This window comes from Falco punctatus (assembly GCF_963210335.1).
Source record: "Falco punctatus genome assembly, chromosome: 6".
Lineage (NCBI taxonomy): Eukaryota > Metazoa > Chordata > Aves > Falconiformes > Falconidae > Falco > Falco punctatus.
The window spans coordinates 78,173,448-78,317,626 of NC_137585.1; the positions used below are offsets into that span (position 1 = coordinate 78,173,448).

General features: G+C 40.8%; 2 protein-coding genes and 1 long non-coding RNA gene across 6 annotated transcripts; all 3 read right to left on the reverse strand.

Moving 5' to 3' along the window:
- Positions 1 to 735: 735 nt before the first annotated feature.
- Positions 736 to 90,741, reverse strand: GPR85 (G protein-coupled receptor 85). Of its 4 annotated transcripts, XM_080391039.1 has the most exons (3): positions 72,164 to 72,343; positions 71,624 to 71,648; positions 46,593 to 70,525 (listed from the first exon to the last, which is right to left on the reverse strand). In XM_080391039.1, the coding sequence occupies exon 3, from the start codon at positions 70,348 to 70,350 to the stop codon at positions 69,238 to 69,240; it is 1,113 nt and encodes a 370-aa protein (XP_080247165.1). In that variant the 5' UTR covers positions 70,351 to 70,525; positions 71,624 to 71,648; positions 72,164 to 72,343; the 3' UTR covers positions 46,593 to 69,237. The 4 variants fall into 4 exon arrangements, 3 of the variants coding, with proteins under 3 accessions (XP_080247165.1, XP_080247164.1, XP_080247163.1); XR_013928718.1 differs by lacking the exons at positions 46,593 to 70,525; positions 71,624 to 71,648 and adding an exon at positions 736 to 17,117 and having other exon boundaries at positions 72,164 to 72,351; XM_080391038.1 differs by lacking the exons at positions 71,624 to 71,648; positions 72,164 to 72,343 and adding an exon at positions 72,364 to 90,741.
- Positions 90,742 to 90,884: 143 nt separating this feature from the next.
- SMIM30 (small integral membrane protein 30) lies at positions 90,885 to 95,202 on the reverse strand. The gene is made up of 2 exons (XM_080391040.1): positions 94,410 to 95,202; positions 90,885 to 93,654 (listed from the first exon to the last, which is right to left on the reverse strand). The coding sequence occupies exons 1-2, from the start codon at positions 95,092 to 95,094 to the stop codon at positions 93,398 to 93,400; spliced, it is 942 nt and encodes a 313-aa protein (XP_080247166.1). The 5' UTR covers positions 95,095 to 95,202; the 3' UTR covers positions 90,885 to 93,397.
- A 13,382-nt stretch (positions 95,203 to 108,584) lies between these two features.
- On the reverse strand, positions 108,585 to 111,788 carry LOC308065281. Its single transcript, XR_013928730.1, has 2 exons — positions 110,527 to 111,788; positions 108,585 to 109,359 (listed from the first exon to the last, which is right to left on the reverse strand). It is a non-coding gene; the product is annotated as an uncharacterized lncRNA (long non-coding RNA).
- Positions 111,789 to 144,179: the final 32,391 nt, after the last annotated feature.

Below are 144,179 nucleotides of genomic sequence, written 5' to 3' on the forward strand. Positions count from 1 at the left end.
AGCTCTACTCTGGTTTTGATAACGCTTCCGTGATCTGCAAGTGGAGACCTTGTGCTGCCTTCTCTGCTGCTGCAGTCCCTGTGTAGGAACTTGTACAAACACAAAGTGAGACCTCCGTTGGTACCTCCATGACATTCATGTGAATGAATACACAATGTGGGAGGAAAAGAAAAAAAAAAAAAAAAAGGAGAAAATGTTAATTTGAATCTGCAGTTAATAAAGATTGGGTGAGGCTTTAGTTAATACTCTGTTCGTTAAGAGGCTCATTTAGCCTATTTTCATACTGTTTTGGTGGTCGCATTCTGGAAGGACAGCAACTTAGCTAGCTAGTAGGAGTGATTGCCAAAATGGAGATTAACTGAATGCAGCGGAATATTGATGAAATGTCTTACTGGATCCTTGTCTTCACATGGGCAAATTTATTGTTCTGATTTACATCAGTGCAAACAAGTTTTAAAAAAAAGAAGCCCAACAAAGCAACATGACTAATCTATTGAAACAGTTCATTTTTAATACAGAGTACTGGCAGCAAACTACTTACTAATGAGGTTCAGCATGTGAATTGCTGTTGAAATGAATCCTTGAATAGTTTTGTGTAACGTGTTGAAGAAAATCACAATCTGTTTGTAACATATTTCAAAGCAGAAAGAGATTAAATTAATTTCACGTTATATTCCTTATGAAAGAGACCCTGGCTCTAATAAGCAGTTCCTACTGGGTTTTTTTGGGTTTTTTTTGGTTTTTTTTCTGGTAAGGGAAGACTTACCTAAAATAGAAATGGAATAAGCAACTGAAGTGAATATTCTACCAAGTACTGCAATAATAATATGGCTTCTTTCTCTTGAGAAATAGGTACTAAAACATTAACATTAAGGACTGCTGTTCTTTGGTGTAGGTCTGCTCTAATGTGTAGTTGAAGATAAATCAGCCACTGGTAATCCAGTCACAAATCATAATTTTCTGTGTATTTTCAGTATCAACTTTACTCATTTATAGTAATTTATTACCTAGTACTTACATTGTTATAACTTGTTTTCTGAATATGAATAAAAAAAACCAGTTCGGTTTTCTCTCTGGTCATGTTTCATCCTGGTACAACTTCCTGATTTAATATAAAAGTGTCTTGCAAGTTCAAAAGAACCCTTTGGGTTATATTTATGCCTGCAGAGTTTATGCTGGATGAGACAACTTTTGCCTGTGCTATGGTGGTGCAAGTCGTATAAAAGTCTGCAGAACAGCTCCTAGCTTGACTTGCAACCAGACTTGTAAAGTTGTCCTTTCAATTAACAGCTGAAGCATCAAAGTGCCTTTGGGAATTCCAGTAGGTGCCCACTGGCATCACTGAGCAAAGTTTCCTTTGAATATTGTGAAATGTATACGCCAACAAAATATATAATATTCCTGTGCTTTTTGTAGCTTTGTACAGTAGTCTGATGAACCGGGATAGTGTTAGCAGCGATGGAGCACATATACACATTAACAAAACACTTAAGTGCTCTGACAGTGAGAGGTGTGCCTCCAAGTCTGTTGCTTTGTAGAAGTCACTTTCATTTAAGTGTCCACATTTCTTGCACATGGATGAGCTGCCTCAGAAAAGATACACAAGAGCCAGCACACATGAGTGTGAACGTGCCTAAATCTTCCAGTTAAAAATTCATAAATTTTTGCTTTCATCTTTGACTTGGAGGAATTCATGTCAGTTATTTCTCTTATGGCAAGAGTTCTCTAAGCCACATGGTGGGGAAAAATGAAACTTTGGTCTGCTTGGGCAGCACAAGCCTGCCTCAGTCATGACTTTGGGCTATTCCTGGGTTATTCCTTGTCTTGGACAAAAAGTTACCCATGAGCCAGCAGTGTGTCTTTGTAGCCAAGAAGGCCAGTGGGATCCTGAGGTGCATTAGAAGGAACATGGCCAGTGGGTCAAGGGAGGTTGTCCTTATCCTCTCTCTGCCCTGGTGAGTCCATACCTGGAGTGCTGTGTCCAGGTCTGGGCTTCCCAGTTCAAGAGAGACAGGGAACTACTGGAGAGGGTCCAGCGGAGGGCTACAAAGATGATGAGGGGACAGGAGCATCTCCCTTATGAGGAAAGGCTGAAAGAGCTGGGCCTGTTTAGCCTGGAGAAGAGAAGATGGAGAGGGGATCTTATTAATGTCTACAGGTATCTTAAGGACGATTGTCAAGAGGATGGGGCCAGGCTCTTTTCAGTGGTGCCCAGCCACAGGACAAGGGGCAACGGGCACAAACTGTAACGTAGGAGGTTCCATCTGAATATGAGGAAGAACTTCTTTACTTTGAGGGTGACAGAGCACTGGAACAGGCTGTCCAGAGATGTTGTGGAGTCTCCTTCAGTGGAGACATTCAAAGCCTGCCTGGACACGACTCAGTGCAACCTGCTGTAGGTGAACCTGCTTTAGCAGCAGTGTTGGACTAGATGATCCCCAGAGGTCCCTTCCAACCCTGACCATTCTGTGATTCTGTGATTTGTCATTGCTCAAAGAGCTGTAGGTGCCATCTGTGCTGCCCTGACAGGGGCATGCTCTGATGCAAGTGCAAGGCCATTAACAGAGCAAGAAACCCAGCTCATGACCTAGCATCTAAAACAGAGGGGCTATGTTATCTATCTTTCTTTGTATGCAGTCCCCCAGCGACCCAGCTTTCCTCTGTTTAACAAAACCCAGCTGGTTTTATGCAGAAACCAATTAAAAATGCTAATACATTTTCTGTCCTTCACCACTGAAGGCTGAATGTGAGGTAACCCCACTCTAATTATTTGGTAACATCATGCTTTTTTTTCTTTCTTTCAATACTACTAATTGTGCACTGAAAACAAAACCTACTTGTAATTTTCTCTGGCTTTTGTAATTTGTTATTGGCTCTTATAGATTATTCAGTAAACTCAAATTGCTTTTTGTCTTAATTGGGTCTTGTCTGCATTCTGCCCTGGCCAATTTTCAGCCTATCACTTAAATTGCTCTGTGCCCTAATAAGATTGGCTAGTTGATACAAAGTAACATAACATTTATTTTACACCTCATAATCCCCTCAGCTTGTGTAGAAAAGTCATTTTACAATTAACATATTTTGCAGCTGATTCTAGTGACCACCGGTTTTCCAGAGTGTCTCACTAGCTGAAAATAACTAGGAGAAGACTGTCCAGTCAGACTCTTCCTTTAAACATTTATTTTTTTAGCCATCACTCATCTTATAGTAAACTTTTCTGAAATCGGTTTTTGAAATGTTAATACTTTTCTCAAGCTTGAACCGAACTTGTCTGGGTTACAGACTGGGTGGATTCTGTTGGCCTAGAAATGCCAGGTTGCTGGAGTTTAATGGTTCTGTTTACACAGTAGTCAAAAAACAAGTGTTCAAATACATCTTCAGCTCAAGCCTCTCCCACTCATGGGTCTGTGTTGCTGGTTTTTAATGCAGTTAAGTAAATTCATCTATTTTGCTCAAATTAAATGTTATATGATGGGTAATAGGCACTTGGGATAGTCCTTTTCAATGATAATAAATCTGATGATCCCTATTCTGAAAAGGACATAACCCCATTTCTAACTTCTCCCCATTCATAAGACACAGTAATGTGAAACTCAAAAGGGATATATCAAAGTTTGGTATGCGAGTATTGCTGGTTCCATTTAACTTGCATAAAAATTATCCAGAGAGAATTTGTGTGTCACACACGAGAGATCAGGTATTAGAACAGTAAAATTATTGTTTATTTGGCCTCAGATAGTCATCCCAGAAATCCTGTGAAAGATTTGGGGTTGGTTTTTGTTTTTGTTTTTGGTTTGGTTTGGGTTTTTTTTGCAAATGAAGTGAAACTATAGGTTTACTTCATTGCAAACGAAAGTTAAAAATTATATATTTATGGGAACAGAGGGAGCGTGAGGTCGGTTACACCTTGTTGGCTCCGGAGAGATGGCTTAGCTGTTCTGCTTGGCTACCTCCAGCCCAGCTCCATAAGCGCTGTGGGTGGAAGGGGCCAGTCTTAGACAGGCAATAGGATTCTGAAGTACAGAACAGATTAAGCCATGCTAATGCCTCCTTGGCAAGGGGGAAAACTTGCTACCTGGACCCCCTCCTGCGCTACCCAGACCCCCTCCTGTTCTTCTGTGTGTGAAGAGCCCCGTGCAGCAGTGTCTTGCTGTCCTTTGCAGCCAGCTGGGCTGCACACACCAGCAGCTAGCTCTTCAGAGTCAGCACACTGCAAATGTGTAAGGCAAAACCACAAAACAAAACCACACCAAAAAAAAGGGGGTTTGGGGGGACCCTACTGAAATTTTCTGTCGTTTCCTGCTTAGCAGCAATTCTGCTGTAACGAAGATAACCGGTGTCACATGTGGGTTTTGGTCCCCATTAGCTGGGACCAAGATGAGCCCTCACTGGTTCGTTCAGTTCAGTAGAAATCGGTGTGTGAAAACTGTCTTTTGCCAGCCGTGATTGTATGGTAATGGTCACGTATCTTTCCTCACATTCCCTTCCCTTGCTTACTTGTAGGTGTCATGTTCTCCCTTCTCACTTTTATTTCAGCTATTAAACTGTCAGAAAAAGCTAGTGCTTTCTTACAGCGTTGAAGCTGCATTTGGGGTTTTGTGTGAATGTGCTTTTGTGGGTTTGGTTTTTGTTGTGTTTTGTGTTTTTTTTTTTAGGCTGTTAAAAATTTCAACATGTATCTTTTGATTTCCATCCCAGTATCTTTTACTACAAATTAATGGTGGTTGCATGGCTGCATTCCTTAACAACCTTGTTAGGAAACATGAAAAAATGAAAATTTTACAATAATTACTTGTTCATGGAAACTGAGCTCTAATAGAAGAGTAAGAAATGTATATACAATTTATTTAGAAGTACTATCAGAACTGTATATTCATAACTAAGAAAATATACATCTTTAAATTGGTGTACTTAAGTACATCTTCCCCCTGTTTATATATCCCTACAATAATCAAATGAAATGCAGAAAATGTCATTATTAATGACCTGTAAGCAAGTACAAAGGCTATATTTGTATGGGCTAGAAATAGGATTGAAAAGGAGACCTAATTTTATAGTGCTGATACAGAAGAAACTCATATCCATTTCTCTTTGGCAGTACACCATCTCCATGTAGATTCATTATGAAGTTATTAAAACAATACTGTGTTATCAAACAACCTTAAAACTGAGGATATATGTAGGCTTTATTATTAGTACCAGCCACTTTGATAGATTATAAATGTCATATAGGATGTCATCGCTGTCCACAAAGCCAGCCATCCTATAAACCAGTGTAAAGCACCAGTGTTACATCTGTATGTTTTATAGGAATTTCATATGCAAGCTTAAATTAAGATAACTCGTCTTTCCATAATTAGTATGTAAAATATGGGAGAAACTGAAGTGCAACTGTAAGAGTAGAATTGCAAATATTATTTTAGATTTCTGTCACTATTCTGAGAAAAAAATATTTCATATCAATGTTCCTTTCCAGTCCCACCCCACCCCTTTCCATTTTTCATTCTAGGCCTGGGAGGAATAGCTATTTTTAAATTTATTTCTTGCATTATTGTGAATTTTGTGCAAATATGGATTAATCTTCCATACTATAGGAAAGCTGCACTAGCGCAGTGTGCAGAATTTTGAAGAGTACAGCTTTTTTCTGTGGGTGTTTTCCTCACCCTTTTATGCAAGTACTAGGCAAATACATTATAATTTTAATGCCCCGAACTGACAGAAGCATTGATTAGATGATGAGAAACAACAGGTCATATTTCTCCTCCAGTTCAAACTAATTATAAAACCTCATGTTATAACATACTGACGACGTGGTCCTCCCTGTGAGGGAGAAGAGATTGGATGCCATGTTGAATGGGTTGTTCCATGACCTTGACATTGCAAGAGGCTTCAGGATCCATGGGGAAAAGGTGGTTTTACCCCAGACGGCACTGGAGCTGTGGAGGGGATTTTTCCTAGCGTGTGTTTTCTACGTTCTCTTTTCAGACAGTGGTATTAAGGAGTTAAAGCCGGTGGTGTCATGCAGAACCTTCCCGTTGAGACTAAGATATGCAATGGCAATGCATCAGATGATGAATATTTGAATAGCTTAGGCTTCAGTTATATCTCAGCATTTCAAGTTTGCAAAGAAGCCAGCTGTTTTGACCAGACCTGCGTTTCTGCTCAGCCTGTTAGATCATGCAGCTACAGCACCTTGTTTCATACCTCGGACATGAACCAGGGTGACCTGTACCTATCTGGTATTTCAGTCCCAGATTTGGCTGCGCTGAGCTTAGAGGAGCCGCCGGGATCCAGCGAGTGATGAGGCAGATGCACAGCTTGCTCTGCCCCAGCCCGCTGGGCACCTGCCTGCGCCGGCTTCAGGCGCGGAGCGTTCCTGTTCATTTGCAGCTTTGCCCACTGCGTGTGTCTCTTCTATCACTTTGTCTGGTTTCCCTTCGTAACTGTTGGCCCTCTGGCCTCTAAGGAAGAATATTTCTAGGCTATCAATTCAATTGTTGTTCACTGATGGTAAGATAATTTCCTTCTAACAGGGATATAAACTGGTAAGTTTGACTAATTCTTATCTCTTACTCACTGTTCTCTACTTTTCAAGTGTGAATCTAGGTGTTTTGTGTATCATTTTACTGACAAAAATCAGCTTTAAAAAAAAACCAACACAGCAAAGCAGAAATCAGCAATGTGGGTAAACTAACAGCTGTCAGTGGTTTACTGTGGGATATATCATTACAAAGAAGTAGAACACTTACTCCCCTGCCCCCTCTTAGCAAATTTCAGCTCTGTTACCCATCTTTCTCGACCGTATAATACTTACTTGGTACATAATCAGTGTGGCTTTACTACTGAAGCGATGAAAAAAAATCTGCCCTATTTAATAGCTCATCTGTGGATATTAATTTTTTTGTACACTGAATGAAGAGGCACTCCCTTGCTGCTTATTCACATCATTCTTTATTTCTCATTTAATTGCTTCTGTCCACTGAGCCTCATAAAGGATTGAACAAAATTTAAATATCAATTGCATCTAAACTGTATGTAAAGTATTTGAATCAAAGCAAAAAAAAAATAATATTAATGTATAGAAATTAATACAAGCTACAAGATTTCTGGAGGGAATTTTTGTAAAGGATCTATTATTCTATTGAATATTACAGTACAGTTTTAGCTAATTATCCTCAGACATCTTCTTTATTATTTTCTCTGTTCAATGACAGGAAGCACAGTTGTGTGTGTGATGGTGTTAATTCTCCCTTTATTCCTGCGAATCTCAAGCCTCCAGACTTTCTTTGGCTTTCATCCATTTTTTTTGGTATTCTGGAACTTTTTCAGTGCAAGTTCTCAAATGAACGGTTCTACTTCAGCCCCCGAGGACTGCAACACAATACTGGACGTGGAGGCAGCAGAGGTCTGACAGATCCTGTTCTTTGATCTGCTGGAACTTCTATTGGCTTCTTATCCTTCCCCTGCCTGACAAACTACTGGGGGTACAGAGGAACAACTGAAACAGAGGTATGAAAGCAGGGATTTATAGTGCTCTAAATTCAAGCGCACAGAAGTACAGGGATACACCCTTTATTAAAGGTAGTGGTTGTACTAAAAAAGAAAAAAGAACGACTTTCAGCAAAATAAAATGAAAGGCTAAATAATTGATCAAGGGGAAACCTGTTAAACTGCTGGTGTGCTCAGTTACATTGCTGCAAACAACAGAGGTCTTTGAAAGCAGCTACAGGACTGCTTGCTTGTCTTGCTTGAGGTCTTGTGGTTGCACACCTTGTAGCATGTGAACTCTAATAAAATTGTTTTGTTCAATTGATTTTTTTACACTGTTATGTCTTGCTTTGCAAATAAATTAAACAGAAAGTAGCTGGGATTTTAAGAAGTGCACATCTCTCTGCAAGCAACTGGAGCAGAAAATCTTTGTGGTTATTGACCTGCTGAGACTAATGCAAATATTCAGTGGCTGTAATGTCTTCTGCCTTACTTCACCAAAACCTGAACACAACAGTCTTCAGGAGTTACTGCAGGAACTGCTCATTTTCCCAAGCCATTATTTTTGGGTAAGGTAGGGAGGCAGGGAGGAGAGAGGTGAAAGAGATGCCGCACTTGAGCAGAGTTCAGTCTGCCAACCATTTTCAAGCTTGTTTTCATTACAAAGCTTTGGGGAAAATCTGTTTTGTGTTTCAGAGCTGCTGTTACATTTATTTCGAGGCAAACCCATGCTGGAGCACTTTACCTGGGGTGGCATGCTGCTGGCAGCTGCTGTGTATCACTTCTGTACCTGCTTTTACGACTTCGTTGCAAACGTTGACTAGAACAATTTTGTAAACTGTTTCTTCAGGCCTAAACCCAGCTCTACTTTTCTCCATGCTCATCTTTTCTTTCTAAGGATATTACAGCTGAAACATATTCATTTGTCATCTCTACCGGCACGGTCGATGGTGAACATGTCCACTGGGTGTTTGTTTCCCAGATCCTGTTTTTAGGAGGTTTCTGCCTCCCAAAGCCCATGTGAAGCACAGGACAAATGCAGCTGAAGAGACTTGCTCTAGCTCTTGCCAGGGGCCTTGGACCCCAAGTCTGGTGAGCATTGGACCTCTCCCTGGGCATGAATCCTTATCCTGCCTATCCCTGGGTGCTGCTATCCAAAGCAAGCATACCCCTGTGGAGGTGTGTGGGGCGGTTTGGTGCATCTCACAGATGTGTGACCCTACAGTGCTGATGCCCCCAGGCACCAAAACTGTCCCTGTTTCAGCCCTGGTGCACATGGGGCCTGGGGGTGTGCTGGCCCCTTCAGCTGGCGCAGGACCACCAGCCCTGTCTCTGTGCCACCTCTGCTCCCACCTGGCGTGACTTCTGTGGGGTTTCTGCTCCCATCTGAACTCCTGCTCCTCTCCCCTCCTGTCAGCAGCCTTCTCTGGCTTCATCCCTCAGTGTGAAATAATTTTCTCTTAGGCCTTACCAGATGCTGGAAGCACAGGCTGCAGCTGGAAGCTTGACTCGGACCTTCTCGATGCCATGCCTGCACCCATACATCTTTCAGTGCCACCTCAAGATCTGTGTCTGCAAGGTCCAGGCTCTGGGCACTGGTTTGAAAGGGCCTGCAAGGCAGCACAGCTTCTGCTAGTGCTGTCAGATGTCAGAGAAAAGGTAAAAGATTTCCTCTACTACATGTTTGAATCCTGTGCACTGCATGAAAAGTATACGGGACATGGCTTTCTCTGTGCTTTTTGCAGTTGCAAGACATCTGGAGAAGGAGTTTTTGTACAGCTGGGGCTGGGTGGTCCTATACTGCGCGTAGAAATAATTTTTGTCTGCCCATGGTTGACCTGTATGCCCACAGGAGTGGCTCTTCCAAATTTTTATGATAAATCACGCATCTGATAGGGACTGTCCCAGACTAAAGATTGATGCCCCAGCACAGCAGCTCCCTATGTGCTATAAATTTACTGCTCCAACAGGTTGCAGACAGCCAACCTTTGGTTGCCCAGCTTGAAGTCATTCACCACAAGCTTTCTGGAACCTCAGATTCCAATTTGTGCCCAGAGCAAATCTGGATGTTTGGAAGCACGCGGTCCTGATGAGTCCTAGATAGGATTTCCCAAATTACTCCTACTTGGTATCAGACATGACACAGTATTTTCGTCAGGTGAAGGGACTATGAGGTGAATGGAAGAAGGGACAGAGGTGATATGGAAGGGACAGGACGTGTGGAAGAGCCAGATGATTTTGCACTCTCAACTGTATTTGTAATCAATTTCTATTTACTATATGTAATTTTATTCCCTTTGTTTCTGGATTTTTATCCCAGTTTCATATAATGCTTTCTGTTTACCTCAGCTCCCCTTGACCAGCTTTTGATCTCTTGGGCTAGCATTAGCCACACCTGGCAATGCAATCAGTTTAATGATGTTTAAGGATGATGAGTTCCTAGGAGGGGCCAGGAGACATGTGTTGCTCACAAACCCTTCTCCTCCCCGGGATGAACAGACCAGTTCTGAGTTCACACAGACGTGCAGGGGCAGAAAGCCCTCAGCCTGCTCGTACCCATTCCCAGCCCCCTGCACCGTATCAAAGTGTGACAAGTGAGAGGTTTCAGAAGTAACTGAAAGAAGGTGAGGCTAACACAATTAAATAGTGAGACAGAAAAAAATAATATCAAAGCCAGCCATTCATTCTGCTACTTGTAAATGGTTTCCTTTCATTTTCCCTTACAAAAACAAAAATCTCACTTCATTTTTTATTGTCTTGCCTGGCCTCATACGAAATCCACAGACACGGTGATAGTTCCTTGTTTCCTCCTGTCAAACAGAAGGTGACATACTGAACAATTAAGATTTTTTTATTCATAATAAGCTACAGCACCTAAAAGAAGAGAAAAAGACTCAATTTTAAAATAATCTGGAGAGTAAGAGGGCAGTCTGCTGCCTCATAGAAACCGGGTCTTAATTTGTAATAAAGTAGAAGCCTTTTCTTCCTGAGGACTATGAAGTAAATTTTACTACTTGTGGCTTTTGATTTTCAACATTAACACTTGCTGGGGGAGCCAATCTACTTTCTATTGTCCCAGCCCGAGATTATTGGTGGTTTATCATTAGCTAAGACATTTTTTTTTTTGATTTATTGGATTTATTGGAAATCCTGTCCCCAATGAATACAACCCTTTCTCAATGAAACCAGTCTCGGTAGCACCCCAGTTCAGACTGCCTGTGCCACATGTCACTCCAAAACCAATTACAACGCTGTCATTGAGAGACAGGCTGCATAACAAAACCGCACGTGTACTGGTAATCCTCTGCACCTCAGTATGCTTTGTAGGGCTGGCTGCTTCAAAAATGACCCACATATAACCTGAAAGGCCAATTTTACTTATCGTTCTCTTACTCAAAGTCTTCAACAGCTGAACACGGGTATAACAGTTTAAATGAAGGTAGGATATATGATATATAGGAAAAAATATTCCTGTGAACAGATTAGTCCAAAATATGTTTTTCAGCTCGGTTATGAACATTTGGAGATGGTTTTTCCTCTCAATTTGAGCATGAGAGAGGGAAAAATTACTAAACTTGAAGTAACCTTGTATGAATGGCAGATGAAATGCAAGCAAGATGTTGCAATAAATAAATAAATATACTGTTTGGGTTCTATAATTTTCCATTGCATTAATTTGTCTGAATATATTTAGATCTGTAATTTAGACTGCAAATTAAGGCTGTTTATGGCAACTGCTGTATGTTGATGGAAATATTGTTTGATGTGCTATATTTTAAACCCATGTCACTGACTTTTTAAAACTGCTTCAGAGTTAAATGGACAAAATTACTGTAACAAAATAATGTTTTACCATACAATTAAAGCACAAAAGATGGAAAGTTAAAGGTCTTGCATATTTTATGCATAAGATTTAATTTTTCTAAAAGCAATTTAACTGACCTGGAATTATTTTATGGAAAGACACTCTCTGATGTAGTCAGACCATCTTAGCCAAATCTTGCTTTCTCACCGTTTTCTCTTTAGTTTTTAATTCTGAATTTATTAATATGTGCACTAACCTAATGTTTGGCATTTTACTTTTTTAGAGCCTAATTCAACCATCCTGTAGTTACAGAATAAAAGCAGAGGTCTGAGGAAACTCTGTGGGAAACCTAAATTAATGTTCCTTTCCTAGGAGAACATAGATTTCCCTTCACAGCACCCATGGACCGCTTCTGAATGACAGCATCTTTTGCCTGTGCACCTGCATCTGAGTGACCTTCATTCTCCCAACAGCCCATTTTCTCATAAGTGACCCCAAAACTTTCACAAAATCTTTACTTCTTGGAGGGACCAGTGTTAGTTCCGGTTGTGCTATGTGGACAGCACATAAGTGAGTCAAGCTTTGCCAATCTCCTTGGTGTCCAAAGCAATAGTGGAAACCAATGATCACTTCCTACCAGAATATCCTACCTCAAGAGCTGTTGCTCAGCCTCAGAAGACACACACCTTCTGCCTGCCCCTGAAGATGAGTACTAGTGAGGAGGGAGCAGGGAGGCAGGTAGCAGGGATACTTGTTCCTACAGTTCTTGGTACTGGAAAACAACAGGCTCCAAATGTTGCCCACAGTGGCAAAGGGGTGTTTCTGGCAGGGAGGCTGGGATTGTCTTCAAAGTGAAGAGTAAGAGTGTGGATGTCTGAGGGCAGAGAAGGAAGCTTAGCACAGGTAGTGGGAGAAGAAAGCAAATAACAGAAATAATAAAATACTCAGAATGAAACTTCAGTAGTTGTAAAACTGAATGCTCTTTCTACAGTAACAAGTAAGGCTTTAGCATGCTTAAAAAGTTCATTTCACTGGGAGAGAAGAGTAGAATGGAGAAAATAAGTTTTCATTAAATACAGAAAGAGCTCATATCCTCTGTTTTCAACTCCTGACTCTGAAAGTGTGGTCAGAAGAAAATGAAAACCTGAATAACTACGTGAATGCTTCCTGAATCTGCATCTCCTCTTTCTAATTGAAAATCATGCATGGCAAAGCCCCTGGCTTTGAGTAGCCACTCATTCTGAGTATCTCTGCTCTTGATTGCCTCTTTTCATGTGCAATAAAAATAAATACATAAATAGGCAGGACTGCTAACTGGCATGTAGATCCACAAGCTGCAATAGCATGACCATTGCATTGTTTGTAAAGACACTGTTTGTAATTGTTATCCATTATAGTGAGCACTACAGTTTTTATGAAGAAGAAAATGCAGAACTGCTGTAAGCAATTAACAAATATACCACTTTCAGTATTTCCATCCAATTGAAGTTATTCCTCATCCTAAAGTTTTGCTCAAATTTTTTATAGTGAGAAGTCATGTATATATTTCCCCCCTTTTTTACATTAAAGGCACTTAAAAATTACTGGAACCTGTATAAAATGTGGTTTAATTGTAATGATATGGAGAACTTACATCAATGCTTTGACAATGCTTGGGAATGAAACATCATATCCTACCAGATTAAACTGTCAGATTCTGCCCACTACACTTAAAAGCAGCCAATTTTATACAATTCCTTCCATAAGCTGCATTTTAAAAGAAGTTGGAGCTCCTTTAAGCCATGATGTTCCAGTTGAAACATCATTCCAAACATTCAGTTTTGTTTAGATCTTCTTTCTAATCCCTAGATCTGTGTTTAGATCTTCCATCTAATTTCTAGGATGTGAGCAATTAATACTCACTTGTTTTTGTGTCAGATTGTTTTGTGACTTGGTAGTTCTTTTCCTGTTGTTTGTCACTGAGTCACATCCTCTCTAAGCCTTTGGTCTAATTACCAAACCAATTTTTTTCTGGTATGATAACCTGGGCTTCCCTAGTCATCCAAGCAGTTTCCTCTGTATCCACCCGATTTAGAAGTGGTGGTGCTGAGGACGCAAGTGTCCACACATTTAGGAGCTTCCATTTTGGATTTCATCTCGTCTCCTTCCATGAACTGAGAGCCCGTTAGCCGTCAGCACACTTTAAATGTGCCTCTGCAGTCTACCTTCGAGTTTCAGTTCTCCTGAATGAATCTGGTGCACATGCTCTATGACCACTCCGTGGTGTGAACCAAGGCAGTGTCTGCAGTGATTCACTTGAAACCACTCACCTGGTCCACACTGAAATATTGCTGCAGACAATCCCCAATAGAGCCACGAGAATTCCTTGAGGAACTGGGATTTATTCCAGTGTCCTTTTCCAAAACCCTTTCTTTTCATTCCGTATGGGATTTATTCCAGTGTCCTTTTCCAAAACCCTTTCTTTTCATTCCATATACTGAGGGGTACGTGTGATTATTGGTTGTCGCCCTCCACTGCTATCTGTTATAATGAGCATTACGGGTTTCTGTGGAGAGGAAACTGACACATCACTGTAGGCTGTTAGCAAATATGCCAGTTTCTACTACCCCAAACGTCTTGATATGATTTTTTTCTCATAGGATAATCCAGTTAAAAGAAAACCCATTTGTAACAGGAAATAATTTTAAACCCAAAGTATCAAAAGGAATGATCATTTATAGACGTCAAATAAATGTGCTTTTGAGTTTTTGTTTTAACAGTTTCTTTGCATTTTTTTGACTGTTCTAAAATGGCGTGACTTTACTAGGATCTAAATGTGTTGAAAGGCACATTAACCAAGAGAGGGGAAAAAAAGGAGCTATATATAGTTTTACTGTCCCTTTAGGGAACCGTTGCTTGAGCTTCATTAATATGCATTTTAGCACAATCTAATTTACTCATATGGCTGGCCCCAGGTGTTTGGAAAGGCAACCAGAGGAAAATCAGATCATACTAAAATTAGAGACAAGAAATATTGAATGCCTTCCCTTTTAGGTCCTTGAAAGGCACATATTAATTATAACTGGATGAATTTATGAAAACTAATACTATGAACAGCTCCAATAGTAATTATTTTTGAAAAATGATCTCTACCAATAAGCGTATTCTAATCAAAGTGCACAGAAAATGTTCTGTTAAAGAAAATATGAATGTACTGCTTCCTGAAAACATCACATTTTTAGTGCAATGTCCCCGTGACACCCTTCTGATGTATATTTATTAGCTGAAAACCACAATACAAAGCCTCATTTCATGTGTGCTGTTTCTTGAGCAGCTTCAAATGGGGAAGAGCATTAGGGTTTGATGGATTTGCCTCATCTTTCCAAGAAGAATGGATCTGTGCTGGCTTACAAAAAGCAGCATTGGGAAGGGAAAAGTAAGAAGGTGTGGGGAAAAAAGGTTAAAAACCTGTCTTTGTAAGGTTCAGATAAGTGCTCTGTGCTTTCACGAAGTCCATAGGAGGCTTTGGCAAGCCCCTGTTCACAGCTGGTCTCTGAACTGCTAACGGGATGTAGTGGTGCAATAAAGGGGCTTTATATATTAATTTCCTAAGTGTCGCCTTGATTTGCAGCAGGAAGCATAAGCAAAACAATGTCAAACACATTAGCCCTGAAGGTGTCTTTGGAGCAGCGCTCGGCTGTCTGCCCTTGCCTGGGTGCTCTGAACTCTTCAGCTGGGGAGGTGATTGCCTGGGGAAGAGACTATTTCAGAGTGAGTCTTCAGGGCTGAAACAGCCTGACTTACAACAGTAGCAGGCTACTGAGGGATGCATATGTTATGGAAACACTTAGTCATCTCTAATGAGATTCTAATCTGAAATATATGACCTTCCTATGACTCAAAAATAGTGAGACACCAGCGGAGAGGACGGTAGCCACACTGGAAGGAGTGTGGGGGCCCGTATGACCTGTGCTTGGAAGAAGTACTGACTAACATGGCTGCTCCACCTGGCCGTTCCCGCCCAGGAGACCATCTACAAGCTTTCGGAGGAGCTCAGCTTTCTCCAGGCTTCATGTGTCTCCCCACAGGATGCTCTGAAGAGTTTTAATCCTCTTGTTAGAAATTTGGTAAAAGATCCTGTTATTTCAGCTTGGATCCAAGTTTGCTTATTCCTAAAGAAGCAAAGTTAGTTCTGTTTCAGGCCAGGTGTGATTTCAGGAGACCACACTGAAGTGTACTCACATGCAAATCATCAGATGTTTGTCAGATAAACTGTTCATTACACCTCAGTGGAGCATTACAGACAAACATTACTTTGATGTGATAAGCAGGGTGACATTAAAGGGGAATACTGGAGTGCACTATTAAGATGGAGTTTAAAATGTACTTACAGAAAGGAATAGAGTCTCCACATAGGATGCCATTTAAGAATAGTCCATCTAAAGAACATTCCCCTAAAGCAAAACATCAAAGAGAGGATGGGAAATATGTTTTAGGCCACAGTTCTGGAAAGAAATCAAAGACATATGAATTTCATTAAATCACCAAGGAGTTTAAGAAGAAGTAGATTGAAAATGTACATGAAAAATATTGCAATGAATGAAAAGGGAAGGGGGGGGGGGAATCTGGTGACTGGAGAAAAGTAGAGAAAAGAAGATGACAAAAAAAGGATGATTCAGAAGTACCTTAGGATACTAAACAATGGTAAAACATACGTATGAGAAGATTTTGCTGCTATTTGACCACAAAACCAAACAAATATTATTCCCAGAACCAACCTGTACATAAATATGTTTCTTCAACCTTGACAAACCAATTATGGGACCTTTTATTAAAAAAAAAAAAGATATGTTTGAAGCCTTTTCCTCTCTGTACTCATTGTTTCTCCTAGATTGAGCCAATGAGCAAGTTTACAGGAATGAAAACATTGCCTTTAATTGTTTAACTACCTGTTAGCAAAAGTACACACTTTTGCAATACGTTGATAGATCACCCTCTTCTGAGTGTGTCAGTAACATTGCTACATCAGTAAGAATGACCATGGACCTCACTGAGAAATTTTGCTCTGCCCTGGTGCTCCTGCAGCCACCCACGCACAACTGCAACCCCTGGCTGCATGTGCTGGATGTGCCACAGCTCGTGGAGCAGAAAACCCAGCGGTGAAGCAGACTCAGGGAGGGAAGCCAGAGTCCCAGTGCTATCCTGCAGCATGCCCAGGGACCAGGCTCTCGACACAAGGGACTGAACAAAGCCAGAGCCTTGGTAAGTACCCTTGTACCCATTGCCTGCAAACCTACAGCGGGATCCTTCCCCTTGGGCAGCTGCTGTCGTGCCTCCGGCCAGGCTGCAGCTTGTGGCTGAGGGGGCAGCAAGGAAGAGGAAGAAGGGCTGCTGGGGTGAAGAGAGATGGGCTTGGGGCTAGAAAGAGTGGCTGGTGTGTACGGGTGTAGCATGACAAGGTTTAGTCCCAGGGAGAAAGAAGCATGTTTCAAGATACGGGCTTCCAGCATGCAGTAAGTAGAACAGCTGCAGTGTAACACCATCTCCATTTTATTTCCTGCTCAGTTCATCCTTTTCTCATTTCTCATACTTTCTTTATAGCACAGGTTCAAAAGCTTATTTTTCTGTTCTTGGAGCCAGTACTTTGTTTCACCTTCGCTGAAAGCAAGGAGTATTTTGTATGGCACATGCTCTAGCTAATGCTGCTGCAAGAATCCTCGGAGGTGGTGAGCGGGACCTCTGGCAGGGAGAGGAGCCAGACTCTTCTTCTGGCTGCACTCCTCAGCTGGATGCCGCTTCTTTACTGCCTCTTTGTTCAACACTGTCAGTTAAAATGCTGTGAATGCTGTAAGGAAATATATGAGAAATGTTAATGGTATCTATTCTACATAACTTTTTGATGAATAAAATCACAGGAGCACAAGGGTGTCATCCAAATGATGTTCTGTGTGTCTTCATTACAGTTAGCTATATGGTGCCACTGATATATGTGTTCCTGTACAAAAAATTAGATCCACTAATAAGTACTTTTACCCAAGAGTGTATTGACAACTAATGTCTCAGGGAGTTGTATACATAAAACTCCAGATGAATCGGACCATGAATCTATACTTACATTATCTTTTGATGACTGGTTAAGCGTATGTAATCCCGCACACTGTAGTTTTAGCTAAGGATGCACCATCAATGTATACTGTACTTAAAAATAAGGTTACTTAAGGAGGTCATGATGCAGACAATAAGCAATTATGGTTTCTGTTTGTTCAGACAGTCAAACTCAGGGAAAACTTGAGAGAGCTGTCTCTGAAATGCTCAGGGTAAATGCTGGTTTGTTGGTTTGTTTTTTTTGTTTGTTTTGTTTTGTTTGGTTTTTTTTAAAGAAGCAGAGCAGGAAGAAAAGGTGGGACAGGTAGGCTGTGGATACTTTTTATTACTTAGGCATGAAAAAGAGTTTGTGCCTGAATTATACCACATTTGAACCTGAGTTGTACACATTTACTGCTTGAGTAAGACGTTCTCTGTCCAGAGTTAACTGTGTATTTTGCTATATATAACTGCATGATTTTGTTGCAGAGCTGGGAAAAGAAAATTTGTTGGGTTCTTGACCTCACTGACCCTGAGGAACCTATGCAAATTTACATCTGTAAATAAACTATGCAATTATTATTAGCTAGTCATGCTTCATTTAAGTCTAAAATTCCCTGCTTGTCACATGCCAATATGCCGTGAATGAATATTACTGTGCTCAGTTTCAATACATCTTTGCAGAGAGAATCTCTGCCCTTGCCTTATTGTGGAGATGTTTGCAAGGTCAGTCTGAAAGCTCCTCAGGCACCTGAATACAAGCAACTACTTCATTTGGGCATGTGCAGAACCTATTTTCCGACGAACACCTATTGCAGTACAGAGCATGGATGGCTTTCCACCTCCGAGATTCACCCCTTACACGGGCACCGAGAATCCTAACACCTAGAAAAATAGAACTAAAAGTGAGAGCTGGAGGTCTTCTAAAACTATGCTAGCCCCAGGCTGGATGAATTTGCATGTGACCTGTTGCTCAATATTTCTGGTGATGGAGAATCTACTGTTTTCCCTGGTGAGCTGTTCTAGTGCACAATCACTCGCTGCAAGAAAATGTGTCTTACTATCTAGCCTAATCTTCCTTTCTTTCATTAAAGGCTACTGCTTCTTGTCTTATCACCACAAACATGGGTAACAGATCCTTACTTAGCAGCAGTCAGTCTTTGTGGCACGCAAGTTTCTCTGATCAAGACCCCCAACAACAACCCTAACACTTCCATAACCTTCCTTGCAAGTTCTGGATTTTAGCCCTTGCATCATTCTCATTGTTACTGCGTTTTCTCCATTTGGTTTACGTAGTTCATGGAGTGTGGTGCCAATGACTCAACGCTGCACAGAGTGGTTCGGTTTGATTGCTTGAGATAAAATCCAGAGGCTTTGCAGGCAGTATTGCTGCTTAATTAATTAGCTGACATGGTTGTACTTACACCTGACGTTTGGGATGACTGGCCCAGGGACAGGAAACTGATTTCTACCCATTCCCGAGCTTGTAGGTGTTTGGATCCACACTGTCCCTGTACAAGGAGAATGCTCTGGTTTTTAGCTGGTTTTGGTAGTGCTGCCTTCAGCTGTAGTTGATCCACTCCGCAGCTAGAAAAAGAAGATTTACTTGGGCAGAGGAAAAAACCTCAGGAGGGAGAAATGCAACTAAATGGTTATGACACTGGGATAGGAATGGCCTCCGGTGTTGATGAATTTTTATGGTTGGCAGCCCTCATTCTTTTGTATTATCATTGTCAATCTACCCTACGAAGTTACAGTACAGGGCAAACCTAAATAGGACAAAAAGCGTTGCAAGGGTTTACTCTCCTCTGTCAGACAGGGACAGGACTGATGTGTTCAGGTTTCATTTGCATTATTGATGTGTTCACGTTCCATTATTCTGATTCCACATCACCAGGGGCAGGCATGCCTCTGTTCCGTGGGAACTGCAATAGGTATGATTCATCTAGAAAAATAAAATTCCAGCATAAAAAGCCCATGCATAGGTAGTTACAGGGTAAAGACCAGAGCCTTAGTCATAATGAATTCACTAGGATCACATAACTGGAACTACCTTTCATCAGAAGAACAGCCTTGGAATAAGAAATCACTAAATAAAAATTTCCATTTGATGCAATGGAAAATTATGTCACATAAATTGTGTACATATATATAGGCAGGGACACGTGTGCATGTGAAAGAGAGACCTGAATACTAACCTGAATTAAAATGTTAAAAATAGTAGGATCCTGTTTAGCAGAGGTGACATAGGAGACCTCCTTAGTCTCCCAGTAATGCACACTATTCTTTGATAGCAGACTGCTCTACTTTGATCAACGGTACATCATCGTGCATTACAGGCCCTCATAGCTCGTTCTCCTTTCATTCCTCAGACATACTACTGCATCATTCTACCTTTTGGGCCAATCATGCTGCTTTTGCACATCATCCTTATGTGCTCAGCTAGGATGATTTATTCATGACAAGAGGAGAAATTGTACGTTCAGTGTGGGTATGGAGTGTGACTTACCACCACAGTGCCCTTGTGAAAACCCATGTTACTAATCTGTGTAATGTAACAAACAAAACACAGTTGATTTAGTAACAGGATAAACAGAAATATTTTCATCTTACTTTCAGCTAGTGAGTTGATGATGATTGCTTATGATGACTGCTTTTTCTTTAAAATATTAAAATTTCTTTCTCTTGATATTATAGCCATGATGGTATTGCTTGATGAAAGTGAGTTCAGATGTGCACAAGAAAGGACAAGTTGTAAGTGGAAAAAAAGTTGCAATGCAATCTTTATAAAGGAATGTAGTCATCGTTAAACTGACTTAATTATGTAAGATAATTTTGGTACCAATCAGTTTTCATAAAGCTGGGGGATCGAACTGTGATGGGTCTTCTGTCATCAGATTGCTACCACATTTACCAGGGTTTTGGACACACAGAGATGTCAAGCTCCACAGCTATGTGTCTAGGCAGCAGGTACTGAGGGATGATCTGGTGAGGACTGCAGCAGGTAGGCAGTGCTGTCTCCAATGGTAGGAAAAGAAAAGCCTTGAAAATAAGAATGAGTTAGTAGATGTTAAGGTCCCTTTATATAACAGGGTGTCCTTTTATATAACAGGGTGGTGTAAATTGCCCCAGGTAAGAAGAAAATCCAGGTTTAATTTTCCCAGCATGCCACTGACTTTGCATGTGAAATTGGGGAAAATCATTTGCCTGCTTTAGGCTTTGGCTATTTTTGGATTTGTGATGCAGCTGTTTGCCTCAGCAGCCTCACCTGGGACAAATCAAGACCATTTGTGAGGTGTTTATATAGTGGTGGGCTACATGAAAGCAAAATACGTTAACTAGAAATCTTATTTATTTTACAAAATACTTATTTAAATCAGCATTTTTTCTGCAGTCTTTTTTTCAATATAACACAGATTTAACAATAGTTTGTTTATTCAAATGAACTGGCAGATATATAACTAAAAGTAAGAAAAAGAGATCTTCTAACTCGAACAAAAACTTTAGCAGCATCTCCAGGGCCCAAATGAGCCGAGAATCTACCAGCCCGCCTCTAACCCATGTGTAGCTTCAGGAAGAAGAGGGAAGATGCTGTCCCGCAGCTGGGAAGGAGAAGATTGCCACCAGAGGGAGTTGTGGGAATACAGTACAAGTGGTTGTACTGGCACAGGAAAGGTCATTAGGTATCTCAACGGTAAGGCTCAAGGGTCAAAGTTTTTCTCTTTGGCCACAGCTGATTTTCTACCAATTCAACAGATGATGAAAAACATCTTAAAAGTTTTGCTTTTGCCCAAAAAGCGACCTGCCTGGCTACAACATCTGCTTGCTAAAAATGCTACCTTGATGCTTCATACGCAGCCTTCTTAATTTGTGCAAAGTATGTGCTTGCTCAATTAAACAAAATTGCTAAGTAAGCCACCCAAATTTTATGCTTGAAAATACAACTATGAGACTTAAAATCAAGGCATGCTTTAAATACCATGTACACTTTTGCTCAATTAGTATACAAATTGTGGTAATCTGAAATTTTCCTGCAACTGCTTTGGTGGTGATAAAGCCTGTTACATCTGATTGCTGTAATGGCTCTGCATTGCTGATAGCAGAATGAGCTAAGAGCATCATGCAACAAATGCTTTGGCTCTGGAGATGAGTAGAGGGTGGAAGAAATACAGTGTTGTTGTTACAGAACTGTTCTTTTGACTAGATCCAACATTTAAAGTGGTATGGGATCTATTCCAAATAATACTGAAGGCCTTTATATTGCCCATAAGGTTTAAAAGTTTCTTAAAACAAGCAAGAACAGAAGCTGATGTGGTCTGATGTTTCAGCAAGAAAACAAAGTCCTTTGGGTAACTCTGTCCATTTAGTGCCTTCTTTGGACTGATGTGTTACACTTTAACTCCTAGCACGTCTGGTATGTCCTTTAATATGGAAATGCATGTACACCCCTCTCTGAAGTAACAAACCTATTAAAATATAAAATAATACCCCTCCCTCTATTCACCTCTCATTAATTCCCATGGTTACATAGGGTTAAACACTGTATGTTAGAAATATGAAGAAACAGCAGACTGAAACAGAGCTCAAATAGCTGAGAAATAGCAATTTCAAGCCCTGAGGGTGCCCACAGATCCCCCTTAATGCTATATGGCAGGTAATAGGTGGTATTAGATTATTTTATATATATGATATAATAAATATCTATATTTGCCTCTGCTTGTCCCTGCCTCCTGCCTGTTCCCCCCTTCCTACTAATCCACTCACTGCCACTCCTCTGTAGCACTTACACAGTTTTTCTGCAGCCCTCTGCCAAACCAAAGTTCATTTTAAGGCTGGAGTACGTCACAGGAAAGGTGCTGCTGAGTTTTTATGTATTCTTCTTTTTCAGAAATGTAGGTGAATTCTTCATAAGCTTACAGATTTCCCACTTCTCAGTAATTGTGACATTTTTCATTCTACAGACCACACATCTTTACAATCTTTGTAATTTCCATCATCCTTTTCCCTTGAACTTACAATGGATTTGCAGTATAGAACTTGCAAAACTCAAACCAAACCATGAGGATCTTGCTTTCTATTTTCCTATCTATACTTAGCAGCATGGAGCTCCTCTGGCAGTAACTTTTTACTTTAAATTATGGTACATACAGAATGCCACCTGTTCATAAACCCAAATATATGAAGCAAAAAATATTTAGAACATATTTATTTTTACAACCTTCATACTTGCAGGAAAATGAAAAAAAAAAATTTAAAAGGTAAAATTTAAATAAAACATATAATTTGGCTCAGCTAGGTTACTGTTAATATTTGAGATTACTGATACTATCCTCATTCATTTTTATGGTGAGTGGACATGGAATTTCTTGTAAGGATCCATGGAGAGAATGTCATTATGGTTTTGCAGGAGTAGTAGTGAATCTATTTTGCTGCTGATATTATAGTATAACTCAAACTTTGTAGGTGTTGCTTTTCTTGCACATTGTACTGGAGAACAGCAGATCTGAAAAGATTCATTGATCCTGCTATACGTTTCTCTCTATCCTGTATTCTGTGCTTTGCTCCTACAAACTGTCATGAGATGTATACATTTATATACATCGCAGCTTCCGTACTTAGTGTTTGGGGAGGCTTTTATAGGACGTGTAGTGGAGCTGCAGTGTTGTGCCTTTTGGAGCTCTAGAAGGCAGATATTCTTCTGGAAGCAAGGAAAATAACTTGACTTCTCTCTAAAATCAGTTCAACACCTTCAACAGTGCTTACATGGCTCCATAAGGCAGTGTTAAATACAGTTATTGCCCTTATCTGCCCCTCTGGAAATAGAGAGGTAAAGTCACACCATTTCAAATGGCCCACACGGAAAATTGTGGCCTATTTCAATTCACAGGTTCAAAATATGTTGAAACTTGCAGCTGAGCAGGTATTTTGATGACTATTTTGCTTTAAAATTGATCAGACAGGTTTTTGGTTAAACAACTTCTGACTTTATTCATCTTTAAGTGTTTGTAAAACGTTTCTCCATTTTTAACAGAATTTGTTGAAATTGATCAAATTTAACCAAGTACAACTAGAGAAAAATGGCTCATTTTTATGAGATAGAATTTTTAGTTCAACTATCATTTTGATTCACTCTAGACTTCAATGCTAGAGTATCTGTTTTAATATGGTATTTTCATATATAGTTTATAATTTCCTTATATAAAACACTAAGTGTTCCAATATTAAAAAATCATATTCCTTCAGCATAAATAGAATTCTGATTTTATATTTTTATCCCTAATTGGAATGAAACACATTTTCTACAGAAATGAACGTTCTGTTTTCTTACAGACTGTGTTTTGCTTGTTTGAAAAATGTCACTAAAACCAGTTCAAGCCTGAAAACATTCCATATCATGAATAAGAAATTCATAACAACACGCTTGGTGCCTTGTTAGCTTGAAGATAGTGAATTGGGTTCTGTAAAATGCTTAGTTTTGTAAGTAGCTCTTAAAACCATGACCAGGCCAAATCCTTTATCTTTAGTAATATTTTAGGCAACGCAAGAATCTTAACAATTAAAATGTTGCTCCCAAAGCGAGTTATTTTCCCAAGTCAAATGAGAAGTGTACAGATTAGGGTTTGGGGTTTTTTTTTCTGCATTTCCTTCTAATTTAGAAAAAAATCCAAACAAACAACAATGTGGAAGACAGGCCGTTTTCAGAGCTGATTAAAGAAATCTCATGTCAGGGAATACACGACTCTTTTAAGAAAAGAGGAAAAGTAGCCTTTGAGCAGCACTGCAATGTGACATTTATACAAGGAACTCATTTGGAAAGAAGTAAAGAGCAGATACTCAGAAGAGACTGAGAAGAGTGCAGCTATTATGCTTTCTTATAATCTTGAAAAGGCGATGACTTGTTATCCTTATCCGCAAGAAAGTATCCCTTAGTAGAACCAAATCCCAGCAAAATAGATAGCGTCTGCTGGGCCTGTCTTCTTAATTCCCCCCTTTATTTTCAGCAGTGTTTATCATTCCTAAGTCCTTGCTTCTAATCTCCTCAGAAAATTAATCAAGATGTTAACAGCTGAGAAAAAATATGAATGCTCATGGGAGGAGATAGGAACACAGTCATAGATCCACTCATGAACATCTCTTGGATACTAAAGAGCAATTCACACAGGCAATGAGGTGAATACCAGTACATCAAACATTTTATGCAAGAAAACCCTCTGCAGTATTTCAGAATTATTTCTACCCATAAGGCTACCTGAAAAAAAATCTCTGTAAAGATGTTCTTAATGCATTCATTGTTGGTGTTTCCTATGGGAGCTGGATTTTTTGCAGCTCTGAGCATCCACAGGACCTACTCCCAATTCTGGCTGGTCTGTTGAGGCATGCAGACACCCATGGAGAGCTGGTGGCTTCCCTAAGACCCTGAGCTGCTGCACTGAAATGATGCTGTCAGCCCTGGGAGAGACTCATCTGGATCCTACCTCCTATGAGAAGGACCTAAGAGAAGGGCAGACGGCTGGATTTGTGCAGGCAGCCCTGTGTAATCCCCAGCCTGGTGGGGGAGCACCCATTGTAATACCTTCCCTTACACTGACTGAAGTCATGTGGGTTATACCCATATAACGCATATATGGCAGTTGCACAGGATGCCCTGAAAAAGTGTGCCCATTTTCATCAGTGTTGAAAGGCAGACTAACTTATTTGGATTCATCACTGCTATGTGAAACCACAGGTTCTGATTCTCATTCAGGGTGCTGGAAGGAGTAATCCCACTGGAATTCATCTGAAAACTGGTTAAATGAGAGAAGAATCAGGCTCATTTTATGCAGTTATTTCCTGAATGTAGATAAATGCAGATCACCTCATGCTCTATAAATTGCATTATTCAGCTGATGTATAACTCCCTTGTGGAAAACTGCAGTCTGCTGAAGTGAGTCTAGATACGGCCTCAGCTGTTTTAATTTGCCTTGCATCTGTTTACTCGCAAAGATATTAAAGGACAAAGTTTTACAGACCTAAACCTATCCTTGATGGCTTCAGGAAGAAGACAATCCCTGGGTCTATTTGCCTAACTGAAATGGCAACATCTTCTGTCTGCACACCTTGAGAGCTTTGTAGGAGGAAATTGCCACCCCTACTTGGAATGCAAACCATTTTCAGGTTAGGTACCAGCAGGGTTACTAATGGCTACGTTTCTTCCCTTTGTTTGCTTGTTTTATGTCCTCTCCATTGTGCACTGTCTGAGCAATGAGCTGTGAAACTGCATTTGTTCACAAAATGAAACTCAAGTGATTGGTCCCAATGCAGCAGAAATTCAGACATTTGCCTTTACCTGTTAAAAAAAGTTCTGTCCCAAGAGTTACAGAGCTGTGTTGGGTTGGCATGGCAAGGTTTTGGTGGTGGTGGGCGCTTCAGGGGTGGCTTCTGTGAGAAGCTGCTAGAAGCTTCCCACATGTCCCACGGAGCCAACGCCAGCTGGCTCCAAGACGGACCCACCGCTGGCCAAGGCCAAGCCCATCAGTGACGGTGGTAGCACCCCTGGGATGACGTATTTAAGAAGGGAAAAAGCCTGCACAGCAGGAGCTGGGAGAGGGGGGTGAGGCTGTGTGAGCGGAGCGTCCCTGCAGCCCCCCGGGCCAGTGCAGGCGGAGGGGCAGGGGGGCTCCAGGCCCGGAGCAGAGGTTCCCCGGCAGCCCCTGGGGAAGCCCCTGGTGAGGCCGGCTGTGCCCCTGGGCCCGTGGAGGGTAACGGTGGGGCAGATCCCCAGCTGCAGCCCGTGGGACCCCACGCCGGAGCAGGGGGTGCCCGAAGGGGGCTGTGACCCCGTGGGCAGCCCGTGCTGGGGCAGGGTCCTGGCAGGGCCTGTGGCCCCGCGGGGAGAGGAGCCCGGGCTGGGGCAGTTGGTGAAGAACTGTAGCCCATGGGAAGGACTCACACTGGAGAAGTTTGTGATGAACTGTCTCCTGTGGGAGGGACGCCACGCTGGAGCAGGGAAGAGTGTGAGGAGGAAGGAGCGGCAGAGACGTGAGATGAACTGACTGCAACCCCCGTTCCCTGTCCCCCTGCGCCGCTGGTGGGGTGGAAGTAGAGAACTCGGGAGTAAAGTTGAGCCTGGGAAGAAGGGAGGGGTGGGGGGAAGGTGTCTTGAGATTTAGTTTTTATTTTCTTATTATCCTTCTCTGATTTGATCGGTAATAAGTTAAATTAATTTTCCCCAAGTCGAGTCTGTTTTGCCCGTGACGGTAACTGGTGGGTGGTCTCTCTGTCCTTATCTCAGGCCATGAGCCCTTCACTATTTCCTCTCCCCTGCCCAGCTGAAGAGGGGAGTGACAGAGGAGCTTTGGTGGGCACCTGGCATCCCGGCAGGGTCAACCCACCACAAAAGTGCAATAAAAAGAAACAGCAACTAAATAGCAAGTGCCAAATATCTGGAATTCCAGTGTGGTCTAAAGTAGGGATTTGTAAAGCTTTATTTTTTCCAAAAACCAACCAAGCAAACCAAAAAAGTGAAGGCAGTCCCTGAATTTTGTGGTGCACCTCTAAGTGCAAACAACAAAACCCTTTCCGTAGATCTTGTTAGGTAGCAAACAGCTGGAAATCCGGAAACAGCTTGTTGTGCACATTAGGAAAAAAGAATAGGACAGAACTCCAATTAACAGAGCCTGTGAGTAGAATTGGTCAATATTTTCTATAAGGTGAGCACACACCAACACATCAGAAGGCTCCCAGCCTTGGCATAATGCAGGCTAATGAACGACAGCCAGTTAATGTTCTAAGCAGCCAGCTGGAGGAGGCATTAAATACCAGGATTTGAAACCAAATCTCCCAGCACCTTTGCTGGACAAGTCTTTTCTTACAGTCTTCCAGGGGTTCCCTTTGCAGAGGCTTTTCTGAGTTGCCTAGGACGTTTCCTGCTTTCCACCACCTCTGAGGTTGACATTGCGTCTGTGCCCTGCGCCTTTCAAACATCTCCTGGATTGTGCTGAGTCCCTCCTACCTGCCCCATCCTGCAAACCTAAAGCTTCCTCCAACTAAGCAAGCACAGCTGTGTTCGAGGAAAACAGTTTCTTTCCATCTTTCCCTCCCTTCCTCTGGTTCCATCTCACCATCTGTGGTACCTTCCCCTCTGCCACACAGCCACTAGATTATTTTATATAAAACATACACTATACCATACCATTTACTGTAAAGAAACACAGATCAAACATCACAGAGGGCAGAAAACAAGACTGGGAAGCCCTATATATGGTTGTGAACTGCCAAATATCCTGCTCCTATGGAGGAAGGGAATATGGAGGCAGTTAAAATGAACTGGCATTTGAAGGGAAAATTTATTCTCTTTTCCTCCTGCAACGGTTCCCATGCCCAGCCACGTTCCTCACCTGGATGCACAAAATACTTTGGCCTGAGGGAGAAAAAAAAAAAAGGAAAAAGGAAAAAGATTATGGAGACACCACGCTGATGGAATACACAGGTTAAGACTGAAAGAGCTTTCTAATCCAAATATTTTGTCTTTTTAATTTCCTGAGAAAATTTTGTATTTTAGCCTGAATGTGTTTCAGGGCAAGCCAAACAAGCCTGCTGTTTGATCAGTGAAGACAAAGGCTAAACCATGTAAAAGCCTCTTGTGCCCTCTCAGATATCCGCCAAATGCTGTGCTCTTCCAGCATCCCTAAGCAAAGACGTGCGGTAGTTGTGGCAATCTGATGCAGATGGCTAACTCCCACACACAGCGCTCCTGCATCATTCTGGCTTGGAGAGTAGACAGGTGTATGGGATTACGCCCCCCTGCAGAAGAATTCTTCCAGGAATGGAACATCTTGGTTTGTGGTAGAACAATGTCTTGGCGTAAGGCTAGTTGGAAGGCTACCCTTCACACGCATTTTGTGAATGAAGAGAAGCACAAGGCTGTATTTGCAAAATTAGATGTCAAAAAAAGGACCTCTGAGTAAAAATCACAGAAACGACCCAGTTTTCCTAATCACCTGGAAACTACACCTCTGATTGCCTCTGGTGTATTATCTAGTAAACAATCCATGGGAAAAGCACTTGACTAGTGCTTTAATTAGACCACTTGCATTTAGGTGAGTTTTGGCAGGCATTCAGCTGGAATAATTTTTTTGCAAAGTTCTAAGCTTGCCAAGGTGGCATTTTTAGTTAGGAGCATTTCATCAGCTCTAACACTTTTTAAACTCTCAAAGAAGTTTCTCCCTTGTTTTGTTGGAAGCAGCCTTGGGTAGAGTAGAGCAGAGGATAACATATTAGTGCGGTTAGCTTGAGACCCAGAGGAACCAAGTTCAATTTTCAGCTCCACCATAATCTTTCCATATGACAGCTTATTGTTTCTGCTTCAGTTCATCATTTTTATTACTTCTGAAACAGAGCGGAATAACATTCTAGATTTCAGATCATGAGTTGTTCAGCTCAGTCTAGGAGTCACTAAATGAAACTGAATGGACTAAAAATATGGGAGGCCAGAATAGGGAGGTTTTGTGTCTCTGGGAAATAGGGATGATACTATTTCCTTACTTAGAGCTGTAAAACACACCAAGATATCGGTAGCTTGGCCATGAAACTACGATAGCTAAAAATCGAGTGTTAAACATCTGGTACAACAACAACAACAACAAAATAATTTAAAAATGGAAATCTTTGGTATTTGCTATGGAAGGGAGAAAGTGTCCAATTTTTGGAAATGCTATGTCAATGGCAATAGGGTTCATAAGACATCTGAGTACACGATTATGTACAAATACAAACAAATAGTGAATAATTGCAGAAGTTTGGTCCAAATTTTGTTGTAAGAAACCTCTCATTTTAAATCTGCTTGTGTGGACTTAACATGAATTTTCCAGTATAACCAGGTAACTAAGAAAACAGACACGGAAGGTGCAAAAAAATCCCAAGAATTAGTGATCTTAGTGAATCAATGGCAAATCAACTATTGTCTCAGCGGGCCTAGAATTTCACTGAAAATGTTTTACTTCTTCTCTGGTCTCTGAAGTTGTAAATGAGAATGGAAACATAGCAGACATGGATAATGTATTGCAAGGGTTTTCATTTACTTGTATCAGTGACCATAAAAAATGGAATTAGTCTGAGGTTACATTTTCTGAGGTTTCTTTGGGAAAGGTATAAAATGTTTCAAAGCCTTTAACCCATCTAACATTGCCAGGGTTAGTCAGACCTTAGATGAATTTGACAATCCATTTCACACTTTATTTTCCCTTACATTAGAGAAGTGATGCCAGTGTGTTTAAAAAAATACTAAAATTTATGTCTAAAACATGATTACTCAAAAAGAAATCAATGAGAATTTGTCTTACTAAGGTCTGAGAAAGGGTTGCAAAACTGAGTCATTACAATGCGATTCACAACAAATGGGTTGCTTTGGATTAGAACTGAGAACTGGTGACTGGAGATCGCATTCTAACATTGTTCTTGAAAGACTACTTAACATGAAGGTGCTTGTCACTTATTAGTTGGAGAGAAATTTATTCCTTAGTTTTGAGAGGAGGGAAAATATGTAGTGTTTCCTAGGGCAAATCTGTAACAACCATCTCTTTGCCTTGTTAGTAACAGCTGAACAGGTAAAGGTCGATAAGTCAGCTTCTTTCCCTTCTCTATTATCGCTTGGCAAGTACAGTTGTTCAAATTCTTGTTTGGAGAGCTTTTGGTGATTGAAAGTGTGCGGATCTTCTCTCTCCGTGTCATTGAAAGAGACCATCTTGGCAGAGCACCTTCCAGAAAGGATTAGACCTATTCAAGCATCAGCCCCATCTTTATAGCTAGTGCCAGATATTTTACAGGATGCAACTTTGACATTTTTGGAAAAAGGTTTTGTGGAAATAAATATATCCATCCATCCATCCATCCATCCATCCATCCATCTCCCATTTTAAGAGTGATGTATCATATGGAAAAATTATGGACCACAAATTAATCTTGAAGATGACATCTTTGTGTAGTATAACAGAGGTCTAAAGGCATTGTGAGACACAGTCTTAGCTTGTTCACATAATTTTAACAACTTTACATGAATCTATGAATTTGTATGTGAGTTTAACATGAGTGAAAAGTCTGTAGCAAGTTTTACCTGTTTGCTGTTTGGAAATCAATTAATTTGTCAATCTGCAGTTTTGACTTGTCCAATTACTCCATAATGGAAGAGCTTTGTGTAATCATAAATTACAACAGAACCAAGTCCTGGGATTAGTCTGACTTTTGCATATTTTGAGCATGACTGGAGTTTTCTGTCTTACCTTGCATCATCAACAACGTAACTCTTCCAGGAACCATCTCAGGAGGAAATTGAGTTAAAGTTCTTCATTAATGCCTCTTTCACCTTATGGAGGATGCAATGAAAATGTATTCCATCCTTTTTTGGGGCTAAGATTACTTCTGGAAAGACTCTGCACTCCCTACTCATCTGCGCAGGTGTCCTTCTGAGGCACCTCTCACAAATCAACTTCTGACTGGGGAGTGGAAATAAATATTTCATACTTATGTTCCAGTATTTTTGGTTGTGTCCTAGGAAGCAGTAAACAATGACCTGGAACACTTAGGAAAACAAAAACAAACCACACCACATAATTTGGTTAAATAAATTTGACTCACTAAAACACAAGGTACTTACTTGAAGTTGGAGAAAATTGTTAGAATAAGTTTCATAGGTGTAAATCTGTCCAGAAAATAGGTTAACAGTTATATACAATCATGTAGACAAAAGATACAGAAAAAGTTGCCTACTTTGCTGAATCAAAATAACAGCGATATCTTGCTTTTCTCAATATTCTATTGACATTAACAGCAGATAAATGGTTCCACAGATATGACAAGCTCCGCATCTAATAACAAAGTTCTGCAGAATTTAATTTGGAGCATATTTACAGACCTTTTGTAACCAAGTGAATGGTATTTTGAATAATTTCTCATAGTCCGTTACATTCCAAAAGTTTTTAGAATCACTTCTGTTGGACCATATTGATTATAAAGGCTCTCTTGGTCTCTAATTACACAGTCTACAGGACCTGACAGCCCTTATCAAAGACAAAAACCAGCCTCACTGCCACCGAAAATAGGAGAGCCTTTATGAAATAACATGGTCTCATGAATGTTTGCTCCAAAACAGAAGACACATAATATGCTGCAAAGACAAACAGTAAAATTAATCTTTGGCAAAACTGTGATTTTACTTACAGCTTTCATCACAATTACAAATGAACTTGAGCTTACCAACTTATCTCCAGGCTTTTGCAGAGTCTCACCAAGCACAGGTGTTATGACCCTAAACAAGTGTTTCTACAGCAAGTAGTAGGTCAAGATGTAAGGCAAAATAATGCAATAGATGTTACTAGCAAATTTTTGTACTTAAACTCTAAGAGTCATTCTTAAATACTTCAAACAAATACAAAAAAGTGCATAAATCCATCTCTTTTTAAGTCAACATTCATACAAGTGCTTTAATTTCAGCTTGTCTTTCAATCCTGTTGAGTCTAATGGAATTTATCACACTGATGCTTTTCTGGAGCCTGCAAGAAGTGTGTGAGGGAAAATGTAAGCCAACCTACAGGAATGTGCTGCTATCAGGATTCAAGTTTAATTTTCATGGCAAAATATTATCAACCAAATAAAGCAAGTAGACAGCTGTAATGCTTATTGCCTACCCTGCATAACCAAAGTCATGCACAATTTCTTCTTTTTCTGCCAAAACACAAATAAATATTGTTAATAGAAGCAGTAATGCATAAACGCAGAACTTTTCATCTTCAAAACGGTTTCATGTTTTAACATTGATCAAATTAAATTAATTTTAATAAGCAAATAATTAATTAATTAAAAGAAGACAATAAAACCCAACATGAATTAAACTAAAAAGAAATATGCTCTTTGAAAATATTATGAAACATGGCCTTTACCTTTTCTGACATATTTTATAACTTCATTCTGTCACATCTCATGGAGTTGGATAAATTTTTGGCATTACTGTCTTGACAAAGTACTTGTCTACAGAAATTCAATTTACTTTGGAAAAGGAAAAAAGAGAACTCAGGATTTTCCTGAGATTTTGCAGGCTGCATCCTGCAAATCCTACGATATAGGAGTTTTGCATCAGAAAATTTTACTTAAAATTAAGAAAAATGATACAGTGAGTACTAACATATATTTATTTTGTCACTGAAGTTGTAATTTCTGGAGACCATGCTGATATTTTTTTTTCATGATCTCTAAGGTAGCTTGACTTTCAACCACTCAGGCAATTTTATAGGTCTTAAGTATCACTTAACAGGAGTTTTATTGAGTGAAATAAAGGTTGTTCCCCTCCCCTCAACATTTAAGAGAAATTAATGGTTAAACACACCACAACTTAAAAATGGTTATTTTCTTTCAGTGCTGGGCAGAAACTAAGCAGGGAGTGAAACAGATGGGGTCTGGTGCCTGGGACCTCCAAGACCATGCTTTCTATTTTATCCATGAGAGAAAAAAAAATTGATGGAAGACTTGAAACACGGAGAGTGACTCGGGGAACAAACCAGCCTTCATGTGTCCAAGCTGAGGACCAGAATATGACACACTCAGAATTAGTGTCTTTTTCTGAAAATGTTGACTCATTTTCAAAAGTGTGTGTTTTCCTTCTCTATACAGAGCATACTGTAAGATTATTCTATTTCTAGACAAACAGATGCCAGTAACTTAATTTATTCTTCTTAGATTTCACATCTTATACTGTGTTTGTGAAAGCTGTGCCCAGTTCTCCGTGCTGTTTTTGCTACTGCTGTAGATACTCTAAAAATAATGTATGTGAGGGTGATATTTTTAGTGATCATTTTGAATTACCTTGTCATTGGTTGCAGTTGCATTAATCATGTTGAATGTTTTTGTGTGCTCAAATAAGTGTCTGTACCTCCATAAGAGCACAGCTACAATTTAATACCAACGTCATTTTAATACAGGCCTTAGTTTTAATGAGAGAGATGTGAAGACACTAGTTGTGTGCGCGACTGCAGTGAATTTTTGGAAAACATTAACTTCTATTATTTTTCTCAAATGAGGATGAAAGAATAGAGAATAATATGAAACTGAAGCAGTCTAGAGAAAGACAAAAAAAGTCCTCTGTGGACAAAAGCACTGATGAGAGTTACAAGTCTGGGACCCTGAGACCATTGTCTGTATTTCCTATCTTCTTCCCTGCTGGGAACTGGCCGTTCTAGGACAGACAGAGTTTGGGAGATGTTATTGGCAGGGCTCCTGCAAAACCTGGATAAAATAGAGCTCTTGGCCCCCGGTGGAAGCCCACAGAGAAGTGTGACACAGCTGTTGCCTGCCATTGCTGGGAGAATCAATCCCCACCAAGGAGAGCCGCTCGCATGGGAATGCCATTTGCATATAAGCACTAATCCTGTGGGTAAATTGCCACGACATAAAACAAAACTTAACAAAGGTCTCCCTTGTGTCATTCTGCTACACAGCACAACGTGTATTAATAAAATCTTTCTATTTAACAGAGCGATCTGTCTGTAGCCCAGCTCTTTCCTACGTTGCCATAAGCGTCTAATTTAATTGAGGATGCCAAAGTTAAAAGCATTTTCTTATTTAAGGAAAAGGTGGTCATTTTCTGTCTTGAAAACGTCTCACACTAAATTTCTTTCCCATCAGTTAAGAGATACTTTTTGACATCTTTAAGCCACTGATATAATGGTTTCTGACAGCATCAGTGCGCCTTAGCCATAGCATCCTGGAATGCTACTACTTCTAAAAATGTAAGAAAATGGCCATTATTTTTTATAGTACATTGGAGGTAAATAAGCATTTATATTTATTTTAAAGACATTTAAAAAGAGTTAGAAAATGCAGGTTATACTCCAGCATCTTTTGTTGTGAGAAAGTGAGCTGTTATTTCTGTCACTTGTTGAGAACTGCTATCTTAATGATACAGACCTGTGCTTCGTGGCAGAGTCCTGAGCCTCACAAAGATCAGGCTGAAAACATTGACATCCTTTTCAGAATTTGGGAAACCTGACTGTCTCAAAATTACGGTAAATTCTGCTATCAAAAAATACCGTAACAAAGAATTTTCATGCTGCTTCGCTTGTTTTATTTAATGTAACATTAAGGCTGTCCTTAAAAATGCTTTGCAAAACTTGCATAGGGACAGGATTATTTTGTTGCCAATATCTTGTCTAAGCAGTATTTTTTGTGGGTTTACATGTATTTTTTTCCCCCACTATTTGGGACTAATTTAATTAACTCCTTTTTTAATGGGCAACGATATCACATAAGTAAATGTGGCTAATGAGCTAGTCTGACAACATTCCTATCGAGGAAATGAAAATCTGTGCATCAGAGAAAGTTTAGGCATCTGTTAGGAGCTGGTAATCATCATGGCTCCTTGCTCACAGGAGCGCTGTGAATGTGATCTACCAATATAAAATCACAAATCAAATCTTCCCTTGCTGTGTATCACAGTGTGTAATACCTTGTGTAAATGCTGAGCAAACACCAAATTTATACTCTGTTTACTCACTGCACTACCTTAGACATCAGAAAAGGCTTTAGCTAATTACAGCATTTGTGCAAAATATATTATAGGTGATCACCTTCCCTTTTGAAATCCACTGAAGTTTGGTGCAGCAATATGATTTTTTTCCATATTATTCATCTTGTCCAACACACTCCCCCATCCCACTCTCTGTAAAATATCTTTTAAATCAAATCAGATTTCCCAGAAAAGTATTTGTGAAGTCTCCTAAAACATTTCTTCCAGGAGTGAAAACTGTATCTTACCAAATTTCACCAGCATAGCACTGCTTGTAATTCCACAAGTCTAAATAATTAAATGAGCTCTTGAAAGAAAATTGTAGCCTATTTATGGTAGCAATCTGAAAGTTTGAGTGTTAAAAGGCTCTTCTTACTATGAACTGATCACAAAAATTATTGGAAATAAAACTGCTTAACTCATGAGCTCTGTAACAATGTTCAAGGGGAAATTGTGATATTAATGCCTGTGATGACATTATAGACTTTCTACCAAAAGTATTGCTCTGTAGCTCAGAAGTATGGCCTGCAGGCTATCAAAGTGAAGGGCTATAATTCAGCAGCGTGCGGGTGTTTTTATGTATGCAATAAAAGGCAAAGCTTGTCCCAGACATTTTCTCTCTGCAAAACCCTCTGGAAAGGGCTCTCTAGTCATCCCCCTCACTCCCAACAGTCACTGTGTTCCTGATCCTCCTAATCTCCATTTACTATTCTGTGAAGGTTGGCCAAGGATGTGGAATAAAAATAATGTTAATTAATTTCTATGCCTTTTTTTAAAGAAGCCTACCTTTCTTTCCTTTATTTTTTCTTTCTTTTTTCTTTTTTCAGCTCTCCAAAATATGTAGCTTTAACAGAACAGCTAGACACTTCTCTTGTATGATTCCAGCTAATCTAGAATCCATTGCCTTGCCTTCGCATCTCAGAGTATTCAGCTGAAAGTGCCTTGAACTTTCAAAAACTGAATTTCTCCCAGAGTCAGTAGTCCAAAACCACAGAAAAATTAGTAAATATATAAGTATCAACAATCTCACCTTTATTTTATCCATAAACAAAATAATTCTAATGTTTAAGAGGGATGATCTTGTTTATTTGTGTTTTGGTGGTTTGTTTTTTTTTATGATGGAGCTGTGTTGTCACTACCTTACTGGGGTTATTTTTGTTTTGGTTTTAATTATTTCTTGCATTTAGAATGACCTTGAATCAGATTAAGCCTTATTGATCTGTAATTCCTCTGTTCACTCCTTGCATGTCTTCCCAAAAGAGCAGTAAAACACTTGCCCTACTCTAATTCTACAATAAAGAATTTAGCAACAGATTATATACCTCTGCTTGCATCTCCTCTTAAACGTTCACCTTGATTTTTTATCAATAAAATCAGATCTCAAAAATACGTAATGAGTGAGACAACTATTTTTATCAGAACTTTGGAGCTGGGGAAATAGAAGCATGGGGTAGGGAAGTGACTGTCTCAAAATCAACCAGAACTCAGATTTCCATGTCCCAGTGCAGAAGTAAGATCACTTCTCTATCTTAACTTTCTTTTGAGTTTTACTGCTAATGCTTTCTGGACTGTGTGACTGGTTTTCCCTTAATTTATTTATTTATTTTAGTGCTGGTTCAGACACAGGACTAATAATATCTACTCTATTAGAAGGTGGAGGTGCTTCTGTATTCTCTCCAATGAGCTGCAATGTAAAAAAGTATAACTTCTCAACAGCACCTGTAGGCTTCTCATCTGATTTCTTTAAAACTCTTTGATATTTATTTCAGTTTTCTCCAAAGTATGACCCATCAGATGAATCCTGCCTGACTAAAAGTTTTCCTAGCCCACAAACTATTCCTGCAGCCTCTCTTCCAAGCACCCGGAGACATGTGCAAGGAGTGGGATGGTGGTTGAATTCACGGTTTTGCCAGCCTGTGATGTGTTCCCTGCCTCCTTCGTTCCCTCTCTCCACAGCCCCTTCATCAACACATGACTAGATAGATGTGCCTCTGTCACATGGCAAAAATGATAGCATCTCCCGTTATGTCAGGGGTGTGTTTCTGGTCCTGGGAGCACTGGCAAAAGTGTCTAGATCCTGCTTGTGTGCTATGGCATCTGATAAATCTATTTATTTCCTCATTGTTTGATGCCTTGATGTTCTTCTCCTGTGATACCGGTGCCTGTCAATGTGAGCTGGTATGGTGTCTCCTTTACCTGTCAGGTGTAGGGCACAGTACTTGCTGCTTCACTGTTGGCAAGGTGCCTCCCATGAGAAATGTGTCTTACCAGATTTGCAAGGTAAATCTGATATGAAAATGTTCGCTTGGCTGACTTCATAGAAAATAATAAATAGAAGTATTAAGTCAGATCTCTCATTTAGATTAATATTCCTGTCTGGTTCAGAGCGCACGGCTTGTCCTTGTGTTCTTCCAACAAAGTCCTACTGCCTGCAGAAGCAATTCCCTACCTGCAGGCTTCAATTCTGCTGGTCTTTTTACTCAGTACCTCATTTAGGCACACTCTTACAGTTAAAACTTGCTTAAATATTTTCCTTTTGATATGTTTATTTCAATCTGAAAGTAGGAAAATGCACATTTTTATTAGATGGCCTACTTTAAAAGTGGCTTATTTTAAAAGAAGCCATGATGCGTTTTTTAGATAATCCTTATTCCCTTCCTGAATCTTCCTGTTTCTTGGAAAGATTCTCATTCTCTTAGTTCCACTTACCTTTTTACTTGCAAGTTTCTGGAACACACAATAATTGTGTACTGAACCGGGAAACCCGAAAGACTTACTTTTGCAAATCAGTTCTGTAAACAAGGACAGGTTCGGATGGGCACTGAAGTACTTTCCTGAATTTCGTTTCACTAATTTTGTTTCAAAAGACACTATAAGATCTTTTCTTCCCTAGTAAATGGCAGACTTTCTTCTTATGGCCTCATTTCACCCACATGTAAAACAGAGCTAACATATTTTCTGGAATACTGATGTGTTTAATTTGCCACCCTCTGGGGAGAATTTTTGGAGTCTCCAGAAAATATTACAGAAATGCTATAGAAATGTGGAATTATTATTTTTCAGAATAATCATCTTTGCTTATAAAGTTGCATGGAATTTAGTAGATTTGAAATGAGAAATGTTCCATCTAAACTGTGTGTCAGAAAGCATTTTTGAACTTGGAAGGGCTTAATGAAACAGTATTGCTAACATATAGTTTGTAGTGTTTTCAGATCAAAATTATCATTGATCTATTCATTGGAATGGCTGAGCAAGCCTAAGGAGCAAATATAACTTTTTCTTAAATTCTGTATTACTTTTCCTATGAGAATGATGGAACCATGTTGGGATTTTTGAGCCCATAAGGCCTTTTGGGAACAATTCTAATGAAGATTTCTCATAGAAAAATACACAGATGGAAAGGTTTGTTATGATCACAGTTGGATGAAAACCATCCTGGGGGTTTGCAAATGGCAGCTGGCAGAAAAGATGCAAATTATTATTCTGATGTAGTATATCCAGAAATAAATTTGTTATGAGTTATTAATTTTTATAAAGACTTCTTCCTTTCTGTTTATTTGTTTTAAGTTGGTTTTTTGGAAGTCATAAAATGACAGAAGAACCTTGATATAGCAGCTGAAATTACTGTCATCTTGAATGGAGATGGGACTTCGTACTTTCTCTCGTACCTCTGAACTAACTGAAAAGGAAAATGGAAGTAGAAATATTCCTTATTGGAAATAACGACTACTTTTATGGTGTAGGCACGGAATAATGTCAAAGATCATTTAATGGTGAGTTATCACTTCAGACACTTGAAATCAGTAGGAAACATTGGCATGCTACATTGAAATCTGCTATACTGAGAGATTACCAGCTGTGAAAAAAAAACTTTTTTTTTTTTCCCTGTCCCTAAAACATAAAAAAATATATGCAATACTTGATGAAGAGAGATCCCAAGTCTGAAAACAGCCTCACTGGAAGAAAAAGATGACAGTGATGGTGGAGTTTACATCTATAGGAGGGAGCAGTTAGGATCAGATCTTTAAGATGTGACCATCTGTTAAATACACAAAATGTGAGGAAAGCAAGAAAACTGACATTTCTAAGTGACATCATTAAAGAAACGCACACCATGGTATGGAAAGCTAATGAATCCAAGTCTATTATCCTTAGATGTTTATTACAGTTCTAGACATAAATGACTCTCAAGTAAAAACTTTAACTTGGCCTTTTGGCTGAGGTCTCTACAGGTATGGACAGTGTAGGCTTAACAGGAGGCTGGACACACGGGTCTGAGCTTCCCAGTGCTTCTGGGACTGCCTCAGCCCAGCCAGTAAGAAGTGCAACAGTGTCAGCATCACACTCACTGGGTGAAATACTTTGTTTGCTCAGAAGTCACCACAACTCTGTTCCCTTGACTATATCTAACCATAACAGCAGAGTTCCAGTTCACAGAATCAAAGAGCCACAGAATGGTTGAGGTTGGAAGGTACCTCTGGAGATCATCTTGTCCAACCTCCCTGCTCAAGCAGGACCAAATTTCAAAGCAGAGCAAATTTCACAGGACTATGTCCAGATGGCTTTTGAATTTGGAGACTCTGCAATCTCCCTGAGCAACTTGTGTTGGGCCTCAGTCATCATCACATAAGGTGATGTTCAGCCTGCAGCTGCTGTGTTTCAGTTTGTGCCCATTGACTCTGGTTCTGTCACTGGGCACCACTAAAAAGAGCCTGGCTTTGTCTCCTTTACTCTTCAGATATTTACACACATTGATGAGATCCCGCCAAGCCATCTCTTCTCTAGGCTAAATAGCCCCAGATGTCTCAGCCTTTCCTCATAGGAGAGATGCTGCAGTTCCTTATCATCCTTGTGGCCCTTCATTGGACTCTCCAGTATGTCCATGTCTCTCTTATACTGAGAAGTTTGGAACTGGACACAGTACTCCAGGAATGGCCCTATCAGTGCTGAATACAGGGGAAGGACCACCTCCTTCAATCTGTTGCAACGCTCCTAATGCAGCCCAGTATACCATTAGCCTTTACCACAATGGCACGTTGTTGAGTCATGGTCAACTTGGTGTTCACCAGGACCTCCAGGTCCTTTTCTGCTTTCCAGCCTGCCAGCCCCCAGCATGTACTTGTGCCTGGAGTTACTCCTCCCCAGCTGTAGGACTTTGCATTTCCCCTTGTTGAGCTTCAGGAGGTTCCTGTCAGCCCATTTCTCCAGCCTGTCAAGGTCCCTCCGGATGGCAACACAACCCTCTGGTGTATCAGCCACTCCTCCCAGTTTTGTGCATCATCACCAGACCTGCTGAGGGTACACTCTGCCCCATCGTCCAGATCATATTAAATAGGATTGTACACAGTATTAACCCCTGAAGTACACCACTAGCTACTGGCCTCCAGCAAAACTTTGTAGCATGAATCTCCACCCTCTGGACCCAGCTGTACAGACAGTTTTCAATCTGTCTGACTGCTCATCCAGACCATGAGCTTCTCGTTGAAGATATAATGGGAGACAGCCCTACTGAAGTCCAGGTAGACAACATTGACTGCACCCCCCTCATCTAGCAAGCCAGTCATTTCATTGTAGAAGTATTTCATGTTCATCAAACATGACCTCCCCTTTGTGAATCCATGCTGGGTTTTGCCCATGCAGTCTCCCTTTGGTCCCATCACTCTTGCAGTTCTTCCTGCACTGTTATGACAGGGAATTTTAATAATTCCTTTTTTCTAAAAATGCTTGTGGGCAGTAGCTCAGGCATTTTCCTAAGATGAGACATGTTGTAGCCTGAAGAGAATAAAAGAATTTGTAAACAAGTTTGGTAATTGCTATTAACATTGCTGTAATTAGACAGATTTTAAGATACTAATAAACAATTAGAAAGGCATTGTATTTCCATCCATATACAGAAATACTATATGTTGAGTCTAATTCAATATGCTCTTTTTACATATAATGTTTCGGTAACGCTATGTAAGTTGAATTTCCAGGAACCCTGAGAAGTTTGGGAACCCTGAAGGAAGAATGTGTGCAAAGCTATCTTGAATCACACGTGGAAAACTATGAGGTAATTTAAGGTAAACTTTCAACTTTGCATTTAACAGTGTGCATTGGGCACCAGCTGAAACCCCATGTTTCCAAATAAAACTGAATGTTCTGTTACAAATGGTGGCTTTTGGACTGATATTTGAAATACTTGCAGTCAATTTGCCTGTTCAATCTATTCCATCTCCAAGCTAAACTGTGCATTAGAATATTCAGAGTGAGTTAATGTGACGGTTTATATTACTTTCAGAAAGGACAGCATGCTATTTTTAGGACTGTGAACTGAGATTACGGGATGCCAGTCTTTCAGATTGCATTCAGACAGACTATGGCATCTTCCATACAATCATTGGTTTAGAATATAAGATTCTTTTGTCACAGGATCAGCTGTCATTTCCTCACCGACAAGATCTCAGTATGAATGACTGTACGATATGTAGTATAATACATCATTACAATTAACATGGTCTTTAGCGTTGGGTACTACGAGTTATAATGATTATGTGCAAATTTGTTCAGGTCAGTGTCTCAGACCACGTGCACAGGATACCAGTGATACCTGCTTCAGGTAACACTCACCTATAAACTTTGCTAGGCTGACTCCAGGGTTTCCAGTTGTTTTGCATAAAACTATGGTAACTTGAGGGCAGGTACAATAAAAAAAAGAAAAGAAAAGAAAAGAAAATAAAAGAAAAGAAAAGAAAAGAAAATATTCTGTTATTTATCAGCAACAGTGGCATAGTCTATACGCTTCTTGATGAACAAACCAAGAATCCGTGATGTTTTGCTGGAGAATAATGTGAACTATATGTAGGCCAGACAGGATTATCTTCTTAATGACTGCAATTTGCATTACTTTTAATAGGATTTATTCTTAGTAGCTTGTAGCAGAGAATGAAAGAAACATCCCAGCTCATTCAACAAGACGTTCCCTAAATGAGTTCACAGGGTTATTTGCAATACTGGTATTGTATAGGCACCGCTGTGAAACAAGGCTAAATTCAATGGCATAACCAAGAAGAATCATGGAGGAATTGTCTTAGTGAAAACAATTTAGTTTCTTTGTGAAAAGAAATCCTCACATAATTTTTGCTTTAGACAAGGCAAGGAGAAAAACAGGCTATTAAACATGGTCTCTTCTGAGGAGCAGAGCGCAGCGGCCATGGGGGGAGCCGAGAGGAGCAGTTCTGCCCCCAGCAGAGCCAGGCAGCCAGCCTCCTGCTGCTGCTATTTCCTTCTCTGCAGAGACAAAAAATAGGGCTGGGGAACACAAGTTAAGACAAAAATTTTACTCTTTTTAATTTTTTTTAGCTTACTAAATTTAATTTTTTTTATTTAAATTTAATTTATTTTTATTATACATACATTTCATTATATATAAAATATAAATTTAAAATAAAAATAAATAATTTAAATTTAATTTAAAATTTTAAATTTTTAAATTACTCAGATTAAATAAATGACACCTAAGAATTGCCATCTAAATACTAGATAAGATTGCAATTCTACAGAGCTTTCCGGAAAAGTGGTCTGGTGGAAATGCACACAGTCAGGGGACATCTTGGCACACGAGCCATGCGTCACTGTCCGGCTTCTCGGAAGCTGCTCTGTTAACCTACGCAGTGAAGGTGAGGTGGTGATACAAAGAGCCTCCGCTATCAACACACAAAGCACAATACAGAAAATGTGCAACTTAATAGTAGCAGTTTTTCAGATGTCATTTCATGCTGGCTACGTACCCACACATAGGCTGAAGTCTATGCATAACTTAGGCCAATGTCTTTAAGTTGTGGCAAAAAGCAGATGCTACTTACAAGCTTTGCACTGGGGATGCGTAGGATGCATAGTAAAACAGCTAACCAGATAGCCTTAACTACAAAACCTTGCTAATTTGTGAACTGCTGTCCCCTTTTACCCTTTTCATCTGTTTTATATGCTTTATGCTTATGCATTTGTAAAGATAAAGGAGATCAAGCCCAACATTTAACACAGTATCATATGGTGTAATGTTATTACTAGCTAAAATAAATTGAAATTATGTCATTGAAGAAACTATATCAGAGAACTAAAGCTATACGAAAGGCATTTTGGTATAAGCTCCTTCAGCTGTGTCCACAAAATACCGCAAATATTGAACCACGTTAATTTGAACAGAAATATGATCTGCATCACGCTTACTTTTCAACAATTGAATAACCGAGAAGTATTCGTTCTGAATGGATACATTTAATTGAAAGAGACACCGGTATGAAATACAAGCCTTGAAAGGGCAACTAACGCTATGGCTTAGGTTACTGTAAGACGTGACTGGCAGCTGACTGACTCTGAATTCCTCAGGGGGAGTTTTATTTCTGAAGCACTCTTAACAACTGTATCACTGAAGTGTAGCAATAATCAAGAACGATGTTTTCATAGATTATCTCTTGTTGTTTGGTAACCAGGCAAAATGTCAAACGATTTCATGCCTTAATAAGGAGCTATTGGAGAAGTACAGGACTATTAAGAAATACTCAGAGATGTTACATAAATACACTGTAGTCCCCGACTATCCTGTAGCTAGTTTTATTCACTGTAAAAGGGGATAGTCTTGAATTACTTTCATAAAACACAAAAGAAAATACTATGGGAGGGCAGGCTACTGACCAGAGCTAACATGTCAGATGTTTGGGATAAGGCCCAGAATGTCATAGATTGTGATGGCACCAGCTAGTTTGCACAAAGTAACAAATTTTTCCAAGTTGCGGGAAGAATAATGCCGACACTTTCTTATTGAATGATAAGGAAGGATACAACTTGTAGACCGCAAGCAGAAAAATGATTGCTTGGGTTAGTGAAAATGCCTCTTGCTTATTTAAAACAGAAGTCCTGTTGATAAACAGGGCCCTTAGCAACATTTTTTAATTTATCAAAACAGAACGGGGCAAAACTCTGAACAGGATGTTAAAGGAATGTGGGTGACTTGCCTGATTGAAGTCTGACAAATGGTGCAACTCTGCAACTGAGCTGAAAAACTCCACCTTCACATCAACTCCAGCTAGTAAGCTAAAAAAAATCACTTTTTTTTACATGTAGTATTTACCTCAATAATAACTTGCTTAAGTGTTTCTCAAAAGAGTACATATTTGAATTAGAAATGTTCTGAATAACTAAAATGCGTGATCTCTGTATTTGCATTTCACTAAACAGAAAGACCAGCAGTTACACCGGTCAAATTACACCAGTCAAATTAGACTATTGAAGAGGGAGAAATTCATTACACCAAGAAGCTATGCTCCTGTACAGTAGATTTTATTGTAAAGGAACCTGAGTGGACTAAAGCCATGAATTACTCGTACTTCATGGTGAAGAGCACGAACAGCCTCTTAGAACGAGTAAGACTCTTTGAGTTGACCTGACAGCTAAAAATATTACCTGTAACTCAACCTTTAGACAGACTGCCAAAAGAGCTCAGAGTACTGACTGACTTCCAAGGAAAGGAGATTTTCTTTAAAATTATCAACAGAATGTTGTAAGCTTTTATGTATGATAGTCTTGCATATATAAATGAAAAAAATGTTGCTGCAAGGATTATCAGCTGTTAGTTGCAGAGGTGGAGGCTCTCTCTCTGTGGTAGGTAAATGTTATAAAGCAATAAAACCAGCCCCATCACATAGCACAGAGCACATGCCACCATGTATGGTACTAGTGTTGGGGTTGAACCCTACTTAGTAGATAAAGTCATTTTAAACAGATCTGGTAGCTTTTAAGGAATAAATACCATGTACAATTCCCTAATACACTCACAACAGCATAGACAGCCCTGTAATTCCACTGACACAAAAGCTTAACTGGCATCAAGTAAGGACCTGCATCAGAAAATAAGATTCCATTTTATTAGCAAAATCTTTTGCATGGAGTCAGCAGAAACAAAGATGAAAGTTTGAATTTGCAACAGAATGATGATAAGACTGAGCTGAGTCATTATCTCCTGAAAATATTAATGTCGAGCTCTAACTCACTCTTCAGTTCACTTTAATTTGTCTCCTTCAAGAACTATTTTAGCTTATGCAGTTCTCTGCTGTGTGCTTTAGCTGAAACAGAGATCCCAAGAATGATGAGGAAACTCAGAAAGGCAAGTGATCAGCCAAACGACCTGAACTGCTGCTCCTCTCGGATGCCAAGGTACTCGCAGCATCTCCCCATTACCGCTGCTGCATGTGTCCCCACAGCACAGCACAGTGCATCAGGAATCCTCTCTAATCACAGCTTTTGCCTTTGTGGACAGGTGAGGCCGTCATATTTTGGTTTGACAGCGCTTCCTATCCTTGAGTTTCTGCTCCAGATCATGTTTATTACTACTTGAAAAATTTTTCCCCAGTTCAAATGCGGGCAGCCATGTAAGACTGTCCCAGTGACAGAGCCACTGATAGGAACACAAAATATGCTCAGCACAAATGCTGTGGGCTGGGTTGTTTTAGATGAGGCTGAACAGGACACTTATGCCCTCTGTCCTTGGGCAGGATCGAGCAACAGTGTAAACCCAGCACCATTAAGTGGCAGTCTTATAACACAGAGTAGGAGAAGCAACAGTGAAACCTGGGATCTCTGCTGGTTTTAACTGCAGAAGCAAGTTGGGACTGGATATAGCACAAAAAGAAGAATCTAAGATCAAGGTACGATAAGGTCTAATGCCATTTAGTGTGACAGTGGCATAAAATATGTAGGACAGAAGACATCTGTGATGTCTCTTTGTGTGTATATTACTAAGGGTACCTCTTCAAAGCTTGCCAGTAAACAGATATTCACGTTTTCCAGAGTTGTAAGGATGCCTGTAAAAAAAAATACCTGTTTCATTTTATCTGTGGAAATGGTTCATTTTTAATGGTAATATTTTAAATAATGAATCACTTTCAGAACTGGGAATAAGTAAAGGCATTTTCCATTTGGTTATTCATTCTCTTTATTTACAGAGGCCATGTAGGAATTCAAATTAAATTAATCTAAAGTGGCTGTCTTTTAAGATAGAAAAATGTAAACAACATATAAAATCATTCTCCTTATGGCTTAAGAAGACACATGCCATATCAGAATAATATTAATTCTGTATTTCTGCAGCTCTTTTAGTTTTTTCCCTTCAGACGTTAGGCTGAGAAAAAAATTAGATTTGTTTTCCCAGTATGATTTGAAATTAAATATTAAGTAGTTGATTTATCAGGAAGTTTAAGGTGTTGTTTCCAAACAGTCTCCTTTTGCTTGAAACAAATTTATTGCAGGAACAGAAAAATGCATATTAGTCATCAAAAGCTGTTTATAGATGAGTTTAAAGTGCTATCAACTAAATGATTCTCATCATGTAGATTAAATTCCAGACCAATAATGCTGAGGAGAATTAATGGAGGATGGATTAAATAGCCGGAGGTAACTGAAAATGAGGACAAGTAATAATTTGCATTTGGCTTATGATATGAATCCAATATAAAGGTTTATATTTTTTTAACTTGGTGTCATCCAAAGCTTACTTTTGATACTGAGGCCAAAAATTAAAAAAAATGACTGCTTATTTTAGGTATGTATTTCATGGAAGCCAAGTCAGATCCTGAATACGTCAGGTTTTTAAACTTGGAAATAATCCTGAACTTCAATTGCTACCGTATCAGTGCAGCATCCTAGTGTGGAGAGGGTAAGCTGATTTTGCTGTGTGTTTTTTTAATGGGTGAGATGAAAGCTATGTCTGTGCTGAGGATGGATGTCCTCTCCACTTGAACTCAAGGTCCTCCTCCCTCTGTCCTTCACCTTGAGGGATCTGCTAAGCTGCTCAGCAGTTTCCTTCCAGCTTCTGCATCCATATTTCTATCCCGGTGGCACAGATAGCCAAGAGTCCTTTTCCAAGGCTTAACATTCAGCAATGTTCTTCTAAAGGTGGAGCAAGTCTCACGGTTTCCTTTCAGACCAGCCACTGTCTTCTGTAAAACCAGTCTAACAGTTACCATGGCTGCTCAGGAAGGAGGAGGCTGAAGTTTCAGGCTTTCCTCAGCCTTAGTCGTACTAGTCCCTACACTGACCAAAAGGCAAAGCTGGAGGAAACTTCTCATTCTTCTGTCCCTTTATTTCATACTCAGATGGGACTGGATGGAAAGCATTACACTCTCCCCACCTTGCTCGCCTCTAGCAGCCACTGCCAAGACCAAGAATCAGAACCAGGATTCCTCCCACTGCAGTTGTCCTACTGCGCTTAGTACTGAACTAAACTCTGCTGCCACTCTGCCTTACGCTTGACTTAAACTACCTAATGGAGGAGGCCTGACAAGGACATGGACAGTTTGTCTGTAAGTCTTGACTGGGTAAGGGTGTGAGACAAACACTAAATTTTTCAGTCTGGGCAGCATGCTTGAAGTTTGAATATTGCACATGGGTATGCACATTAGCATCAGTGCTTTTTTTTTTTTTTTTTTTTTTTTTAATCATCATCGTCATCATCAACGTGAAAATGTATGTAGGTGCTGAATAGATTTGCTGTTGCCTAGGGAGCCAGGCGTAGCTCTGAGGGCTGCACCACTGAGTGCTTCATTTCCACTGAAGTCCCACGTCAGGTGCCCATGTGCTCCGTGAGTCTGTGCACTAGCACCTTCCCGAGTCACACAGGACGCCAGTGCAGGTTTTGGGGCTGTGGGTTCAGCAGAAAGCTGAACCTAGCTCTGTGCCCTAGATTAACCCTCCCCCCAAATGCACATCCTTCTGCCTTAGTTCTGCGTTCAGCACTTGCTTGTTGAAACATCAGGATTCCCAGATTTTGGTTACTGTCTTTTGTACTGAGCAAAAAGCTACGTGACCTTTACAGTACTGCTGTAAATTTATATCTTGCAGAGCTCATTGAAATCCTTTGGGATAAAAGGTCCTCTGTAAATGTAGGTATTTTATTAGTACGCAAGGGAAAATATACTTAAGTACTAAGTAAATATCTGCAGGGTGCTAAGTAAAGGTGAACTATCACTGCCAGTCAAACGAGGACAGTGACTAATGGCCTGAAAGAGATACTGTAAGGGCAACAGTAGATGCTTTAAAGCTGGATGAAGCATTGACTCTTGAACCTTTTTGTTTTATAGGGTCCTTCCTATGTATGGGAGTGAAGCCACCAAGAGGGTGATATGCTTGCTCCTCTCTCAGAATCCCCACCACAAAAGGGCATAAAAGACTTAAAATAGTTTGTCCTAACGAAAGGGGAAGAGGAGCTGAAGGCCTATACTCAAAAGAAAACTCATTAAAATTTTTGGGATTATGGGAGTGCTTGCCAGCAGAGGTAAAGCTGAGAACTGGGAGAGTTTTATAGACTGTAAATTACAAATTGTCCTTTCTGGTTTTTCCATCTATTCAAAAATGTTTTGGCTGTAAGTAAATTGGGTAAGGATACAGCATCTAGTATTGTGACAATGTTTTCTTGTGGAGGGCAAACTTCTCTCACCAACTAAAGGCCTTGCCAAAATTGCTATTATATTTAATGAACCAGAAAAGAATATACAGCCAGGTTAATATTCTTCCAAAAACTTCTATTACAGGCCACAGCTAGGAGAAAGGACACTGTATTAGTGACATGTGGCAGGAGGTCAATTACTGTGCAAAATCATTTCACCAGGTAATATTTAGTGCTCAAGACTTCATCTGGCTTGTACTGATTGGAAAGCAGCCTGCATGTGAAATACTCCAGCAAATGCAGGGCTGTTTGCAGTGGGTTACTGCATCACAAATGTTATCTTTTGCATTTTTGCCACTTCCAAGCTAACAAACAATGATGCCTATACTCTTTTAGTTATAATAATTTGTTGTCCAAACCTGAACAATACCCTCCCTAGGGACTAAGTTATTTTAATGGTGAAATTTAATTAAGAATTCCCTCCATCCTCATTTTTACAAGCTGGTGCGCTTCCAGACAGTGCTGAAATATTATGGAAAGACACAGTTTTCCCAGGAATGGTGACTTGACTAGACATGTGAAATATGAAATTAGCACATTTTGTTCTAATGAGATTATAAAATAATTCTGCTGATACAAATGATTAAAGCAGGGTATGATAAACATACAGTTCAGATAATCACCAAGACTAAGATGATTATCTGACCTTCTCTGTTTCTTTTGTTCACGTGGCACTGCTTAGCAGTGATAGCAATGAGGGGCTGAGTCATGGGATCTTTTCTTTCATTTAGACTGTTCTTACAAGCTTTTGCTGCTGCAGAACTATTCACTCCAGCAGGGCCCCAGCGTTAAGACACTACATTCCTAACCCTTCCTGTAAACACACAACCAACCCAACAAGGGATTTTGGTAGAGTTGGTGTTTCATCAACCCTTCTACTGACCTATACCAGCCTGATCTATCAGCTAAATAAAATCTTTCTTTCCTGGGTGGGATTAAGCAATAGCCTAAAATAATACAGTTCCTCTAGCCTTTCAGGCTTAATAGTTTTTTCATTAATTTCTTTTAAGTGCTGCTGTGGGCTTCTCTAATCTTGATCAATTTTTCAGCATTTGCCCAGCTGGAAATTGGTCACAGTACTCTGGTGGCAGCCACATCCATATCAAATGTGCAAGTGAGACTGCTCTCTTTACTCCTTTTCCACGTGGCTTTGTTTAAGTACTGAAGGATTTCATTTGGGCCCTTCAGCCACACTTGTGCACTGGGAACTGGCGTCTGGCTGATTACCAGGACAGTAAGTCATCATCGGAATGATTGCTCATCAGTACAGAGCTCCTGATCTTTAAGTATGAGCCAATAAATGGAACAGAAATGCATATTGTTTGCTTGCGCCTGCTCGAAAACACAATCCAAATTCTATCAGTGACCTGTCAGCTACATTGTTTACTGCTCCCTCAATCCCTTTAAACTTTGTCACTCAAGATATTTTTTTCTTCCAGGTCACTGATTAAAAAAATGAAAGCACCTGAGGCCAAGAACAAATCCTTGAAAGCTGCAGTAAATCTTTTCCCGTTTGATGAGATGATTCAGAGTCTACAGTTTCACGCTGTCAATTACTTAGTGCTCAATAGCTTTAATCAGTTATTTTTGTATATTGTTTCTTAAGCAGAAGTTGTACAAGTCTAGGTCAAATTATGTACCAACATGTAAGTGTGTTACATCTCCAATATTGCTTTTAACAATTAAATCTGTAATTCAGTCAGAAGTATTGAAGTATAGGTCAATTAGAACTTTTCTTCATTAGGATTAATTATTCACTAATCCCATCATTGGGACTAATTTTTTGTCTAGGTTTTTATCTATCCTGATATTGATACCAGACTCGTCCTTTTGCAACTTGAGTAAACCCTTAGAAGTACTCACCCCGCATAAGTAAGCTCTTTTTGCAGACAGTGACCCAAGATTATCATCAATGGGTTTGGAGTTTATCAGGTAGGCTATACCCTGGGACACACACCTCTTAGCAGAGTTACAATCACTAGGCTATAATGCCAAATTCATCCAAGCTTTTCTTTCAGTTTCATCAGTCTCACAGTGCTGTTTACACAGTGAATCCACTTAAACAGATTATCCTGTTGTCTCATCTTGGGTCACAGGATGAAGGAACTGAAGGTTTGAATTCGCTCATGCTGAGGGGGGATTGAGTTATCCCATCTCTGATCATCCGCAGAGCTCTGTTTTAAAAGGATCAGCCTTCCTCAGGAGAGGATTTTGTGCTCTGGATCTTTACAGGACAGGAAAGCCTCCCAGGAAAGAAGGTGAGAAGAGTGTTTCTGTGCCCGTTGTCACTTGCCAGTGAGCTCTTCCTTACTTTGCTCAGTTTGTAGGCTTTCCTGGTTGCCTTCTGTGTAAGCACCTTCTTCCTGTTAATTTGGTATACTCTCTCAGGATATGTTGCCACTCCTCTGAATCAACAAGTATGAAATAATTGCCTTATCTTTAGGCATTCCACTGCCTAAATCATGGTCACCTCGATAGTAATGTTGGTTCTCTACCTGATATTATTGAAGTCAAGGGTAAAGAGTCATTCTCTTTGCTGGCAGTGTGCCTAGATGATAGTCCACATCATCAACTGCATATTGATTTCACTAATATCAGATGACCTCCAATAAATAAGGCTTTGCTCTGAGCCTATATTAGGTAAATATTCAAATAATTGTTCTTTTTTTCCCCTAAATAGTGCCATTTTATTCCTAAATAAAAGTTGTAAATTGTTCTAAACTGACTTGAGATATTATTAATCTTTCATCTCATGTGTCACTGAAGTGTTGCATGCCCATATTTCCTAGTAAAATAAAAGTATAATTTAATAACTATGCTTAAAATTGTACTTAATTTTGGTGTGTTGGGGATCTCAAGATTAAATTCAGTGGGTCCAATTCAATTAGATATACTGTGGACCTCGGTGAAGATGCCAGCTTCTGGAGAACATAGTTATTAATCACTATGAGCCACATCATGTCCCCTGAGTTAGCTAAATACATACACAGAGTTGGAGGACAAGACCTTCTACTTTTCTTAATGATTAGACAATTATAACAATGCTATCAGCGAGAAAGCTTGACTTAAGACAAATTTGACTATCCAAACCTAGAAAGGAATGCTTTAAAGATTTTGTATCTGAAGGTATTTAAACCAGAAAAAATCCTAAAGGTCTCAAGTGAAAAAAGCTGGCATCCACCAAAATGTGGCTGGATGATGGAGATAATTGTATAAACAATGGGAAGAAACAAAGAAATTCACGCAGTGATTTCTGATCACCGGTTTCTACTTTGGCAATCTTATCTGGAAAGAATCTCAGAAATAAGAAGTTTAAACTTTTTTCAGTGTACCTGTACACCAAATATAAAATGCTGTGCATAGTGAGCATGGGAGGTGAAGAGCCTTTCACCTTGGAAAGATAAGAGCTCCCATCTACATTTTTAAGATTAATTATTAATGAAAGAGAGGAATAAGCAAACTTCTGAACACTGTATAGGAAATTTAGATTTTCTAATAAAACACAAAAGAAAAACCAAACACCTCAGATCTCTCGGATCTATTTCCATTTTAGGACAGGAATGAAGGGACCAATCTGCTTCATCGTTTATCTTCCAAAAGCAGACCTAATCCATGGTCCTAAATGCTGATCCTACCTCCTGCCTAACCAGGACACTTGTTCCACAAACTCTGTATTTCAACTTTATTCCAACTTGTGTTCTGTGAAGAGGAAAAGGTATTTGAATTCTAGCTTCCGAGTTATAAATTCTACAAAATAAATTATTGGGGAAATTCAAGAGTTTGTTAAGGGAAAAGTGGCTTTTAAGAGTCTTTTTGATACACACATATGCAGATCAGCCAAGCTGACCCATGCTATCCATTTGGATCTGAAGTGAAATTAAAACATGTTATTAAACTTGCTCATCTGCACTAAGGATGAAACCTGCTAATTATTATTAGCTCTATTATATACTGCAGTGCTGGCATCAGTATTTCATAACTAGCCTCATAGAGTAAAATGTATAATTTCTCTTTCTTCACTACTTGCACACCAGTCAACTGCCTATGACACTTACATGAATTTAAATCTTGTAGTGCCAGGCTAGTTTTTATTCCCCAAGCAATGGAGCGAGGACTCCAGAATTTCCGTGTTATTTACTTTGGATGATATCCTTTCCCATATATGTGTTAGTCCTGCAAACATTTATTTACATAATTAATTGTTTGCTGCTAAACAATTGTTTATCTCACTGAAGTTAAAACTACCAATGCTCTTGACAATTTTATATTTTTAGTACTCTAAATTTTTATGAAATCTCTTCAGAATTTCCCATTATTTCTAGAAGTTTACTTTGCTGCATGCTTATTATTAGACGGATAGAAAAAAGCCCACCCTCACCCCCTCCCCAACCACGGGGAAGCTCTCACTGGCTTAAAGAGGTACTAGATAAAGCCCTGAGTGAATCATTCAGTAGTTTTGTTTCTATGATCAGGCATACACTCACCAGGGGATCACTGCTTCCCTTTTCTTGCCATTCCTGTTTATTGCAATCCATTCCCCTTAGTCTACTGGTATTCAAATAACCTTTCTTTCAACTACAGTAGCACAAGTCATTTATTCCCGAGTCATTATTTCAGTTCTTTTCAAATATTGGCAGCAACTACCCTGAAAATATTGAATTGCACTATGAATTCCTCTCAGGAGGAAGAGCCCCAGGCACTGGTACAGGCTGAGGGCTGGCTGGCTGGAAAGATGCTTTGCAGAAGAACCCTTGGGATCCTGGTGGACCCCAGATGGAACATGGGCCATCAGTTAGCCCCTGTGCGTCTGGGGCTGCTCTGTCGGAAGCGCTGCCAGCAGGTTGAGGGAAGCCATCATTCCCTTCTACTTAGCGCTGGTGAGATACCCCCGGAGTGCTGGGTCCAGCAGTGCTGGGTCCCCAGTACAAATGAGACATGGACATACTGGAGAGAGTTGAACGAAGGGCCACAAAGGTAATTAGGGGTTGGATCATGTGTCATATGGGGAAAGGATGAAAGAGCTGTGACTGCTTATGGAGGGATCCTATCAGTGTGTATAAATGCCTGACTGGGGGAGCAAAGACCGAGTCAGACTCTTCTCAGTGACAGGATGAGAGGTAATGGGAACAAATTGAAAACCAGGAAATACCACTTACATATAAGAAAAGATTTGTGAGGGTGGTCAAACACTGGGACAGGTTGCCGGAAGAGGTTGTGGACTCTCCATCCTTGGAAGCACTCAAAACCTGACTGGATGTGGCCCTGGACAACTTCCTCTAGCTGACCCTCTTTCAGCAGGACAAGGTGATCTCCAGAGGTCCCTTCTAACCTCAGCTTTTTCATCATTCACTTTAATAGAAAGATAATGGTTAAGAAGGTACTGCAATACGGTTCTTACATTATTGAAACAAATTCTGCACACACGTATTACTGAGAATAATACCTGCTATCAGAAATACCAGCAATGATGAGTTGTTACTGGTTACAGGTTGTATTTGCCAGATTAGGTCCTTTGTAAATTCAGGAAATTCACTTCTAACAAGCCCATGCTTTCAATTAAGGGTTGTGGGTTGTTCTTTAACAGAGCTCAGTACAAGACTACGTTCTACATACACATCACTGGTTAGACAGGTTTGATGGAAGGAGGGAATCAATAATTTAAGTTCTTTTAAAAATATGCATAAGTACATCACAGAGAATATAAAAGCTTTGCAGGAAAGGTGATATTATTATTTAATGCCTTGTTGATGAGGTTTATTTTGGTAAGCTCCTGACAGCACAAGGTAACGTATCATCTTTGCGTTGACATAAACACTATCAAAATGTGAAAGGATGCATAACAGAAAAAGATCTGCATCCAAAATAGATTTTTGAGAGAGCAAATTATTTTTTTCCTTCCCAATAGCTTGTTGATTTTTCTTTGTTAGAATGCTGCCAACACCTTTAAGCAAAATTAAAAAGCATTTTTGTTATTGTATGTCATTCTTTCCAGGTCTGTTTAAAATTCTCAGTTTCTTTCCACCTTCCATTCAATGCTGAAATATATTTGTTGGTACTTGTGATGGGGATGAATGTCTTTATATTTCCATCGCCTTTGCAGTATAGCTGCTTTCATTACTCATTGCACTGTGCACACCGTGCACAGTTTTACTTTGGAGACCAAGGCCCTTTTCCTATTTTTCTCCTTTATGTCCTTTGTTTGGTTTGCAATGAGAGAAATTCAGAAAGCTCCAGAGGGCAGTGTTGTGCTGAAAGTGTCGGTTCTCTGCACTCTGGACACTTCTTGGGCACCAGGAGCCGAACGTTATTTACTCACATGCAGACTTGCTTAAATGCCTTAAGTCTTAATTTCACCATGGCCTTGGGTATAGAAATTTTATGACCGAGGTCCTTGCAACTAATAAATTAACTATGCTTGTGCACATAATACGATCTTCAAGGTTTTTGAGATGATGGAATCAATTAAAAAAAAAAAAATAAAAAACGCAGTCATCTTAAGTAATGCTGTGCCAGATTCACCAAGCAGGCTCAATGGGTTGGAATATTAATTTCCCTGCTTGTGTCACATGTGGGAAAAGGAGGAAAGATATCATCCCCACGAGGGTGCAGGGCAATGCTGTTCCCCTTCTCCCTCAGGAGTTCTGTGGAGGAGCAGTGGTTTTCAGTTCCAATTAAGTCCTCGCAGGAGCACACTGAGAGGCTGCAGAGGAACGTATCAAGTCACCCTGTTCAAGTATGGCCTGCCGTACCTTCCCTTTGCCTTGTCCTGCCCTCGATGGGGTGTGCAACAGAATTCCTAGCTGACCTGGAAAAAACAGCATCACCAGGTCCAGTTGCCACTGATCCCCATACTCAGTGAGACCTTTCTGGTTGCATTGATCTCATTATTTAAGCACATTTCACATTTCCCCCTAAAGCGAAGACACCTTGGCTGTGTCTAAAACTAACCTCCCAATGCCCAGAATGGCTACTAATGAATGGCTACATTCCAACAGCCTTTCAAAACACCATACTCTCCCACCCAGACCCATCCACCTCCCTGCCCGTGTATTCCTTCTGGTCCTTGTCCCAAGACCCCTACGTCTCTTGTAGTCTGTCCACATCACCTCTGCTCCCCAGGCATCCACACTGCTCCCAGGTACCCTGCCTCCTGACACTCATTTCTGTCATCTGTATGCCCTCCCCTTTCACACTGAAATGCAATGTCATCTCCTTCCTCCAGCTGCCATTCCTCCCTTTGCCCACATTGCAGTGCCCATGGTTTGTCTTCTCCTTGGTCCTCAGAGACAACTCTTGCTGCTCAGTGTGCTGCCTGGGTTAGAGGCATGGGCAATGACAACAAAAATATGAGTACCCTGACTAGTCAACCAGTTGGCTAAGGACATGCCCATGCCACCACAGCTCCTGAGTAGAGAAGCACTTGTTTACCCCCTCAGACTGTAGAAATCACCTTGTGAACTGTTTGTGGCTTACAGCCATAGCTTGAACTGTTTGGATGCAAGCCTGCATTCTGGAGGAGGCTTTCAAGAGCAGGCATGCCACCTTTTTTAAATATGCCCTTCAAGCACTAACAGTGGGGCTGGCTTGACCACAGCATGGCTTGAAGTCACCAGAGGTATCCCTGAATACCAGCCTGTTTGGATTCTTTGCTAGATGATAGGTATAGGAAGCTACTATAGGATGGTCATTGTGAGCTGAATCAAGGACCTATGATGGACAGAACAACAGTCATGGAGCATTTTGCACTTTAGGTTGCTTTTAAGCCTCCATACCACTGAAAAATGCAGATAGACTAAAGACCAGATGCTGCAAATATTTATAGACTTAAGCAGTCCTGACAGGGTAAACCTAATTTTTCACCTGGGAACAAACTCTGCCCTCTTACAATGAGACACTTGGAAGCAAGTACAGGGGCTTCAGGCAGAGCTAGCTCAGGACATGAATTAGTATTTGCTGAATTTTTGTTGAGTAGGGACAAATACTGTTGAGTTCTGCAGTTGTTGCCCTCCCAGAACACAATGTCTCAAGGCTGTAGCAACTGGAAAAGAAGAAAGGGAAAAACTGACAACGAGTGGGGCAGTACTTGTGCAGAGTAGGAATAGGAATAGGAATAGGAAAATTGTCATAGAAATACCTAATACCTCTACCTCTGGTAGCAAAACGTTAAAAGTCTGCATTTACATTCTTCACCTAAGTGCTGGAAGAAGTCTCTGCCCTACGGAACTACTAAATTCCATGTGGATTTTGAGGAACTATTAAAAGGCAGGGTCACGCGTGGTGACATGGGTGTCCCGTGGGTATCCACAAGAGCCTCACTGACAGGAACAGCTATTGCAAGGCTGTTCAGAGATGCCCACAAGTGAAGCAGGTTTTCAACATGCTCATGAGACTGTGAGAAATACACCACTCTTTAAACTGCTCATACAGCAGAGGGAGGCTTTTCTATTAGCTCTGTTGATAAACATATCCCCAGATTCGTGACTTGAAGACAGTGATGCTCTCCATGCTGAGAAAAGGGAGTGGAGAAGAAAATGTTGCCATCTGCTTGTGTAGAAGTTTAAATTCATGCACCAGCTCTCCTGCACAGTGAAAGAAGAATGACGCTCTTCGTTACATTCAGCCTTGAGAGCCAGGCAGTGTTCTCACAGAGAGACCAGAAGAAACACTGAAAGGATGTTCACCACCAAGCCTCAGGCTCTGATTGAGGTGCCTACATTGAAAACCTCTCTCCAGATCTGTTTGTTGAAGCTCCACTGAAAGTCAAGGGAACTAGGTTGCTCATACAACTGTTCCTATAGGGTTATCACCCGGGTTTTGCAGGTTTGGATTCTAACATTGTATTGGTATGACTGGGTTTCAAACATGAAGGTGTTAAAATAACATTGCTAAAATCCACTTAACTGATGGCAGCATTGCTGCCTGATAGAAGTAATTTAAAAAAAAAATAATCAGGTATCAATACTTGTTTTTATTTATAATATCTTGTGATAACCCAGATACTGAATTGCCCAGACAACTGTGACTTAATCATGTGTAACTGCCAGCTTGCATTTTTGCAGGCACATCTACCCTGACAAAGGCTTTTAATATTTAAAATCATGCAGATTATCTACTCAGACCTCAGAAAACTCATTGTGATTAATTCAGTATCTCAGTTTCAGGCACTTCAACTGCTGACACCTTTCTTCAGGCTACACAGAGACTTTATTAATTGTACCAAAAATCCTGTGCAAACATTTTAAAAATATTATTTAGTACTCAGTAAAATATTTTTTATTTGAGTATGTTACCATCTATCCGTGTTGTCACAAGTCTCTAGACCTCAGAAGTAGAGGGTTTTTTACTCTCCTTTAAAATGCATTTTTATTCTGAGAGCCTCTGTTTATGCAAATTTATCAGTCATGTCTACTCAGAAATGCTTATATCATATCTGAGGTCAGGAATTCAGCTGTATTTAAATTATATGCCAGATGGATGGGCAACGCATACATTTCAGGTCTTTGACAACTTAATGAACATATCTCTTGGCAAGATGAGGTTATCTGAACATCCCAAATAATCTGTCACAGTTGTCTCCAAACTTTTGGGCTGCAGTCTCCTGCCAGCAATGAAAGCTGACCAGCACACTGTGTCACCAGCCTTTAACTGAAAAAACTCTAACAATTATTTGCTTGCCTAGGGCAGCTGTGGGCATCTTACCATGGTCTTGTCAATTACAGGGGGTAAATCCTGATTTATAACAAGTTACAGAAATCTAGAAACATCACATAATTAAATCTCTCATCCTTCAAGGAAGTTATTAGCCATTTTATTCAACTGGCAAACTATGCAAAAAGAAGTTCTCAACCCGTATTTTCAAGCTGACCATTAATCTGTTCACCTTACTTTTTGAAGACTATCTGGAAATGCTGCTGGGCCTAGTCTTAGAGTGGTCAGGAAATAGAACTTCTCTTCACAGAATATTTTTGGTTTCTCAGGAAAGAAAAGTCTGAGAAGTGGGAGTTAAAACTTCCTGCAGAAGGCAAAGACTTGGTAAAACAGGTTAAATACAACCTTTTTGGTTGGTTTTACCACCTATGCACCTACCACATTAACATAATCTATACTTATGGGTGCTGCCTTCCCTTGGAAATTGAATCACTCTAGTATCTTAAACCGGGAACCCAAAATGTCCTTGAATTGCTTAGAATTAGTGGATAGCTGAAAAGTTGGCCTATATGAATCACCCAAGGTCACCCATGCGGTTATGTTAGTGGCAAAGCTGCAATGACAACCTAGAAGTTACTGGCTTTCATCCTAATGGTCACTTCACCAGACCAAGATACCACCATTATGTGAGATAATGATAATAAAACACTGCAGTGCTCTTAAATTGCACAGAAACCGCACTTTTCACTGTTCTGAAAAGCTATCATTCAGTCTGAAAGTTATCAAAATTGCTGGGCCAACATACTCTAAACACAGAGTCAGTTACTAAGCACGTGGTTTTCCTTAGTAGAGTAACATTCCAAAAAGAGCAAGCAAAAGAACATGGAAGTAGAACAGAAAATCCTGTTAAAATGTTAAAAAGGAAAGAATGGTAAATGATGGAAACTATTCAGTCTTTCTTTAAGCTGCTACTGAACTCAGACACAATCCTGGCTACAGGACACTGAGAGCACTGAGGCTACGTTGCTCAGACCTCACTAATGTTAGAATCCCTTAGCATCGCTTCCTTGTGCCATGGGTTGGCACAACGTCAGTGCTAAGCAGAACCTCTAACGAACAGCAACCTTTTCCTGCCTGGGTACCCCGCACGGCTGGCTTTCGCCATCCTCCTGCAAGACAGCTGCTCACTGCTGCTTTGTCCCTCCCCTTCCCATTCACCTTTCTTGTTACTGTCAGCTTTTCCATCTTTCCTAGAGTCCTCCCGGGATCTCAAATCCTCATCTCCCCACTCTACTCCAAGGACGTTCATCCAAATTTGGTCTCTCTGCCAGCTATCCTCACCTCCCATCATCCTTTCCGATATCTAGTCCTGACCCTCAATGACTCCTTTGCTGGTTTCACCACCTTCTTCTGCCCCCTGTTTCCTCCCGTAACAATGAAGGCATTATGCAGTCTCTTCCTTAACTTTAAAAAAAAAAAAAGAAAAAAAAAAAGGGGGGGGGGGGGGGGGGAGGGTCTGTATCCCATTTATTTTGACAACTATTTTGCCATCTTAGTCTGCCTCTCCTTTTTAAGATCACCGACTGCAACCACTACCTGCAGTCAATTTCCTTGGCTTTCACCAGTTGTGAAAGCATTGAACCTTACTTTCAACATGACCCCTAATAACCTCTTCCTGCCTAATGCTGTGAATCAGCAGCTATTTTCTGTACTTCCCTCAGCTTCGATGTCATTTCATTCTGCTTTTCTTGGCCTATCATCTTTCTTTCTTTATCAAGAGGTTCCAATCTGCTCATGTTGACAGGCTATCACTGACAATTATCACTGACAATTAGATTTTCAGGAAACGGCCTTTGTACTTTCTATCAAGCTGCTCTTCTCTTCTGAGAATCTTATCCCCTTGTTATTTTTCACTTCTTTTAAAACTTCCCTTTTCAATCATCTCTCTCTATATCTCAACAAAAAAAGCACCTGAACATGGCTGGGATCTCCTCGCCCATCATGCTTACCAGCACTGTCACGTAATTTCCTTGGAATCCCACTTGTCTGTACCCATCTTGTGTTGTTTGCCTTTAGACAAAAGCTGTATTTTCACAGCACCTAATACAAAGGGGTACTTATCTATAAAGAGGCTATTGAGCAACATGGTTACATAAATACAAATTACAACAGGAGTTTTGATTTCACTGTTGTAGGAGCATAATATGAAGACCTTGGCATGAAGAAAACAGAACGAACAAACTTAAGAATGTGAACTGGACCTTAACAACTCATTTCTGAGACATGCTGGGTATACATGAGTGTAATGTATACATCAATTGTATGGCATACACCTATTTTCTTTAGAAATTAAGATTTATACGTAGAATCCTGCCTTCACTGAAAGCAATAAGCATTTTATTACTAATTTCAGATGGTCAAGACTTTGCCAACTGAGCCTTATCATATGCACTTTTCCAATATTTGCAAAGGAGCAGTCAAGGAGAATATATGTAACAATAACATTTCATGGTTGTATTCAGTGACTAGAAATTATCTTGACAGCTTGGGTTCTAATTCTGTATTAGTTTTGAATGCTAATTCTGACAATATCCAGGTACCAAAGCCAATGTTTAATGGATCACATACATGACTTCAGAAAACATTGCTTGGTTTTTTTGTGGTAGCTAGTTTTACACAGTCTCTTCTGAACTTTAAATGAATAAATTATTTAGCAGCCAGCGCTTGTCCTTAGATGGCATAACTTAGATGTCAACACCACCCAAAGCATCCACATTTGCCAAACCTGTCTTGCATGAAATGGAATGAGGTTATTTGCATAAGGAAAATGTCAAAGCAGGAATTTAACCCCTTCAGGGGTTTTGTATAATCAAATATTGCAGTAATGGTTATTGTATCAGCATTTATTTAAGTGATGCCAAAGGATCGTAATATTCCTGCTGATACTACGTTTACCAGTTAGACTGGTGGTCTTCCCAGTTGGGAGGGGGCAACGGGCTTTTCTGTGATACTGCCTTTAAGTTAGTATGCCAAGAAACGAATTTAACATGAAATTTTAATACAAAAGATATAAAATCAAATAGTTTTCTCCAATACAAAAGGATACAACAAATTTCAGCTTTTTTGCTTAGAGGAAGGTCATTATATAGAAGAGTCTCCACAACCAATGGTGTCTGTCTTTCTGGGTATGTACATTGGAAAGACAGAATCAGTGCTGACGAGGGCAGACCATTTGACCCTTCTGTGCATATATGCTAACCACAGTGAAATACAACAGTGTCTGAGAGATCTGGTAAAACTGCGAGGGGCTTCCACACCTATCTCCATCCATATGAAATTCCTCACACCAAGACTGGGCTGAGAAGGATTTGCTCAACCAATCCATTCACCTTACATGCACTTCTTTCTACCTATTAAGAATAGAAACTGCTCAGAAAACACTGAAAGAAAAACAAGTTTCAAAGATTTGACAGTAACCAAGTAATCTATCTTGGGTAAATCCTTAGGCTGCTGAGTTTAGTGAAAGGCCACACAAGGCGCTTGGTGCATGAACCAGCCTATAATGTGTACTGCTCTCCGTCTGCCCTACATAAAGAAGCGGCGATAAAGCCTCAGCTGCAGCACTACACCCCACCTTACTGCGATGCCCTTACCACCGAGGAACTTACAAGCAGGTTTACGCATGAGACCAAAAGCATTATTTACAAGCGTTGTCATAGGAAGCTATTACTAAATGTCCCTCACCTTCCTTGCACCTGAGGTTATACTCAGTTACTGTACTCCAGTGTGATACTCTGTGCCCTTCCCCAGGGCCTGAGCTGGCCCTGCTCGGTACCAACCACACTACTCTATTTTGGAGTCTGAGAAAAGTCTCTCTAGAGATGCATATACAGTCCCTCTTGAACCAATCAAAAGATTTCTTTTGCACATAGACTATGACAAAGATTGCATTTAGAGTCTCACTATGCCATGCTCTCACTGAGAACTAGTCAAGTAGAAAACATAAACATTTAAGTTTATTATCAAGATCTTACAGTCTTTATTGAGACAAATTTCCACATAGGAGAGAGAAATTTTTCCTGGACTAGTGATTGCAGGAATTGAGCCAAAGTTACAAGGATTATATATCAAATGGTACGCTACTTTCTCTTTTTCTTTTTTGCTTTATGCCTATCTTGCTATAGCTATGACTGAATATGTTAATCAAAATCCTATAGAACTGTACTCATTTGTGTGTGTGTTTACTTACCATTTACATAATCATCTTACAAAAGGAGCATTTCTCCTTTGTGCTAGATGTCTTACGATGTAATTTAAAAGTTGCAGTTACTGAAATAATACTGTTCTAGCACTCCCACCACTATTGATTCTATTGCCCAGTCATTATCATAAATTATTATACAGGAGCTAAATATACATTCCCAGTCTCATGATGTCCAAACAGTCCTGCAGTCAGAGAAATCTAATGTTCCCTGCCCTGTGTCTTAATAATAATCTGCATTTAGTGTTTTGGATCAAACAGGAGAAATTTTCAAAGCTTAAGGTCTTCACAGAGAATTCAGGAAAAACATAATTGTAGAGTGCCTTAATTTCAAAAATAGGATTTGTGTGTCTGTAACACAGGAAATGCTTATGGAAATAAGCTAGTACATACACTGATACGTATCTCCATAATCAGTGTGAAGCTACAAATATGTTTTACTATTAAGTATGTATTTTAAAGAATATACAAACTTGATTAAGCACAAAATCAAATGCTCAAGTGGTAATGGCTGGGATGAAATGGAGTAGCTGAGATGGCATGCATTTTCCAAAAATAAACAGAATCAAGAATAGAACAGATCTTCTCAGTCACTTCTGAGGGGCCAACGGAGCATGAAATACCAACCACCTCACATAAAACATTCACCTCTGGGCCTCTGTTTCTTCTGTTACTTCTTGTTTTGAGAAGTACTTATCACCTGTCTGTAGCCTATGAATGTTGTCTAGGCATTTCTTATCTCTGCTCACAGCTGAATTTGACCCATTAGTACTGAGTATGAAAAAACAAAGGCCTACTTAAACTCAGCATGAAGTGGGTCAGCAGGCCTGTGGTGGGCTGCTGGCTCATCAACAAGGGTGAAAACTTTGTGTATCCTCCAACTTGCTACCTGGAGTAGTCATCAACTATCTGTGCCACCCTTTTAAACTACCTCAAGGACTTGACCCGCCAAGTATTAGAGTGCAAAACTTTTTAATTTTAGCAGTTTTTTTCAATTTGCATAAGGATGTAAGCATGCCTGAGCTTGATGGTTATAGAATGAAAATTAAAAGAGCTCAGGAAATACTGCAGTTAATTGTATCTACGCTGCATATACTGGCAAAAAGTAGGCAAGCTGATAGATTATAACCATGTGGAAGATACAATGCATATACAACAACCTTCTCCATTGCAAAGATAACCTTAACAGAAGTATTTCTGGCTATTCTTTCTCTCCCCTCTAACATATTGTTTTTCATGGTTTGCCTTTGCATTTCTAAAATTGAACCTTCAGCATTCCACGGAAATAAGAAAGAATGAACTGGAAGCATGTGACTGTTTTTTGGTTTGGTTTTGTTGGTGGGTTTTTTTTGCATCGTGATTATTTACATTCTTCAACCATAAACTTTGTGCGTTTATTTAAAATGGGACTACAACAATGTCACACATGGGTGGCATAATAATAGAAATTCAAAATAATAATTTTGTACTTGGGATTTTTAACTGTACGCTACAGCAGAACTTGCCTTAGCCAACCAATGAAAGGATGAAAAAAATACACATCTTTAACTAGGTGGCTCTGTAACAAAGTTGAAGCAGACTTTTCATGAATTACCAAGGGATAATTTTGAATAATCTCTGGAGACAGTAATTTGCCTGATTTTTTGAGAAGTTTTGTTGTAGCTTATGCAGTTTGGTGAAGATTATACCAGATTAATTATGTTTTTATATCTCTTGTGCTTATTAAATACGAAGCATAGTAAAAAAATGGGCTGCATCAGTCAACTCACTGTCTAAAGACTTTGTTCTTTAAATGCATCACGTACATAAAATCACTAAGTACTGAAAATGTCAATAATTGTTTTGCTATCTAAATTCTAGGAAATGTATGGATGACTAAAATTATTTTATTTCAAATGGCTGTTGTTACTTATATGACTTCTGTTACTGTTTTAACTTATGTCCTGTTTAGACTATTAAAAAAATCTAACTTACTGTGGCACTCCTTTGATCATCATATATTATGTAATTACACAGTTCAGCTGAACAAAAACCACCACAAAACCTCCTCACTATTTATAATGAGCAATCTTTAAAATTCACCCTTCTTCTTCCACACTGGTTAGTTAAAGACTTTATCCATTTAAATGGACAGCTTCATTATCTTTTTTTTCTGAATATAAAGCATAAGCTATTTTCCAGCCACTCAGGGAAAGTCATGGTGTGTAATATCAAACTCTTTGATTTGTTGCTGGTATACGCATTGCAAAATACTATGTCCTGTTGTTAATGGTCGTGGCCAGAGAATGCTTATGATCATCACTGATTTAGATCACCAGTTTCTTCACACTCGAAATCACTTCAGCAAACAAAAGCAGAGAACATACATTGAATTTTAGCTGTGAAGAACAGCATCTCAGACTAAGCCTTCCCTTTTCTCTGAAAAGTCAATCAGATTAGCAGTGTGCACTTACACAGCTCTCAATGAATATAAACTAGAAGGAAGTTGTCTATGTGGTATGCAGAATTGTACAGTCAACTCTTGGTTGTCTGTGGGTGTGTAACCCAGGTTGCAGATTAGCAGTGCTATGCTAAAACAAAGCAGAAAAAAAAGGGAAAACGCCCACCGTTTTTCTTTGAATTTCTGATCTTACTTTTTACTTCAGCATAACTTCATTCCTCGATAAATGCAATAAACACAGAAAGTTCTTATCTAATGCGCATATGCTTTGTATTACCTACGTTTTAGCTCTATGCGGGTTAGTCTACTCCGTTCCTCTTTTCAATAACTGAAAGCTGACTGTGAAACTATGAAAGAGCCCAGCAACCCACAGCTTTATTCAACACTTGCTAAAAAGCAATTGTTTGTCAAAATACCTCTCTAATTCACCTCAAAAATTATCAGTTCCCCTAGATATTATTTTTTAAACCCATGAGTAATAACAGCTTGCTGTAATACTGGATTCCTATTAATATAAGTAAAATGTTCATAAGCTTGAAAGGCAAAGCAAAGAAAGTGCAAGTGAACAAACTCAGTGCACTTAAAAGGAAACAGATACACTGGACTCCTCTGCCCCCAAGGCCCAGACTGACAGAAAGCAATTTTATAATAAGATTTTGTGTCTGTACCAAAACCCTTGCATTAATTGGATAACTGGACATTTTTAATCATTTAGAGGGTCATTAGCACCAACTATGCTTAAAAAAAATCAGATGCTCTTGGGCAATGCAACAATAACAGTGGTTTCTTTATGAAGGAGTTGGGAGTGGGGAAGTTGTTTCCTGCTGCCCCTTCCCCACTCTCATTTTTCAATGCATAACCTAAATAGAATCTCCTTCATGACCAAAGCCAAGAGACAGAGATACCCAGCGTGCTAGCCAAGACTCCATGAACTATACAAAGGCACCTGGAGCCAACCGGTGATCCCTCTCTGTCTTCAGGAAGGGAACCCAGAAACTGACAAATCTTGGGAAGCTGCTGCAGGAACTTATCTGCTGAGGAGGAGGGATGGCTGAGACACTCCTTAAGGAGCAGGAGAAATAGAAGACTTGGTTTATGAAACTTTTAATCTTGAAGGATTGATAGAGAGGCTGCCAAAGGGCCAAGGGGGCAACAGAGGGCAAGAAAGCAACAGGGGCAGACAGCCTTTCCCCATGGAATCTGTCCTTACTCTTTCTTTTTTGCCACCAGGAAAATTAAAACTACTAACTTCACATTACCCATGAGCATTCAAGATCAATGCAGATACAAAATAGTGTGGTATTCTTTGCTATTCTGAAATTAAAGGAGTAACCCACCAGCCCTGTAAGAATTCTAGCTTTGGCAACAGCTTAACTCCTGTACTAAAACGAAAGCAAAAAGCTTTTCATACTGTCACACGTGTATTGAATCAGAATAAACATTCTTGCTCATTTTATATTAGGTTTGATACATTAGGTTTGATATGCTACTCTAGGATAAAAATTACACCGGTGACAAAACCTGCAAGCACTACTTCAATTCATGTATGCATACAATTCTTGTAGGAACCTCTGCGAACTAACTGACATCCTGTGCCAGTGAGTTCCACTGAGTAATAACTTTGCATAAAACATTACTTCATATGTTGCATTTCAGTTTCACTGAACATCCCCTTGTTCTTTTAGCACTGGAGAAAATAAAAGGAAATACTTCTGTCACAAGACTTCTTACTGGAACAATTATAAAAATTCACTTAACAAAAAGTACCTCTCATCTGTCAGGCAGTAATACAGTTGCATGTTTTCAGCTAGCCGAAGGAATTATATCAAAAGAAAAACATTTAGCAAAATATTTGCTTTCAGACTTCTTTACTGTTTATTATTTTAATTTACATCAGTTACTGCTTGCAAAACTTCCAGGGAAATAATTTTAAATTGTTTTTATTTCTTTTTCTTTTCCCACTGCATAGTAAATACAGCCTTCTTAGTATTTCAGAAGCATAGTACTATAGAAATGTTAGGGCCTGCTTCTGCTCCAAATGAAGTTAATGGGAAAACGCCAACTGACTTTATTAGGAGTTAGGTCAGGCCCTAAATTTGCAGCTTTTTAAGTTTCATAGTTGAAAATCTTCTGGCTAATCTTCAGAACCGACTACTTCTACAGCTATAACACTATTTACAATTTTATTTATATGTACTTCTTTATTACAATATGTAATATCAATGTTCCTTGTAAAGGTTACTATTTTATAGAAATTAGACTGAAGTTATTGCCAATCAACCTTTTAATAAACTTAAGTGGGATAACTTTCAGAATTTTTCTCAACATACGATTCAGTTTTTATTCGCTCTTGCTATCTTTGACAACTGTTAAACTATCTTAATTTCAAAGCCTTTTCCAGTGTAATAAAAAAGTCCTTTTGGTAGAAGTTTATTGGTCCCGTTTCAAATTACGTTCTGAAACATTCTTGTACTGATGAGGACTCATTATTTTAGCAATTTTTCTGTTTCAACACAGTATATAAAGCCATGCCTCTCAACCAATCAACCTCAGTATAAAAGTGTAAGTGAGGTCAAACAGATTGCTCACCAAATCTTTGATCAAGTTGTCTGATCACAGATAAGACACAACTCTCTGAATTGTTGCATATGTTGTATAATGTTATCATACAAATTTAAGCATTTCCATTATTGACTGCTGCTTGTGTACTTATATATTAACTTGCTGGTCATAAAACTACAACAAAGGACAAGATATACCAATACTGGATTAAGACCTCTAGTCTTGTCTCTTCAGAAATTAAGAAAAAATCCATGTTCTTTATGATTGACCAACTCATGATGTTGTGCTTCAAATATACACATTTTCCAAAATTAAACTGTGAAGTTGATGTCAAATACTGTGTTGTAACTTTAAATATAACTGACATATTAGAACAGATAGATGGGTAATTATGATAAACTACACAATAGTGCTACTGTAGATAATATCATTTATCAATCCTGTGGTGCCCATCATTCATGCATTTACAGTTTGGGAATACAGTGACTGCAAAGGATAATAATTCATAATGGCTACATTCTCAGTACTTCATGCTAGCTCACTAGACAAAATAAAAAAGGTTAATTGTATAACTGGAAAAATGTAAAATTTTATTCCAAGAAAATTAACAAGCTACACAGGTAAATTTTGGCAAATGCAACTTTATATTGAAATCCACACATCTGTATCTTAAAGAAGGAAAGACTCACAGACTCTAATGTATTTCTAAAATACTAAGAAATCATATTATATGCTCTCACAAGTTAAAACTTAAATAATTTAAAACAACCAATACACAAAAATGTGCAGAAAATATAAACAAGACTGTGCCTTCAGTAGAATAAATGCTTCACAAATTGTGCAAGATATCATACTAAGGCTGCGGTCTCCCCATGACAGCTGTCTTAAAATATAAACATACATCAACTGCCTGTGTTTCTCAGAACAAACTAGAAAGGGCGGCACACCTAGAAAAAAATCATATCATCCCAGTGATGTGCATACTGATTTTGGGAACCACTGGAGTAAAAAGGAAAAAAGAGGACTAAGTGATCTTTCATGCACTCCCAAATGACTGACCAGAGTTATTGATTCAATTTTCCTTGCTTCTTTGCTTCAATGCTAAACAAAATGGAAGATACTAGATAACCCTTTAAGGCAACATGTGTTTATTCTGTATAATTATAACTGTTCAATTATGACTGGATATTATCATTAACGTTGCCTAACAGACCGATATCTAGCTTTTTTAAAAATATAAATAAGAGTCTATTAAACTTTTTACCAAATCAGCAAAACCCACAGAATACAGTTAAATGTTAGTAATTTCACTGTTAAGGAAAATGGTATTTAGAAAGAGTAATATATTTGGAAAAAAAAAAAAAGTCTAAATCTGAACAAAAATACTGCTTTGGAATGCTCCCCAAAACTTACTCACAAGGCAAACAGATTTGTAAGTGTGATAATCCAATAATGCATGGCACATCTTTAATCAGTTACAGTACTTGAGTCCCCAGTTTTCAGTCTTTGCAAAACAATAATTGTATGAAATGTTTTAAAGATCTTCAGATGTCTAAAATTAGTTTTATCAACACATTAACCTCATATCAACTTAATTTATTAAGATGTCCAATGCTAATCTTTTTGATGGTCTTATTTTATGTAGTGATATACACAGCATTTAGCACTGATACTTAGCACCTGCTACTTTCATAATCTAGATTTCAACCACATAAAGGAATTCAGGGCAGTAGTTCAGTCCTTTGTTCTTAATTACAAACCTTCAGCAGTGGTCAGCAGGAACATGTTTAGGTTTAAAATAGGATTAGAGGTGAGCTATTGCAAAGACTGCAGAATGTTGCCCAAATCCTTACAACTGCTGACATCCCATTCTTGATTTTCTCCTCAAGACATGGCTACAGGCCACAATTGCTTAGCAGAGAATGGTAGTGTTTCACAAGGCTAAAGATTTACAGATGCTCCCTCATATAACACAGTAAGGTTCCCTTGGTAACCTGGATTTTCTGCAGTAAAGAAGGGTTGTGCTGAAACAGCGCCTCAGCTCCCTGTTGGAGAAAATGCAGACAAAAGGATTGATTCCAGCTTGGGCAAAACTCATCCAGACAGCGGCTGTTAGAAATCCCCCTGGTACTACAGGCCCTCTTGCAAAAACTCTCCAGTAACAGGCTACCAAATACGGACCCCACAAGGTCAGAAAGAGGAATGTCATGATGTAGAACATTCTGCTGATTCTCTTCTCCATTTTGAACTCATCTAAAACCAGTAGCCTTCTCCTGCCTGTGGTGTTCGCGTTTTGCCTGATTCCCAACAAGGTTGGAGGTGTGGGACCCCTTCCAAATCCAGCCAGCCAATTAGCAGCTGCTTGACCACTTGCTCCAGGACCATGAAAAGTCCAGTTCTGGCTCACCGCTGCAACAAACTGGACTGGCTTCATTTTCCTGCGATCGTGAACAAAAAATATCAGCTTGAGGTAGACAAGCTGTGTGGCTAGGAGGATAAGGGCAAGAAGAAGCATAAATCCCAAGGAATCATTAGCCCTGAAGGAACGATGCTGGAAAGTGCATTGGTCTTCCTCCCTAATGAACGAGTAGGTGCCCACATCTAAAACTGGGGGGAAAGCCATGGCCACAGAGAGGGTCCACACCATACAGATAACAGCCAAACAAGTCCAGAAGGTCAGCCTTTTCGTATAAAAACGGTGGTGGGCAATAGCTAAGTATCTGGTGACGCTTATGCAGAATAGCATGAAAGCAGTGTGAAAGCAGGACAAAACCCCCAAAAAGGCAATAACTTTGCAAGTAAGAGTCCCATACGTCCAAGTAGAGCCATTTTTTACAGACGTGAAAACAAATGGGAAACAAATTGCAGATCTGAGGATATCTGAGCAGCAAAGATCCAACAGGAAGTAGTAAGGAGCTCTGTGCAAGGTCTTATCTTTGACTAGCAAAATGGAGATCAGAAGGTTACCCACCACACTGACTCCTATTATGAAACCCAGTGAAGTCAGTTTCAGAAAAGCTGTTAAAGGAGAGAGATTTTGTAAAATGTTGTCAGCTGCATGGCTGTAGTTCGCCATAGATGGATGGATGATATGTATATTGCCTCAGTCAAGTCTCATGATCTATATTTAAGAACAAGGAAAAAATAGATCCATACATCTTACTGAAAATGTAATCCAAAAACAGAACTGATCTTGTGTCTAGTCATACAGTACATCCTCTTCTTTCTGATTTGTCATGCCATCAAAATATCTGAAAAAAAATCGAGCTATCAGTTCTTAAGTTAACAAGAAATTATGTCAGAAAGTGCTAACAAAGATGTTAATTTATGGAGAACCAAATGAAGTTGTAAATGAGTACTATTGTTTGTTTTTAAGAATCCTGAGGCTTTTTTTTTTTTTTTTATATACTTACTGTTTAGCTTGATTGATTATTGGCATTTCACAGATTTGGCTTGTGACAGTTTCAGAACTGACCAGTGCCCCTTATATTTGGTAGCATATATAATTTTACAGTTACAGCCTCAGAGATTTTATGAATCAAAAGATTCCCAGTCTGCAAGCCCAAGAGTTAATCATTGACATCTTCAAAAAAACCCCCAAAGACTGCTGATATTTTGACATTACCTACATTTATTTTATGGCTACAGGATTTGTCAATATTTTAGAGGCAGCTGCTGTGTTGATACAGATCACACCCAAAGAAACCCTGCAGAATTTATGTTTTTTAACCCAAGTCACCAAAGCACATTAATCACCGTGTTTGTTCATGCATACTGTAAGAGAAACAGTATTCATTATCCCCCTCCCTTCCTCCTATAAACGATAATTTTATCATTTAGGCTTTCAAATAAACAGGTATGCCAGACAGTCAATAGCACTATCCTTCAGGGTCTACACCCCACCCCACCCCCCCGCCCCGCTTTAATGCAAATCTGTAAAGCTTCAACATAATTCATAACAAGCAACGGTCAGTGTAAATACTGAGCAAAAATAGGCAACACACCCAAGATATAATGCCCATCCTTTTGGGAGGGCTGGTTTTGGTTATTCTTAAATAAACATATAATAAATTGATTTTTTTATCTAATTAGGGCTCCGCGACTCCCACTAATTCTCCCAGTGAATCATACCGGAACATATTTCATGCAATAAAATAAAATAAAGAACTGTCTGCTGCTGCTGTGGGGTTTTTTGTTGGATTTTTTTTTTTCTCCCTCCAGATCCAGGGACAGGAGCCACAGCAGGCATGATCAGGCTCCTTCGTTATTCACACGAAGTGTTTCCTATGCCACCTCGGGTGTACAAAGGATATTCCCACTGAATCCCAGCAAAATCCTTCCATTCTTACCGTCCACAAAAGAGCCTGATTGCTGCTGTGTAAACAGAGGCTGATCAGATCATGGCATCGTTTTAAAACCATGAAATCAGGCTCCCCCTCCCCCCTCCCGCCAGCCCCGCCGCTTCCCCTCCTCTGTGGAGCTGTCCCCGCCGCGCGGCCGGCCCTACCTCCGCACACACACGGTGGCACACACGCGCTGACACACTCGCGCTCGCGCTCACACTCACACACACTCACACACACACACACTCACGAAGAACCCGCTCCCCCCCGCGCACGGCCATGCAGGGCTGGACTGCGCCGCGCTGCAAGGGAGCCCGGGTGCCGCTGCCTGGCAGCCGCATCTGCCGGACCCATGCGAGCGCCTCCCGCGGCGGGGAGCTCCGGGGAGCGGAAGAGGCATTGTCTGTGCACACTTCCATCATGCCGCTTCTTCAGAAATCACCCCCCCTAGACCCACTCCCTGAGGGGGGGGGGCCCTCCCCACACGCACCTGCAGCTGCGGCAGCCCTCGGCACCCCCAGACTCCCCCAGCTCCTCTCCTCCTACCTGTTGGTGCCGGAGATCCCCACAAGCCAGAGGTGCTCCTTCCCGCCGACCGAGGGCTGCTTTATCCTGGCGGTCTCTTTTAGAATCTTCCGCCGTCTTTCATTCTTCTTTCTCACAATGCTTTCCTTTTTCTTTTCTTTTTTAACACCCCCCCTTCCCCCCCCCCCTTTTTTTTTTTTTTTTTTTTTTTGCCTGGGTACCTTGACTAAGAATCCAGTCAGTGGCTCGGGCGGCGCATGCTCACTGCGCCTCCTCCCTGCGCGCCGAGCCCCGTCCTCCCCTGTCGCAGCGGCACAATCTCTCCCAGTAACGCAGCGGCGGCGGCCGCCTCAATGAGGGCAAGGCAGCCTCGGTGGCGGCGGCACCTGCTGCTGGCTCAGTCAGGGCAAGGCAGCCTCGTCTCCTCAGGGGTGGGTAGGCAGTCCCAGCGGCAGCAGCCTCCTCGATGAGGGGAAGGCGGCCTTGGCACTAGCATCAGCAGCATCAGCAGCATCAGCAGCATCAGCAGCAACAGCAGCAACAGCAGCCTCCTCAGTGAGGGGAAGGCAGCCTCCGCGGCAGCACGTTCCCGATGCGATGCATAGCCGGGCTGGATTTATTGGCGGGCCTGGGCAAGCTAGTTTGAGGAAAGGGAGGGGGAGGAATTAGGTCCTGCGCTCCTTGTTTATGTCTTTGAACTCCCCCTCCCGCCCCTTTCGCTGAAAATGGGGGCTAGGAAGCGGCCGCCGTGGTGCGCGTCGCAGCCTGTCAGGAGAGGGACCGGGCGGCTTCTTCAGCTGCTGCGGCTGGATCCTCCCGCTCGTGGCTCGTTTTCTTTCCTCCCGATTCCCACCCGGTGAATTCCTTCTTTCTAACTCCTGAAGAAGCACCGTGGTTCCTGGAGGGCGTATCCGCCGCGGGGCCGTTAGGACAGGGCGCCTTCTCCCCGGCTCCGCCGCTTCCCCCCTCGCAGCCCGTAAAGCGGCTTCTCGACACTCAGCCCAAAGCCGGCGCAGAACTGTCAGTGCGCTGCATGGCGTCGGTGATGAATTTTAATGGGAGCCCGTTCCGTCCGTAGCAGGGCCAGCGTCCCCCCCTCAGCGCGCAGGGCGAGAGCGGTGACGGCGCCCGCCGCCGCGGAGCAGCGCCCGCGCCGTTAACCGGCGGGGATCGACACCGAGCCGTCCCGATGATGTCATACGGGCCGGTGGGCCGAGGCGGCGGCGCCGTGAGGCCGCCTGTGGCCTGGGCCGCCGCAGGGGCCCGCCGCCGGCCTCCGCGCCCGCTAGCCCGGACCCTCGCTCGGTGCCACCGCGGCAGAGCCGGGAGGAAGCGGGAAGGGCCCGGGTAGAGCCCGAGGGAGCGCAGCCCCCTGCCCGCCCGCCCGCCCGCCTTTGGGTGTTTGTGGAAGTTCATGAGGGGGAGGCAGGACCACGGCGAAAGGCTTGGCCCAAGAGCGATTCGTTTTGGCTGCCTGGCAGCTGAGGAACGGCTTATTTTGGGCAGAGGGATTGGGATTCTGAGGAACTTCCTCACCGGGAGCTTCCGCTCAAGTCAGAATAAATCCTTCTGGGGCATAGATTTATGTGGTTGATTCATAATGTGTGCCACTTCTTTGAGACCGTTAGTAGACAACAGGCATTTTTTTTTTAAGGCTGTTGTCAAAGTTTGGGTTCTTCTTCTTTTGGCACTTTCTAAAAGTCACTGGAAGGGGTGGCCAACCCAAAATATTAGCTTCAGTAACAGCCTGATCAAGCCCAAAGTTCTGCGGCCACTGGCAAATACAGTTATTTAAAACAAAAATCACACCGTTTCAAGCGTGTGACTTGCTTCAGATAAAATTTATTCTTGAGCAGAAAACTCACACAGAGCTCAGGTACCACACAATCTTTCCTTTTTTTCTGTGAAAGCGATTATGATGGCTTTGTGTTGGTGATCGTCTTTGGGGTTAGTTCTACTTTTAAAACTGGCATTTTGGAGGGTTATTAAAGTTACTACTTCAAGCTGCATTTTTCATGTCACGGTCATGTAAGCTAAGCAGACTTCTCCAGCAACCCCTTTTCTGTTGACAAATGTTATGTACCCACAGTAACATAAATAATTACTTTCAAAGTAATTCTTAATGTTAAAATATGAAGAACAAGGGAGTGTCTACTAAGCCAACAAGAGCAGGCACTTTAATGGTCTTTAATGGCAAAGAATCCTCTGAATGCCATGGAAATAAAACACAATGCCAGATTAGGAAGCGGATCTATAATATATGGTAAAGGATGGCTATAGTATGTTCATGGTCAGGGCCTGCTCTTACACTCCTATGTATGATTTCTAGTTAAGAATAAACAATACAACACCGTCTTCATTGTAAAAAAGATCCAGTGGAGTAGTTTTTAACATTTTCTGTCTGTACTTGCTCTTAGAGATGTTACAGAAGTATATTGCTATGTAACATTTAAGAACCTGCTTTTCTTTTAGACCTGTCACAAACTGCTTAGAAGTAACGCGTGGACTTTGGAATTCATTCAGTGTTCAGCCACTGGTTCAGCATAAATCCATTTGTCATCATGTGTAATCTGAGAACCAGTGCTCTAATTTTGTTCAACAAAATGTAGACATCTCGACTGAAGCAATACACAACTAAGCTAGTTTCCCATCATAGTCAATGGTGAAAACAAGATACATTAGGGAGAAGATCCTCTCATTCTGAATCACATCTAAAGTAAGTCAGATGGATTGTGCTGTCTTTATTAAGGGTAGAGTTGGGCAAGAGAAACCCTTGTTACAAAGAGAGAGATTCTGGTGGAGTGTGACATAATGCTGTGTTAAGCTGTTCTACCAGGAGCAGGTCACATCCCCCATGGAGGGAAAGCAAATCCAGGAGCCATGCGATGGGGAATCTGGCAGGGGAAAGCAGATGTCAGTTAAAGAACGCTCCAGGAATCATGAACCAGGAAATGGATGTGCAATTGGAAGGGGAGAAGAAGAGCTATGAAGGGACAAGTGAAGAGATCAGTGCTAGCTAGTTCTTCAGAATGGCTGGGCTGGAGATAATATGAAAGGTTCAGAAAAAAAAGTGTGAGACAGCCTTTGTTGCAAGGTGAGCAGATTAGGGGTAACCAAGCAGAATTTCTTGGGGCTTTGCCACAAGGAAAGATCCTGAACCCTGAATGAATTACCCAATACAGAATGTATGGGAGACAACACTAAGGGCAACAGGAAAGAGGTTCAAAAAAACCCAGAGGAGCTGCACGCTATATACAATATGCTATATTCAGAGGAAAGAAGTGATTACTCTCAGGAGAGTAAAAAATTTTCCCTGCATTTTTTTTTTCTTTCTTTTTCTCCTTAAGTTTCAAGTCTGCTTTTCACCAAGAAGGAAAGGTAAAGGGTGGGAGTGTAAGTGGAGTGTAAGTGGAAGACCATTCACATACTTTATCTGAGCTAGCAGCAGACTGATGAGAACTTTCTCTAGAAAATGAGAGCACCAAGACTATATCCCTCATTTTCTGATTTAGATCAAAGCTGTGAACCATCTCCAGCTTTGGGCAACCCCACTGCAAAGTTGTTGACAGTTATGGTACAGAGCTCTTTCATTTTCTGCTATTGGAGTTATTTAATAATCATGGCCTAGAAAGTAACCAGTGAAGTACTCGGCTTTATTGTGGTGACTGAGGATCATGTATTCCAATTGTTATTTTTTTTTCAGTTTAGGTGCTGTCTAAGAATGACCAAAGGACTGGATCCAGTCAATTTGACCCACTAAGTCCATTCCCAGATCAGGATCACCTTATTTGAGAGTCCTACTTTGTTATTCTTGGTCTTTGGCATCATCTGCAGACCTGGGCAGCTCATTCCCATCAGGTGGTGGTGATGCCTGGGTGCACGTGGCAAAGGTGCCAGGAGCATGGTCACTGGGCTGGGGGACAGTTGAATGCTATTGCAGAGGAATTTTGTTGGTATCTAGCCTTTGGGCTACTTGGCACCTAATTTCCTTTGAGGATATGTGCCCTGGAATCCTGTACCACAGGTGTAAGCCAGGTGAAGATGCTGGGTAGATGATTCTCAGTGTTTTGAGCTTTTTCCTCAGAATGGAAGAGGTTTTTGAGAAAAATCTGACGCTGAGAAATCTCACTAATGGAGTCTGAGGAAGGCATTGGGCTAGAAGACAGGTTAGTGGTGGCAAGTAACAGTTGAAAAGATCGGGGGGGGATACTGGCCTCACAGAGGTCAGTAACAACTTTCAACAATTTCAGTGGAATGAGGATTTCAGCATAGGGCCAGAACTTGTGAATAGCTGAAGTGTAAATACTCATGTCCCTATTCTCTTGATCATTTCAGTAATTAACATGTTTACTAGCTGTCTTGAAATTTGTACATATGCAATATCTACGAGTCTGCATAATGCAAACTCCAAAGCACTGTAGGATTTTGCAACATTTCTACAAAACAAGAGAGATACTCTGCAAGGTGTACCCACCTCTGGTACAGAGGCCAGCACAAGAGTTATGTATTGCTTAAGAGACTGTGACAGACGCTACCAAAGTACATCCCTTTCAAAGGGCTCAAGGAATTCTTTCAAGGGAAATTTCTTGCCTGTGCAGTAGATTTGTGCAACTTTAAAATAGTATTTAAGTATGACTTAGGTAATACAGAGACCTGTGTAAGACCCTTGCACAATGGAGAGTTTCACCTGCAATATATTTGGTTCCTGAGCTTTTAAAGTATTTGCAGAGTAAAGACATCTGTTGGTAGTGTCTGGCTCCTGGGTTGGCTCTCGGCACAGGCATAAATTTCACTCCACACTGAAAAATCTCTCTAGTGGTCTCTGCCTCAGTGGTGCATGTTTTCATCTGTAACACAATGGCATTCAAGTGACTGTAACAGTTCCTAGGGGTAATAATTAGGATTTTTAAGATATTAATATTTAGTCATATCATAGAATCATTTAGATTGGAAAAGACCTTTGAGATCATCAGGTCCAACTGTTAACCCAGGACTGCCAAGTCCATCGCTAAACCATTTTGATAAGTAACACATCTATGCATTTTTTAAACACCTGCAGGGATGGTGATTCCACCACCTCCCTGGGCAGCCTGTTCCAGTGCTTGACCACCATTTCGGTGAAGAAATTTTTTCTAATATCCAATCTAAACCTCCCCTGGCACAACTTGAGGCCATTTCCTCTTCACCTATTGCTTTTTAACTGGGAGAAGAGACCAACCTCCACCTGTCTACAACCTCCTGTCAGGGACTTGTAGAAAGCAATAAGATCCCCTCTGAGACTCCTTCTCTCCAAACTAAACCCTCAGCCGCTCCTCACAGGACTTGTGCTCCAGACCCTTCACCAGCTTCATTGCCCTTCTCTGGACATGCTCCAGCACCTCTACGTCTGTCTGGAAGTGAAGGGCCCAAAACTGAACACAGTATTCAAGGTGCGGCCTCACCAGTGCCCAGTACAGGAGGACGACCACTTCCCTGGTCCTGCTGGCCACACTGTTTTGGATACAAGCCAGGATGCTACCGGCCTTCTTGTCCACCTGGGCACCCTGCTGGCTCATGTTTAACCGGCTGTCAACCAGCACCCCCAGGTACTTTCCCACCAGGCAGCTTTCCAGCCGCTCTGCCCCAAGCCTGTAGCATTGTGTGGGCTTGTTGTGAACCAGGTGCAGGACCTGGCTCTTCTCCTTGTTGAACATCCTACAGCTGGCCTCAGCCCATCAACCCAACCTGCCCAGATCACTCTGTAGAGCCTTCCTACCCTCAAGCAGATCATCACTCCTGCCCAAATTGCTGTCATCTGCAAATGTACTAGGGTGCACTCCATCCCCTTGTCCAAATCACTGATAAAGATAGTAAACAGAGCTGGCCCAAATGCTGAGACCTTGGGAATACCACTTGTGACCAGCCACCAACTGGATGTATCTCCACTCACCACCACACTGTGGGTTTGGCCAGCCAGACAGTTTTTTACCCAGCAAAGGGTATGCCCATCCAAGCCATGAGCAGCCAGTTTCTCCTGGACAATGCTGTGGGAGATAATGCCAAAGGCTTTACTAAGGTCCAGGTAGGCAACACCCACAGCCTTTCCCTCATCCACTGGGTGGGTCATCTTGTCCTAGAAGGAGATCAGGTTCGTCCAGCAGGACCTGCCTTTCATAAACCCATGCTGGCTGGGCCTGATCCGTCCCTTGTCTCGCACATGCCACATGATGGCTCTCAGGATGATCTGCTCCATGACCTTCCCCAGCACCAAGGTCAGGCTGACAGGCCTTCAGTTTCCTGGATGCTCCTTCCTGCCCTTCTTGTAGACGGGCATCACACTGGCTAACCTCCAGTCTTCTGGGACCTCCCCAGATCCTCAGATGTTTTGTAACTATTTCTCAAAAAACATTTAATTAGGTATTTTTAAAAAAATGTTTCATAACTGCCCTTTGAAACTTAATTTTTGTTCTTAAAAGTTGATCTATGTTGCACATTTACACAGGGATAAATTAAGGTTTAAGAGCAAACACGCATATGCTTATCTGCTGACCACATGAAAAAGGTTTTGTCCCGCAGAGGAGAACATCTGTGACTCTAATGGGAGTGAGGCACAAATATTCTTCTGAAAATCCTGTTAGATGCTTACCTGTATCCTCAGGCTGCTAAGCACCTTTTAATGGTTCATACATTGGAAAGACAGACATGTCTTTTGCATCTAGGTTTCCTTGGTACACTGTTAAATCAGTGTTGCAGTGTTAGATTCAGTTGTTGTGCAATTTAAGTAGTGTAGACATGTAATTACTTGACTTCACTTGGGTATCAGATGGTTAGAAATGCAAATGATTCTAGTGTGGCCATGAATAATTACCAATGTTAAATTGCACTGCTAATTACTTGCGCCTGCAAAAAGATAAGCTACGTTTTTAAATTGCTGGACTTCACAAGTGGCCTTTATATATATATGATTTAGAGAGAGTTTAAAAAAGAGAGAGAGAGAGAGAGGCAAAGCTTCACATGCACTCTGTTGTTTGTGCACCACATGTTTGTTGTCCTGTACTGAAGAATTACCAAATTAATTGTTTTCACAGCCAAGGTGGAGTGATAACATGTAATTTAAAAAAGATAGAACCAGTCACATCCTTAGTATGCAGATTGATGGTTGGGCTCCACAGAAGCGGTAAAAGAAGAAACTTCATAGAATATGAAGTAGTAGTTCCAAGGAGATACATTTGTTGAGATAATATTTTTGAATGGTTAAGAATATTTCTTTAATATTGCCATCTTGTGTCCCTCATAAATTGTATATATAGATAATGTAATGTTAAAAATTCAAAGTTTTAGTAATTTGTTTAGCTCCTGTTTGTTGTTGTTTTTTTTTTTGGTTGGTTGTTTTTCTTTTAAATCACAGAGGGTGAACAATATGTTGTATGTCTGTATAACATTTTTTTTAATGTGGATAATTCTGGACTTGCAGTCTTGTTAATGGGAAGTATTGAAATTCTTTTTCTGCTAACAGTTTTTGTTCAATATGGGCAACACTGTAGAAGTGCCTCAGTGACAGGATCTACAGTGAGGTCCTGAGCTGCTGACCTCGGAAGAACACTTGCTGTCTTGGCCTTCTGACACTCTACCAACCACGTTCAGGTAAAAGTGGAGCATCCCCACACAGGAGAAGATTTGCAGCCAATGTAAGTCAGCATCTCAGGACCACTAACATTGAAAGCTCTGGTAATTTACTCCAGTGAAGGAATCTGTTAGTATGATTTTAAAAGCACCTATTAGCTTTAGAAACTGATGATGGACAAAAGTTTGTAGATTTTCTCTTTTAAACAAAGGAAGTGTTTGGTTTGTGTTGTTTGTGAACGTCACCCCTTCTCAGATACTATATTTGATACTAGTTTTGTCTATTCTAACACGTGAGTTTTCAATAAAATGCCTTCTCACAGGCTATGTAATGCTCCTGGTTTACCTTACTAAGTGGAAATTCAGGACCTGAAATCAGCTAACCACTGCTGAAGCACACAGCAGTTCTGCAGAGTCATGGTCATTAACGGTGCCAATCACAGAACACTTTTTTCCTATTGCCATTATAGACACCAGTGGAACACTGTGGAGCAAAATGAACGGGGTTAGTGACATTACGGAACAGAATGCTTGCCTTGAGAGAGGAATCTGAAAATGCCTGAGAGAAAGGGGAAGGATGACTTCTTCCAGCTGAGCTGCATCCAACATTTTTGTGCACCTGATATTAAGTATAGACAGCCTCATGTCTGAGATACACATAACTATACCAGTTATGTAAACCTACTCTATCTCAAGCTCTTCCATAGTTTTCCAGCAAGTATGGATATGTGTGGAATGCTTCTTTGGATGACTGGGGAGACTGCCAGGCTGGCACATATTGCTCCCATCTTTTTCTGTGCTCTTGGCTCACTGGAGATTATTAGGACATGGTTGGGGCCTAATGAAGGAGTGATTATGGTTCATTATTTTTCATATACTTTCTGTCATGAAGCTACATAATGACTAAGTGAATTTATGCACGTTTCCTCCCCTTCAATGTCTTTTAGACCTTGAGGCTGATTTTAGTGAAATCAGAGCAGGGGCTCAGAGGAAGGTGAAGCTCTTATAAATTTTGTGAATATAGGTGTTGGCTGCTTGTCCTGTCATTTACCTTTTCCCCTTGCTGTTCTTTCAGGCTGGCCACCGCTCTCAGGCTGGCCACCACTCCTTAGGGACCCTCGTCCATACAGCAGTTCATCTGCTAGTCAAAACTGGCCATGGCCTGGAGTCTTGATCCCTTCCCAATTCAAACTCTTTGTGAGTGCAAGCTTGGCTGCACTCAGCTGTGCGGCTGAGCAGGACACTGGATATGTCACCGTGGTTTCCCTATCCAGGGGCAGAATGGCAAGTAGCTAGCACAGCACTGTGTTAGACCCAAAGACCTTGCTGGTTCTGTGACAGACTGCACACATGCTGTTCGTCAGGCCAGTATCAAACGGATCAACAGCCACGCTACTGAGCTCCTCCTTGCTTCTGTTGCAGTTACTGCTCCATTTCTTCCAGTGGTCATAGAACTATTTGCATGACTGTTGTCAGTGTGTAGGGATATATGTCAAATCAACCACTTTTGTAGAGCTGAGATATATAAACGTTTCCATTTTCTGCCATCTTTAAGGTTAGGTTAGAGGTGAACAATGAATGGACAGTATGTTGTAGGATTAGAGAGACTACTTGGCAATGCATTTTCTATTTCTAGCAATATACTGAGAAGTGGATTTAAAAATAATAGGATAAAACAGGATAACTGTCACTGACAGCTTTCAGAAGACTTTCAGGCTGTACTTAGGCACAAAAATTAAGTGTCAGTGTTAGAAATATTTATTTTTGCTGATATGACCCGTTCACACGTAGTCATTAGACTTCCTACTAATTTATTGTCAAATTTTAATTTAAGATAATACAGACAGTACAGTATAATGACTCTGGACTGATTTAAAGGTCTGCAAAGAAAATATAAGTTGGTTAAAAAAGTATACTGCTGAATGATAATTGCTTGAATTGTGTAAAACTGAGGCAATGGAGGGGCAAGTCTGTAATGTCCGAGATGGAGAGTGAACACTGGCTTTGCAAGCAGCTAGCACGAATATATGTTCTTCTAGTGAGCTTCAGGTTTTATGATCTAGAAAGCGGAAATACTCTTGGATATTCCTGTGTCAACTCAGCTGTTACTTGTTCACTGCAACTCATTTCATACCTAGAACTTAATGCCATGGTCCCATTTTGTCAGTTTGTTGGATATTAAGTATGAAATGTTCTCATTTGTATGTAGAACAAGGAGAAGCAATTTTAAGTTTTACACTTGCAAGGATGCAGAGAACAGTCTATCTCTGGATAAAGGTAGGTCATCTGTTAAGAAACACAACAGTCTGAATTCTGCAGATACTATCAGAACAGCACTATGATGGCACAGTAGGAGGAACTGCATGAATGCAGCCTTATGATGCAACTGTAAATATACATTTATTACTCCATTGCCTATTTTATGGAGGTATGAAAGAATTAATGTTTTATTGAAATGTCACCTGCCAAACTAGTCAAACCCAATGTTAGCAAATGGCAATATCGTTTGCTTAATTGGACTAGTATTTGCATATAGTTAGGCAATGTTTGAGTATGGTGTTTAAAGAAAAGGGTAAAAAACTGAGTGGGAACAAGATGTTGCACTGTACTAGATAAGACCCTGTGCTGGCAGGAGAAACATGTGGGATTTTGTCTCTGCTACCTCGATTGTTTAGTGCTGGTTTTGCTTTGTTTTCTGATTGACCACATAGTATCAGGCCATGGAGCTGAGACCTGGACTTCAGTCTTGACATAAGAGGCAGCTACCCTAAGTAGCAGACATGGGAATCAGTCTCTCTTGTCCACATGCCACCACCTGCTGTGCCACTGCCCTTGCATTTTTATACATAGAGGGTCCAGGACAAACAGGAGAGCATGCTTTCCAGGATTGGACCTCCTGGAACTGCAGGAAACATTTTTTGGATGTGGGAGACTGAGCTTGAATTCCAGATCTTCTGTTTCATGGGATGTAACTATTAGGAGGTTATGGAAAAGGTGAGCTTTCTGCAGCATTTGTGCATTCAGTGGGCTCAGCACTGCTGCTGATATATGTTACCTGAGCACACCACTCAAATCAGACTCTTCTAGGGACATTGCTGGGAGTAAGGCATTTAGGTTATGCTCTGTCTCACATCTAGGTCACAGAGATTCTGGACTGCACACTCTTGCAGTTCTGGACATGAATGGAAAGCTTGCAACCTCAGGTCCAACTGAAAAGTGAGCACTGAGAAGTCTTGCTGTTGCTGCAGTGAGGGATTTCTGGGTCCCTCTCTGGAGGCTTTATGTCCTAAATTCTGTTTAAGTCATGGTTTAGGTATCTAAATCACCTCTTAAGCTCTTGCAGTTCCTCACTACATAATTTTATTAAGCCTCAGTGGATTTATTTGCTCTCCATTATTAAAATAAAATGTGGAAGTAAGAGATCTAAATAATAGCAATCTGTTTTTCCTAATCTGGGTTATGTACCTGGATATAAAAGAGCTCTTTTGATGAGTGAACACACCAGTTCCTCACAGTACAGGCCAAGTAAAATGTACCTGTTGTGTAATTCTGTGCTGCATTGTAAAATCTGTATTAATGTAAGCTTCAGAAGCTAACAGAACATTTACTTGATATACTGTATCTCTCTATTATGTATAATATTACCTCATAAATATGCATGCATAACAAAACTGTGGCAATTTGAGGAATTTATGTAAAACTTAGGAATTCTCTTTGATATCATGGGTCCTCAAGATATATCTGTTTCAACCTGCATGCTCTTGATTGGAAAGAGAGCAGTTTTTACTTTCTTTTTACTTAAACACTGAATTTTCCTGCATTGAATTTGTAAAGGATATTGCCACAAGGCCAGCCATGGAACATAACGAAATGCCAACAACCTGAATTCAAATGGAAGACTTTCATACAGAAAGAGCTGGCAATTTCTCAGAATAATTTATTTGTCCAAGTGGGTTAGTTACCATAACATGGATCACATCTTGGGAAAACTTAGTGATACTGAAAGAGAAGTAAAAGTTTAAAAAGTGAAGGTAATGTCATGGCCATTAAGGAGTAAGACAGAAGAATTCAGAAGAAAAAAAACTTGTTGCAGGAATGTAAGAAGTTATTTTCTGCTGTCACAGGCAGACAGAGGCAATTGAGACTATAGAATTAGTGGAACTGCAAGGCTAGTTTTAAATGCACTTTTGGCCAATTCAGGCAAACCTAGTTAGATAATGAATGCGGCTGGAATAACCTTCATTAGATACAGTGAGAAGTTGCAGACAACTAAAGTTACAGTCTTAATTACGAAACTTTCAGACTTCTGCTTCACTTGGCAGTCTTGGAATGCAATTATGGACCTACTTAAACCAAACTTATTTTAAGGTGAGGTAGGTTTTTGACCCTTAAACCATTTAACCTTTACTTAAAAATCTGCTAAAAATCTGGGGGTGCAGATATTCAAATATGGCTCCTAATGAACAGATACAGTAAGATACCTTTCAAAACACAAAATAATGCTAAATGCTTCTTTTTAATGTAAAAAACTTACATATTAAATCATGTCGGGAGGTTTCTGAAATTGAAAAATATAAGAGTAAGAGGATGAATAATTATTGGCACTAAGAAAATGTTCAGATTTTAGCATTGGGCTTGCAAGTGCTTAAATGAAGAAAAAGATACAAGTATAGTATACTTTGAATCAGCATTATGGTTTAAGGGTTAGGTATGCTGTAATGTAAATAAAAATGCACCATATAGCAGATTTAAGAAAGGATTTCTGAAATGTCTGTACCAGGGGATGGTGGAAGATTTGTTCTGGTCTGTTCAGCGTGAACATCCTAGAAGGAATTTTTTGAACCAGGGTTGTTTATGGGCTTTTATTATTTCTGGGGTAAGTTTAGAGAAACATGTACTTATAAAACTCTTTACAAATGTCCTAGTTCCATATAAGCTGCACATTTCTCAGTCTTTGTGATAAGACCAGAAGTTGTTACTGTAAGCAGCTGGCAGGGCTCAACTGGTTCAAAAATGAAAAAGCCCCAGTCTTTCACTCATGAAGTTTACTTCTTAGCATTTATTTATTTATTGTGAAACCAGAGTTCAGCTTTCGCAAACATAGGACAAAAGGCGAGTGGGTTTTCAAAATCTGATAATGAAAACCCAAAAGCCCAGTCCTGTAAGAGGACATGGAATTCTTACTGAGCAAATGGCTCACCTACTGCTACATGAAAGAGAATGTATTTAAGGTATGTCTGTCAGTGCTTCTTCACCCTGTTTGTGTAACATTTGCTTCCCAATGCCTGTATTTTGCACTAAGTCAGGCAATTTTCATTCTCCTGAGTTAAGACGGTTGGCATTATGATATATTAAGGCAGCAGTCTGACTATTATGTACAAACGATTTCAGATTATTTTGGTAGTGTGCATAAAGTGATCACATGCTCTACATTTGCTATTGGAAGGTCAGTATTCCTTTGGAAGTAGAAAGGATTTAAATTCTTAATTCCTATTAAGTCTATTGGGAGTTAAGCAGAGAAACCTCTGGCAAAAGTCATGAAAGTTCATATTTTGAGTGCTTTATATTTCTGTCTACAGCTATAATAATTTCCTTGCTGGTCCTTCTGAAATTCTGAAATCCTTTTCACTGGGATTTCATTGTTACTTCTGGATAGGAAAAGAAAATTTATGGAGTACTTCTCATCTAATACAAGAAGCGCACGTAGACTAGGTGAAGGGAGTTCTTGAGGAACAGTTTAACATAGACACAAAACAGATTCCTCTTATTACTGAAATGGTAAGAGCAACAAGACGGAAATATATTTATAAGGTGATGTACATCAGATGCGTACAGCACACATACATTAAAAGTGTGTGAAAAGGCACATTGTATTAGTATGGTGTCATTGGGAGTGGGTGACAAGTCAAATGTCTTGTGCATTCCCTTTGCCTTGGTTGATAAATCTTGCAGGGGGAGAAACAAAGGAGTCTTAACTTGAATATATGAGATCTGAAGTGTATTTGTGGAATAAGAATGGGGAGAATATTTTTTTCAAATATTTATTAAGATGTAGGTCAAATAATTTAGTGGTAGCAGGCTGAGGAAAAAAAAAGACAGCATCTATTTTAAGAACCAATTTAAATTTTCACATAAATGGAAATCAAGAATAATTCTGCTGCATTACACAGAAGTATAAGGGCTGGTGCAAGGTCAGAATGAAGCCTCTTGTGATTTGTTCAAAACGAATTTAAATCAGGATGACTGCACTGATTTCAGCAACTTCAGGCTGTTTTTTAACCAGATGAAAATTTGGCATTCAGTTACCACAGTAAATAATTCAGCTAATACTGTCCTAAGGGAAGAGACGGGGATGCAGCCGATGTGGCTGCGGTTCCCCATGAGCACCATCTGGTGTAAGATGCACTACTGGTCAAATGACAGGGACCCCTCCATCCTGTCAACAGCTACTGCATCCAAACCTGTGTTTTGTTTTTGACCTTGTCCTAAACTCCCACTGATGCCGATGGGAACTCCATGTGCAACACAGTCTTTTAGTCAGGCTGTCAAATCTTAATATTTTCAAAATGTTGACTTGGGCGGGGGTTGAGATAATTCACATTTGGGGCTTTGCATTGAAGCATTTGGATTCCATTTGGAATACAGTACTAGCCCCATAAACCCATCTCTAAAAATCCCACTCTGAAAAGAGGATTACTGTACATATGCTGTATTTGCTCCCTTTTTTCCATAACCTTTTAATGCCTCAGGGATTGAGTTTCACTAGACACAGTGGGAGAATCCTGGTACATCTGGTTTCCCTGTGGTCTTACATGATAACTGAACAGCCTCACAGCTTTTGCAGTCAGGTTCCCTATGGGCTCACACTGTGATTAGATTTGTTCACCACAAATATATCCTTGTTTGCCATAAAGATACAAGTGAATTGAGCTGCTGTTTATGCATCCCATTTACAACTAGGATTTCATAGAATCATACAGTAAATTAGGTTGGAAAGGACCTCTGGAGGTCACCTTGTACATTTCCTGGCTCAGTTTCTTCCCAAAGATGATCTCTTTTTCCCCCTTTTGTAGATGGACCATTCAGAAATACCCTTTCAGCTGACAAGAGTGACCTCTGTTTTCATACTTCACTGAAATGGAATCACTCACCCTGGCCCACGCACATTCTGTATTTTAAAAGATTATACACAGTTTTGTTTTTTTTTTTTTTAAATAAAGTGTAATATACAATACTACATTTTGAAATGTGAAATCTGGTATGGAAGGAGGTTAAAGATGTACAAGTCACACAGCTATTCCTGAATGTCTAAATAAATACGTAATCACCTGTCTGGCTTTTGTCACAGAGGGAGATGCTCCGTGGAGCAAGTACTGGTGGCCCGGGTGTGCATTTGGCACCTGGAGAAACCCAGCTGTCCATCACTTCCAAGGCAGGATTTGAGGTTTCCAGCATCCCTTGCATCAGGACAGCCTGCGGCCATAACCCTGGCGTGGGAGATGGTCATAGACAAGTTGTATGGGGTTCAAAGGGCTCAGTTTCATCACCCCTTTAGAACAGCTTGGTTTCATTTTAGGACAATAAAATTTTTTGAGTTGGCTTGACTGAGATTTTCTTCAGGGCCATAGTTATTACTAGATAACACTGACTTGTTCTTGGAAAAGCACTTTTTTGCCTATTTTTAATATATAATAGTTTCTGGGGTTTCTGTTTCGTTTCTGCAAATACAATTGAATGAAAAACATGACTGTGACATTTATTGCTGAATACTGGTTTCTTACTGGCAACTGCTCCAGATACATGAACAACATCTTTAATTTTTATGAAGAGATGCAAAGTGACTTAGGTAAGGCCCATTGTGATATCACTTTTTATGAAAATTATTTTTTTTTTAGTAGATCTAGACTATAGTCTATATAGATGATACACTGTCTCCACTTCTCAGATAGATTGGTAATTGACCAAAATTGTCCTTTCTTAAAAGATCAAAATTTAAAAAGGCATGATTGTTCCTTGCTGTTCATGCAGACACTGAAATAAATATGTGCTTCCCAGGAAAACTGAGTCAACATGGCTTTTGTAATCCTCCAGTTCATTTGAATAGATTAAAATAAAGTTTAAAACTGCTGCCATCTGACTTATGAAGAATCACGTTAGGTTAAAGGCTGAGAAGTAAGTGCAGGTATTGGCCATGTAATTTCCATAGCCATCTGAGTTCAGAAAAAGGTTGGCAGAAAATGTCCTTGAACAGTTCTAGAATTAATTAAAGACATCCTCATTGCACAATTAATTAATTAAATGGAAAGTGAACATACTTAGATAAAAGCAAAAATTTTTTTTTAATTGTGCCAAGATTAAAACTGGTCATGTTTTAGGACTGCTGCTTTTCTGCGAGAGGGTAGGAAATGGACATGCGGTTGTATTATTTATTATTAGTATCATCACAATGTGTGCAAAGAGCTGCACAAACAGAAGAACAGAAGAAAAAGACAAACCCTCCTCTAGTAATTTTTATGGAACTGCGTTGCTCTGCAGCATTTTGATCCCATTCGGGAAGAGAAGGTAAATTTCATGCTTTCATACTTGCAAAGTGGAGAGTAGCAGTATGATGTCCACAAATATTTTAGTGCCTCAAATGAATGGCAACTGGGAAAGCTGCCAGTATTGTTGGTTCCAGTTAACATTTCCAAGACAAAGACTAGCGAGGAGGAATATAGCCAATGCAGGAAGGTTCAAGCAGAACACAAACTTTAACCCAACCCAGGAGCAAGCTCTAGTGTTTGACAGTAGTGTGTCTGGGGGCATGATTCTTTCTTCCCTGCCTCTAATGGTCACAGCTCCTAGGTCTGCTGGAGGCCACTCTGCTTTCAGGTCTTCACTTACACTAAGAGCTTATACAGGTCTCTTTGCTTAGCACTCTAAAAGGATGGTTTGTTATCTTTTTCTCATTAAAAAATCTGTTTTGATATAGTCAGATGAATGATCCAGAAACAAAAGGCTATGCTGACTGTCTAGTGTGCCTGCACCTTCATGTGACAGAGCATCCCACATATTTACAGATTTTATTACAGAGAAACTGAGACCACTACAACATCTGGAAGTGTTTTGAATATATATATATATTTTTATTGTTCTCTTAGTTTTAGTTCAAAGTAGATGTCCTTTTACGGTATTTACCATACTGTAGCTTGGTATGTAAATTCCAGCTTGCTTGCTGGAAAGCTTGCTCTCTGAATATCGGAAAAGTAGTATTTAGGTGCTACTGTGTATTCATGTGAACTGAAAATCTTACCCTTTTTAACAATTTAACACTTAGCAATATGGCCAGTATCTAATGTATTAAAAACTTGTCCATTTAAAGTTTTGAAGATTGATTTCAGCAGGAATTAAGCATTTTGGGCCCTGTGCATCTTTAGTCACATCAAATCTTGCCCAATATGTTTTGCTACATTTGGTTCTGAATTAGTGGTCTTTTCTGATCTGGTGAACAACCTGCACTTTCTGTTGACTTCAAACCGTTTACTAACAATTTGTTCAAGGGTACACCTGGAGGACAGCCCAACCCAACCCTCCTTTCCACCACTCCTAACAATCTCATCATTACATCAGTTTATATCTGCCAAACCGTTCATCGGATGTAAAAATCAACAGAAAAAATACCTTTGTAGTACAGTAAATTAGAGCATTTACCACAGTGACCTACCTACTGCAGTTCATCCATTTAGTCATGTTTTATCTTATTATACATGGTGAACTCAACTCCCTACCCTCTTCTTACACAGCTTATGTAAATGGCTTTGTCAAAGAGGAACCAGAGCTTCAGGCTGTGGCTGCTCAGTACAGAAGAGTCTCTGGGATGGTTCAGGGGCAGATCCCATGGCAGGGGCATGGTGGCTGTGAACCACAAGCACAACACGTTCCAGCAACCTCAGTGAGCATCCCAGAGATACCACCTACCTCCTGAACATGACCATAAGTCACCGACTCTCCTTCCACTTGTCCCACTCATCAAAGGATATGACAGGGATGCAAACATTAATACTTGTAAGCATGTATGGGTTCTCAGATGGAAGATGCCATATAATTGACAAGTCTTAGAACAGTATTAAAGCAGCATCACAACCAGCAGCAGGATTTATCTGAGTGGGAGGAAGGGTTCACAGCAGTGGTTTATCAGTTTTCATATACCCAGAGATGCGAGTGCATTCAGAACTGGGCGAAGCATTTGTATTCCAGTTCCAGGTACTGCTGTACCCAGCAGAATGGTACCACCTAGCTGGTGTGCAGCACTTGAAGGTATGCCGTAAGGGGTGAAGGAGTTCTGTCCATTCACAAAGGGACCATATGCTGACTGTTAAATGTTCATAGGATGGCTACTTTTGAGCTACACTGTTGTTAACACAGATGGAAATCATAGCAGTCAAAAGCTGCATGTTCCCTAATGGCAGCTTTCTTCCACTGATTAGAAGGTAGGTTGTATTTGTTAAGAGGTGGGCATTGTCAGGCTGTTTTTGCTTTCTCCTCTGAAGACAGCCACTAATGGTATTAGTTTAGTGTGCAAAGTGAACTGCTTTATGCACTAGCTGAAATCCCGAAAGAGCTAGAAGCCTATTTTAATACAACACTGGGATGAAACAAGCAGTTTTGAAGTCTAAAAAACTGCAAAGTATCATTCAAATAACTATAAAGCACTAGAACATATTTATTTAGCAAAAAAGAAAACGGTCCTTTATATTCTTGGGTCTCCAGCTAGAAGACTGCCATAAATGGTTTTTCTGGCACAGAGGCAACTATGTAATAGTGATGATGAAAATTCATAGTCAAAAGTATTTCCAAGTTTCCCTTGTACCAGAGAAATGAGCTTCTTCACAACTGCAAGCTGCCATTTTCAAAGTAAGGGGAGCAGCCCCCTCGAAGTGCTGTAAAGTAACTGATATTGAAATGAGGTAGGTAATAGGACCCAGAGAAGTACACTCACTGTACCAAAGTTCAACTGAAAACATACCTTATGCCACATCAGTTTGTAAAGTCACCTAACATAAGCAAAAGCATGTAAGAAGATAGTATTTCATATAAAGAATTTCAGCAGTTTCAGTAATTTGTCATCCCTATTTTCCTTTTCATAAGAACCACTTCAAGCTGATGACAAATCATGTCAAAATTTATTAAGACAGAAGGAAAACAGGGGTATCAGATTTTACACTAAAGTCATGAACAAATGCAAGTCTTAACAACAAAGCTTCTCTCAGAACCAGAAAACGCCATTATGCTGTGCGGACACCTTGCAATGAAGTACATACAGCTCTGGGCAAACACCACAGTTCCTCGTATCTATTGCATGACGCAAATTAATCTGCTAAAATTTTGTTCTCCTGCAGTGAAACTGTTGCACAATTCTGTGAAAACTATTGCTGGGGATCTTTTCCAATGTGAAGATAAAGGAGTCTGTGAAAAGCTGCTTGCAATAAAATTTATTCTATTGAAAGCAGTTAATATTCTACTGAAAAACTGGCAAAGTTATCTAATTTTGGGAATTATAAAAGGAACTGAGTGGTGATTTTGTGGTTTGTTTGTTGGTTTGGTTTTTTTTTAAGGGCGATGGTTTAGCCAAGCTGCAACATGGAAGATCACACGATGTGTTTCTATCCATCCAGTCGAATAATCACATACAGCTTCATCTGCTGCTGCTAGGCAGCTTTCAAACATGACACTACTCTCCGAAGCTCCTCTTAGGGATGTAGATTTCATTTGTACCTAGTAATTGTGCATCATGTCCCTTTCTGACTTTTGGAAGCCACAGAAAGCGTTCAAGAACAGCTACCTGGAAAGACTGCATCTCATCAGAGTAATTGTTATTGTTCCTGTAACTTGAGAGCAGAAACCTAGGTTCCTGTGGCTTGCTGGGTTAGTCCTACAGTTTCAGTCCCATGCAATTTTGAAACCTTTTGTTCTACCTTTCTCCCTCTATCTATGATGAGAGTGGGACATAAATTGCAAGACTGAAATAACCAGGGCTTCTGCCTCCTCAGAGATTGGAGACAAGTCAAACCAGCTACAAATGGCATACTTGAATTTGGAGAACATCATCTGCCCACACAATTACTTTATATAAGACCTGCCAGACAACTCTTCTAGCCATTGCTTTGTGCTCTACTGAAAAGAGACACTTCGAGAGGAAGGGGAAGAACAGTTATCAAAATATATTGTTCTGCACCACATTTAACCTTTTTCCCCAGCTCTGAAAGTTAAGAAGACAAGATTTCTAGCAAATGTGGCAGTGTCCACAGCACAAGACCAGAGGGAAATTGTCTGAACTGCGGAGAGCTCATCTTCCTATGCTCCTTTATTCTGCTGCTGTTAGATTATGCTCCTTGTCTCAAGTGGACAGCTAGAACTCCCTAACAAGCCAGAGGAATCTGCCACAGGTAGACATTCCTGGCTGTGCCATTTCACCTTTGGTATTTAAAGAAACTAGTCCTGAATATGCTACTGAGTAGAGTTTGTCAACCATATACATACAATCTGACTGAGCATGAATAAAATTTACACCTGCCATTTTGTATCAGGAATTTTTACTTTGGTTTTGGTCCGAATCTTTGTGGAACTCATATACATCAGTTAGGTAAGAAGCCTACATGTTTAGCTAGCAACACAAATTCGTCATGAGGAAGACACTGGAGAACAATGGACCATTGACTAAAACCAGGATTTTAAAAAAACACGTTATTTCTATATTGCAAAAGAAACATGTGCACAACTGCCCTGTTATAATTCCAGGAACTCCCTAAAGCAGAAATACTACACATAATTCCTCATTAAAACAAGTAAGTCTTCAGTTTTGGGGAAAAAAATGCAAATACCAGATTAAATATGCCTTAAAACTGGTGTGCCTAAAGGAAAGCCGGGTACAAAAAATAAACAAGAGACAACAACATGTCCCTGATGTGATTTACATAGCCTTACATGTACTTTTCTGTGAAATACATGTTAAGGAAATACAGTGGCCCCATTCTTAAGTGTATTTACTTGGTAACAAGAACACAGGCTAGAGGAGAGGCACATTCTACAATAAAAATACGTAAGAAAACCCAGTTTTCCATGTTTTCTTAGTTCTCTGAAGTCTCATCCCTGTGGCAACAGAAGTGAGGTGTTAGGTGTTAACTCATTACAAAGCATGAGCACACACGCACACAAGTCAACGTAGTCTCAGTCTGCTCCCTAGCTATCTAGTTAGGAGTACTTCCAATGCTCTGTCACCCTGACTGGAAGATTAACAGTTGCTTCCTCCTGATTAACCCTTGAAACCAAAATTGTGGAACTTGTTGACAGTCTTCCTCACGTTCCATTTACAGACATTTACTGTGAACCACTCTTTGGTTTCTCTTCCCCATTCAAATAATTCCTACCGTTCTCTAAGGCAGTATTTAATCAAAAGCTATATAAAATCATCTTACTGTCATGAGGACAGATCCTACAAATCCCTTTTACTGGGTACAGTCTTGATGCTGTTGTACTGCCCAGAAAGAGGGGTTTGCAGAAATATCTACTATGTGGTTTTTGAAAGTTATCTAGAACCAAAGCTCCGTCTTACACCCCAGATCTCAACCCCAAGCCATGTTTGGAAATTCACTTCATCTGAGCATCTTCTTGAAATCACTGCTGCCCATTCCTTTTCCTTGCATAAAAGCCAAGGCAGGCACAGAATCCGATGACGCTGACACCTAGGCCTAGCAGGAAGGCGATGGTATCTCCTGCATCCAGGGCTTCAACAGCTGGCAGCACCAGCAGCAATGAAAGGAGGACCAGGAAAAGTTTTGAGGTGTTCTTGGTAGAAGGCATGCTGACAACCAGCTGATCCCAAGGGGCAGTTAAACGAGGAAAGCCGTGGAAAGCAGGCACGTCACTGGTATCTGCAAGGAAAACACAAGGAGCATTAACCGTTTTGCTGGCCTCCCCCTGAAACTGTCTTGCCGAAAGCCAACTGATGTGATCGATGTATTACAAATATCCACATGGGACTCGGGAAATTCAGGTTTTGCCTTCACAATTACAAAAGTAAATGACTTACTACTGTGAGATGGGCACGCTGGGTTGGCTACCTCGTTACACAACTCTGTGGAAATGAAATCATTCGGAGGCTTGCCATGGGAGAAAAGTGAGCACGGGCTCTCCCGCCCGCAGCCAGCAGCGCCTGCTCCGTGCCGTGCTACACCGGCCCCTGTCACCGGCCGCTCGGGGCTGGGTAGCTGCCGCCTGCGCGCTGCGTACCCGCGCCTTCTGCGAGGGGCACCGTCGGGACCCCCAGCACGGGCCGTTCCGCACCTGCGGGGCCGGGCACACGCTCTCCGCGTCTCCTCCGGCCTCGGGGGCGGCCCCCCGCGGCGCACGGCGGGCCCGGCGCTCCGCAGGTTTCCCGCAGAAAGGGCCCACGGCCGGGGCACACCCGGCAGAAGCCGCGCCGAGGCACCGCGCCGTGCCCGCGGCCGCCGGGGCCACCCGGAACAAGCGGCTTTTCCGACAGCGCCGCCGGCGGGGGCCAGCGACGGGGCTCCGGCCGCTCCCCGCCGCCCCTCCGCGCCCCGTCCCGTCCCACCGGCGGCGGCCCGGCCGCTCCCTGGGGCAGCCCCCCCGCGCAGGCCCTGCCCGCACGGCACCCCTCGGTCACCTCCTGCGGCCGGCTCCCGGCTGGGCTGGGGGGCGCCCCCGCGCCGCGCCCCCGGCGGGGCCCTCAGCTCCGGGGGGCACCGGCCCGCGCCGCCTCGCCGCGCTCCCGCAGCGCCGCAGCGGCCATGACAGGAAGGGGCGGGGGCACGGGCGGGGGCGGGGGCGAGGGCGAGCGTGACCCGGCCGGGCCGCCTCCCGCTCCCGGCACGCACCGCCGCCGGGGCGCCGCCGCGCCGGGCTGGTTCCGGGGGGCGGCTGGGGGCGCGGGCTCCGCGGGGGCCGGCCGGGCTGGCCTGGGCCCGGCGGGATGGAGCGGCCGGCGGGCGGCGGAGAGGCCGGGCGCCTCCGGGGAGCCCCGGCGCGAGCGGCCGGCCCCGAGCCCCGGCCCGGGGGTGCCCGGCTCCTGCCGGAGCGGCGGCCAGCCGGAGCCCGGTGGTGCCCGCCCGGCGTCGCGCTGAGCCTCCGGCCAGCGCGCGGGTCAGTCGAGCGCAGGGTCCGCGCGTACGTGCTGCAGCTTTATTGAAGTGAAATGATAAAAATGTACCGACTCGGGCGGGTTGTCCGCGCTCCGCGCTGAAAAACAAACGGGTCGCGCAGGCCGCCTGCGATGTGACCGCAGACGGTGCCTGGTTCGTGTCAGCTTGCGGCTGCCGTGCAGCAGTGGTACGAGTCCTGCTCGGTGCCATCAAAACCCATTCCTGCTCTGAGGAGAGCAGTTGAAGCAGTTTTATAAGGAGGTGGAGAGCAGCCTGATGCCTTTTAAAACTAAAAAACCCCTAAGACATTGAAAAGTGTTACCAGGTAATTCCCTGAGATCACCCCCAAAACCTAAGTCAAGCTTGTCCTGATTTTGATCGTATTTCTGCTTTGGACAAAGCTGCCTGTAGAAATACCCAAAGCAGGATTAAATTTTTTTTTTTTTTCTAAATGCTGTGGGGAGATAAAAGCTACTTCCTAGTCAGAGCTCAGTTTTTATTTTTCAGTGGAAAGTGTGCGCTTTAATAATTAAAAAAACCCAGCAACTTGTAAGCAATTATTACAGATTCAAAGTATATGTGTCTTTGGAATGCTCGCAGAAACAGCCAGAGGAAGCTCTGCTAATCTAATGTCAAAATCAACCTAGAATCTGTAATCTGTTGCATCAAGCATCAATTCATGAGTGGGAACGCCTGTTCTCAAAGTTTCCCTAGACTTGTGCAAAAAACCAACTTCTGTAAATTTTTCTCTTTACAGAAGGAGTTTCTGATGAGCTTCTTAAAGAGCAGTAGAAACCCAGAGAGGCTTCGACATACACACAGCTTTGCCTCTGCCTTATATAATTTCACTATAATTGCCCTTGAGCAACCCATTCTTCATGCTTATAGGAACTACTTATGTCTCAGGTGGGATGTTACTATTGTGCTGTTCATCATTCTTTTATTAGTGCCCTTCTTTCCCCCATCTGTCTGGATCCATCAGTTGTCAATTGTCTTAGACAATAAACTTCCACGGAGAGGAACAGTCTTTTTGCTTCCTCTTTATACCAAGTAGCATGAAAGCATCTTCTTTATAAGCAGCAGTGCCTAGACTCTGTGATAATACAAACAATAACACATATCTGTATGAACTCGTAAGCGTCCTTTCTACTCATGAAACATCTATTCCACAGTTTTTCAGATCTGAAATACTTGAAGCTTCATTTTCACTTCTGAAGGCATTTTCTCAAGAAGCTGATGCCAGATACACTCACTGGAGAAAAATCCTGACATTTCCGAGCAAGTTCTCATGGCATGGAGGAGTAATGCTATGACGCCTGGCCCGTTCCTTAGTGAATCACAGATAAACCATAACCCCTACAGATGCTGACGAGTGGCAATTTGAAGTACAGGAGGTAGTTGTCATCTTAATCACTTCTGTCATCTCAGAGAGTGGGCCTTGGAGTCTTGGCCCTCTGGTGCCTTGCTTGGCCTATTTACTGCATCCTGCACTGTTGACAGGTAAATACTAGACTGTTTTGCAATGTCAAAAAATGTTTCAATCATCCCTGTACATTTCAGTGCTGCATTTGCTGTCACCACTGCTTACCAACTAAAATTTACAATAGTTCTCGTTTAGTCCCACAAAACAGATGCGAGAGAGTCGAACAATGACTCTCAAGTCTTATCTTTTATAACTAGAAATGTCAGTGCCAAAGAGCTATGGCATCTCTGGACTTTAGTATTTTGAAGGCAAGTGTAGAATCCAAGGGGAAAACTGGGTGTAACATACTAATTTTACTGTCTCGTCCCTCTTCTCAACAACTGTACAAATTTACAGGCAGTAGAAATGACACAAAGTACAGGACGGATGTGGAAAATATTGATTGTAAGATACATAATTTATTAGTAATATCATGGAAGTGCTATTGAGAGTTAGAAAGCAGTGCCATTTGGGGATATTTCTTTGGCTGATTAGCTCTTTCAATGCTATTGCATTTTGTAGCTTTGGCTTCAGAAACAGCGCTGCTTTGGAAAAAAGCCAACAAAATTTTAACGGTGAGGGAGGCTTTGTCAGGTTTTGTGCTGTCTGAATAGCAGAAAAAATGTGTATTCAGCTTCAAGCTCTGCCATCAGCTTCTTGCATGACCTCAGGCAAATCTTCCTTTTGACCTATCACCGCTTTGATTGCTTAGCTCAAGCTATTATGTAACTAATATTCAGAGGAAAGACTGAGAATTCCCAGAGCTGACAAGCTAAAGCTTTGTAAATTTTGAGCACAAGGCTAAGGAGGTATACGTGAGACTGGAAATTGAAAATAAAAGTGCACTTTCTGGAGAGGAAAAAGTTATGAAATAATTACAGAGCAAGACCTGAATAGCTGAAGGAGGTATTTGTTTTTTTTGTTGTTGTTGTTTTGTTTGGTTTTGGTTTGGTTTTTTTTTTCTGCTCCTGCTTGGTTCATCTTCCTTTGGGAGCCATTTGTTTATTGCATGACCACACTGATCCGAGAAACTTTCTGCTTAACTTTTGGGCTTCACTTGTACTGCTGCAATGAGAAATGCTAACAGATTACCGATAAGACATTGACTACAGGGCAATGATTATCACTTCTACATCAACATGTTCACCCTTGAGCTACTTTTCCCTGCTGATACTTAATCTGACATTTTAGCTGCCTGTCACTGTGTCCTCATCTCTTCACTTCAGTCACAGATCTACATCCAGTTTTTCTTGTACAAAACCTGACATGCTTCATTTGGACTTCACTGGATGCTTCCCTTTCTTTGAGAAAATAGACTCTACCACAACCACCTCATTTGCTTCTGCAGAAAAAAAACAGAGTTCAAATACAGCATGAATTTCTTCTGTCATTAACCTTTTCCACATTTGCTTCTCAGCCTGCTGTCACACAAATGTTGACTTCATCCGTTCTGTTTCTTCCTCTGTCATTATCCCTGCCCTTCATATCATGTGTGACTACTTCACCCTGCCTTCTTTTTTTCCTTCTACTTCTCAAAGTCCCTAAGTTTCCTCTCAAATAAATGCAGGTAGTCACAGACCTTCCCTGTCATGAAAACACCAGTTGGATTCCCTTCCTGTAACTACCAAATAATTCGTTTTATTCCTGTCATCTCTAACCTCTCCAAACATGCTGTCCAAAAATGCTGTAATTGCATCCTACATCTTCCGTATGGCTCATTCCTTCCTCCATCAGTTGGAGCTGCTCACATTGGTATCTCTAGTTAGCATCTCAATCATGAAGGCCTGTATTTCATCATTGTCTCTTTGACCGATGGACTGCTTTTGAAACTCTCATTCCTCTTCCTAAATCTATAAAGACTTTAAAACCCCCCAACCCTTCCATTAAAAAAACCCTCCTCCTTTCCCAGGTCTTCACTTCTGCTTCTTGAATCTTTAGTGCAGAGTCCTCCTTTTCTGCTGCTGAGAGTGTGCTAGGCATCCATCAATGTTTTTTCCTCTAGACATTGTCCCTGGCAGGCCTTACCAACAAACATAGCTTTGAATAACATCCTTAACTCATGTTTTTCTTTGTCTTCCCTCTCTTTTTATTCCCACTTGATGGTGTTCAGGTCTTCCTGCATGTAGCACAGCAGCTCCTAGGCCTAACAGTTCTCTTCTGACTGTATGACCTAAAGTCCTGTCCTGACAGTTGCTCTTGTCTCTCTCTGCGACCCCTGGCAGCTTTGTTTATTCAAAGTGCTGCTGCGAAGGGGCCTCTGGTTTGTCGTTTTTGCTGTGTTCCCTCTCTTCTTAGTGTTACATTTCCTCTCTGGTGTTGCATTTTCTCTTTTGCTGAACCAAAGACAATTTTCTTCTCAGTCCTAGAAGGTCTTTCAGTATAATCTTCCTTCATACTGGCTTATCCTATTGCCATGTCAGGAGGTTAACTTCTACTTTTCTTTTGTCACCCCTAGCAGACTCCTTTTGATCCCTCTGAGAAGCAAAAGTTACTTCTTTCTGGGAGCACAGAAAGGTGTACAGAGAGAATTGCATCGCTTTTTGATGGAAAATTCTTTCTTTTGGTACCACACACTTCCTGCTGTCCTTTATACAGTCATGAATATAAAAGATTAAATAGCCCAGTGATTCCTTTTCCCTCAGTTCTTTGCTCCTTTAGTCTGGCAGGGGATCGCCTCTGCTCGCTGGAATCTCTGAGTTCTCTTGCCAGCACTTCAGAGATGCCTCTGTGCAGTGCTGGCTGGAGCGGAGAGGCATGGAGGCAGCTGCCAGCCCTGCAGAAAAAAGCTCTGGAGTTGGTGCTGGCAGGAGGCAGGAGCAGCAAAACTGCAGGAGTGAGTGCAGAGGATGCCAGCCAGAGTTAAACACCCACTGATTGACTTCCCTGCTGAACTCCACAGGGGAATGTGGGAGCTACCCATCAATAATGGCAAATCTGAGGATTCCCTGCAATTATTGTGAGGGCCGTCATGCTTTTTCTGGATTGAGGGCCAGGCTCTTGTTTTTTTTGTAGAAGCATAACGAAGCAGAGGTAGATACCAACTGGAATGATGCATCCAAACTCCCTCCAGCTTTGAGGAAGTAAAGTCTTAATCCAGTCTTCCTGGTTTCAGTCTTTGTGCTAATGTAAGCTATTGAGATGTTCTCACATTATTCATCAGTATTGCCACAGGTAGGTTGAATATTGTGTGTTGTTTGTCTGGTTCTTTTTGAGAAAAATAAGTTATTGTAAAATATTAGCAAGGGAAGTGTATACAGCACAAGCAGTTCAGCTTCAGAGGGCCTGGGGATGCCACCTTCATTGAATATTGAATATTGATTATTGAATATTCAATTGAGTATTGAATAGTAAGCAAAAGAAGATACTATTCAACACAAGGACAGAATGAGATTTAAAGGGGGAGTAGCAGCTGTCATCCACATATTGTTTTGTATAGTACATCTTTTTTTCCAAGCAATGCTGTCAGATGTTTTCTTGACTTCTGTGCATATGGTTGTAATAAGTACGAAAAATTTCATGAAAGTAAAAATTGATTTAAACATCATAAACTTCTATTATCATATGTTTCAAATTTAGATCTAATCCATATTTGGATACCAGTTTATCTATAGGAACATGTCAATAGCTTTTTTTTTTTTTAAAAAAAATTCCTCAGCTTTTAGGCATTATTAGAAATAAAGCTTGCCTACTTTATGGAGTTCTAGCCATCTAAATCTGAGTGTGTTTGTCATAAATGAGAAAACTGGTATTATAAAAAGTTTCCCTTACATTTGCATGCCTAAAATGCACTTTTTTCAAGACTGAGTAGAGAGGAAGGATCACCTCCCTCAACCTGCTGGCAGTGCTTTTTCTAATGCAGCCCAGGATGCTGTTGGCAAACAGGATTTCCCTACAATACTGCTGCACCCTCCAAATTCTACACTGATCTGAGTAGTAGAAAGGTTTTGGAGTAATTTATACACCTGTGGACAGCTGTTAAAGTTACCAGGCTCGCACTAAATGCTCCACGGTTCTAGGGCGCTAGTTAAAACATGCTTTTGTGTAGTCCTTGTAATGGATCCTTAAAAAGGCAGCTCGGTATTTCTGTTCATCAGGTCAGAACTTGCTCAAAAGGAACTTTTTGAACTGAATCAAATCTTTCAGAACCCTTTTGTCATGGTCTGTTGTCAATATCCTGGTCAGGACCCAGGCTGCTTGGCTGTTATGTGTGCAGAGTGAGCAGTCCTGCCACACACGCACAAAAAGTTTAGATAGCTATAGACTTGTGGAAGCATGTCTGAGTCAAGAAGCAATTGAATTTATACACAGAATTAAAAATGAACAAAGCCTATAGAAGGAAAAGAAGGATGAGTAAAAAGGATCTAAGCCATACAGAGTGAAACTGAGGGTGAGACTTGCTAAAGGGAATCAGAGAAGAGAATAAAACTCAACTCTTTAAAGGAAGAAGAAGTCATAGTTGCAGATGAGACTATTCAGAACTAATAAAAATGTTTCAGTTCATCTTAGATGTCATTATTTAGTGTTTCTGAGCTTGAGTTCCCTATATGAAGTATTGCCTCATTGACATGTATTGGAAATTTCCCATTTTCTTCAGTGAGGCTATGTTTCTACCTGTATCTGAAAAATAGGGGCAATAATTCTTCCCAATATTGCCAAAATTTCATAAATTTTCTGATGCATGTGTGGCAGTCCAATGATAGTGGTAAACCCACAGGAAATCCTATAAACAATTACACTGAAAGTCACTTATCCTAAAAGCTATGTGCATTTGTTTGGTAAATGCTGAAGTTTTGCTGCTGCAAGTTAACAAATTGTATTTTATTTGTGGAATGTATTTCTGTATCTTGTCTTATCTTGATCATAGGAAGCCCTAAAAATACTTTGCAGAATACAAAGTATATCTGAATTATTTCAATGCCAGTCTAAATGGAAGGGACATCATTCATGAGGGGCACATGTAATGAGCCAACTGTCCGCTTTCAATAGCCTGCCATTCATTCCAGCACTTGGTTATTTGGCTCCCTTTTCATTAGCAAAACAGTTTGAGGTTTTACTGTTGAACTAAATACACAGCTGTTGTTACAAAAGGCACCATGATTCACAAAAATATAACTGCTTAATGCCTTTGTGTTTCACAGATTACACAAACTTTTAAAGGAAAATGCATTTAGCTTCTGTTACCAGTCTGAAAATTCATGCAGTGAGAAATATCACTCATGATGTGTAAACTGAGAAATATTGTTGTAAATACATGTAATTAAAACTGACACATCTTACCTTAATGGCTCCAGTGACCATGGTGATAAAAATCTAAGGCAAGTGAAATAGGCAAGCTATATATATATTATGTGTATGTTTAAGAATAATATAAGTATATATAAAAATTAATAATAGCCAGATTAGTGTTAGAGCATTCAATGCAAACTTACCCACCAAAGTTAATGAAAAATTTTTTTCATGGATTTATATATTTTGGGTCATGTTTAAATATTTGCTTTCATGCATGATTTTCTTGGCATGTTATGAAGGACAGAGGGGATGGTCATCCCTATTTTGCATCTGGAATAATCACGTCTTGTAAAGATGAAATGAATTCCTGAAATTGTTGCTGAAGATCAACAGCAGAGTCAGGAAAGGATCCTGTGCCTTCTTATTCTTGCCACTTCTGTTTCCATTGTAGCTGATGATAACTTCCATGGATTTCTCTGGAAACAGAAAAGGAAAATCCTTCTGTGAAACTGAGAAGTCTCTGTCAAGTTGCATGGAATTTCCTGCTGAAATCACCAAGTCCATGAGTATCTTAGGACATGTCTTTTGCAATGACAAATTCTACCTTTTCCATGCTCACTAGACTTACGTTCCAGCAGAGATGCAAAGATGACTGTGATGGTAGCTGTAAAGATATGTACAAACATAGATATATACTTATGTCAATATTTTCAAAATTTCTTGGTAGCATCTTAAATTACAAACCATTTTATTTTACCAGTGCTGAGGTCAAATGGAGCAGAGGCTGCTGTTTTGTGCAATCACAGACCTTACGCCAGGGCCAGAGTAGGGAAAATTACACATTTTATGCATTAGGGAAGTGCTATTTCTCTTAAAAAATGTCTGTAAACATGGTCTGCAATCATTTAATCTTTGTCTGTGAACCCGTCAATATCAACAGGGCAAGGCTCAGACTTTGTCACTTAGGTAAAATACCCAATGCCTATGATAATTTAAATGTATAAAACAGAGGCACTCAAATATGTGTTTACATGTATGTAAACATATGTACCTATGTATATACATATGCATAAACACACATACGCTCTCAAAGTATTTAGGATGCTTTACTTCCCCCTTAGTCTGAGCAGTGTGACAGTCTGCACGTCTTTGCTGACATCCCATGAAGCGCATATATGTGGCATCTGGACAATCCATGAGATGAATTGGCTGTTTAAATTTACTCACGTGCTTGATTGCTTTACAGTGTCAGGAGCAGCACATTCAGTTACTTAACAGATAAAATCCTAAACATGTATCCCAGCAAATGGAGAAGGCAATAAATTCCTGCAACTGGCATCCCACTTTTTGATGAGACTTTTCTAAGCATTCAGGTTGGATGTTCAGTGTATGGAAGCCAGGTTTTATGCCTCAGTGTTATCTACCTCTGTGTACAAAACAGCAATGACTGTTCAGACAAACTTCGTAGTCACATGCAAACGTGTAGAAAAGGCATCTACATTAAAGACCATTTGAAAATGGATTCTGATGTGTAATGCTTCTGAGAATGTGGAGAATAAACTCCTAAAAAAGGGGTGATAGAAGATTACTACGTTTGAAACCAATTTTGTCTGAGCATCTGCATTCTAACGCTTTTGACTAAATTATAAACACATTGTCCATCTGTTTCCATTGCAGAATATCTTGAAAATATTTAATAGGTGGTGCTAATTGCTCATATTCATCGTCTCTGGGGATGCCTTTTGCCAGTATCTGTCATCTTCTGGAAGTGTCAAGCACTGAGGGATTCAGAATTTATTCTGACTCTTTCACAACTTGCAGCCCAAATAGAGATAATAAGTCACACTTTCTCTTCACCAGTCTGTAGTAATGTAACCTCTTATTTATCCATTATTGCAGACAATTAGAAAGCATATATCCATTAGGCTGCATATCTTGGAACACAATAGCTATATGCAGATTGGTTTAGACATTGCTTTCCTTAAAGACATTGTCCTTCTGTTTCATGCCTTTTTATTATTTTTGATGCATCAGAAAAGATTTATGCAGGTCGTGGGGAGGCCATAAAGGAGAAGGTTATATGGGTTAAAGAGGGAGCTGACAGGAGCATGGAGTAGTATTTTAACAGTAGGTATAGAGTGAAAAGGTTGGATTTTGGTTTAAAGAGAAAGCTATGTCAAGATCTGTTGGCATTTAGGTGCCTGGTGGAAGGTATGGGTAGAAGATTACACTGCAAGCTGCAGATAGCGGTTGTCTTCTTCACATTATGGGAAAGAAATAGAAGACTGGTTTTGAGGAGTATTAAGATGTGAAGTCAGATGGAGGCGACCTAGATTTATTGCTGTAAAGCAGTAATTTCTGATCAGTTCTGCAACTTTCATTGCCACTGGACCCGGTGCCTTGCTCTATAATGCTGAGTCTGTCTTGGGAAGTCCCACAGAACTGGGATTGTATTGGATAATAAAAAAAAGGCTAAGAGTTAACGTTTTTTTTCCACACTCAAGCTGATGGCAATCATTTCACTAGCAGGGGAATCGTCAGCTGAGTGTGGCTGGAAGAAGAATGCTGGTGCAGGTGGGATTTGAATTAGTACATAGATGAAAGGCTGCACAACCCCTTAGCAGCCACTGAGAAATCCTCATTCCTTCTTCACTGCTCTGACAGTTTTCTGTAGTGAAAGGTCAGCAACTGTTACTGAACATTCTTCACACTGTAGTCCTTTGTTTTGCACAGGATCACTTTTTATCGTCGTGCCTGGACTAAAAACCTCAACAGTAAGTCATTGTGACAATAATACGTTTGTAGAAAGTTATAGTGTGCAAAACCTGCTCTTAGGAAGATGAGGAAAGTACCTGGACTATTTAATAATCCTATGGTGTTTGGCTTTATTCCTAATGTCTCTGTGGAATGTCAATTGCCCTGCTGTTTACATGAAGGGCAAATGATAATCCCTTGGTGTCAGTTTGAGGTAGGAAAAGTGTTCCTACCTGTTAGCATTACAAACCCTAGTGAACGACTAATAGAGAGATCAAGGCTCAGGGCTGCATCTGGAGTTAATGTGCTGAAGTTCAATACAAAGTCTTTCCCCCTTTTAGCTGATACTAGAAAAATAACTTATTTCTGAAAGTGGAATGTGTTTATTCTTTTTCTTTCTAACAGTTTTCTAAGTATCTGCTCTAAGTTTAGGATAATTGCGAAAGTAGAATAAACCTTACCGTCTCATTTCGTTCACTTCCTCCAATTGACATTTCCAAGCCGTAAGATACAGCAGTCATACTTGCCTGAAGATCTCAGTGTTACAGAAAAGTGTATTACTTAGCCTTTAGATGCAGTTGACCTTATGATGAGATGAGTAGTGAGAGAATGAATGTTCTTTAATCCTCCCTGTGATCATCTAAGGAAATTTGGCATAGCACCTTTTTTTTTTTTTTTTTTTCTTTATGCTTACTCTTTCTATGAATTACTGAACTGAGCTCTTGAGTGTTGTTTTCAGTGTTTCAGTTGTGACGTCTGATTATGAGCAAGAATCTGAACTAAAGTATTGATGGCTTTATCAATACCAATAGCAATTTATTGATGGAAAAGCACTAGGCAATTCAAAATATCAAACCTCAAAAGCACTGCAGCCATAACCTTAACAAATATAGGTCAAATTTGTCAAGCAGACTTAGGTCCTATATGTATATCCATGTAATACCACGGTCATGGATACTACCTGACTGCCTCTTAACCCGTGAGTGTCTACAATCATGTCACCAGGCATGTACGGAACCATCTTTGGGTTTATACTGCTCCATGGTTAACAAGCTACCCATTAATTGTTCGGGAGAGATGTTAACGGACAGCTCCAGAAATGGGATCCTTAATGCAGCTGGAGGTGTCTCCACCATGGCAGTGTAGCCGCAGACTTTGGCTGTGCTGGTGGTGTGCTTCAGCTGGAGGTAGCTTTCCAGGAGCAGCCCAGGAACCAGGTGTGTAAATGCCCGCCTGCATACAGAATAGTGCACCGCATGGAGAAACACCTTGCACCCCAAAAATTCAGATCTTTACTTGGACCTGATTTAAAGTAGGCACTTGAACTTGCGTTTTTGATATAAGACAGGAGCGTCCTGGCTGCCAAGCTGCTCTGTCTCTTAGGAAGGCTAAGTGTCCTTAGATACAGAAAGACGTACAGTTTGGTGTTCCAGGCAGAAATGAGTGGGGGTCCCAGAGAGGTCAGCTGCTTCGCTTGAGCCCAAACTTTTTTCCTGTGCAATCAAATCTTACATGGCTTCTGAGGATCTCGTAGAGTGAGTCTTTGGCCTCCCCTCACCCCACACAGCACAGTGGCAAGGAGAGGCTGGGGACTGTGCTATGCCATGGTGGAATTATGTTCCAGTGTGTCCCTGCACTAGTAGCAGAGGGCTTAGATGCCTGGTAATCAGCTTCCAGCCATGACTGAGAGCATCCCAGAGCTAGGAACTCTCAAAAAAATGTAGCATCCTCCGCTTGTGGTTGTGCAGTGCTGGGGATCCTACCAGGAGTCAGGCTCAGTCCATGTTTGGCTCCGGTCAGCAGTGTGGGGCTTCGAAGGCTCTGCTGTGCTGCACACAGACTTTCTGCCTGGGAAGCTTAGTCTTTGAAAGCATTTTTGGCCAATGTCATCTCTTCCTTTTCCTGCTGACAATTAAAAATTATATTAAAAATACCAGTAATATGTTGTGCCATTATAAACACATTAACAAACAGCCAAATAAATACTGTGCTAACTGTGTTCGTTTAATCTTTGAGTTGCTTGGATGAAAGAGTTGCCGGTCCCTTAGTGTGATGGCTTTTGGGGGTGGCACGTGCAGATACCTGTTTGTGCTACAGATATTTTATTGTGCTTGTTCCCTGTCTGTGGCCTTCTTTGGCGCATTTCTCAGTCCTTCCTCCTCCCCAGTCTCCTAAACATCTTTGTCCATGTCTCATATTTATTCTCTGAGAACGACTCTTGCATAAGCCATGGGGCAACCTCTGGAGAAAGTCATTGTTGACTGTAGTTTCTCATTACAGAGATGAACGGAGTCATTTTCAGGAACCGGTGGCAGCTCCTGGAATACTGCTAGGTCTATTTTAAAACCAAATTTGACTCTTGCTCATCCTGCAGTTCTTCATTGACTCTGACATTGTTTTCTACCTGTGCAGGTGTTTTGTTTTTGTTTAGCATCAGGAGCTGTCAGCATATGATTCATTGATATAATTTTGTGGTTATATTACCTATGCAAGGAATTATAAAGAACCATGAAGACTAATATGAGTGGAGAGGGAATGGAAATGCAGAAGCACCAGAAGGAGCAACAGAGAAATGGCATGTGTTAATGATACCTATATCAGCAGTCTTCAGGATCTCAATGCATCTATATAAAGCTTCTCAGGATATCCAGATCAGAACTCAAGAGACACTGAGTAAGCCCTAATAACTGTATCACCCTGTATCTTCTGTATCACTGAAGACAGACAGACCAACCATCTGGGTACTGGTTTATTGTTTTAACATTGTTTTATCCTTGATTGGGAGTTCATATCAGTATCGTATAGGTAGTCATATAATTTTAAATTGCTTACATTTATGTCCTCCAAGCTATAAGCCCATTGTCAGGCACTTCTGCCAGATGCAGCATGTCTGACAAAAGCAGATTTGGCAGAAAAAAAATCTCACTTAACTGAAGCTGTAGCTATCTTGGGGAAATGTAGTAAGAATACCTCATTTTTGCCAATCAGTGTAAAAATTCTACAAATCCAAACTAGGTAGATATCATGGCATTAACACTGGTCCTTCATTTTGATCATTTTGTGGTAACAGGTCTTCTTCAGTGCTCCCTCTGGGTATGTTCATGGGGTATTTAATTGTATAGTTATTGTCATTGTACTTGCGGGCTTATGACTTTTTCCGGTAACTTGTGTAAATTCTTAAACTTTTTATTAATGGAGAGAGTTTCTTAGGAATGTGTGAACAGTGATCCAGAAGTTGGCAAAGAATAGCAAGGACTATACACTCTGTGCACCCAGATGGACCCAGGGGTCCTGCAGCTGTCTCCCAGGCTCCAAGTCCTGGTTCTCATACAGACCCACTGCATAACGCTTGCTCATACTGCTGAGAAAGACCTGTGAGAAGTTCTGAGAAAGATCAGAAAGCTAAACTTATAGATAGAAGTGATATTGTTGAGACAGGATTGTTAGCAGTTGAAACACTCAAGAAGAAAATACAGCGTGGACAGGTGTAAAACCTGAAAAGAAAATCTCAAGGAGGGTCATTAAGGGTTAGTCCAGGAATCATGCGGACGTTGAATTGAGTCACTGTAGTTACCAGTGTTAATGGAGCTGGTGGGGGATGGCAGCTCAGCAATACATCCCTTCCAGACAGCTGCAGAGAATGAGCTCTCCCAGCCTGCAAAGACCTTTTCAGGCTAGTAAGCGTACTGATGCCTAATAGCTAGTCATGATAATAAAACTGCTTTTTACTTTTAGGCTTGTATATCCCACTTGCAAATACAGTGCCCAGCTGCGGCGAATGAAGAGACGGGACGCAGCTTGATGCAAGCAAATGTCGATTTATTGTACAGAAGCACGAGTTTTTATACACTTTCAGAAGCTGCGTGTTTTAAACAGATTGGTTCTTGAAGCTAAGCATTGCATCCTAGGCAATCCCCGATTGGTGGTTAACTGCCAGCAATTAACAGCAAGGTGTTACCTTTCCTTGGCGCCATCCGTCTCCCACCCCCCTGTGCTCTGCAAACATGCCTCATCATGTTAATTGTTGTCTAGACAAGCTCGAGCACATTCCCCTCAGCTAACTGATTGCCGCGCATGGTCCCAGTTTGCAGACCGCTCCTGCATCTCCCCCTTCCTGTTGCACAAAAAGAACCTTTGAAACCGAACGAGTAAAAACAAGGTATAAGTAATAGAACAAATAAAAAAGCAACTAAGACATCTTATCAGTGTCAAAATAACCCACTGTCTCTGTTCCGTACAATTTTACAATTGCCCCTTTTTGTTTTTGAACAGCTAGTACCAGGTTTGCCATGTTCTGCAGGGCCCTTGCAAACATGACAGCAACCAAGGTAATAGCAAACAAACAACACTGCCAATTGAGTGAATGGATGCCAAAAAGGCTGACATTTTCTCAGATTTTGATAACATGTTGCTGCAATGGGGCGCCTAAAATCCACGCAGCACATACCATCAAAATCCTCACAGCCATGTCCTTGAACCAACAACAAAAAGCAGTGGCAATTTTGACTCACATTCTTAACTGCCTACCAAACAAGGTGATTTAACTCTTTAATGCTTTCCCTGCTGTTACTCTGGATAAGAGAAGAACCGCTGCGACACGTTCCCATCACAGTCTCCTACTACATTAACATCTACAGAAAGACAATTATCGACATTCAAAGTGTAAACAGTATCATCTTCTTTTGGATTAACATTATACATATGTGGAAGGGCACACCAAACAAGAACTGGTTCAGTCAAGAAGTTCGAAACATAGCATGCCTTCTTTGAACATACCTCTGGGGTCATTCCCTTCGTTCCCTCTCTTTTTTATGCAAAGAGAAAAACTTTTACCGTAACAAAGAAGCCCCTATTTACATCTCTGAGCCCGGACGCAAACCGCAGCTGTATGCTCCACCAGGCTCAGGGCAGAAATCATTCATGCAGTTACATAGCTATATATCTCTACAAGCGTGCAGACACCTATTAAACACTAGATAACCATGTTTATCTTTCCTGTTCTCCTTCACAATACCCAGCTGTTCTCTCATCTCTTGTTAGGTCAAATATTCTCCAGTTTCCTCTCCTATCTCTCTCTTCAGACATTCTCTATCCTCTTTTTTGCTTGTTAATTGCGAGGAGGCAAAGGGTGTGTGTAGCTGGGTGACCATGACCTGCTTTATGTTACAATCAACTAAACACTGAATACAGAAAAAAAAGCATGGGAGACATAAGGCAAACATCAGTAAGGTGGTTAAAGATAATTATAATAAATCCTGTAATACTTTTGAGTCATGGCCCAAAGTTTCCCAGCCGTGAGAAGAGACCAAAGGCATCCCGCCCCTGGCTCTGTTGCAGATCTTTGTTTTAAGGCTTTTGAGTTTTGTATACTTTTGTAAATTAATTCACAGTGGTCACTCAGATTCACGTAACACATCCTATCAAAGTCTTCACACTTGTGTCCCTGTGCTAATAATAAAAATCAATAGCAACTCAGTTCTGTAGCAACATATGATGGACAGAATCAACATCTGTTAATAAGCCAGAAAAAAAGAACAGTATTTGTAGTATTACTTTGTTTAGCAAGCTAGCAGCCTAATTTACTAAGCAAGTTAAAAGCGTGTACTATTCTTACAGAAGAGATTAGAGAAGCAAAAATCTGTTATGCTGCATTCCAGAACTCAGCCTGAGAATTACAGTCTGCTGTGAGTTCTGCGTTACAATCGTTTGACACATGTTGGGGTTGCGATTGTGAAAGTTGCCCATTTACAATTTTCATTGGCATTATCACAGCTAGTTGTTTTAAAAGCAACCCTTGAGCTTCCTGATGTTCGACTTGTTGCAAAATATTCTGAAGCCAATCGATCAAGTTAGTATTAAAGTTAGTGACTCTCTAGGACCCTGCAAGACTGTGGCAAGACTCCCGCATCCGGACTGCCTTAATAGCCATCTCATTCATTTGCAAACAGTTGTCCCTGGGATACCTTGCCTGAGTCACAGAATCGGCACAATTAATTTTCTCCAGCCAACTGCTCATAGTTAACAGCAATTCCCCGATTAAGGTTTTCAATCAAGGCCACTATACATAGCTCACAAAAATCAGATAACCACATCATATACTGTATCAGTTAGTACCATACAAAGCAATAACTTCCAATCATGCAGTGTGAGCGTATAAGGCTCTGCCATCACTTCAAGAAGGGACATAGCAAAAGTACTATGAATCCTCCCTTCCCGCACTGCTTTGCTTAACTCTTTTAACAGCCTCGTATTGCACAGGCTGCCACTCTGCAGGTTGATTTGTCTGACAAAATACTGAACATGCCATAGCGACTCCCAAAACCCATCACTGAAGTGTTTCCCACTTGCATTCCTGCCACCAATCCCTCAGACTCCCTTTCACCCTCCCCAAAAATACAATCAATGCATCAGGAGAGACAAGGGGGTGGGGGAAAGGTCTAGCTCCTTTTCCAGATCTGTAGGACCTGGATCAAAAGGTTTATCAGTGTCAATAAAATCATTGTCCGAGTTGTCCTGTTCCCGTGCTTGGTCCTGTGTTGTGAGGGTCGCTGCAATCAGTGACAGAAGCTTTGGGGGCAGAGGAGGTGTGGACGGAATCGCCATCGCTGACGGTGTCTTGAGAAGAGTCGTGCTGTCGGTGGAATTTACAGCTTCCTCTGGTTTAGCACCGTTAGTAGAATTAGTCCACACTTGGCAAAGAGTAGTCAGAATTTGCCACCAAGGTGCTAAATGCATTCCCGACACGGAGTTCCCCTCCGCGGCAGCATCATACAATTGGCTGCTGTATGTGCACACTTTCATTCTTTCAAAGTCTCTAAAGTTTCTTGGCTGCTCACCTGTCTCGATGAATACAGGTGTTATCCTCGGGGTTTAGGTTGTCCGCCTGGTCCAGACAGCAAGACGATCGTTCAGCCAAGCCGTCTCCTCCGGAACGCAGCCCTCTTCCACGAGCTGTCTTTTTTATCGACCAGTTCCGTCCTTATTCTTCCAAGGCTTCGGAACACCACCATAGGGGTCACCATTTGAGGAAACTGAGGCACGGACTCCCCGATCTGACTAGAAGACCCTTCATGAGTCCATATACGTCTCTTTCTGGGGACGAAGCCTGATTCCCCATTACGGATTTCCCACAGCTCACCTCTCAACTCCGGAGGGATTTCTGGCCGGCTCCTGCTTCCTTTCAGCAGATCATTCAAAGTTCTGTTGGATTCGCTGCATGTCGCTCAGATAGGCGATTCGAGAGCCCTTCACGTTAGATCCTTAAACGCATCACGTCGGGGTCACCAATTTGCGGCGAATGAAGAGACGGGACGCAGCTTGATGCAAGCAAATGTCGATTCATTGTACAGAAGCACGAGTTTTTATACACTTTCAGAAGCTGCGCGTTTTAAACAGATTGGTTCTTGAAGCTAAGCATTGCATCCTAGGCAATCCCCGATTGGTGGTTAACTGCCAGCAATTAACAGCAAGGTGGTCCCAGTTTGCAGACCGCTCCTGCACCCAGCTGAAGACATCCAGATAAACAGTGCCCCAAAACAGACTGTAACACCCGAGAGCACAACAAATGGAGATCAGATAAGTGATTGTGGAAAAATGATGACTTGCTGTTGTAAGTTTTCTAGGCATCAGGCTATGGAGAAGCATTGAGTGGTTTAGCCTGGAGGAGAACTGAAGGGGAGACGACACCATCAGTTTTCCACCATAGTCAGGAGGGAAGGTAGTGAGAGGAGTCATATCAAAAGTACCTCTGTATTAGAACAGTGTGTTTAGCATGGCAGACTCCTGGCATGCTCAGACTGTGCACTTGAAAGGTCCCTCTCTGCTCTCGCAGTTTCACTAAGACCATATTTGTTCTGAATACTAATAATCCATAGTAAGATCCTTTTTCTTGGTTGCACAGCAAAAAAGCCAAGAGACCCTGACCTGTACTGTCTCAGGCTACGCAGTGGTAGCCACAGAGGGTCTTTAAAGGGTACAGAAAAGGTAGGTATTTAAAAAGTTTGCAAAATTCTAATAGAGGGAAATTCATATTCTTAGAGAATATGCATTATGTCTTAACTCAGTGTACTGCCCACCCATCAGAGCTGCCAGAATTTCACTGTATTTGCTACAGATGTTGTCCCTGAGGCTTCCACACTTTCCTGTTAAATCTTTTTCTTAATCTTTCTTTCTGACTCTAAAATTCATTGCAATGCTTATTTAGTTACTTCTTGTAAAGGTTAATATCTTACATCTGAAGGGTCTCCTGTAGGAGATTTGCATAGCTGTCTTAAAATTGGTTCTTCATGGTGATCATTAGAATTAAGCAGTATCAGAGAGGAAAAAAAAAAAATTCTCATGTCTTAATATTCCTCCTCATCCAATAGCTACTAAATAATTAATTTTGCTAGGTGTTTAAGATTCTTACATTGATATCTCTGGTTGTTGACTATTATATAAGCTTCTGCAAGTTATTCTTGTCAATGTACAAGCACAAATTTGTTTATATCTTCATTGATCTTAAGTCTTGTTATTCTTGCTACTTCTTTCAAGTCTGCTATCATTTGCTAAGAGTTAGAGAAGAAGTTAAGACACCTTTTTGCGTTTTGTGGTGAATGTAAAGGTTTTTCTTTACATTGGTTTTGGTTTCTTCTTTAAGTTCTTCCATTTTAAAAAATCTTAATTCCATAGATTTGCCGTTTTAAATTCAGACATTAAATTTAATTAATTTATACTGCCCTTCACAACACCGAGTTGTGTGGTGTGGTTGACATGCTGGAGGGCAGGGATGCCATCCAGAGGGACCTTGACAGGTTTGAGAGGTGGGCCTGTGCAAACCGCATGAAGTTCAACAAGGCCAAGTGCAAGGTCCTGCACGTGGGTTGGGGTCAATCCTGAGCACAAATACAGGCTGGGCAGAGAACAGACTGAGAGCAGCCCTGAGGAGAAGCACATGGGGGTGTTGGTTGATGAGAAGCTCAACATGGCCTCACAAGTGTGCATTTGCAGCCCAGAAAGCCAACTGTATCCTGGGCTGCATCCAAAGAAGCGTGACCAAGCAGGTTGAGGGAAGCGATTCTGACCCTCTGCTCTGCTTTCGTGAGACCCCACATGGAGTACTGAGTTCAGGTCTGGGGCCTCCAGCATAAGAAGGATGTGGACCTGCTGGAGCAAGTCCAGAAGAGGGCTGCAAAGATGATCAGAGGGCTGGAGCACCTCTCTTAGGAAGACAGGCTGAGAGACTTGGGGTTGTTCAGCCTGAAGAGAAGGCTTCAGGGAGACCGTAGAGCAGCCTTTCAGTACCTAAAGGGGGCCTGTAAGAAAGTTGGAGAGGGACTTTTGACAAGGATATGTTGTGCTAGGACAAGGGGGAATGGTTTTAAACTGAAGGAGAGTAGATTTAGATTAGATATTGGGAAGAAATTCTTTACTGTGAGGGTGGTGAGGCACAGGAACATGTTGCCCAGAGAAGTTGTGGATGCCCCATCCCTGGAAGTGCTCAAGGCCAGGCTGGATGGGGCTTGGAGCAGCCTGGTCTAGTGGAAGGTGTCCCTGCCCATGGCAGGGGGTTGGAACTAGATGATCTTTAGCAGGGGTCCTCAAACTTTTTAAACAGGAGGCTGGCGCGTGGATGAAGTGGCAGGAAGTCACCTGCGGCTGCTTGATTTTCCCCCCCAACCCCTGGCGGGGGGGTGGTGGTGTGTGTGTGGGGGGTGTTCTGTAAATACTGGGGGCCAGATTGAAGACCCTGGGGGGCTGTATCTGGCCCGCGGGCTGTAGTTTGAGGACCCCTGGTCTTTAAGGTCCCTTCCAGCCCAAACCATTCTACCCAGGCCTGGTGTCACTGGCTGAATTTTGGGGTTTTTGAACATAGGTCAATTTACATGGCAGCAGGCCAAGAGGATCAGTTCACCCTCAGATGACATCAGTTTGGGCAGGAGTGATGATCTGCTTGAAGGCAGGAGGGCTCTATAGAGTGATCTGGGCAGGTTGGGTTGATGGGCCAAGGCCAGTTGTAGGAGGTTCAACAAGGAGAAGAGCCAGGTCCTGCACCTGGTTCACAACAAGCCCACACAGCGCTACAGGCTTGGGGCAGAGCGGCTGGAAAGGGCCTGGTGGGAAAGTACCTGGGGGTGCTGGTTGACAGCCGGTTAAACATGAGCCAGCAGGGTGCCCAGATGCCACCAGGGAAGTGATGGTCTCCCTGTACTTGGCACTGGTAAGGCTGCAACTTGAATACTGTGTTTGGTTCTGGGCTCCTCACTTCAAGAGTGAGGTATGGGTGCTGGAGCGCGCCCAGAGAAAGGGAAGGAAGCTGGTGAAGGGACTGGAGCACAATTCTTATGCAGATCAGCGGAGGGAACTGGGGTTATTTATTCTGCAGGGGATGAGGCTCAAAGGGGACTTTATTGTTATCTACAGCTCCCTGACAGGATCTTGTAGGTAGGTGAGGGTAGGTCTTTTCTCCCAGGAAAGAAGCAATAGGTGAAGAGGAAATGGCCTCAAGTTACGCCAAGGGAGGTTTAGATTGGATATTAGAAAAAATTTCTTCACCAAAATGGTGGTCAAGCACTGGAACAGGCTGCCTAGGGATGTGGTGGAATCACCATCCCTGCAGGTGCTTAAAAACTGCATAGATGTGGTGCTTAGGGACATGGTTTAGTGATGCACTTGGCAGTCCTGGGTTAATGGTTGGACTTGATGACCTTAAAGGTCTTTTCCAACCTAAATGATTCTATGATTGATTCTATGGTTCTATTTTCAGACTTCTATGGATTGTTGTTCTCATGTATTGCCCACACATCTGATCCAGAAAATTTCTTGAAATTTCATGAGAACTTTCTGTGGCAGAAATAGCTCTGCCAAGGTTTTGACCAAGACCAGAAAAGGATTCTGTCTGAAAGAAGTAATTTACCACGTGCTCATAACAAAGTCAAAGACTGTGTTTTCTTTCTATATGGTTTAGACGGTGACCCATGTTTCTGTAATTTATGATCTTTGAGATAGCTATGTTTTCCTTGTCCACAAAATCTGACGTCTTCTCCAACTGCCATGGACTTTGACCATAATTTTCTGTTTTCTTTCTGAATACTAGTAGATTTCTACTTCCTTTTTTTTTTTTAACCAGTATTGAGTGCATAATTAGGAAAAGAGCTTGGCTATGGTAATATAATAATACCACTGTATTATTAATACAAAAATCATTTACTTACTGGGGATAATGGAGGTCTTATTTGATTTTTAAATTATTAAAGCTTGCCTACAACACAGATACATGGCTAACAGATTTCGTTATTAGTTTTGCAGATAATGTGAACTTTTAACTACTTCAAGACTCTGCTAAGGCTTGTAGCTAATTGTTTCTTATCAACAAGATTTTTTTGTGTATATCCACAAAAGTACTTTTCAGACCAATAATGAGTGAATTTATTATGACCTTCCTAAACTCAGATTCTGGATTAAGTGATATAATTCAGTTCTAGGACGGAACTTATCTTTTTAAATTAAATTCAATAAGAGAAATTTATTTTTAAGCAAAACCAATGCATTGGGGGTGGGGATGATGCCATGTATGGCATGTGATAAATTGTTATGCTTACTAAGATTCAAACCAAGGATTCATTTTGATTCTTCCACATGAATTATGGTTTACCTGACCAAAGTGAAGTGCTAAGCTAAAACGTTTATGTCGCGTTGTGTTTGCTTAAAATCAGGGAGTGCTGATTTTGGTGTGAACTCATCAATATGAGTTTATTAGCACAACAACTAGAACTAGTTTACTAGTTATTCTCTTGTTTATGAGAACATGTCTTCATGTTCTTAGAATCCAGTGGAAGATACTGTGGGCAAAAGAATGAATATACTTTATTAGTAACTAACTGTCCTTAAAAAGAAGGTGCAATATTATGAGCAGAGATAAGGGTCAGGGCAGATGTAGGGATTTACCAGGGGAGGGAAACAGACTGTAGCATCCCTCCCTGCATCACCCAGGGAATCTGAGTCTGTCCCATGATGTGATTTAAAGCCCCTGAATTCACTCACACTGCTTCTGATCCGAGCTTGAATACATAGATAGCTAAATGCAGTTACTTGTAGTTTGAAAAATGTTTAGAATTCTTTAGATTAACTGTGATGCACCAGGTGTTTTCTAAAGGTGGTTAAAATATCAGGTGCATTTGGATGTATTCCACCAATATCAAAGAAAAAATCTTCACCTCAGCTCCAGTCAATAAATTATCTTGCTTTGCAGGTTGGTCAATAGACATTATGCTTCCTAGAAAAAGAAAAGATATTGGCATGACAGTCAGGAAACCCAGATTGTATTCATGACTGACTTTTTCTATGCCCTTGGTCAGTCTTTGTGCCTCAGTTTCTTCTATTTCTCACTGATACAGTTTATGTCTTTGGGACAGGAATAGCAATTGACTGCATGATGGTAAAGTGCCTTACAGGACAGACCAGACACTGGGAATATAGGTGAACCAGTCACATCAGAAAAAGATGCAATTTGAACTTGACCATGGTCACTGCTATTGAGTATATGCATACTCTGCAGGCATCCAGGATATTTTTTGTTACATTTATCCCTGGGTAAAGACATGCAGACAGACAGTTACGACAGCTTACTTAGCTGCAAGCTCATCCTAAGGTCACCCACAAAAAGTTGTTCAACTATTTTTACTTGGAATATCATTGCTCTGTATATATATGTGTGCATATAGATACATATACGTATGTAAATATATATATACAAATATTTTTAAAGAGAGAATATTTATAAAATGGTACTCTCACAAACACCTGTTTGGTGTTCTTTTTCTTCCTTGGTATGGAAATATTATGTACTGAGAAAAAAATTAATTTATGCACCTGTATCTCATTCTGTATTAAAAGAAGGAATGACCAAAACCCATTAAATATAACATATTCTGCATATTTAGCAGAAGTGTATCCCTCTCTGGTTTAGTGACAAAGACTTGTAAAGTTCAGATTTCCTAACATTTATGCTTTTATAAAACATTTCAGAGGTCTAGTGCTCTGCCTTTCTTTTCTCTATTCCTCATTGTACCAAAATGGGGTATCGTGTCCAGCTGCAGTCTTACTTCACAGCGGTCCACATCACAGTAGCAGATGTCAATGTGTAATACTGTCTATAGCTTTAATTGATGACAATGCTCCATGTAGAAGTACATTTTAGGGCACTGAAGATGGACCAAGGATTCATATTCTTCAGGGAACTGATTAATTTTAAACTTATTCCTTTCCTTGTGTCTATATTTAGTGTAAGAACAAATCATTTTCATATAATTTTCTGTTCTGGTTACAATCTTAAGGGTGTCAAGGGAATGGATAAATGGATAAATGTTCTGCTATTTTCTCTTTATTATTATAATTTTTCTCACAAGATTGAGAAAAAAGGGAGAGTATAATGAGAATAAAAATGCACAGTATTGAAGCATTAAAATTTGGTGATAATTCATTCCTATGACAGACTGCTGCAAGTACAGAATGCATTGTAAGATATACTCATTTTCCCGATAAAACCTGTAGAAGGAGTAGGAAATGGTATAAAAGTAATTTACCCTTATGACAGTCATCCTAAGGCAGAAGTCTCATGTCCTTTTAGAAATGTCCCGTGTGACAACATAGCTGCAGATATTTTATTTAAAGGAACTCATCAGTTCAGATTTATTTCTAATGTACGGAAACAATGCTGGGGCTTGTGCATGGGTCATTAATTCTACTTGAAGAATATGGGTATCAGTTTTTCTGTCAGACTATTTAAAATGAAAAGATGTCTTCACTCTGAATTTCTAGATGTTGACATTGATATAGGAGTTTCTTACGACGTGATCTAGCAAAACTAAAACCAATCAGGTTTTGACTTCTCCCTGTGTGGGTTTAGTTCTGAAGTATTCTGTTATTTACATCAATGAGAATAGTAATGGTTCAGTTTAGAACTCTGCTCCTTGATTTAATCCCACTGCAGCTACTGAGATGAGGAGTAATAGAGGACATTTTTTCCTAGCAATGTTGGCACAAGATTTGTGGGCTTGAAATGTGTCACTTGAAATTACATGTCCACAAAAAATTTATCAATAGTAAACACTCAGCTAAAAAACTATTAGAGCTCAGAGCATTATCTCTTTTCCTAAATTGTTTCAATTGAGTTTAATATAGTTTTACTGAGAAATTGTCCCAATAACTTTACCGTTTGGTGATTAACCAATAAATAACATGCAGTAGATTTTAGTTTTAGACAGTATTTTCCCTGCATTAGAAATCTCAAATCACTCTGCCAGAAAGGTTTAGACACTAGAAATGCTGTAATTGTCCAGGTGGATGATGTAGTTGCTATATCCTCAGCAACAGTTTGCACAGTGTTGGTGATTAGGTTTTTTTTTTTTGTTGACAGACAGAGGCTTACACGGACCCTGGGCTAAGAATTAAGGAGCAGCTGAGCTTTCCTTTGGGCAGGACATCAAGGAGCTGGAACAAAGGTGTCCTTAGTGTGTATTGAACAGCCACAGCCTACCTCAGAGTTACAGAAAAATAAGAGATTGTATTATCTCACAGACAGTTGTCATGAGACTAACTTGAAAGAAATCTAAATCTAGTCATCTGTCACCCTGAAGGATCCATGTAGTAAGGTATTTGAAATAGCTAAGATTAGAGTAGCTTCATTTGCAATTTAAATTTGCTACAGGCTATTTTTTGAAAGCATATATGAGGGTTCTAGGATGTGAAGTGTAGTTCAGTGGGGGGGTGGGGGTGGTTGTATTTGATTTGTATTAAGGTAGTAATTTCTCGAACTATCTTTTGCCCATATCTAGATTTGCCCTGCATCTGGTTTTTAAGAGAAGGCTGAAACGTGTGTACCACCCCACCCCACCTCACACTCTGGTTTCTGCCTGTGTAGTCCTGGTGCAGCACTGCTGTGGGCTGGCTAGGTGGCCTTCACTGCTCTCATCAGCTTCTGCAGGCAGTGCTTGCTCTGGAGTGGGTCTAGAGCCAGCACCCACATGAGAACATGTTTGTACAATATCTCAGGGTTAAAAAAAATAAACACAGGTCATGCGAAAAGGTGCAGGAATGCAAACCTGTGTATGGTGTAGGGAAGCACTACCCTGCAGCATAGAAGGGCCTGAGTCATTGGCAGGAGCAGCGGTTGAAATGTGCCTGTCCGCAGATCTTTCCGAAGGGCTGGCACTAGGCTAGACCTTCCTCAGCCGATTTCCTAGAGTCCTGTCCTTGGGCTGTAGGTCTCCCCACACACTGCAGAGGAAGCCTAGGGGATTAATTCAGGAGTTTGGATTCCGAGTATTTTAAACCCTGCAGTGCTCCGGGCTGCAGAACTTAAAGATTTTTTTTTTTTTTTATCTGATTCCAAACTTCTGTTGGTTCCCATGAAGGACTGGTGGGTGATGTGGTGGCTGGAGGCTGTCTTGGGCATAGAGATCATGAGATGATAGAGTTTTTGATTCTCAAGGAAGTAAGGAGGGGAGTCAGCAGACCTGCCACCTTGGCCTTCAGGAGGGCAGACTTTGGCGGGTTCAGGAGACTGGCTGACAGAGTCCCTCGGGAGGCAGTCCTGAAGGGCGGAGGAGTCCAGGAAGGCTGGGCATTGTTCAAGAAGAAAGCCTTCAGATGCAGGAGCAGGCTGTCCCCGTGTGACAAAAGACAAGCTGACAGGGAAGAAGACCAGCCTGGCTGAACAGAGAGCTTTTGTTGGAACTTGGGGAAAAAAGGGGAGTTTACCATCTTTGGAAGAAGGGGCAGGCAAGTCAGGAGGATGACAGGGATGTCATGAGGTTATGCCAGGAGGAGATTACAAAGGCTGAAGCCCAGCTAGAACTCAGGCTGGCCACTGCCATGAAAGATAACAAAAAATGTTTTTACAAATAGATAGAAACAAAAGGAGGGCCAAGGATAATCTCCATCCGTATTTGGCTGCAGGGAGAAACACAGTAAGAGAGGAAGAGGAAAGGGCTGTGGTACTTAATGCCTTCTTTGACTCTGTCTTTAATAGCAAGACCAGTTACCTGCCCAGGTACTGAACCCTCTGGGCTTGAAGACAGGGATCAGAAGCAGAATGAAGTCCCCACAGTCCTGGAAGAAACGGCTAGTGACCTGCTGCTCCACTTAAACACACTCAGATCTGTGGGGCTGGATGGGATCTACCCCACGGTACTGAGGCAGCTGGCAGAAAAGTATGCCAAGCCACTCTCCATCATTTATCAAAAAACCTGGCTAACCGGGGAGGTCCCAGAAGACTGGAGGTTAGCCAGTGTGATGCCCATCTACAAGAAGGGCAGGAAGGAGCATCCAGGAAACTGAAGGCCTGTCAGCCTGACCTTGGTGCTGGGGAAGGTCATGGAGCAGATCATCCTGAGAGCCATCATGTGGCATGTGCGAGACAAGGGACGGATCAGGCCCAGCCAGCATGGGTTTATGAAAGGCAGGTCCTGCTGGACGAACCTGATCTCCTTCTAGGACAAGATGACCCACCCAGTGGATGAGGGAAAGGCTGTGGGTGTTGCCTACCTGGACCTTAGTAAAGCCTTTGGCATTATCTCCCACAGCATTGTCCAGGAGAAACTGGCTGCTCATGGCTTGGATGGGCATACCCTTTGCTGGGTAAAAAACTGTCTGGCTGGCCAAACCCACAGTGTGGTGGTGAGTGGAGATACATCCAGTTGGTGGCTGGTCACAAGTGGTATTCCCAAGGTCTCAGCATTTTTTACTATCTTTATCAGTGATTTGGACAAGGGGATGGAGTGCACCCTAGTACATTTGCAGATGACAGCAATTTGGGCAGGAGTGTTGATCTGCTTGAGGGTAGGAAGGCTCTACAGAGTGATCTGGGCAGGCTGGGTTGATGGGCCGAGGCCAGCTGTAGGATGTTCAACAAGAAGTGCTGGGTCCTGCACCTGGTTCACAACAACCCCACACAGCGCTACAGGCTTGAGGCAGAGCGGCTGGAAAGCTGCCTGGTGGGAAAGTACCTGGGGGTGCTGGTTGACAGCCGGTTAAACATGAGCCAGCAGGGTGCCCAGGTGGACAAGAAGGCCAACAGCATCCTGGCTTGTATCAGGAACAGTGTGGGTGGTGGACTAGGGAAGACAGTGCTGAGGATCTGCCTTGAATACTGTGTTCAGAGGGCCCTTCACTTCAACAAAGACATAGAGGTGCTGGAGCATGTCCAGAGAAGGGCAACAAAGCTGATGAATGGTCTAAAGAGCAAGTTTTATGAAGAGTAGCTGAGGGAACTGGTGTTGTTTAGCTTGGAGAAAACAAGGCTCGGGGGACTTTATCACTCTGTACAACTACCTGACAGGAGGTCACCGTGAGGTCGATGTTTGTCTCTTCTCCCAAGTAACAAGTGTCAAGTGAAGAGGAAATAGCCTCAAGTTGTGCCAGGGGAGATTTCGATTGGGTATTAGAAAAAATTTCTTCACTGAAGGGTTGTCAAGCATTGGAACAGGCTGCCCAGGGAAGTGGTGGAGTCACCATCTCTGGATGTATGGATGTGTAGATGTGATGTTTAGGAATATGGTTTAGTTAGTGGTTGTCTTGGCAGTGCTGGGTTAATAGTTGAACTCGATCTTAAAGGTATTTTCCAACCTAAATGATTCTATGATTCTATAAGATGCCAGGCAGAGTTTACAAGCTGAGAAGCTGCAATTTATAGTCACAAATGATTAATTTCCCTTCTCTTCACTCCTTTGTCAGAACGACTTTAAGGTTTGTTATTGCAGGGCCCAAACAGATTAATAAGTTTTCTTTTCTGGTAAGGTTCCTGTGTGCTGGAAATCCAGCAAACCAATGTACTGTCATCACTGTCCTACCACAGGCTCTTCTGCTCCCATTCCAGGGCATGGCAGACCCATCTCAGGTTCTTTAACTGGTGAGAAGTATACCAAGGCCTAGCTGCTCTGGCTGGCAGTGTAACGTAGAATTAACGTTTCTCCTTGGTATGGGTGGTTCTAAAAATGAAGATTATCTTTGTACTTAGTCATGGACAAATACCACAGATTCATTTCTATCCTACTGGAATTAGAAGCCTGTATGGTAGGAACAGCACCAAGTAGAAAAAATTATTGATAGGAAAGATTTCATACACCATTATTTGGACAAATAGGGAGTTTAAATGTAAGAAAGAAGGTATCTGGGTGCTACCAGCTTAACAGGGTAATTTTATTGAGTCCCTTCTCACCCTACCCTGTTGAGATCTTTGTGTGGTCCAATACTGCTCAGTCACTGCAAATATACACCTCGTTCTTGCCTTGCAGGCTGCCTCTGGAGCAATTCTGGTCCTGGCACCACTACCAAATTTTTAGATATTCTGGGGCAGATCCCTGTATCCCCAATGCTGTTCTGGCTTCTCTACTATAAAGTGATGACAATTATGTCTAGCTACTATCCAAAATATTTATCTGTAAGCCCTTCCAGCTGCTTTATATAATTAATTAGTAATGTTTGTTCACAGTTTTTAAAGTGATCCACATATTATTATTACTATTGATGATGATGATGATAACAACCACCACCAATATGTTCTGTCAGGTACAATCCCCAAGAGTCAGACTTGTTCAGTAACCAAAAGCAGAGCACAGCAGTACAGTGAACCATGGAGCAAATGCGTTAGAGATCACACCAAGGATAACTCAGGACAAATAATTGGGTCAGGACCCAGAGAAAAACATCATGAAAACAAAGTGAGGAAAGGGCGTGCAGCAGGGCAGAATATTTATCCCCCAATTATAGTAACATGCTGTTTAGTTTGGTGACTATAAAACCCATGCCAAACTAGGATGCATTTTTTTTCCAAGAGAGAGTATGTTTGCGTTAAGAGTAAATGATCATTGCCTTTTAACAGTGCAGCAATTCTGATCAGATGCCAGCATGAAGACAAAGGAGTTTGAATTTATTTAACTTCTCTCAGGTAAACAAGGGGTCACAGACAGCAACATCCTAGACTTCAGATTTCAAATGGCAGTGTCTTCTACAGAGTTAGTAACAATGTCAAAACTTCTTTCAGTCAGCTACTGGCATAGAGGGAGGAACTAACAAACTAAAAAAAAGTTAGTTATTACAGCTTTATTGATGGCCTTCATTTCTTGGTAGAGATTAGATTCTAGTAAAACAGTATTTTTAATCTTAAAGCTTCACTAAAAACCTACTAACAACAATATGCTATAATGAGAATCCATATCATGGTGATTGTCAATAATAATGAAAATATTTCTGTTGGTCTTCATGAAAGTGGGTTAGATATCACGGTGTCTCTGCACAGAAGTTGCCAGCGAAGTACAATTTTTTTCCGGTGACCTGTCAAAACCTAACACAGCAGTATGTTCCTTCTGCGTGAGATGAAACAGCTACACTGCCAGTAAGAATATGTCAACATGGTAAATTTTTGCCTCTCTGGAAGTGGGCATCTTGATGATTGCAGCCTGATTGTGACACCAAGGAACATTACTGTCGATTCCGCTACCTCAGATCAGAGAGGAAACACAAAAGTATGTCAGCCTGGATAATCTTTTAAAAAGAGATTTAAAATGCAGGCAGTGGTTTCCCCCTCTTGAAAGACAAATTGCGTGTCAAAGGTATCACTGTGCACTAAATAGCTGTGTATTGGTAGGATGCTCTTTATCTCTTTTCTAATCCGGTTCCGGTAAAACAAATGTACGCACTGTAAAACACGGATTTGCACTTCCTGCATATTGCCTTGTTAGAAGATTTGCAGGTAGGTCTTTTGCATCAGCAACTGCAGAGATATCTCCTGAAGTTAATATGTCATGGCTATCTTCCTGCAAGGGCGGTGTAGCTTCTTGTGTATGTCCATTAGCAGGTCTGTCACAGGGAGGATGCTGTGAGCATGCTGTCATTGCTGCTATTCTTATTTTTATGCTGCCTTAAATAACATCTTTTTCTGAAGAAGGAAGGCCTCTTGGAGGATATTAGAAATGAAATTTTTCATGTTACTTTTCAAATAATACAGTAATAATGATGTAATATTATTTTGTACTGCTGTGGAAGTTTGCATTTGCTATTCTCGAAGTGCCATAAAATCATTTTGTAATTTATGTCATTAGAAAAGTGGGTAAGCACAAATCTAGGCCTGATTCTCTTCCCTCTTGTGTTGGCGTTGCCCTTGCAAATGCATTAATTTCAATAAGGAAATAAGGCTTTATTTTTCTGCCTGTTTGAGGGACTGAATTCCTCAGACCCCTGCCAGTGTCCATCCCACCATGCCAGGGCAGGCTGGAACAGGTGGTACAGGCAGTACAGGTTGGGGACGTTGGTGACAGTGTAAGGGCATAAGTCCCCTGTGTGAGGGAAGAGGAGGTGTAAAGCTTTCTCTGGGTTATCCAGGCAGTACTAGTCTTCATGTCTTCTTCATGTCTTGCTTCATGCCAGTGTCTTCCTGAGCATGAATGAAGACATATTGCAGAGAGCAAAGCATGCAGGCACTTTTTACTTCAGTCACAGTAAACACTGTATAGTGGAGGTATGACCACGTAAGAGCAATCTGAAGACAGTCTTCATGATTGTGAAGACAGTTGTGTATAAACAGCCCCCATAAAACTCAGTGCTCTTGTTTTCCAGATAACTACCTCTGGGAACATTTACTGCGGTTGTGGCTGTATCTGACTGTGGGGAGAGGGATGGGGTGCAGAAGGATTTGGAAAGTATTAGGAAATCTAAATTTAAATTTAACTTAAAAAATTAAAAATAATTTAAGAATTTTTTAAAAAATCCAAAGACAAGATTGTCTTCCTCCTGATCTGACATGGTTTAAGATATCATGCTGTCCTTTAATTTCCTGAGTGATGCAGTAAGAGTATCTAACACTGTTGCAGTAAGATGGATAACTATTTTATTTCCTTTTGAAATGTCTTTTATGGAAGAGAAAAATTTTCCTTTTAGTTTACAGGGGATAGTTTATCTTTGGGAAATTCTGGCAGTTTTTCACACCTGTATGCAACACTGGCTTTGCTAAAGAGTTTTGTACAAAATGTGTGGGTTCATCTCACATGTAACATAAGGACTGCGTGTCAGACAGGCTGCAGCTTGACTTGGATTTGATGCTAGAAGAAGCAGTTACAGCAGCAAGGCACATGAAGAGAATCACACTGTCAGGTGTGGACATGCCTGTAGGCATCCATGTGTGTTGAACGCCCCACCAAAAAAGTTACAACCTGCAGACATTTTAGTAAAAGCCAATACATCTGCGCTGCCTTACACACACACACACACACACACACACTAGCTGCAGATTATTAGAGTGGCAATCTGCTCCTAGAAATATGTTTTGGCAGCAGAAGTTGAGACTCATCGTGGCCAGGAGCCACCTCACACTGTACCCACTGAAGGGATCCCAGTTCTTTAATACCTATTTTCTCAAAGGAACAGCTTGATTTCCTCCCACTGTGATTGTAATAGCTTAAGACTGAGTATAAGAAATAGGTTTTATTTCAACTATCATAACATTACAAAGATCTTCTTTCAGTCTTGTTCATTGTTACTGTTAAATTCACAACACATGAAGAGGCAATAATAGGACTATTTTTTCAGAGTAATTTACAGCTGCTGAAGATGTGGGCCTCAGATGTGCAATTCTGACATAGATGCCACTATCGACGTGATCTGTTAGAAGCTGAAGAAGATGATTTTTCTCATCCTGCCTTGAGTCTTTGGGGGAGCTATGTCCATTTCAAACCAGCTTGGGATAACTCTTGAACTTGCTGGAACTTTGTTTTGTTTCCTGTTCTTCATTCTTTGAAATTTATATACCTATGCTTTTGAATATTCACACTTACCCTCTTTTTTAGGATTTATTTGAGAACTGCTCCATTGTACTCCTCATGTGGCGTGTTGCCAAGTAAATTGAACAGTTCTTGCTTAAATTTTTTCTTATTACAGCTCAGCCAGTTCTGAATACTAGCAAGCTGTTGCTTCTCTGCATAACCTAGAAATCATCAATACATTTAAGTAAGCTCCTATAGAAGTTACGTCAGCTTTTCTGAATTTCCTAGTGGTGGTTCATTAGCTAACAATAAGACCACAAAAAGCTCTTCTAGCATATATTTATGTCTTATATTTATTTTCCCCCCATTATCATAATTGTTGATATACCAACATTTATTGATTTTTTAATATATTTATGTATCAGCAGGAAGAAATTCCCACTATTCACAATCGAGTCTCAAATTCTTATCCTTTTCATAATTCTGAAGAAACAACGTGCACTGGCATTTTGTATCAAGGCCAAAAATGTCTTAGTCCAGGCTCCTTACTGTAGGGTCTCTATCTGAAACTGTGCTCCTCAATGTTCATCTCAGTGCTTTTTGGTCCAATAATTAATTTGGAAGTCAGTAACCTCCTTTTTTTGTAGCTTCTTCCGCATCATTTTCTCTCTAAGCCAGATCTTTTACCTTAGTGAGTTCAAACCTCTGTAGCCCTAAAGAGGTCATTGTTCAGCTGGCAACATTTCTTTTGTTGCCTGGAAAACATTTGCTGATTTTCACCCTTGTTTTTATCTCCTCACTGTGAGGGAATTGATTTCAGAGGCTTAATTGCCTGCTTACTACCTATTACACTTTAAAGTATCTTTTTTTTGCTAAGCAGTGTTTTTACTGTAATCATATTTACTGAGGTCATAACAGGAGAAAGTCATGCAGTTAGCGATGCAAACAGTGTCTGCATCGTTTTTCTCACAAGTAGTCCTATACTTTGTGGCATATTTTGAATGTTTCTGTGGAACTTAAACTACTGTGGAACAAATGCTGATTGATTACTACAAGAACAGGGCGTTTGGCAAGAATTAAGCTTAATATTGGCAAGTTGCTTGTTAATTACTAAAGTGTGAAAACCAACACAAATACATGCATTATGCAGGGAGATCAGTCTCTAACCGCATTTACAGTTATGTGTTCCTCCTGGAAGTGATTCTAGAAGCCAGTTACACTACTTAACATGAATAAAAAATTAGAATTGGTAGTATTTCCTGTTGAAATATCTAGAAGTGTTAAAATTCATTTCAAATTGAGGTAACCAATATGTGTAGGAGATCTTCATCAGCTACATTTGTTGCTAAAATGCTTCTTATTCTTTTCCTTTCTGTTTAAGGATTCTACTATGATATTTATTGGAAGAGTTCCCCTTTGTTTTTGTCTTTAGTGATTTTATTATAATTCTGTCCAGAAATTTCAGTGAAACTAACCATTTACAATTTGGTAAGGGCTTTTTATTAAGTAAGATTAAATGCATTTACAAACTAAAAGTGGAGGCATTATCATCTTGAAATAGAAGGAGAATTTTCTTGGTAAAATCCCAAGGAAAATGACATGAAAATAAAATAAAACAATCTGGTTATAGAGGAGTATCTACTGTTGCGCTAGTATCTGCAAAACCAAGGACATAACATTGGTATCCAGGAGAGGTCCTAATCTTGGAGTGCCATTCTATGGAGAATGGTATCTGCACAAGGAAATTCACTGGTTGATATTGTTTCTTTAAGGCAGGAGTCTCCAGATCTATTGTAGCTGCATCTCACTTTACAATACTTCAGTTTTGTCCAGCTGGGCACAACTTCCTACATAAGGGCTGCTCCCACTTCTGGTTTCCTCCACTTTCTTCTGTCCTGTGTCTTCCTCTTGCCCCCACCCCCGCCACAATCATGCATCAACTTGACTTAGTCATCAATTGCTCACAAGTGAGGAAATGAGCATCTCTAGAAGTTATTTAACCTATTTTAGACATCTTTCTTGAGATAAAACACCTCTTTTAGATGTCTTTTTCTGTCCACTGGTCATTGGGTAACTCACTCAAACTTTGATGTCCGTATTTGAAAATGTCTTAATTTATAGCAAATGAATCTTATCCATCATGTCGTAAATCAGAAGTTTTGGGAGAAATTCACTGCTGTATAGATGGAGAATAACGTACTTCTAGTAAACAGGCTTTTGGGGATCCAGACTCATAGGATATGACAGGTAGTCTGTGATTAATCCACATTAAGGGGAGTGACACTGCTATAGCATCACTAGGCTACCTTTAAAACAACCTGTTGTTCACGGAAGGCTCTATTTATCAGATTTACCTGGAGTTTTCAGATATTCAGATTTCACTATGAAAAAAATTGTAAGGACTGTTTTCCCCCAAAAAGCGTGGCACACTAGTTTGAGACACATTAAAGTCATAATTTCTGGGGGTATGGAGGAAAAAATGATGAATGCTGTTTGTTGTTGGGTGTTTTATTTGTTTGGGTTGCTTTGTTTTTTTTGGTTTTTTTTTTTTTTTTTTTTTTTGTTTGTTTGTTTGTTTTGTTTTTAGTGTGGTATCTGTCTGCATTGTGCCTTGCTCAGACATTCTTGTCTGAATGTCTTAAGATCTGGACGTTTTCAAGGCAATCAAGGTCAGCATGTGGATTTTAGAGCACTTGGAAAATTTCATGAGAAAAAGTAAGGTCATCTTGACATTGAATGTGATGGTGTTATGAACCAGTGAAAGCTTCTGTATTCATTCATGGACTGTATAGATAGGTGTTTTATTTTAAAAATTCAATGGGTACTTCTGCACCTGCACATGAGGATTTTGATTTGTATTTCCACCTTCATTCAGATTATTCAGGAGGTAATGTTCTTTTCAGAAATCCCTGTGTTGTCTTCAGAAAATGACTACTTTGGTTTGACCTTTAAAAGGAGACAGGGTAAGTGCATCAGCTAGCAAAGTTGCTATAAAAAGGAAAAGATTAGGTGAGAGTGGCTGTTTTAGGATTATTCAGTTTTCCAGATAAATGGACTAACTGAAGTGTTTCCATTAAGATCTGGGCATCAAAGATCATTAGAACTGTAGAATCCTGGTTTATGTGGAGAGGGGTGATTTTGTTGGTCATGGATTCCTACCTGAGTTGGAACAGTTGAACAGTCAAATATTGAATGACATGGAGAATAATATAGCTATTTATGTAATCACATCAGACCTTCAGATACTACTGTATCATGTGCATAGCTCAAAATCTTAAATGTTTTGAAGTAGGAAAGGTGCTCCTATGGATAGATTGAGACACAAGACAATAAGGCCAAGACCTAAACAAAAAAAAAAAAAGAAAAAGAAAAAAGTATAGTTGTGTAGATTCTTGGTTTTTTTCCATTGGATTTCCATGGTCTACTGCCTTCAGAACCTTGCTGTCTACATGCAATGACATTATGCATTGCATGTATTTGCTACCTGTTCACCAAGTACACGGTTGTGACATAATATATATCAAAGGATGACAGAATTTTTACAGTAATACCGTATGTTAAGACCTGCACAAGTCCCAGAATGTATCATGTTTTAATTTTAAGACCTTGCGTAAGTCTATTTACATAGGTTGACCGTGTACTTCTAAAGAGTGGGTGATTTGACCTGCATGCAATGTAAGGACATTGCTGATATAAGAAAAAAATTGTGTGGACATGGCTTATGAAAGCAGTGTTCAAATCTAGACTGGTAACATAAACCAGGCTTCTAGACTTGCATTTATAATTAAATCTGGGAGCCACTTCATAGTCAGATGACAAAGTGCTGAAATGTGGAAAGCTGAAAAAAAATATTCTTATATAAGTGGAAATTACAAAAGGGTTAAGATCATCTATATACTCTTTATATTTGTCCAAGCTACAGACAGAAAATCATGTTCACTTACAGATGCTTTGCACTTACCATTCTGCAACTTGAAATGCTTTTGATTGAGAATATTTTGTCACCAGTTTTATGAAGTCTTACAGAGACATACATTGCCCATTATATAACAAAATCAGTGGATCAGCTAAGTGTGGTTAGAAATTCTGCAAGCACAACTGACAAAGGCCCAGTTCTTTCAGCTTTACAGAGAGACTCCTTTGACTTTAACAGATTTGTTCCTATGTAATTGAGGGCAGGACTGGGGTGGAAGGGCATACTGGGAAATTCATTCTCCTGCCTTCATAAATAAGGAGTTGTTTCTGACATAATGTGATTCTCGCATAATAGATGATTGTGACATATGTTGCAAAACCCACTATTGTGCCTTCCTCTCTATAAGGCTAGAATTGAGCCCAGTGTTTCTATTTTAAGCACTGAAATACAGAGTCTAATTAGTGATGTACTTATGTATTATTCCTACACCAGAGAAATAACTCTTACAGAAGGCTTGCACTTGTGTAACATATGTTTATTTACCCTTTCATAGATGTATTATCTAAGTATTGCTTTTATGGTTCAGGCCATGGATTATTAATTGAAACAGTAAAATAAGGAATCGTCTTTGGTTGCCATAGCAAAGCTACCCAAAATATAGTTGCTGAGGAAACCATACTGAGAATATACACAATATATAACCTAATAATGTTGATATACAGCTTTAAGACTAGGATGATATAAAATATACTCGTGCATTTGTTGGGAGATTAAATATTGAATCTGATACATGCTTATTAATTTCTTTTGTGAAAGTATTCCTTTTGCATGTAAAGATATAACTTAACTATCAGATACGTTATATGTCTGATAATGTTTAGACTAAGTAATGATTTTTTAAAAAAATTCTGCTTCATTAAGGAAAGAAACAGGCTTTGGAAAAAGATCATATATAGATGAAAAGTGAGCAAACATCATAATGACAAATACTGCTTTTGTAATACAAACAAAAAGCTACAACAATGTGAAAAAAAGAATAATTAAAATATTGTTTTTCCCTGCAGCATTGTGGTACTTTATTTCTAATCATCGGAAAAGGCTAGAATGACCTGCCACATCCAAGGCGGGTCCTGTAACATATATCTTTTCTGACAAAGGCACGTATATAACTCTTTTTGATATGCTTCCAATATGGAGGATTTCAGAACATCCCCATGCAGCCTGTTCAAGGGCGTTGCTTCTCCCTGTTAGCAAGATTTTCCCACTGTCTACCATGAATATTTATTGCTCCAGCTTAAGCCATTTACTTCTCGTCCTGTGCATCATGGACGGAGAACAGAGTATTTCATTCCTTTCTGCAGCATCTCTCAGTGTACATGAGGACTGTTATGTTTCCAAATTAGTTGTATCTTATTTGATTAAATAACCACAGCTTTCCATTGTTTTATGCTTAGAATGCTACATCTTTCTTGAAATTCTGTGCTTGGAAATGGATTCTATATTCCATCTGAAACCTAATCCACGCTAGACAGAACAAGGGGACTATTTCACTTGTCTTCACATATTCCTAATTATAAATCCTAGCATGGCTGGTTGTCTTTTTCTTGGGAGTAGGACATTGTTCACTCATGTTCAGTTTGTGATCCACTGTAATCCCTAAGATCAATTTGTGAAGAACTGTTACCTAAATCAAATGTACATCCTGCATTTGTGCAGTCAATTATTGCTAAGAATAGAAACCTGCATTTATTCATGCTGAATTGTTTCCTGTTCTTCAGTAGATCATTTCTTGTTTGTTAAGAATATTTGAACTCTAATGATGCTAGCCAAGATATTTGCAGCCCCTTTTAGTTTTCTGTCTCAAATATAATAATTGTAATAATACAATAAAAAAAAGCCTTTCTATTTACTCTTCAGACTCTTAATGAAAATGTTGGTTAGTACTAAAGCCAAGACAGACTACAGTGGGACTTCAATACATCCATCTATTTTTGACAGCTACCTACTGTCAGCTGCTCTCTAGCCTCTGGTTGTCCAACCAGTTTTGCATCAAGCAGTCTGAGATGGAGCAAGACCGTATTTCCCTAACTTGAGTATGACAATTCTGTCCTGCTCGATTCTTTCCCTAGACATTCAGCAGGCTGAGATTTTCCATTACCTAAAGGTCCCAGACTTCTAACTCCTGCAGATAAAAAATCTCCCTTAGGGTAATCTTCCTTGTCTGTAATCAGCTCCTCCCCATGACTGTACCTACACTCTTATTTTCTTCACCTTGAATAAACCTTGCTTTAGTTGGCTCAACTTTCTCCATGTTCTGGGCCTCCAAGCTGTTACCTGGGTGCTGAGCGTACAGGGTAACATCTCTTTATTTGCCTGCTTGTAGTGATAAAGCTATATCGTTTAATATTGTCAAGTGAGTCATGTGAGATTTTCCACAAAATGCTTGCTATGACTATTTAGTCATGTCCTTAATCGTGTAGTAAGATTTCCAGATCTTCTTACTTAGCTTCACAATTCTGGCAAAGATATGCAGACATTTAGGATATTTAGCAAATTGACTTGCCACCCCCCCCACCTCTGCTGTACGCTATTCTGGATAGGATTAGCTTTATCATCTGCATTTAGACCTTTCCCAAGGCTCTTGTATTTTGCCACAACCCCTTTACAACAGATTAGCCTGTGACATGAGGAAGACGCTGCCTTTGCCCAGCATCACAGGGAAAGTGACCGTGGAAGGAGTCATGTCTCTGCTGACAATGCTCCCGCCTGACCCCAGCCCTTCAGCCTGGCCCCAGGACCTTGCAGATATTCCCGATCTGGGTAATGCCAGGGGTGGGCAGAAGGAGGCTGGTGGGTGAGTGTGTCTGGGCTGGGGGTATGATCGGAGCAGCCCAGTGCCCCATGGAGCTGTAGCCACAAGGCAGATCTGGGGCCCTGACGGAAAGCCCAGGATCCAGGGTCAGGATCGAGACCATCAGGGCACAAGGCTGGACACAGGCAATGCTGCAAGGTGCCTCCAGCAATCACCAAAGAAGCAGGCCCAGGCTTAGTGAGGGTCTCATCTCAGAGGAGGCCCCAGAGGAGTTTTTTCATGGTCCCTTTTCATGGCCGTTTTCATAACTTGGCTGTTTTCTGTGAAGTTGGACCCCAGGTTACGTGGCTGCAGTAGGTCAGGACAGACCTGGAGCATGGGCAGGTGCACCCTAGAGGAGGACTAGTGTCATGGTCCATTTGAATCTTTCAATTTTAAAAGGATAACGTAGTCTGTAAAATAAAATTTATTCTATGAACTCATTAGGAGAGAAAACAAACACAACAGACAAGGGCTCAGTCCCCTTTGCACAGACTAGTCTAATGTGAATTCACTAATTCATCACTTAATTCATGCAGTTTCTAACTCAGTTCTCTATTTCATAACTCACAACTCATAACTTGTGCACCTGTGAGCAAAATGGTTACCTAGCCAACAGTGAGAGCGCTCATCCTTCCTCCTCTGTCACCGTGCGGGCATCCCCTCTGTCACGCTCGGAGGCAAAAAAGCCTCAGCACTCCAGCTGCTGTTAGAACCACTTCAGAAACTTTTGGGGTAAGCTGGTGTATTGATACCTTCTAGCTTGGAAGATTGGTCTGTCACATTTCTGCGAGTTAGCAGGTTCTGAAGAAAAGTGCCAGTCAGTCAGCATGCAAGGACTGTGGCTGCAGGGGACAGCAAGCTGCAGGTGGCAGTGACCTTTAGGCCTTTCTGGCCACCGCGTCCTGCCTGTGTGTTGCCATTGCTTTGACCTAATGGCACTGCTTCCGGCATACACCAGGCCTTGGCGTTAGAGGTGTGTTAGCCAAAATCTGAGCAGCAGTTAAATGAAGGTCACAACTGTGGAGAAGGGCAGCTACAGGCTGGTCAGGTCACTGGTAGCCTGATGGTGCTCCTGAGCTGTGACAGGATATTTACGGCGGTATCCTTAATGCTCTTGTGGACCACAACATGTCTTTTAGTTGCGCCCAGAAGGTGACACAGTTCTTGGTCTCCGGGTGGTGTCAGAGTGGTCTGCAGGGTTATGTTGTGGCAGGCACATGCTTGAAAAACAGAACACCGAAGAACTGTGTTTCTTCACATGGAAAGCTGCTCATACACAGACTCATCAATCATTTTAGCTGGAAACTTCAGTAAGGATTTTTAGGAGGCTGGGCTTACAAGGTTGTACAGATTTATTGCCTTAATGCTCCCTAAGCAAAGCCTAAGTAGTCTGGAATGGTTCTGAATTGTATCAATGAATGATAAAGACTCCCCGGCACCGTGTACAAAGTGAAAACGCTGACCCAAATGGTTCCTTGAAAGCTATTCTGGTTTATTGTGTCAGTGATCCGCAGATAATAGGTCTCTGGGGGACTTTTGAACCAGGTTTTTCAATTCATGAGGCAGGAAGGATGCTCTGACTTGCCAAGTCTAGGCAAACTTTGGCACATCTTGAAGCATATTTGAAGGGCTTGAAGCAATGTCTCACAGACTTTTATTGAACTTGTAACAGATTTAAAGGAGGAATAGTCAGGAAATGCAGTGATTCTGGACTGGGAAAGGCATGAGTGGGAGGGAAATCATGAAATGCTCAGCCAAAATCTCAACTGTAGAAACAATTTTCAAGCACAGAGGTAAAGAAAATGATTTCATATATTTTCAAGCCATGCAATAGCTGCACAATATTGTGTCAAAGTTTCTGACTTGCTGCAGACTCACTGTAGAGTATATTTACATTCTTCTGCTAGAGTGAGAAGTAATCACACAGTAAGTTCACAAATTTAAAAAACATTAGCAGTTCTAATTTTTCAGTGATAGGTAGCATATTGATAGTTTTGTTTCATGTAATTAAAAAATAGCAGAAGGAAAATTTCAAAATTAATTGCCACAGTTTCATGCAATGATGTGATATGGAAGTAGGAAAATGAGCTTTGGAAGCTAAATAAAATCTGTCAGCAATGGAACTTCACACTGAAAAAGGCTTATCTCAGATAAAACATTTCTGCTTATTCAATTTAGTTAGCAGAACCCGACAGAAAATGGTATTATCACAGTCATATCTGGTTTCACGTTTGCATGCTCTCCAATTTAATTCTTACACTAAAAAATTCTTAGTACATAAGCAATAACAAATACATTTAGCATGTGGCATGTTCTCATTCATTTTTTAAGGTAACTCTTTTATGAGTAAACCATGAAATTATAAAGACTTTGTCCTTTAGAAACAATTCAAAATGTAACCTCTAGCGGATCATTAAATGTTTTTGCCTAGTTACGTATTTTCAGAAACATAAATTGCAATTTAGAGATCTAGCTACATTTTATCAACTTGCGGATGAATAGTTAATTAATACTGTTCATGAATTGTTATTATTCATGAATTCTTGTTATTTGTGTCTGGATCCTTGTTTATTCAACTGAAACAAGATTACTTTGGAATGTGGACTGAGCTCACAAGCCTTAGTTTGCATGGTGTGTCTTTGCAAATCCCTTATTTTTGAAGAATGCTTGTTTGTGGTGAATCATTATGAATCTCAATGTGCTGCTTAGACTTTACTTACACATCATTAGGATACTCCTTGAATGTTTTAACAAAAAATGTTATAACTACTGTGCCTTTAAATAACAAATGACAATTCAGCAGTGTACCCTTTCATAGTGATACATGCCAACTATCAGAAAATTGGATTGCTATCTTCTGTCAAGCCAATGATGTGAATGACTAGTGTCACTCTTCCTTAATATCCAAAGTGGCACAGCCAGACTGTTACATGGTACTTATTTCTAGTCACAGGAGGCATTTAGTTAACAGGTGGTCTGCAATAACTAAAATAGATGTGTGGGAAAGGTTGCATTGAAATGCATGCTGCATACCTCTTTTTCTAATCTTTTACCATTAGATGAGCACTTTCTGTTCTGTTAAATTCTGTATTAAATGAACATTGTGTCCTATAAGAATTACAGCAAGATGAAATTATTCTCACTTATCACATTACAGAAATGCAAAGCTTCAAACAATAATGCCAAATTATTTTTCATGATAAGTTTCTTCATGTGAGGCTGCACTTTACTGTTTTGAATTCATAATTTTAAAGTTGTGCCTCCATTACATTACAAGTTGCAGGTGGCCTAATTAAAACCAAGACTTATTAAGAGCTGAGTGGGAAGATCAAATCATAATGAAGGAAATATTATGAATAATATATAATCATTTATATGCAGCAGAAGCTAAAATAGGTAGGCAAATGTTGAATTAGTTATCTCAGATTTATAGAGAACACATTTGCATTCTCCCATTTGAACCTTCATAGGACCCAGCCTGTCACACACCATTCATGTCTGCTGTAGCCTCTTTATTTCACCTATAGTCCTGTTGTACTTCAGTTTCTTTGGTATGTCTAATTGCCTACTTCTGATCAAAGAAATCTATAGACTTTATACAGTTCGTGCTCACATATCCAAAACACTCAAATGCTACTGGAGGCTGCATACCTGTCCCAGGAAGGTTGCTGAGAGATAAGATAGTTTGGCAAAAGTAGAGCACTTACAAAGAACGACCTTATGCAGAGCACAAAGCTGGCATATGCTACACGCATCTGTCAGTTGTGATGGTGACTGACATAGACTGAGAAAGAAATACATTTCAAAATGGAAACCGAAATAAATGCTTTAATACTGAAAACCCAAACTGCACAGCAGTTGTTTGTTGGCGTGCCACACAGCCTGCACATGTGTTGGAAATGCATCTGTCTCGTGGTGTTCTGAAAAGGATTGGAAACAAAAGAGAGGCATCCTCATTATGTGACACGTTGTCTCCTGTATCAACGTTTCAGTGTGATGCCAGTTACGTTAGAGCCTGTAGTAGTGACTGGAAATACAAATACAAAACGCCCTTGGTAAGCTTCTCTTCCTTTCCTTCTGAAAAACATGAGAGATGAGGTAAGTTGTTTAAAATGTACAAAATGGGCAGATTGAACCATACCAAGAAAATGATGATCAGTTGCTATTCAGTGCAGTGTTTTAATGCTGCAATATGTTTTGCACTGAGCTTTTTTTTCCACAGCTTTCCTCTCCAAGATTTGTTGGATACAGTCCTGTAAGGACATGTTCAGGTAACAACTCATGTAACTGATCCTCATGCAACTATAGTCAGTGGTGAACAACATAGGTAAGCACAGGCAGATACGGTTTCAGGATAAAACAAGCTTATGCATGTCTTACCAAAAAAACCCCAACCACCTACACCTTTTCTCATTTTTTAATTTATTTTATTGGCCAAAATATGCAGATGTTAGGTCTTTAAATTAAATGAGAATTTATGATGAGAAAAGACATTATGCATTCCATTTGTGCTACACGTAACGTGAAGAGATTTGGGGTGGGGGGACACGCAGAGATAAGTAGTTTTAAGCCCGTTGGGAATTGCTTGTTCCTATGGCTTATTTACAGCTGTATCTTTATTTGAAGAGCTTTTCCTGGGGACCAAAATGATGGGAAACAATGCAAATGGAATCCATATTTGAGGGTCATCATAAAGATGAAAATCATATTTAAAATACTTTCCTGGTGCAATGACCAACACCACACAGTACCTAACAGTATCTTGTGATATTAAAAGAATTTCTGCAAACTTTTTATACTTCATATGTCTTTCAGCTCAGACAACAAGTAGCATGGTTCTTTCAGTTAGTTTAATGTTCTTATGCCTGATTACAATGCTGACATGTTTATTGTTAGCCCTCTGAGCTAGACTCTTTAGGCACAGACCTGTGCAAGACAAGCGACACAGGCTGAAGCACCACAAAAGCAGCCCTTGGAGGCATTGTGTGTCAAGGACACCCCTCCTCTGCTCATATGTGTGTGTGTGTGGGGGGGGACACGTGGGGGAAGGAGAAAACAGGCAGCAGGAAGAAAATTTCCAGCATGTCTTCAAAGATAATAGCCCACTGCTTTGCTTATGGTGGCCAGGTATTCTGACTGCAGAATACGTGGGTGAAGATGGAGCACTTTTGGATGGAATTCACTTTTATGTGCATTTCATTTCACCTCTCCGACATTGTTTACCAGCCCAGGAGTGCTTTTGAGATCCCAGGGGGCTTGCTCTCTCCTTTTTTGCCAATAAATTGAAAGGAACAGGCTACCTCACAACACAGTGAGTGTTTGATTTGTGATAAAATCAGCCTTTCAGCCTCAACTCCCATTTCTAAACCCAATGTAGGAACCATATAAATGACTTAACAGCCATTAAGTAAACTCTGAAACTTTCTCTGTGATCTCTCCTAATTTCTTTAAGCCTACCAGCCCCCAGAGAAGTGGAAATCTTTAATTCTGATGGGAGGAGAATGTTGGAACAATTAGAAAAAGTGCAAACTAAACTATACCTCTAACTCTGCTGGATGTCTTTGAGAAGTTAAAATCCCATGGGATTGGCAAATTGGGTCCCTTTAGGGCTAGACCCAACTTTATGAATTCTGAGGCAGTTTGCAGGACCATTAAGACCAGTTCCTATTTTGTACTTTTGTGTCATCTGTCAAGTCACCATAGAAAAGACTTTGTCCTGCATTTTGACAAGAATTGTGCAAGGGGTCTTGCACTGCAGCATGAATGGTACATATTTCTGCAGGAAGAAATGCTGGTTTCCTAACTTCTGACCAGCTTCCAAAGAAGGCTATTTTCCCCTCTTCTGTTGACTAGGATTCTTAGGATACAACTGTGCAGCACAAAGCATGCTTTGTGGAGCCATCTGTGCTAGCCTGGAGAGCAGAAGTATGTAGCTAGGCTACCCTGGTTCTCCTCCAGAGCAGATATATCCTGTTGTTAATGAGCATTAAGTATACAGTACTGAGCCTGTGCACAACAGTAAAATTTGTAAAAAATTTAAAAAAACCCCAGAACTGTAAAAATTAAGATTCAGTCATATCTCCTGTATGTTAGCTAACTTCCCTGCCTTTTCACAGCTTTAAGTTTTGCCGTATAGATACATCCAAAGGAATTCAATGCGCTGAGGGAGCCTGGGCGGAGTGAGGATCTCAGGTGTCCAGTCCCCGACTGGCCTTACCGATGGAAGAACGTTTCTTCCACTAATATTTGCACACGACATTTAATAGAAATGGAGTGTCAATACAGATACAGCGTGTTCTTATTTGTAATCTTGCTTTCCCATTTCAGAAGGAAGAAAGATACTTTCTTGAGGCGTGATGAGTTGGCTAAGGGGCACAGATAGTTTCTTGGCTCAGATGTGGAGGAGGAAGCACTATGATGACAGTTACATATTTTAATAGATTCCCTAGGAAGCCTTAGTGGTAAGGTTATTATTTACTCACCCTAGCATAAAAGACTTGCATTCATCTTAAAGTAACTTTCAGATTTGTTCTTTCAACATGGTTTGGATGCATGGTTCAGTTCTTTTTTAAGAAAATGATTCCACTAACCTGACATAATACATACATAACAGTTATAGAAAATAATTTAAAAAATAATATTAATCCCTTGTATAGAGAGATCTTATTCCAGGAATCAAATGGAGAAGTCTGCTGCCTCTTTCATCTTTAATAACTCAAGTGTGGACCCCAGAGACTGAAGGTCGCTGCATGTAGTGTTTCATAATGTGATATGCAGTCCCAGCATATAGTGCTCCAGCCTGATCTCAGGGGCAGATGGCAGGAGTCACAGGTACAAATATACAAACTTAAAATTTCATGCTGTTTAGATCAAGATGAAATGTTATGTGATGGCATCTGTTGTCTCTGAAGTCTCTGCAGATTCTTCCTCTGCATTAAAGATTAAAAGACTTTTAGCTCAATATAGTGGTAGCCCGCTTTCCCTTTTTTTTAGTGGTTGTTCTGTCTCTGTCAGTGACTTCCCCCACCACAAATACATTTTAAAGTCACTGGCCAATTTCCCCAAAATTGAAGTGAAGTCTCAAAGACATGAAGCTCTTAAAAATGTCATAAAAAGCAGCAGTTAAGCAGAGGAAAGAAATCAGAATAAAAGCCCACACTGGCAAACACCCATTTAAATGCCCGCACTTGCTGATATGTGATCTAAACAGTTATTTGTTCGTTTTGGGCTCTGGCTGGCCACGGACCCTGTGCACAGGTCTGCCTAGCTGCAGTGCAGAAGAGATGGGGAAGAAGTACTGGTCTAGGCTAGAAAAGAGAGCTGGAAGTTGGAGGCATAAGCAAAAATGGGGCAAAGGAACCAAATGGACTGTGCATATAGTGTCTGAGGACCAGAGAGAACTCAAGGAAACTACAGGGCCAGCAGCCCGCACGGTGTGGGTAAGACAGCTTTGTGGAAGGTGGGGTTGCGTGGGACCATGAATATACATCAAACTAGGATTATACGTGTGAAAAACTGTTGTACTACATACAGAATCACTCGTAACAACTATGGATAGGCACTATAACCTGGGGACTTGCAGCTGCCCTGTTGAGCCTGCTTTTACCAGGTCTATGCTGAGATCAAATTCCTTAGTGAAGCCGGTGTAGCTACCAGTCATTACAAATGTGTGCTGGGCTGACCTTGGCTGACTGCCAGAGGCCCACCCAGCGGCTCTCTCGCTCCCCGTCCTCGACAGGACAGGGGGAGAAAATAAGGTGAAAAGCCCATGGGTTGAGATAAGGGCAGGGAGATCATTCCAGTGACTGTCACAGACAGAACAGACTCCACTTGGGGAGGATTAATTTAATTTATTGCAAGTTAGCAACAGAGTAGGATGGTGACAAAAAGACAAAAACTAAAACACCTTCTCCCCCTCCTCCCTTCTTCTCAGGCTCAACTTTGCCTCTTCATTCCCAGCTCCTCTATTTTCTCCTTCCCCAAGCGCAGTAGGGCGATGGGGGATGGGGGTTGCGGTCAGATCATAACAGCCCCTCTCTGCTGCTCCTTCTCCTCACTCTGTTTCCCTGCTCCAGTATGAGGTCCCTCCACAGGACGCAGTCATTCACAAACTTTTCCAACACGGATGTCTCCAATCTGGGTGTCTGCAGGGCTGTTTCTCGCTCCTTTTTGCTCCCTCACTCCTCTCTGTCGGGCATTTTTGCCCTTTCTTAAAGCCATTTCCCCGAGGCACCACTGCCATGCCTGTCCACCACTGCCCCGTCTGCCCCTCACAGGGGCCACCCCAGCCCCACCGCCAGCACCTCGCCGTGGACACCCAGTGCAACAAAGGGTTTAGGTACTTAAGTACACTGACAGATTGTAGCTTAACAGCAAGCTTCAAAAAACCATGGATTCTCAAACAGTCCGAAGAACTGCAATACCACACAAAAATGAAGTAAACACTTTTACAGGCTGGTATCAGGCAAAAATTCAGGATATCCACAGTGGCTAGACCACCAAGTGGTTGGGCATGGATTCTTGGGTCATGTTTAGAGTTCTAAAATTTTGTACAGTTACTTGAGACCAGACACCGGAGTGCCTTCTGTGGACCTTGTCGCTGGCACATGTCTTTCAGAAACACTAAGTGCATACTGCTCCAGACCAAAATCCAAGGCCAGCTCTTAATCCTGTTTGCTTCAGCCTCACTCTTTACAAAATGGAGGTGATGACACTCCTTATTTCCTTAATGTTGTAAGGTTTCAGTCCGTAAATGGGAGAGAGGAAGAGTTTGCCAGTATAATCAGCATGGTATCACTTCTAGCACATGTCTTACCTACGTGATTTCACTCCCCTGCAAAACTGGGATTTAGATGTGTTTCAAATTGACTCCCAAGGGAACGGCTGCATCCAGCTGCTTAAACGTGGTTTTTTATGGCCATTTAATATACCCTCCATTTCCAAGACATCCACAGGGGGCTTTTACCTCAGAGAGCCCTCATGCCCTCCTGGAATGACAGTGGAATCTGAGGTGCCACAGCAAAACACATCTTCAATGGTGGTCAGGTCCTACAATCACGGAGCTGAGCCTGGCCTAAGGTATCTCATGTTTTCCCTGCTACAAAAAAAGGGAAAAAGTGGCTACTTAACTCTACAGCCAGCCTGCTGCTGTGGGTGCTTCATGTGCATTGCAAATTAGAAAACAGTTTGACAATATAAGTTTTGAAGCATGTGAGTCTTGATGCAACAGTGGTGTTTTAAGTCTTAAAACAAAATCTGAGGCATATACCGCCTGTTGTATAGCACTGGCTGCATAAGGTGCTTTGCACATTCCACATGTAAAGCAAGATGTGATTGACCTCTGTAGTGGATTTAAGAAAAGAGGGCAAGCAATGCTGAACGTGGTGTAGATGTCCATGTCTCAGTTGGTGGAAGAGGAACTGGCCACGATGAGGGAGGGAGGGAGGAGCCAGGGCCACCATGGAGATGCAGGGGCTATCCTGCCTTTGGTCCTGCCACTGCTTGAGTGTTCACTGTGCTTTGTTTAATAATCTGACTAATAAACTTGTTTGCTTTTTTGTTCTTGTTGCACAGTGGATTACCAACAAGGATGGCTTGCTCATGCCTGAATTTGCCTATGCATCCTCTACAAAGCCCAGGTAAGCCTTCAATTATTTTTCGTCTTTGGATGAAAGTTGTTGAAAACAAAAATTCAGTATGAATTTCAAAAAGCTCTGCAGTGTGTGAGCTGTGTTGTTTATGCACCGTTTTGGTAGAAGAGATCAGCATATATTTTACACTCCTTTTCAAATATGAATATGTTACAGGCCTCACATCACTTAAACTGACTAAACGCTATTAATTTCATTGAAGGGAGAAAAGAAAAGAAAGACTCTACAGAACTTTCTTTAAGGCACCTGATTGTTGTTTATGAGAGTTATCCCATTATTGGAGATGTCTGTTATTGGAATTTCTGTTATTGGAAATAATTGCATTTCTTATCAGAGAACAGTTACTACTTGCATCAGACCTGACACTACATAGAGCTAAATCCTTCACTAGCCAAGTGGAGTTGGTGATGGCAGACATAAAAGCATTAAGTCAAGGGATTTCAAACACTCTTCATATCACATAAACAACAAATGTGGCTGAAAACAAAGCCTGAGAATAAATTATGAAGTTTCAAAATACACAAAGCAAGCTCATCGTGCTGCTGTGAACCTACCCAGTAAAGGACATATTTCACTATAGATTCTGCAGAAAGGATGGGATGCAAGCATGTAGAAAGGCTGGACATTTTGTGAAGGTGTATTGTAGTTCTCAGTCTAACCAAAAAACTCATGAAATTGCTCTGCCAGATGCTGATGTTCTGAATGTGGACAGAAGCTGTCTGAAATACCTTGCAGATGCAATAGTGTGTTTCTTATACATCAGGAAACGAGCTTCAGGGTATTGAATTAATGCTAGATACTGGATCAGAGGTTTTGGTACTATCCCAATGTACCTACAATCTTTTAGAAGCTTGCTGCTTTCTGAGCCTAGGGTATATTTATGTGAGGAACTGAATACCAGTGTTTGGCTTTCTTCAGGTGAATCTTAGACTGGTACATACCATTGCCTACTAATTCAGAACTGTGCATAGCCATATTTCCATCCTGGGCAGAGGTTTCTGGATTGCACCACCTAGTTCATGAACTGGCAGCCATTCAGCATCTTCAGCTTCCTGAGTGAGGGTTCGAACCTCTGCTTTTGTAGGCACAGTACAAAAAATCCCCCACTTTTGCTTTGCTTTTTGCTTTGCAGAAGTGTTTGTCTGCTAAAATAAAAGCCAATCAAATATGACAGCTAGCTGACAAATGCCATCACTTACCATTCTTCATTAGAAATGGAGAATTTTTATTGTGAGTGGTTAAAGCAGCCCAGTAAAGCAGCAGTGAAGAAACATCTTCTGATGAGATCTCTTAGTGCTTGATGACAACTCTTCCCCAAAGCAGATGAAAAAAGACTAGGAGTACTTGTCTAGTTTTGCAGATATAGACCTAGGGTGACTGAGAATCACTTACACATATGAAATACGTTTTTCTAGAACGCTGTGGAACAAATTTGCTTGTTCATTTCAGTTCTAAATTATAGCATGTGAACCATTACATTATTAGGACAGCAGATACCTGACAGCATTTGTTACACCAAGCTGCTTGGTTTTTGTATTTTTGAATATTGATTTGTATTCTACACACTTAAAAATGTCAGTAATTACTTACTTTGGATCCCATTTTGTTTTGATGGTGTACAAGATTTTAAAAAGTTTACTGTTGTCGCAGCACTCTCCAAACTAGCTGGCTGAAACAAGGTCTTTTACCATCACAT

Excerpts from the sequence above, each read along its gene's own strand:
- GPR85 (XM_080391038.1), bottom strand. The coding sequence starts at position 70,350 with ATGGCGAACTACAGCCATGCAGCTGACAACATTTTACAAAATCTCTCT.
- SMIM30 (XM_080391040.1), bottom strand. The coding sequence starts at position 95,094 with ATGGCACCGAGCAGGACTCGTACCACTGCTGCACGGCAGCCGCAAGCT. Across the intron at positions 93,655-94,409 it reads CCGGGAGCCGGCCGCAGGAG|ATACCAGTGACGTGCCTGCT; the intron begins GTGACCGAGGGG and ends TTTTCCTTGCAG.